The sequence below is a fragment of the Catharus ustulatus genome, chromosome 5, assembly GCF_009819885.2.
Source record: "Catharus ustulatus isolate bCatUst1 chromosome 5, bCatUst1.pri.v2, whole genome shotgun sequence".
NCBI classification, from domain to species: domain Eukaryota; kingdom Metazoa; phylum Chordata; class Aves; order Passeriformes; family Turdidae; genus Catharus; species Catharus ustulatus.
The window spans coordinates 58,228,540-58,372,718 of NC_046225.1; the positions used below are offsets into that span (position 1 = coordinate 58,228,540).

Sequence of the window (144,179 nt, forward strand, 5' to 3'; positions counted from 1 at the left end):
GTAATTTATAAACATTGCTTATAAGTGAATAAAACTAGAGTTCTGTTTAAGTAAAGACATTTTTCATATCATGTTAATCTTCTCTATTACAACTCTCATACAGGTGCACACATAAGTTTGCTTATTTAAAAGCATAGTTTAGGACTGAGAGAAAGAAAATGGACTTTCCATGACTAAAACTGACTACGGAAAGGATGTAGCAGAACAGTGCCACCTCCAGTTACAGACCATGCTCACAATATACTGAAGGTATTATTCTGTCACTTTCTCAGAATAAATGGTAAACAGGCATGAGCTCTGGCAAAAGGTTCAGGCTGACTGCTAGTGCAGAGGCACACACATATTTGAGCCTGTGATTACAGCTGACATAAAAAAACACATCAAAAACTGATACCACAGAAACAAATGAATGATCACTCCCCACATACTATTATGATCGAGTTGCCACATCAGAAAAATTCTTATTACTAGGGACATTCAGTTAAGGACTCTGATCTCTAACTTCAGGGCTTTCCCTGCTCAGCTTACATTGGGCATAAGGAAAGAGAATATACCTTTGTGTTTTCCTATGCCGTTGCTTCTTACTTGTCTAGAATGAACTTCTTGAATAGTTCTAAAATTCTATGGGATAACCTATGACGTGTGAAAATGTGCAAAGGGAGGGAACATCCAGGCTGAATTGTGAGTGCCTATGACCCTATGAGGTTCAGGCTGAAAGACTGTGCTAATGTAAGATGCTTTTTTTGGCCAATGTGAAGAGATAAGTGTTATCCAAATACTGTAAAACAAGGAGAGCAGATTCACAGCTGTTAGGTGGAGAGATGATGATGGCTGCTGTTTACCACTATACAGGGGGTGAAAAGAAATTAGATGATACCAGTAAAACATATGAAGAGTGAGAATACATTTCCTGAGTACCAGGTGGAAAAAACCTCAGAAAGTTTCTGTACTAATACCTCATGATGGCTAGAACAGACTTTCTAACTTCGGTTCCAGTTAAGGATATTGCTGGCACGTTGTCCTCCTTACCTCTCCTTTCCATCTCACCTGCCTTGGCCACACTCTTGAGACCTTCTGTCTTCCTGCTTCAGCCACTAAGCCATGCTACATACAACTCTGCCTTCCACATTGGATTTATGTCTTTACCTCGGTCACTTTTCTAGTCTTAGATCTGAAACTGTTCCTTGTCTTTTCCTTGGCTCAAATTGCATCAGAGTTTACTCAAAACGTGCATTACCTGTCAGATCAGTCACCAAGCTGTAACACTTGTTATTAGTACAGTCTCATGTTCTGGGTATGATTTGTTTAGAGAAAGTGAGAAATTGAATAAAGCTGAAAGAAAAGCAAAAGGTATCAAGAGATGGAAAAAAAACAAATTATGAGTTAAGACCAAGAGAAAAGATAAATATGCATGGCCTGACTAGGTGATACCTTGCTGGAGAAAACAGGTACCCACAGATGTATGAATAAACACAAAAGAAAAAAAATACCTAGCAAGGCACTTGGAAACAGTAGCAATAGGGAAGAAAAGAAGGAAGTATATTGAGATTAAATGATATATATTAGATAGGGAAATTGCCTTCCAAGTTAGACTCTACGATAATATTAACATTCTACTTTTAAAACAATTTGTGGAATATAATTAACCTTTTAAAAAATCTTTATCTTTAAAGATAAAGCCATTACCATTTCACACCAATATATGATTACATCATTTAAAACCCTATCACTGCCTGCATAAATGAGAATTATTCTCAGAGAGGAGAACAAGTAAGAACAACCAATGAGCTAATAGTATGGAATATGTTTCTCCATATCTCTGGAAAAACCTCAGGTAGTTTTCTCATTGAAAATAAGCATACCATAAATGCAATTGTGGTGAAAGAAGGGCAGAATTCTTTCTACCAGAAAAAAAACAATTGAAAGATTTTAGGAAAATATAAATATTGAAATTTAAAATCTCCCTAAAGGAATAGTTTGACTTTTCTTTACAAAATGAGGTGTACATTTTCAAATTGTCCTGACTTCAAAAATTGCAACAGTTAAAAATTATCTAAATATTGAAATCACATACTCTGGATCACCTCATTCTTTTTTGGTTGTTTGCTTGTTTTAGCTTTCTCTTTAGGCTAATAAAATAATTATTTATGCAAACCTACTTCCACAAAACCAGTGTCTAATACTGCCAGGGTATGCCTCCTACCAGATTTCTTTTAATGATTCATGAAGAGTCGTTGCAGACAGCACTCCTATATTTATAGAACTAAAAACCAAGAGATCATAAGGTCATCTAGGTTTATCTTCAGTGAATCACAGGCTCGTAAATTTCACTAGTTTCCCTGTTATATATGCAAAACTCATATTTGACTAAGGTGTACCTTCCGAACTACACTGTGCACTGATGTGAAGGCAAGAGGTGCAGAATCCAGTCCTGATAATGTGAGTCAATATTTAATTGCTTGCACTGTTAAAAAATGTGTCTGATTTCTCATTTGAATTTGTCTGGCATCCAGCCATTGGCTCTTTTTATGCTTTTCTTCACCAGATTAAAGAGCTCTTTAGTACCTAGTATATTTTTCCCATGAAGGTACCTGTACACTGTAATCAAGTCACCTCTCAGTCTTCTTGTTGATAAGGTAGATAGATTGAGCTCTTTTAGAGTCCTCCAGTAAGGCATTTTCTCCAGCTCTCAAATCATTTTTGTGGCTCCTTCCTGAGCTCTCTCCCATTTTTCACTGTCCTTTTAAAAAAGTGGACACTAGCACTGATGAAATATTCCAGTAGCTGTCTCACCAGTTCCTTGTGCTCTTTGCCATACTTATTCATCCTCTGAAGAAAGGCAGAGCTAGTCAGAAGGCACCATCTGGTGAGGAAGTCTGACTGGTAGGGGGCAGATTTAAATACTTAAAGAGTAGCAGAGGGGAGGGTGGAATGGGCAAAGGACATTTAAAGACTGACTTGCTAGACTATGATCATTTTTAGTTTCCCCAGGAGGTTAGTGAATTCTTCTCCCTTGGACTGCTATTGCCTGTGTTTAAAAAGGTGAATAGCAGCAGACTATAAAATATGGAAAATGAAAATTTCATTGGGATTACACATGGATGAGAAAAATCAGCATCTGCCTGCTGGAAAACACAGGACTAATGGGGATAAGGCAAGCAGGATAAAAAAAAAAAAAAAGAGAAATGCCATGATAATCAAATAGGAACAGAAAAAATGCATAAAAGAATATAAATGGGAAGGGGATTCCATGATCCTAATTGATGTTGTAACCTATATTAAAAAATCACCGGATTACTGAAGTCTCAGAATGCAGGTCCAGTACTGAAGCTAATGCCCACCCTGCAAAGCCAACCTCAGAGGGGACACTGACGATTTTTCCCCTCTCAACTCTGCAAATTGCATTTCTTAGTGAAAGATCCTTTTAGAAGCTTATAAAGGTGTTGAGTAAAGAACAGGATGTAGAACCTGGAGGCTGTTTACTTATGCACCCAGCTGCTCCTAACTGCTGGGGTAGCTCATGAGAAAAAGACTGCCAGAGAAGCATAAAGCTGGTAGGTGAGATCAGAGGCAACAGTCTGAGTTGCAGATATAAAAGGCAAGCAAGTCTAAGAGAGAGCTTTCAAGGGACTTTCAGAAGCTGAAGAGGCCAAAAGCACTGTCTTCTCCCCTTCTGTAAGCACTAAAGCATTTGTCTCTGGCTCTTCATTCAGCCATGCTAATTCATTCCTTTAGCATCTGTAGATCTGGTTTTTACAATGCATAGTGACTGAAGAATAAACTTGGAAAGTGCACGACAGCTCCAGGTGTTACAGCATGATCCTGAATACTACAGTGAAGGTATCAGTCCAGGCAAAACTATACTGCCTGAGCTCTCTATACTGACCCTGTATCTTCAATAACACAAGCATTGGTTTGTCGTTTTTTAAAAAAAATCATCCAAGTAATCAGCAAGAATCCATTATAAAGGATACACAGTATAGAAAAAAAAGTAAAATTATGTTTCATATATAATTTCTTATACTTCCAAGAAAGAAGGGTACAAACTACTGTAACACTGTTGTTGATTTCTGACTTATTTATAGAAACATTCAAACACCTAAGGCACATACAGTTGATTCTTTCTGAAAAAATCAAAGCTTTTCTTTGTTGCTTAAGCCCTTTACTAAAGTTCCCATAGCAGCTGTCCATATAAACTTTATTATTCCATACCAACAAATTTGTAGAGAAAAAAAAAAAATCAATAAAAAATTACACTTTCGCTGTGAAGACAGTGAGAGCTTCTAGGAATTCAAAAGCCTTGCTAGGCATAACCCAATGGTGTTACTGAGGGAATAAAAAGGAAGACTAAATGGAAATGGCTTAAAGGCTTCTTAAATACTGAAGCAGAGGAGACATGGTGTTAGATGCAAGAGAGGAACCTTCACAGACATTCTTTTCTTGCTTTGTAACCAGCCATTGCAGAGGAATTTTTAATTGACAATTAATCCCTTGAGCCTAACACTAGCAAATACTTGCCATATAAGTCCAATTACATCCAGATTTTACCTCTAATTCAAGATTGTTACAAAAGCCCTACATTCTCATGTTTCCAAATCACTGTTAGGCTGTGTAAATGTTCCAGGATGCACAATTCGAAAACTGAACATAGAATTACTATAAATATTATAAATATTTCAGGTGTTACTTTTACAAGTAAAATAATGACAGCAACAGAAGGTTCATTCTTTTGGGGAATAGCAAGGAAATACACTAAACTGTTACATTATTGTAAGAAAATTAAATTTAAAAGTAAATTTTTAAGCATTTATCATGGACATGATAAAATTGATTCTCCTTTCAAGAACTTTATTTTCTTATATTTCCTTCCTTCTTAAAAAAAAAATTGTTAGGGAACTCTAAAAACCTTCATGTAGCTGGTCTGCTGTTATTCTAGCATGAAGAAGTAAAAGCTGTGGGGTTTTTCCAATTTATGTATTCTAATTTGTGTTATATCCTCACAGATGCAGCATTCTTATCGAGGTATAATACTTTGCACTTATTTTACTATTTGATCATTTAGTTTTTTATTTCCGAGAAATATAATCATCCATCTTTTTTCTGGGCAAATTATTCCACCGTGTAATAGAATTATTAACTCCTCAAAAATCTTCTGTTCAAACATCAGACTTGCTTCAATAAGGATAAGTGTCCTTAATGTGTTTGAAATAGTAACATTTTGTATTTCATTTACAGCTACTATACAAGTTCACTAGATGACTTTCCCATTAGAGTTTTTGAAAGATGTACACCATGCATTCAGGTACGTATTCATATTCTCTGACATGAATGTTTATTTCAAAATGTCTGTTAGCAGCAGGAATGTGGCATTGCACATATAGAGTCAGAACAGGAGTGCAGAAGAATCCAGGTACTCTTCCTATTATTATCCCATCTGCTTTTTGACCTTAGCTAAATTACACTGAACTTGTGCTACCTCAATTTCCCTAGGTTAACATTGATATCATGATATTTCATTCCCTATGTAACAAAGCTAAGTACTTCTTAATACAAAAATGTGAGAACCCTTAGCAAAATTGATTCAATGCAAATAAGCTAATGCAATGCTATGGTTGAGAATCTGAACAGAGAACTCTCAAAAAATGCAAAGGCAAACTCCCACAGCAATTATAAAGTAGGTCATATTGAATGTATGTGTTAATGCATGAAGGGGCATATACTTGCTCAGTAAAAATTGCAGTGGCTTTCAACAACCAGGCACACGTTAGCTCAAATCCAATGCACTGTTTTTATAGCCTTAAAGTTATATTTTCATTTAACAAGACTGTATAAGAGATAATGCATTTTGTGCATTATATCCAATCACTTCTGATACTATGCTCTATTGATCAATGTTTTCTTTCCATTTGTATTAACATTGTGGCAGCATATACGTAGATCTGCAATGACACTACTTTGTTTGACATTGTAATATTCCCTATACAGCTGCATTTATATCGTCTGCAGCCCTTTAGAATGACAATAACTCCCATGGAATCAAATGATGAGCTATTATTATCACAGAAACATAGTGAAAATAACTAGCTTGGAAGCCGGAGAGTAATATATTAGCTACCAACACAAGCTCTTCAAAACACAGGGTTTTTTTTAATACAGTAAATCCTAACTAAGTTTATCTTCTCATTTGTTCTTCTATTTGCAGTTCTGAAAATGTGTCTTGGAAGAGATCCATTCATCAGTAATTGTCAAATGGTGATAAGGATGATCATATCACAGGTCTATCTACTTAGATGGTCAACAGCAGACACTTAGCCTGATGAGAAGCAGAGTATTAATACATCCCATGAAAAGTACTCAGGAATATATCAACATCTTGGAATGAAAGTACTACAACATTTATTAGCTTTCTCTCAAATTTTGTCATACCCTTTGAAGAAATTTTCATAATATTTTTGGTAATAAGCTCTGCCATAAGAAGAAATATGTTTCCTGTTGTATATTAAAAGGCAAAATCTCTTTTTCTGGAATATAAATCCGTGACTAAGAAGTGATAGCTATCTAAATACAGATGTTTATTCTAATAAACTGAACTTATCTCTCAATTACAGGAAAGATATATGCCTATGTGGGAAAGCTTAGCCAAATTGTATTGCATATTAACTTAGTTTTTGCTAATAGCAATCCTGTATATAATCCTAAGAAAGCATTTAGAATTTACTTAATGGGCCTGAGTTATTTAAAGCTGTATTATCTTAAAAAGGGGGATATATAAATTAAAAGCTGTCTCAGAGACACAACACTACCAGTAATTTTTAATGATGTACCTCTGTGGATTCAGTACATTTACTCCTGAAAGGTAGCTCCATATGAAGCATGTGGCTTAAAACTGATATCAAACTCAATGATGTTATGTGCTATTCACATCTGATGAATTTAAATTCACAATTTTCATAAAAGACTGTTTATGCATCATAAAGGCCAAAATCCCTCCTTTTTACTTGTGATTTTTTTCCCATCAGAGTTGTCATTGTCTTTCATCTTGTGCAATAAAAAAAACCCAGAATCAAAAAACTACAGTAGCTACTTCTGATGTGGGGATTACATTGTACATGTAAAAACCATTTCCTACAGGAACTGTCTAGTGGTGAGCAATAATTGCCTCTAACTTTCTGGCCACATAGGTGTGATTTGGAAATTAGAAACTTATTAGCTGTTGAGATTCCCAGTTTTTGCTTGGCAAAACTTAAGCAAACAGCATCAAAACTGAAAACTCCTGAATTTTGCTTCAACAGTCCAGTAGTACTGCTAAGCAAGGAAATCAGTATGTATGTAACAAAACTGGTACTCCAAAGAGGTTTCTAGCAGGGACTTAACCATGAGCTATCTAGCAGTAGTACAACATCCACAGTGCATAATTCCTTGGGTTATCCTCTCTGAGGCAGCTAAAGCCTCCCACACTGTGTCTCTCCTCCCCAGAGCAGGAGCTGTTCTTGTGCTGCAGCTACTAATGCTTTTGAAAACAGTTCACTGGGGGTCTGGTTACTTCTGAATCAAAGCACATCCCAGGTATTGTGGGAGGACATGAAATATTGGTTGCATCCCAGTTCCCAAAACCTTGGACAAACTGCTGCACCACTCAGTCAGCTGTCCCCTTTCTAACACTGCAGACAAAGCTCTGGTGTCTTACAGTCCTTTCCCCTGGGGTGAGCTGATCAATCCAGAGACATCTAACAGCTAATGCATCTATCTCCCTTTTAATTCCTTTTGGGTTTTTTTCAATCAAAATCAAGGCAAAGACAGTGAAAAAATTCAATTACATATCTTTGTTTCAGAGATCCTCTTCTGTTGTTGTCCTGGTCAGGGTTTTATTACCCTAATTCCAGTAGAAAGTTTCCCAACACAAGCTCACAAGCTTACAAGTTCACAACTATGATTTTTTTTTTCACTGAAAATAATTATGGAGGCAGAATACAGGACATTTTGGAGAAATAAAATATTCTTTCATAATTTTGCACTGCAAAACTGCTGGCTAAGAGTTTTAAAAAAGCTCATTTTTGCAGGTTAAAACATTCAGATTAAAGGATTAATGTGAAAAAATTATGTAAAAACTTTGACTAACAAGCAAATACTGCTACAAAGTGGTAATTGTAACTTTTATTGTCTGAAGGGTCTCACATATTTTTTCTATGAAATTATATGTATCTGCCCTTGTCACAATGGGGACTTATAATACTGGCATTTAACTGGAACTTTATGGAATCGTACTTGTTTCTTCTGGACCTTTTTAAAATTACACTAAAAAATATAAAAATATTGCCGTAGCCCACCTATATCTTTATGATTTTGAGAGTTTCTCAGTTGTTTATTTTGTTTGAGTTGGTTTGGGCTCTTAAAAGCTTTGAATCCCTCATAGTATGCACAAAAAATTCAGCTTGATTTTAATGCTTCTGCAGTGACTACTGCAGAGCTTCTTAACTTTTACACTATAATGCAGTCAATGTATTTATAGTTCTTGAAAATGTCACATGGCAATGTTATGCCAGGGACAGCACATCTCAGAGACTCTTTAATATGTCTGCATTGTTGTATTCTATTTGTAGAGGCATTTTTGTCAGCGGCAATGAAGAAACAGAGCTGCTGCTGCAGCTCTTTCAATAACATTCAAGCTTATAGTTGACCCAAGGGGCTCACATTATGACATCCATATTTAATTTAACAATAAATCATATTTTCATGGACTAGAGTATTGCATTATAACCTCACTGTTTCATGTGCATGGGAATGCAGCAAAAGCAGGCTTGTACGTATCTACAACACAGACTAAATGGTTAGTTCATGAGAGCAAGGTTGGAATGTACAGTAACAACAATAAATAAAAGGTTTTATAAAAATTCTTAGAAATCTGAGGGAAAAAGGACACAAAAAGCTATCCAGAAGGGACTGCATTTAACTTAAAGTTCAATTTTTAAAATCTTCTTAACTGCACCACCTTGCTTTCTGTCAGTTCTAGTTCTGCTCTGCCCTTCCCATTGCAGGCAGCATTCTCTGTATCTCATTTTCTCTTCTGCATCATTCAAGCATATTTAAGGAGAAAATTAACACCATCTGAATCTTAAACTTTACCCATCCTTTTCTCCTCACAATCATTTCTCCTATTTGCCCTGCATCTTTTACTGCTGACCTTCTAGCTGACTCCAAATTAAATGTTCATATGTTTCCTATTTACTTCCAAATCTAGTCCTGCTTGTTCACATTTATTCTTGCTCATCTCCCTCCTATTTGCCTCTGCTCATATCACATCACATCATCCTCAATTTCTTTACTTTCTATTTCTACCAACTTCCAGGGCCTACTTCTTGCAGCACTCTGCAACGTAAAATTAATTTAATTCGTTTTTTCCTCCCCCTCAGCATTATTAATAATCTTCTACCAACCAGAATATGGAATACCTTCATTGCTCTTCTCCATCAGCTGGCAACAGTTTACCCATATCTGCTCTGCTGTTCTCCACAGACTTTATAGAACTACATTACCTTTTTTTTTAAAAGCTCCACTTTTCATAACTAAGTACTTTCAAATATCTTTTTTTCTTTTTGGCAGCGTTGATCTTTGGCCTAGATGTCATCCTTAACATACATTACATAAAATTAAGAAAGAGCAACTGTACTAAAAAGCATTTGACTACTCTGACCCATGTTCTCTTTTTACCTCTCATCCAGCTTTTTGTTCGCCATCTCTTCATGCATTGTATCTAAATTAGATTTTAGTTCCTTGGGGTAAGAAGACATCACTTTCATTTATCTGTAAAGCACCATGCATGCTTATGGCTCTGTTGAGGTGCTAAATATGTATATCCACATTTCTTAAAATATTGATGTTTTTATCTATTCATATATTGCAGAAGCAACATGGCAGCAGTTGTACACATTTATAATAGCAATGATATGATTTATAGCAGCTGCATGCTGCTCTCTATTTCCTAGTTTGTATTTATATTGCTCTTTCTGGTCTTTTTAACTAGATAAAAGATAAAAATCTCAATTTTCTCTGACAATATTGGTGTACCAATTCAGGACTGCTCCTACCGTCCAAAATCCTGTAATTTAAACAGTCTTGATGACAATAAAAAAATTTAGTAATTTTGGACATGTAGCTTGAGAAGTTCTGAAGTACTCTGATTTTCAGAGTACTAGAGTTTAACTCTTTCTAAGACATGAGATCTTGAAAATGGAAGATTCTTATTATTTTGAAAATTTTGGATGCCAAAATTAACATAAGTAGTGTAAATATGTATCTTAAAGGCTAGGATTATTTTTAATTAAAAATATTAAATGGTGATACTATCAATATAATTATAACATACTAAAATATTTCTAATAACAAGTGCAGTAACAAACTGTAGATATAGTCTCCTTTGTAGTCAAGCATGTTTATTTATTGGTTAGTCAAAAAAGTAAGTAGGTGTTTAAATCCTACAGCAGAATCTGCAGTCTCCTGTCATGAGTCAGAGCCCCTTGCATAAATGAGTCTGCACTAATAATTTCAAAAGTTAGCTCAAAAGATAAGGAATTATCGTAGAGTAGACACTGTAAGCAAAGCAATTAAATCGTTATGCTTCATGTAACACTTAATAAATGGTTAAGCATTTGAGCACTTAATAAAGCCAACATCTTTGAGTATCCTGCTTTGCATCAATCTGAGCTGAAAACTTGAAATGGGTTGTTCATTTGTGGGTCATTACATGTGGAGTGGCCTTGACAAACTGTTTACTCAGTGTAGCAGGCAGAGTCAATGGGGATAATGTTACTGACATTTCTTCATAGACTGCCTACAGTAGATGGATTTAATAGCTGTATTATCTTTGTACAGAGGCACCCATTTCAGCCAGCATTCCACCATGCTATATAACTAAATCTGTGCAAGGTTGCACTAATTAACTTAGACCACATACACATTTGAAAGTATTTTTTGGACTGAACAAATGGTAAAGGCAAATTTTACCCAATTCTTGATGTCTTCCAATAAGCATCTACATCCAAGCTAGTCTCATTCATTTGTTACTATGCATGAGAACTGTGTCAACAAATGCATAAAAGTGGGATTCATCAGACCTACCCTACATATTCACTGCAGGATAAACTGTCGTACATTCTAAGACATATTCAAACAACTAGATCTGGTAAATGAATTCCATTTCATCTAATAGTGAGAATTCTTTGTTTCTGAATTTCTTTGCATCTTCAGAGAAAGTCAAACCCAGGTATCTTGTCTACAAACCTAAAAGTAAACAAAAATCCTTGATAAATCTGCTGTCCAATAATAAGTTGCCAGATATGGCTTGGGGTCAGATATGGAGCAGCCCAGGAAGTGCTCTCCAAAGAGAGCAAAGATGACCGGTCTGCTTCAGATAGAAAGAGGAACTTCTTCTACTTAGATGTAGAAAAAGAGGTAATTGGCATGGGTTTTTGTATATTGCAACTCTAAATGAAAAGGATGAAGATAGAAAGACAGCTTATAAGTGAACATTTTAACAAATGTAAGGATTAAATAAAGAATATAAACAGCAAAAGTAAAATTAAATAAGCATGACAATGTAAAAACAGCCACAAAAATTTATTTAACTATGGCATGACTTTCAGGACTGCAATTGCTTTGGAAAAATACAACAAGAATACTAGCTGTTATCTAAATGAACTGAAATCTTAAAATGCATTTCATTTGCTACATAGTGAGAAGATCTACTTCCAATAAATTCCTACTAGAATATACTAGAGTATACTATCAACAAAAGGGAGGTAAGGAAAAAATTTCCAGAAGACTGGAAATTGGCCCAATACAAAAACTATAAGTAAAACATAAAAACAGACCTTTGCTAGTGCTGAGCAGTTTTGACCACCTTGACACAAAGGCAGAAGCTGAGTTATAATGACTTAATGGCTGTGTAGAGTAATTACTTGTTACACAGACCCCACTGTGTGTGGGAGGCTGTGTTCTGTAAGGATATAATGAGATGCAATGGTCAGATTTTTAGGTGCACTCAACTTTAAATCCTGCACAATAAAAAGTATGAATGATAAGCACTTTTTAATGTGGTAGCTCTGCTCAATGAAGAATTTTGACCTTACAAAAAAAGTTTAGGAACAATGTATTTCTGGAGGACCTTTTCTTTTGTTGCCACACCAAGATTAAAACTACTTATTTTCCTTTCAGCTAAACATTTTTTTCTAATCACATCACTTTGATTTATACAACTCTTACCATCAAGCTAAAACTTAGCTTCGTCATTGTTGAATGCAAATAAACATGGAATAAAATTATATTAGGTTTGCACAACTAATATTTCATAATTTTAAATGTTGACTTTTAAAATTTCCTGTAAAATCAGTCTGAAATACTCCCATTGTTGACTGGCATCAAGTAGAGCAGGGTAACTTTGGGAAAACCCATTCTCAGTGAGGTAAATTATAGTGTTATTATATGTATCCTAGACCAAGAGAAAGCAGAAGTTTTATTCAGAACAGATGTAAGAGAGCCCATAAAATCAGATGCATTATCCTCTATCTTTTCTAAGCTACAAACTAAAACTAGTTTTCATCAAATTGCACTGACCCTATTAACTTAATTTTCCATGAAGTGACCTTTTATGACTAACAATGGAAAAGCAAAACTGTGCAAATATCCATGAAGACAGTGAAATGACTTATTTTAATGAGAAGACTAAAATATCTTTCCTGCATTAGCATCTGCTTATTGTCACTGCTCCTTAACCCCTTGGTACTGGCAGTCACCACACATCTCCTTGCCAAGAGTAGATGCATGCCAGGAAAGCCTTACTGCTGGCATCAGAAAGGTAATTTCTGAAGTTCAAAAGATGATATAACACTGGTGTGTCATTTCAAATAGTAAAACAGATATCAAGTACAAAGGTAATAGGAAAACACTAAGGCTCCTACTCTTTATAGCCAGCATGAAAAAATTAAATTGCAAATCCCAAGGTGACTTGTTTATTTATATCTTATACAATATCTTATGCCATCCAGATGGGCTCCTCAAAAATCTTGTGCAGAATTCAGAGGTTCTATCAATCAGAGCTACAGACACAAGTCCACAGTGTTTTCTCCAAATGTTTTAATGCAGTTTTACCACAACTGCATCAGGGTTTAGCAGGAGTTTTTACACATTAAAACTACTTGTAAGCTCTGGTACCAATACTTACAGATCTCCAGTCACCTGTGTTTTTTAAGGATTAAGGTAAATCAAACTGATACAGGGAGCAGGATTAATTTTCCAGATTAATAATGGTTTTGCAGTAAGAATTGACTTCTGAAAATACTAAAGGAAACAACAAGGTTTTATAATGATTTTGTTACATTTTAACACTTAAAGTAACTTCACTGCACATTTTCTCTGTTATGAGATGCAAATATTTTCTCTCAAGTGCATGTTGACTACTGTTACAAGACCCCAGAGTTGGCAAAAATGCTCAGCACACAAAATGTTCCAACCAGGCACATAAAATGAAATGAGGATGCAAATTTTCAAAATAGATCAGTGGACAGCAACTCCCCAGGAAAAACATAATTCTGATGGGTGCTGGTCACATGGAAATATAATCCTTTCATTTACATGCCTGAATGGCAGCCTGACTGCATGTGCAAGATACAACCTGTGGGAAAAAGCCTGATGCTTGAGAGCCTTACAGGTAGATTCGTTCTAACAAAACCATTTTTCTCCTTGAGAACTGTGTCTTTTAAAAACTTCAGTGCCACACTCAGCAAGGTTACTAAGCTGATCTTCTATGTTTTGAACTTGGTTAGCTGGATTAGCTGTTTCCTCTCGAATGTTCCATTCTCCATCACTGTTCCAGCGTCAGGACAAAGACACTGTCAATGTGTTCAACATTTGGCAATGGTGTGAATTCAACATTTCACTCATTAGATCTATATTATATTTAAGGCTTTTCATTGGGTTCTACTAGATTTTATATGGAGTTTGAGGCACTGGTCTCTTCAGCCACCAACCTGAATGGCTTGACAATAGTCTCTCCAAGAAACCATCTCTTCCCCTTTTACACTGCACTGCTGCAGACTGCTCAGTCCTTCTAACTGCAAGAAGGAATTAGCTCACCTCTCTAAAAGCTCATGACTTCTAACCTTTCTTGTCCCCTCTTTGCTAAGACAGAGATCAACTTTAATTTCCTGGATGTGTTGTTAAAGCTGGCCAGTACTGGGGATGTATTTCTAGAGACTTAAAAGGAATTCACCTTCTGTACAGATTTAACAGTGGCTGACATGAATATGTTTCCTAAAGGACTATTTTTATGCTGCTGAGAGGTCACTGTAAGTTTAAATATCAGGATACTTTAAGCTCTTAAATAGGCATTTTTAATTTTTCTTGCATCCAAACACAACACCATTGCTTTTAAACCTTCTGAAAACACTAGATATTGAAATACACATCATAAGCTCTGGTTCAAAGAGCATCAATTAGCTTGCTCTTTTGCTTGAACTATCTGGTTTAGTGCCGTAATTGGAAAAGGCCAACAGTGGCCTTGAATTATTATTTGCTAAGCTAAGGGGCTCCAGACAAGAATAGGTCTCTCTCATGCTGGCGGAATGTAGAAATCAGTCAGTCTTTGCTTCAGAGACTTGGGCTAAATATACCAAAGTGTTTAATAACCTCAGAAACCTAAATCTCATAAAATTGTTGTGGGTCTTAGACTATCAGATATCCTTATGAGACATAGGTGCTTGTGAAATATCTATCCCAAGGCCTTGCTGTATTGAAACACAGAACTGAAAAATACCTACAGAAGTAGAAAACACAGCAAAAAGTAGGAATAGGAAGACTAAATTGCAAAGGTTAATAAAATGTATACTTAGGAGGTTATGTTTGGCTTAGATCATTATTCTTAACAGTTTCTGAACCAGAGATTTTGTTTAATCCAAAATGGGAAATTTGTTCTATGCTTCTATTATGTATTCCTTGGTATTTTCAGGTTCAGCTTACTGTGTATTGATGTTTGAAAATGCCAACACAGAATGCCATACTACCTTCTTCTTAAAAGGACAGTATTAGATTCAACTTAACCCAACCTCAAATGACTGATCTTAGGGATTCCCGCCAAGACAACATTTACTGCAGCAATCAATTATGAACCCCGGATTTAGACAGCGACTCCTCCTAAACAAACAGGTGCATACACATCCCTTAGCACAGCAAGACTCAATAAGACTGTTTACAAAGTAATTTCCAATAAATCTCACATGTAGTTTGCTTTTCCTTCTGAATGCAGCACCAGAAAAACTCATTAAATTCTGAGGAGACGTGTGCCTGTGCCTGAGAAGGCACCCATGCAAAAGAGAAAGGAATATACTAGAACATGAACTTTGAAAAGCAAATTTTTGCAATTTGCAATAGCAATTAGTAGCAAATGCATCTTGTTACTCCAACTTTGGATTGAGGTTCTATTTATCTTCAGTGGGACTGGGTGTGTGTTAACACTTTGCTGATAAGACTACGAGGTTTACTACATAAGCTTAAACTGGGAAAAAAGAGATCCTTTGCTGCCATGGGATCCTGTCCTCTCATATTCAACCCCTACCTAGAAGACACTACCATTTCTCATCCTAATTTTCAGATTATAAATTATATAGTACAATTTATAACATTTAAATGCAACCAGCTATCATTTATTTTTTACATCTCAATTGAACACCTATATTGGAAAAGATTTATGCCTTTTGTTAGAAAATGAAGAGAAATAGAACCGCATGCCTGAAAAATGTGAATGTCTAGTCAAATTTTCAGGTTGTCTCACACCTTCCAGAGTAGGCTGACTTAGTTTCTCTGGATGTACCTGCAAGTCAGGTTGAAGCAGAAATGCAGAAAAAAACGTTCCTGTGAGGAAGTGTGTATATAAGGGTTTTGTGGAGATAACCCAAAGTTCTGGGATTATATATATTAAGGAGCAGTTTATCAGCAGAAAGTGAAGAATTGTCCTTTTCTCCTTTCTATCATCTTCTCTCCCCATTCTGATTCCCTACCTTCATGCTGAAGTGAGGCATAGCACCAAATTCTCACAGGCTCAATATCCTCTTGTCTACAACTTCTGTCTTCTTCACTGACACCTAACGTTTAGCACCTCACTTGCTCTGCTCAGGGCACCTTCTAGGATAAAAATAATTGTACAAAAATATTTTAAAAACTTGGTGTAAGCTTTAAGCTAAAACCTGACACATCTTAGGAACAATACAACACCACGGCTTGAAAAGACCCTACCTCCACCAAGTTAGAAGCAGAATGGTTTTAAAGGTTTTCAAATGTCCTACATCTTAGGTGTGAAATTGGTAGTGAATCAGTTGGTGTGAATGATTTTATTTGAAAGGACATTGCTTTAAGCTTTCTAATTCTTCACATGCTCTTTGCAAAAATGTTTATATAGAAGATGATGGCCTTTCCATGCTATGCAGTTACAATTGCTTCAACAGATCACTGCACAGGAGAAGTGAACTCCTGCCTAATGAAAGCTGGCCTACTTGGAGTTCTGCCAATGCCCTTTCGTTAAATGTAAAGTTCATAATATTAATCAGGCAACTGCTTATACTGGGGATCAAGTGAACATTTTCTGAAATTACAGCTGAGTTTTGTCAAAATGTTAGCTTTCCCTACCACGTGCATTCAGAATGTCTGCTTGCTATCTCCCACTCTGACAACTAAATAACAAAGCCCATTCAGTAGGCAGCTTGCTGAGGTTTTACAGTGCCTGCAGCCCCAGCTGAAGGAATATCAGTACAGGAAAGAAACTACAACGACTCAGCCAAATTTAAATTCAACACACCACAAAGCATTCTGAGGGAAAGACAATCTGTGCCAGTGAAAGTGGGCCATGTATTGTAAATTTTGGTGGCAAAGAAAATGCTTCAATTGAAGCCTCTCTGGGATACTGGCACATATACCTGGCATGCTCTGCATGGAAAAATGGTTGGTTGGTCTGTTTACAGCAGATTTACCAGCCCCGCTTCTCTGAAATCTTTCAACAAAGGCTCCTCCACTCTCTGGTGAAAACCTTGATCTGCAGGATGCAGAGGATAGGCTGCTGTCTACTGAAGAGCCAAGCTCTCCATGACCAAAATTCTGGACAAAAAGATTGCTTCTGCTGGTACCATCCTAGTACAGATAAGGATAATATGAAGAGTATTTTCTAAGAAGTCCTATCCTTTGTAGCCTTCCCTCTTTCCAATCTTCAAACCAGGAGAAGAAAGGAATTGCCAAGGCAAATACTGCCCTAGAAGCACAAGGATATATATCTTCTTGGTTGAACTGAGATGCAGAAGAGTAGAAAACAGAATTCAGAAGAAATTCAGAAGTTCATTCAAATGTACTTTTTTTCTCCTTGGAACATTATCCTCTCAGCATACAAGAGATCTCAGCCAGCTTCTTTGATTCTCCCATTGTTTCTGGTTCAGCTTCAGTTGCTTTTATTCTTCACAATTCTCTTTACTACTTCTTTCTTCCATTCCCTCTGTTCTGTGGGCACAACTGCCCTTTCCTGTCTTTTCCTAGTGAGTAACCTTAAGTTCTCCCCCAGTCCACACTGATGAAATTAAATTAATCAGAAGTGAAACAAACTTTGTATCTGACTCCTAACAATCTGACCAATTTTTTTATGTGCTGTATCCCTTTACACATATACACTGCCTGCTGAGACTGTGAAAACTCTTCTTTTCAGAGCTTCTGTTTGCCAGAAAACTAAGCATAATTCCTATCAGTCTGAAGAATCCTCTCTAATTTGCTAAAGAAAAATGTCTGGGAAAAGTATGTCCCTTAGTGCAAAATAGTCAATGTGAAGTTCAGCACATTGGAGTTTACTGATAAGCTATCTAAATGCACTTGCCAAATGAGATAACTTGTCTATTGTAAGCCATCCAAAAATATTCTCATGGCTAGGATCCCTGTAAGTATAAACATTCTGATGAAGCAAAATGATTTAGAGTTACAATTAAAAAAAAACTGGAGTAAGCAAAAAGATACATAGGAAACATAATAATAGTCCTATCCCAAAAGATTGTGCTATCCGAGGGGATCTAGAATATTAATTAGTAAGTTGTTGCAAACCTATAAAAAATCATCCTATAATTACTCTGAAAAAAAGTTGCAATTTCAAAGCTACACTGCAGAATAGCATACTGGATTAATTATGCCAGACTGCAGCAATAACCTTGAATTAAAGCTGCAACCTTCTATTTTTAAGAAACAATTGCCTTTCTGGTTGATGAAACCTGTCGTCCCATCAGGTAACAGACGTGACCAGGAAAGAGAAAAGCAATAATGAGTCAATCCAAGCTGTTTGATACATTTCAAATCTTCCTCCCACAGAGTGTAGCTGCCACAAGCTACATCACCAGTCTGGTTCTTGAAAACTCGATCTCCTCCCTGATGAGTGAATATATCCCAGACATTAGGGCCCTTTCCATCTGCATTCCAGCCTTCTGCTTGAAAAACAAAACTTGGTCATTACACTTTTGACATCAAAAGACATATGTTGCAACTAAATAATTTATCACAAAGTAGGTGCAAATACCTGAAAATCCCATGGGCAAATTGAGAGATATTCTCTACCCACTCCTTATATTATTTAAAGTAACTAGGAACTTTCAAGTATTAATATGCATTTGCATTAGGTTTTGCATTTATTCATATTTTTACTTGCTGCTAATTATTTGAAAATTATGTTTTAAAAAACATTCAGACTTCTAAAACTCTTCATCCTTCTTTAGACAAAAATCAGATGTTTGCCACTCTTGAGATATTACAGGTTTTCACAAAGGGCATTTTCTAATGCAACTTCCATCCATAAATGTAAAAGATCAGTCCATATCAAAGAAAGCCTTTAGGGTATGAGAAATACATCCAACAAATAGGCACTTATGGCTTTCAGGATGTCCTTTGAAAATCTTGACAGTTTGTTAAAAAGAAAGGAATGCCATTATGAGCCATGGCCCTAGGCATATACAAGCTGAATTAATAACACAGCTCTACAAAACTTCTGCTTTTTGTTTAGCCAGACATTCACAGAAATTAATTTTGAATGTTCAAAAGCACTGCACCATTTTCCCCAAACTTTCAGAGTTTTAGGATATTTCTTCCCAATTCTAAAAGTGAGATACACAGATTACCATCAAAATATTCAAAAATTAGCTGTTGTCTGAGATCTTACAACATATAATATTTGATTCAAATAAATGCACCTCTCTTCATTACAAGTTTCTTTGTCTTTCCTGAGCCATGCTACAGCCAAGGCAAACATTACAATTTTTTTTTTTCTGTGCAGAACTCCATAAATTCACTTCCCTCTGTAAACCCCTGTAAAGTGTGATTTAATCATAAAATTGCAATTAACCTCAAAATGGTCAACCTCATTTACCACCAAGATTTTTCAGAGTCCCAGTGAACGCACTGTTCCAGGGTTATTCTTTAAAAACTAAAATGACATTGTGTGTTAAAATTATGTATAAATTAAATATCAGTTGGGTTATAAGATTAATAACTATATAATAGCTACATATCAATCCTCAATAAAAGTGTTTTAATAATCAATTAGTATCATAGAAATTAGAGATGGAGGAGAACTATTAAGAGGTCATTGAGTCCATCCCCTGCCAATGCAAGATTGCTCCCTTAAGTATATTCAGTACTTAATATACATCTGTCTTATTAAATCTAAGTTTAATGCAAGGTTAAGCATATTGAAGACACTTAATTTAAAGCATTACTAAAATCTGTAATATCACTTCTATAACCTAGCTTTTCAGAGATCATTGTCACATTTCATGATCTTTACAGAATTTTATTGCAGCACGCGAACACCCATACATCTACATTTGGTTGGTCAGTAAATTAAATTTTACATGGGACAACCTTCAAAGTAGGTCAAATTTTAGATCCAGACAGTTTGAGTTTTTCTTAATCTCCGATTTTATGAGAGATTTGGTGCTCTGTCTGTACTATCCTCAGAAAAATAAAACACTACAAATTTTCTACATCCTGCTTCAAATTTCAAACATGACTGCTGAAATAAATAGTCATCTGAGAGAAGTGCAGGAAATAACAAATAACAGTAATTCTTTGATGGTACCTAGAATTTTGAAGCCTTTAAGAGCAGGCTTCCTGCACCATATTGATTTGATGCAGCTCTTTTTTCAGTACAGCTAGAATGAAAGGTAGAAAAAGCTGCCACAACAAGCAGTTAGCACACCTTTGGTTAAGAATCATCCTCTGGAGCAGAGGCTGAATGATCTCTCTTTTTTGTCTGCCTTCCTCCAGGAAAGGAAGTGGGAGGGAGGAGGAGAAGCATTTGATTTTCAGGAGAGTGTAACAGTACTACTCCAGTGGTCATTAGCCACTGTAAAGCCCTGAGTGGGGCTGCAGCAAACAGAGCCACATTCCTGACACTGTCCAAAGAGACTTCTCTGTCTCGAGCATCTGAGAGCATCTGAGCCACCTGTGGGAAAGTGTGGGAAGGAATGCAGCCGAGGCAACAGAAAGCTCTGGGTACACTAACACATCCTGCTGAGCCACAATAAGTCTGCAGAGAGCTCTGCCCCACTTCAATGAACCACGCTTGCCCCTCTGAGCTTGCTCAGAAACTTCCACACTGCACAGCACTCCATAGTGCAGGTACAACTGGAGTTTTAGTGAGCTTTGGGGCCAGGAAAGAACAGTCATGAGGAACTGATTTTACATTTAAAATACTTAGGTGTGAATTGGATGCCAAATCAGCACATGACATCCCATCTAATGAATAATATAAATTGTTATGATACATGTTCCCCATACTCTGCAATTATTACAGCAGAAAGAATGTAATGCTTTTCCAACTAGTGAAGCCCCTAAAGCAGGATTATTACTGATCAGAGCATTTAAGTTTTCATGCTTTTTTCCAAGTACACTTTTCCTCTAATTCAGCTGTCCTTTAACCTTTGGGAGTGAAAATTTTTTTATCTGGTCTCTGACCAAAAAGTGTAGTTTTGTTTGAATTAATGCGGTTCCATTATTTGGCATATGAAAGAAGTGAAGAAAACCACTTTTACCATTACAGGATTTTTTTTGCAACTTCTCCCCAAAAAAAATAAAAAAATAAGAAAAAAAATCAAGCAGAGAGTTGAAATTTAGCATAGAAATGGCCCTCAGAAAGAAGAAGTGCTTTTGAATGTTCTGGTGCAAATTGATTTTGATTTGACTGAGTCATGAACCTTTGAAATCTGCACTTTGAGCATGCAGAGTACAATTGGTATGATTTTTTAGCGCTTTGAAATATACAGAGTGGAGAAGGTTGTGCTGTGCATAAATATATAGCTGACAGTAAAAAAATAAAGTAGCCTGTCAGCTTGTGCCTCTTCCACTGTGTATCTTGTGATATGCACAGCAACTGAGTTTGGACTCTACAAGAACTATTGCTTCAATCATGCTGCCTCTAAGGCGGAAGCTGCACAGCCCCTGAAGCTTTCAGGAGAAGGAATTCCCTGTTGAGTTTCTTACTTCCTCAGGAAAAGGGTCATTTGAGTAGCGTCTAGACCATATTATAGATTTTTTTTTTATGTTTTCCCCACTCAAAAGCCTTAAGAAAGTTCATTAAAAATACATTAAGAGAACATTAAAGTTGCACATCTAGCCTCTCAAAAGGCAGGAAATTATAATGCACACACAATTCACATTTAAAAAATTAGTTAGAAGAGCTATGTGCATTGCAGGACTCGAGTTAGAATCTGGCCCAGAATATTGATTCCCTGGGAACTGCGAGCTGTGCAGTCTATTAGGTGAAGTGAACTGAGCTCGTTAAAAGGTACCGAGCATGGGCAAGTACTCTCAATTTCAGCAATAACCAAGAACTAAAGGCTACATCCTCAAAGACAATTTAGAATCTACAACTCCCATTTAGGTACTGAAATCAATGGGAGTTAAGTGCCTGTATGTTGCAGGGTATAATATGAGAAAATCAGGTCTACATGTATTTTGAAGGTTTATAAAGACACATTCATGAAAGCATAAAGTTTGGAGGGGTTATGGCTGTAGGTGCCCCTGTGTTTATGTGTTGACATTCCCTAATCTGCAACATATTTTCATATTGTGCTGGGCAAATCCCTTCATCAGTCCCCCTGTTCAGTTGGGAACAGGACACGTGTCCCTGGGGGACAGCCTCCACAAGCCCAACTGTTAACCTCTCAGTCCATTGTTTTTCATAATCTTTGGAGATGAGTTCCTAACCAAAGACTTCTTGTGAGTACCAATGTCTGACAAGGTAGTCCTCCCACTCAGATTCAAAATAGCCAATAACAATTTACTTGAACTAGTTCTACAAAAAGGACATACACAAGAGGTAGATGAAAAAACTACTTCCTTCCCCCTCCCACCTGCTCCCCAAAATAACTAGCTCCATTAGCTACCCATATTTCTGAGGTTTGAAACCTCTTTTACCTCCTTCTAACTCCTCAAGTCAAAAGTGTTTGAACAGAAGTGCTACATGGATTTGCATCAGAAGTAGTATCTACATAACAAGGCAAAGATCAAACACTCTCTTTCCTGGATCCAGACTTTTTGTTCACTTAAAACTTCTTTAACACTTCGATAGCTAAAACTTGACACCTTCAATTTGATATGCTGCTGTAGCTGCACCCCGAGCAAATCCAAGTGGAAAAGCAATATCCTCCAGCACCAGCTGGAGGGGACAGGTGAATACACAGCATTATGTGTGTTGAGGAAATGTTGGTTTCGTTTGCAGACAAGGCTTCCTGGCTTGATTACTCTTCCACTTGTTACAAGCAGATTCTATATGGATGACAAAAATAAACCTTGTGCAGCTTCACACACTGAAGGGTAAACCCTGCACTTTGCATATCTCGGGATTAAAGCGGAGAGGTTCAGTCAGCTACCAGTGAAAGTGGAAAAGGCAGCAGTGGAAAAGACTAGGGTCACAGTAAAAGGGCTCCTTCTAGCACAAAGAATTAATGCACTAAACAGATCCCTCTTTCCCTTCACTTGCCCCTCACCTCCCATCTCCCATACAGCAAACTTTATGGATACTCTATTCAGTATAATTCCTTTAGCCACCAGGCAAAAAAATAATTTCCATCAGTAAGCTTCAAAAACCAGCAGCCCCTCTTCTTTCCTAACATCAAAATTATTTTTTTTCTTTTCCAACACCAAGCAAACTTGCCTGCAGTAGCTGAAGAAGGATATCTTCGCTATTGCATGTTTTGCAGTGGAAACCAATGAGTAGACGAGCAAGATTTGTATGGGAGTACAGATAGAACAGCTATCTTTCTCCTTCTTTAAAACCCCATGGATGCTCATTTTTTTAGACCAGCAATGACAACCTTATGGCATGTGTGCCAGAATCAGCATCTGCAAAACAGCCCTCAGGTCTCTTCCTCTACCTTCTGTCAATGCTGTTACTGCTCTCCTGTCAGCAGACTGAAAAGGGAGCAGCAGCAGGAGGAGAGTCAGGTAACAAGTGGCATGGGTTGAAAGTAGTTTACTGTCCCTCTCCTGAAAGCTGCAACACCTGGCACACTAGGTGGCACTACTGCAATTTTTTTTTTTTCTTTTTACTTACTGGTGCTTTTCCCCCATTTATTTAACACTACATCCACACTGCTTTTGCCAAGGTCAGTGTCGGCACATATTGGACTGCTGTAATTAATATATGATCACTGTTCTTCTTTACTCAACTCTCTTGATTCTGAACTCTCTCTGGGTGAGGACCTACTTCTGCAAAGCATTATACATGCAAGCGAAATTTTCTTTGATAATGAAAATACGAAGCCTTACTATACATAGGAAAGCCACAAATACAATCAATGCATATACTTTTGCCAAGAATGAACACAATAAAAGAATCGACTTCTCAGAAAAAAATAAATTCCTTTGTAGAGACACAGGGAAGCTGATTTAATTCCAAAATGAATATTGCAGAACCAGACACTGCAGATGCAATGCAAAATAAATCGGGCTTTCACAGCAGGCATGTATTTCCTCAAGTGTCTTTCACAGGAAAGGTAAAAGCCCCTTGAATACAAAGGAACAAACGGGGAAATGAGGCACAACATACTAATTTGTTCCCAAAACACATGCTGACACATGGTCTAGGCAAACATACATATCCTTCATGTGCATAATACAGATAAAAATCGATAACATGAACTAGTCAGTGTTCTCTTGTTGATACAGCATCCTCAGGCTTTCATCTGTAAGATAAGGACAGTTAACAGTAAAACTCACCAAGGCCACCTTAAATCATGATTAATAGGTATTAATGGACCAGAATAATAATGCTTATTTTTTATGTCATTAAAGGTTATTGGTAGGCACCTTTGGAAATAAAAGTAACATTAAATCTTTTCCCTGAGAATAATACAATTAAATTTCACAGGAGATATAATAAATATGTAACTCAATAATAGGGAGAGAGGGACAGACAGCATATAATAACAATAAAAATCCAATAAAAAGTTTTATAAAAATGCTTAAGCATAAAAACAAGGCTAGAAAGTGTCACTGCTGATTCCTCATCAGGAATCAACAGAGATGGGTTTTGAGAGGGATTGAGTGGGAGGAAAATATTCCATAAGCAGTCTGGGGGAGAGTGAAAAAAATTTGCCTCAGAGGTTAAGATAGATTCACAGTAATGAGATACCAGGTTACGTCAGATAAGTAGGCAGATCCTGAAAGATGCAGGGCTTCAAAATTCAGAGATGCTGTGCTAATAGCAACTAAGATCAAACTTTTCTGGCAACCCAGTTTCTACATTTGTGATCCCAGTTCTGCTTATATTTCTGGATTCATAACCCACACCTTTCTGCAGTGGTGTGACTTGAAATTAGGTTTTTATTAGACCCACTGCATAGCATATAGGAATCAGCCACCTTCTTACTCAGATAATTTTCCTTACATCTAACAAATAACCTGGTGCCAATGTGAATTTCAGTGTTACACTGTCCCACTGTTTTGTTCAACACATAGAGGTATAAAACTTTAGGAGAATCATTAAGCTCTATCTGCAGGCAATATTTTTCCAGACTATGTTTAAGACCTTTACATTTGCACTGGCACATACATAAAGCTCAAGCATTCATAAGAAAAAACAAGCAACATCCAAATGTGTTTGGACAAATATTTTTTTGTCAAGTCAATAAAAAGCAGGAATAATTGGCCCTGATAATACGGGTTAGCAACTAACTTTAAAAAATACAAGATATTTTATTAAGGTGAAAGCAGAATAGATTTTGATGTTGGACTTTTAAGTCATGTGGGGTTAATTTTTATCAGAGGAATTATATCTTGTCAAAAGGAGATTTTCCTGACTGAACTGATGTTTCCTACTATAAATATCCTATTCCTACTATTAATAGTATTCACTGTGGAGTTTGGAAATTAAATTTTGAAGGGGTGGTGAAAAAAAAAACCTTCTTCCTGAAATTTTACACCATGCATGGACCAGTAGAAAGATATACCTTCTTTGGAAGCAAGACTCCATGTCTCTAAAACAGCCAAAGATAGAAGTTCATATCTTCTGTGAGTTCTCTTTGTAATTGCTACTCATAAATTTAGCTTCTCTCTCTGGCAACATAATAGAACAGCTATTGAGAAACAAATTTACTAAAACACTTTGAAGTCTGCCAGACAAACTTGGTTTTTTTAAACTGTAATACAAAATTAATGACAAGAGAGCAGAAGATACACTGTTTCCTTTAAGAAATTTTAGCACTGGGCTTAAGGTGTTCTCAATTAAGTTATGGAGACATCGTCTTACACCATGGCTGCAGTCGAGATCTCATAACTTTGATTCTCTAAATTCAGCCTTAATTAGAAGCTTCTCCTGGATTGTTGATTATCCTTTCTTCTCCCATCACTAATGTGTCAAAATTCTGTTCCCAAACTTAAATCAAATTGGAAATGAACTATCATGTTGACTGAAATGAAGGGTGATGACAAACAATGAAGGGTAATGATAAACAATAACTTTGAAGGGAGGCATTTAATGCAGTACACAAAGATTAGTATTACTTCTGATCTCATTTAATAGCTTCAATAATGAGCTAGAAGAGGGAGTAAATGGTACATTAATGAAATCTGCAGATCTATTAAACTAGGAGGAGCTGAGCACACTGCTTAAAATGGAGAAATAATTCAAGGGTTCTTGGGAAGATTGGAAACACAGGCAATGAGATTCCGTTTAGAAAACAGATGAATAATATTTTGGTAAAAAAATCAGCAGATGGTAACAGGTAAAAATCTGGAAAGCTGTAATGCTGGAGGAGATTTAAAATTATGAACATCAGGAAAACTAGGCAGAAATCTGTAACTGAGCAGTAGTGAAATTTGGGCAAAACTATTAAAGAATAAGTAAACAAGTAATGACTCATCTTAAAGCAGCTCTACAGCCATCACTTCTCTTCTATGTATAGCATGGGCATTGGAAAAACAGACTATCAGTCAGATGGTTAGAAATTTTACAGCTATGGTACCTTTTCTGGAAGAAAACTTAAAAGTAAGCCATTCATATAACAGTGTTGTCCTTCACAAAGTGAATGACATAACAGTGAGCCACTGGCTAAGAAAACATTAAAAAGCCTGAGACTGAAGAAATAAAATATTCTCCCACTGCTTCTGGTAATTGCATCATGCAGCTCGAAATTTTTGATATTCCTGAGGAAACTGCTGATGGATTGCCAGCTGCTATGAGCTTTCCAATACCAGATATACATGCACAATATCTTGGAGACCTAAAGCTAGTTGCGAGCAAGTTAGCTGCATTTAGGGAGCTTGAACAAATTAATCTTGCTGGGAATAACCCTACACAAAGTATAGAGGAGGGCCAAACTAGTGTTACATCACTCCCTGAACCAGAAAAACTCTCAGCAATTCAGCATGGTAACAGCGTTAGGATGTATAGTAAGTTTGTAAAGTGATATTCCATATTGGTCATCAGTCATCAGAAGTCCTTGATAGTTCTTGGACGTTGAAGGCAATTGTCCTTTATTGCTGAGTGCCTCCATACAGTATTTTAAAGTGGGCTTGTCTGCTCAGGAGTTTGTCACTGTCACTGCATTGTGACACAACACTGATTGCGCAGAGCAGGGCGTTGATCCACAGCTTTAAATTTACACACTTCAGTAGAAAACCTGGCAAAAGCCCTTTCATGTAAAGCCATGCTCTATTCATTTATATCTTCGTATGTCCCGCTGTTCCATACTTCTGGATCACTCATCTCTTAGGTGAACAAGCTTAAAATCAATGAGCCTTCATGCAAAAATATCAGGATAAAAAACAGGAAGATATAACAACACAAAAAATACCAGAAATATAGGCAGGCCCTCTGGTCCCTTGTGAATGCACTTTATTTGCTGAGACAGCACCCTCCACTGATGTTTCAGGGAGAGCTGTCTAAATTTTCCAGAAACTGAGAGTTGCAAGATGTTCACAGAGCTACCTACTGGCAAACATGCTTAATATGACTTTTCCAGGAAAATATCTGCTGCAACGTATCAGTTTGGCTGCAATTGGCTATAAAGACACATCTGAACAATTTTAGCAAAAATTGTTAAAAATTTTAAAATAGAAGGCAAAGTCTTACACGTGTTTGAAAGTGGCACCATTTCCCTATTTATGCCATGAATCTGTAGGCCATTTTGCTACACAGTTAAATCTTCAAAATCATGTACATAGAATCTTCACTGCACATACTTAGTTCTGCTTTAAAATCAGTATTTAGGCTAGATACACTTCAAAATTCCAGCAACTTATCCTCTGGAACATAATTTAAATGACCATAACAAGAAGTCAAATTTGGCTCATTTGAAAATGTAAGTCCAGTATCTGTTTGTTTTGCTAAAACTTCGCCCTTCTTAACAGCTAAATTATATTTACCCTTAGAAACTTCTCATAATACTTGGTTTTTATTGCTGAAAGATTACAGTAATTTCATGATTATAAGACACACCTGATTATAAGCTGCACGTTACAATACAGAGTGTGATAAAAGGTATCTATTCTATCACCATCTGTTGAGGTGGGGGCAGTGATCCTTATCCCAACAGCAGATATTCTGCTAATGGGCCATCCATTGAAACCAGGCAGGGCATTGTTCTTTATCTTTTCACACCCCATCCTTCCTCCAGCCAGTCATTTTCTGCTAATGGCCCATTGAGTCCCACTGTGGGACTGATAAAATTACTGCATCCCATTGGAAGTTGCTCCAGCCAGGGGAAAGAGCCCAACATTTCTTTCATAAAAACAGAGGTTTTGGGACACTAAGGGAGACCCTTTCTCACTGGACTCCAGAGGAAAACCAGATTTCTCCACATCACCACTGGACCTCCGGAGGGAAACTGCACCTTGTACAGGAGCACTGCTCCAACTGAGCCACATCTGTCACTGCAGGAGGATGCAGCCACCATTTAATGTGACTGCTACCAACACCCTGCCTGACGGGGTGTCAGGTTGTACTCTGACTCTGTCAGGGTTTGGAGTTTGTTTCTTTGTAGTACTGTATTTCTATTTTAATTTCCCTAGTAAAGAACTATTATTCCTAATTTCCATATCTTTGCCTGAAAACCCCTTGATTTCAAAATTATAACAATTTGGAGGGAGGGGGTTTACATTCTCCATTTCAAAGAGAAGTTCTTGCCTTTCTCAGCAGACACCTGTCCTCCAAACTAAAACAGCAACTTTTCGTTCTTTGTCCACATATAAGCCGCACCTGATTATAAGCTGCACTTTGGGTTCGTACCAAAATTTTCGTCAAAATGGTGCGGCTTATAATTGTGAAATTACTGTACTGTATATACATGAAGTCTTTATTATTCTCCCATTGTAACATACACAACTTACATATTTTCTAGCACAGGAAAGTCTTTCTTTCTTCCAACCCCACGTGCCATCAACAATACATGTGCTGACATCACATCACAGGGCAGGGGTGAGGGTGTGAAAACATTGCTGAGATGTTTGAATGCTTACAGGCACAATATCTGTGGAAATCACTAAGTAGAGACAAACAAATTTGTCAGAATAAATGGCTAAATAAATACTGGTGCTTCAACACCATGGAAAACCTGAAAAGCTGGTGCAAGTATCAGGCACCAGAGAATATTCTTGAAGAAGACATTACTCATGCTGGTACTAAGGGAAATGCTTTGAGCAACATCCATAAGACCACAAAAAAGCAAAAATCAACACTATCACAAAAATCTGTTTTTAAAACTGAATTATCACAGAAGTACTTTTAAAAAAAATTTATATGCAAATTGTCTCACCAAAACACTAATAACCTAAAATTTCTTAACTATTTTTATTGTTTTTTGAAATTTATTTTAAGGTTTGGGTTGTGCTGGGGTTTTTATGTTTGTTTGTTTGTTTTGGGGGTTATTTTTTGAAGTTTTTATTTATTTTAACACAATCCTAGAATAAACCAGACCAATTTTATATTGGGGATATATTGACAAAACAAAATTATTTCAATATTTATAATATGTATAAAGTTCTGCTGAATCCCACTATCTGTTTTCAGAATTAGCTTGAAATAGTGCAACTAGTTTATACAGCACTGAAACTGTATCTTTCATTTGCTTTTTCTTCCACAAATGCCGTTTCTCAAGTCACTGACTGTGACTCATGACATTGACTATGACTTTAGCAAATATGCTTGAAAAGCTTCTTCCACCAGTCAGGATTAAGAAATCCCATTATATTAGTGCATTTACATAAAATTCACTTCCCTGTATCAGCAATATAGAACCATCCACTATTAAATGGCAGCACACTATGAGAGACAGTAGTTGATATTACTTTTCAAAAGATTTGTGCTACACCATTATCCTGTAAATATTTTTTCCTTTTGCAAGAAATACTATCCATTGTACTCCATCCTGCAAAATAGTAGTGAGCAGTATTGCTCGCACTTGGAAAAGGAGATATACAACAGTACTTTAATTTGACAAAGTAATTCAAATACCTATTTGAAATTCAGTAAACATGGGCTATATTTTAAACAACTTCAGTTTTATGCACACATACACACATATATACACACATATATATAGTCTTCCAAATAGTATTATAGATATGCAGTAATATCTCAGGACTATGTTATTCTGGAAATATCACAAAACATGTACCTGACTCTGAAGCTAATCTAATAGTATAAAATGAAAAAAAAATCAACACAGCTGTTCAACATAGCTTTCTATTTCTTGATTTCAACACATAAATTAAAAAATATTAAAGGATACAGAAAGCCTCATGAAGCAGCACTGACGTTTTTACCATCACAGAGGTGGTTTCCTTAATAAAGAAGTCCTATGGATAAATATGTGTCTCATTCAATTTAAGCTCTTTATATCTTCCCTTATATTTTAGCTTGGCACAGAGTAAACCAAACATAGTACGGATGAAATCATACACATTTTTCCCCTTCTGATTAAATACTTCATAATTCTAAAATCACACACACAAAAAAAATAAAAGTGGAATTTATGGTTAAGCAAGTCCATTTTTAGATCAACTCCTTTGATTCTCTCTTAATTGCCCTTCAGACTAAACTGGTGAATAGACCTAGTAATGGTTGTTGTATGAAAGCTTTTGGCTGCTGAGTGATCAATATCCCATAGAAGGCAACAGTTGGAGCTCTGAGGATGTGGATATTCAGCACACATCCACACTGAACTCTTAGAAATGCCTTTGGTTCCTCACATTCCCATGGAGGTCTGCAGAAAAAATTGTGTTTATGTAATTAAAAGACTACATCATGATCTATGGCATAGATTGGGGTAGAGGAACAAAGGCAATCTTTTATTTTCTAGCCTTTGAAAAGCAGATTTTGTGAATTACCACTATCTAGCAGAATACATACAGCAGCTTATTAAATTTCTTTAAAATCTGTCCAATGGTGGTGCTACTACTCACATCACTCTCCTCTCAGTCTGAGCCAAGGCAAGAAGCTGTAGCAATAGAAAGCTGTTACCTTTTATGTGCGCCTTGCCATTGGTTGCAGTTATTTGTTTCCTTGCCAAAGAGTGAGTAACTTTATGTTGAGTTCCAAGTTCTCCAGCAGACTGTGCTCTACTGATTGCCAATTATTTTATACTCTGTTTCTGGCCTGTATTTGGTGATCTTAAGTCTCACTTTTGGTTTGGTTTGTCTTTCGCATATTTTAAAACAGCCTTTGGCAGTAGCAGGAGAACAACAGGGGAACTTTTGTTGGGCCTCCAAATTCCAGCACAGAGCCTGCTCCAGCTCTGTAGGAGCCGTTTAACACAGTTAATCAAAAGATCATGCGGGCTGAAGCATTCTCAAAGCAGACAAATAAATGTTAAAAAGTTCTCCACTGACCTTATGTAGACCGTATTTCTTCTTCAAGGCTTACACTGGGTCCAAATTTATTGAAGCTAAATAAATACGTCAAAAGAGGTAAGCTGACAAGCATGTGCCATTGGTGTCCAATTTTGATTCACTCTTCAGTCAGTGCCTAGAGTGTTAAAGCTATCTTGTTTCCTTTCTGCAGAACTCTCTGCTTTAGACACCTCTGATCCATACCACCCAATAAATTTAAGATTGAAAAGAAAAAGGCAGCCAGAATTGTGGCCTGAAATAATGAAGAATAAATTATGTGGTTATCATATGTCTTTAATTATTTGCAAGGGTCTAGTTCTGGTTTAGCCTGAGACAGGTTAGAAAATGCATTTCTCAATAACCAGATGAGAGTCTTAAGCAGCACATATTGGTTATCCTGTGCTGAACACAAAAATTACTCTTTTTTCTTTTTCTTGGCATCCTGGATATCTTTTTGATAAATACTGTACCATAATGTTGCATTCTGACAAAACATCTTGGTTCTAAATCTCAGTTTTCAACAGTAAGGAAAAAAATTTAGAAGTCATAGTAATTTTTTGTTTGGCCTCATCTTTCCATGCTCACTGTGTTCCTCCTTTTAAACATCTTAGTCCAGAATTCCCCAGAGTACAGTGGAAAAAATGCAAATTCTATCCCACTTCCAAAAGTAGAATACCCAAAGGTTACCATTTTGGACTCTATATGGACACAGGGTCTACAATCAAAATCAACAAAAGCTTTCCATTAGTCATTTACAGTTGGATCAAGTCTTAGCTTTCACCAAAACAAAATATTTAATGAACTGGAGGAAAAGAAAAAGAAGAGAAAAAACCATATGTATGTTATGAAAATTTTTTGTCCATCAAAATATTTTTATATGACTATAACTGATAGTTTTAAAGCTACTTTTGCAGTCTTCTTTCAACATGGTTGAACTTCCTCTATATCATGGGATATTAATAGGTATCGCGAAAGAGATTTGGATTTTTCTATTTCACTCTCCTTCTCTTATGCAAGATTAGCCAAGTCCTCATGCTATACATAAAATCCCTAAGGGTTTTCTAAAGGCTGCAGGTTTGGTATTTTCCCTGCAGTTACAGAACACAGCCCTGGATTGATGCCTAGAACAGATTCAAGATATCTATCTTTTGTCATGCTTTGTGTCATGTGCAATTGTTTATAGAAGTTGTAATAGTTATCCAACTGGACTAGTGCCTTAACCACACCTTTGCTATTCAAAGAGAAGGTTTAAAATGAACAATATCTTTGTTCTTCTACAATAGTTCAGTGAGAATGTCAGCATAACACACTGAGCTGGGAACACTTTCTTAAGAGAAGATTTTCTGTTCATCACTATACCTGTTTATTACCCTGGAATACTGTATAGCCATTAATTTCTCCAGGCACTGGTTTGTTCTCTATGTAAAAACAAGCTGATACTAATTTAAAACTCTTTCAGTTTTTTTGTTGAGTTTTCAAATGAAAGGTGTTCACAGATGAAACAATGAAAGGAGAACACAATACATGGGGAATAACACTGCCAAAAGACAAAGAATCCTTAAAAAATAATTTTAAAAAAAAGCATGTTCATACTAATTGTTTCCTGCCACAATATTGGAAGCATTCAAAAAGATTATAATGCTGTTATGCACAGATCTTTCTCTGTCCCTGGAAAGACACTACACAGGAGAAAAGAGCCCCTAATGAAAAGAGAAATGATTTCTCAAAAGCCTCACAAAGATCAATATCAGGATTAGGAAAACATTTAGATCTTTTCATCAGGCACATGTCCTTTCCAGAGGACAATATCCATCTGTACTTTCTCACATCTATGGCAGAATTACCTAGCACTGAGAACATTTTTGAAAAGCCAAGGAAATATGCAGATGGATGTTTACTTTACAATATATAACTATAAAAATGAAAAGCTAGAAGTTTTTTTTTAGCTTTAATTGTCTTTGATATTGAGGTATAGACTGAAAACAGTTCTTTGTCCTGGCAAGCATGTGTGTTGAAATGTGCAACAGAATTTGGAACTTCTTATATTCCTTCAAAAACTGACATTAACAGAGTTTTGTAACCGAAATGTTAAAATGTCAGAAACAAGACCTGAAACCCAAAATCATGTATCTCAGCTCTGCCCTTCTCTGACTAACCTGCATGTACTGCTGAGTGGATACTGAAATACAGCTCTTCATCCATAACTTTGCAATAGCAAGTTTCCTGTGCTAAATTTACTTTGTATCTTAAAAGTTTAAAAGTTGAATGATTGCGTATTAAAGCCAATACTATAGAATCTCAGCTTCTAGAGAGAAGGAAATATTAAAGGCATGTGTTCAGTACACAACCAACTAAAATATGAACACTGTAATGACATTAGAGATTACCTTTTATCATTCAAATTTTTCCTATGAATCTGTAAGGGAAAGAGGTGATTTTATAAAAGACAATTATAGTTGCTTTTGAAGAGAGTTGTGATCACAATCTACTAAGAGGATGGATAAGTATTTGACTATGGGACTAGAATTTTAACAGAAGTGACAAACCTATCTGAAAACAATAGCTTTTCCATTGGACAGCAACAAAAAACTGCTATACTTTTCCATTGAGGCTTATCTCTGTCCCTACCCACCTACAGCACTTCAAAATTTATCCCCTTAATCATTAAAGCTTGAATAATATGTTTGCATAGTTATTCATCACTAAGATAAATTAAGGAAACTTTTGTTTAAGGTTTGAAAAACAAAACAAAAATTGTTTGGTTATGTGACCATAATTCAGGGAATTCTATGGAGTAATGCCATTATCCCACTCACAGCATTTGATACTTGTAACCTCCCATGAGTTCACTCATTCTGCTCAAGGCAGGCACTTCATCTCTTTATGATTCCCAGACCATGGTGGCATCTCTCCTGGGTGCTTGTCTCCCATGCAATGTCACTGCATCATTTAGTGAGAGAAATGCTTACATGTACTTATTATGAGACAGGAGCCACATCAAGAGGGGAGGAAATGATTCAATTTCCCAAACACAGGCAATTTCATTTGTTTATTAAAGCTCTGTTTCTTTCCAAACAAGGTCCATACCACTTAAAGACAGACTGGATAATCTGTAGAAGTCTATCAAATATGAAAAGACTGGTAAAAAAGCACTGAACAGAACACATCTATACTAAGTGTTCTCTGAGATAAATTTCAAAAGTTTTCAGGTATGAGTCTTGCTTAAAGTTCTGTAAGAAAAAATCCACAACCCTTCCTGTAAGGAAAAGTGAACCGTTACATGACTTAAGATCAAAAATTGGATGATATTTTTTTTTCCCCTCAAACTTAATAAGTGAACTAGGATAAAATTGACCTTTGGTCAATGATCATATCTGAGAAATTTCAGTTCTGAAGGTGAAAGTTTGACAAAGTCATAAATAGCTGAAAAGGACAGAAAGGAAACATTTAAAAATGCTATAAATGTCACCATGCTCTCCATCTGGAATACCATTACTAGTACTTTTACAATGCAGTACAGACAGCAGACTAAGGTGATCAATGGAACAACAGTGTCTTAAAATCTGTCTTAAAAAAGAGGAAAATTATCATGACTATTAGAGATGAGATCATGGATCATCCAGAAGACCACCTGCAAAAGAGTAATACAAAGAATAAAAGAAAGTCTGTTTTAGCCAGCTTCAGTTTCTTTCTGGAGTGACCTTTGAACCACTAAGTCATCAGTTTCCAAACACCCAGTTTTAGTGGCTAATTACTCAGCAGAACATGACATGATCAATGATCTGAAAGTTTTCAGCTAGTTGTATTGATCAAATATATAAACAAAACACAACTGTCAGCTGCTTTAAGTTTACTGCTGATGAAGTGATGTTTAAAACAATTAATGAATTAATGCTCAAACACAGATGAAAAAAACCCTTAGCCAATATAAATAAGCAAAAATGTTTGCTAGTCAATTAATTTGCCTTATAATTGATTTTTTTAATTGTTTGACTGGCAAAACAGAAGTGTGAGCTATAATTACCAGCTACCTATATAAGCTCCTTTTTTTTTTTAATTTCTGCTAATTATTTCTAAAGTGAAGGAAGCAGGACTGCTGTTGCTGCCAAACCCTTTTCAAATTATTGGTGCTAAAAAAATAAATATCAGAAAATGCAAATTATTACAAAATGTGAAGGTTGATTACTTTTTGTAAAAAAAAAATGGCAGATGAGCAAATGCTATGAAATGCTGAGGCAGAGCTGGGCACACAAAGGAGTTATGGTAAACTAATGAGCTTCCAGGTGTTGGATGAGCTTGAGTAGCTAATAATATTTGCACTTTTAGCCTGGAGCAAATCTGAAACAAAAGGTGTTGGATAAATCTTCAGAGAAAGCACCCTCTGTTAGCAGGACCAGCCCCAAACAAAAGTCAAAGTTTGCAAAGGCACACCACTTTATGAAGAACAACTTACTTCACTCCTCCTTGACCTACTCTGAAAATAGGAACAATTTCAACTTTTAAAGGTGGTAATTTAATTTCCCTCTGACAGCAACAGAATGATCCAGGACTCAGTACTATCTCGCCTTTTCAGAAGAAGTGTCTATAAAACAGGGGTTGCTTTCAAAAAGAGACTTGGAGTCAAATTCATTATTGGTCTTCTGGAAAATGTAATTTATGCCTTGCTTAGCCAGGTAAGATGGGAGGCAATCTAGCTGTTAGAAAATAAGGAGCTGAGTTAAAGAAAATGGAAGGGGAAAGAATTAAGGATGAAAAGAATACTATTTAAAGAAAGGGTGAAAACTGAGAGATTAATTTACTGTTAGTTCCATTTTATCTCTTGTAAGTACATTTTTTAATTCTTTAAATCGAAGTGCTTCTGCTCTATGTGTATTGCCATTATTTCTCTGGAATTGAAAATGTCTGTTTTGTTCAGCAAGTGCATGTTAGAAATCTTGTGCTATTAAAAGATGGTGCCAATGTTAACTATAATACAAAGGATTAAATCTTAACTAAGTAGTATTAAAAAGCTACTCTATAAACCTTTAGGTTATAGGTACTTAAAGATTTTTCAAAGAAAAGAAGACCAATATGAAGGATTAATAGTTAAGGTTATGCAAAATCCACTTAATCAGCATGGCTAATTTTAGCTTTGACTAAAGCTGCTGGCAACTATGTGTATTTTGCTTTGGGGCTTTACTTTTGAAGAGAGTGATGAATACATTTTTGAGGTAAATTTTTCTTAACTGAAAGTCTACCTAATGCTCTTTAATTGCTGAAAAAGTGATTTTAATAGCATTTGCATTTAGGAGAGGAAGACAATCTTCAGCTGTGCATCTTTAAGACCCTAAAACAAGCAATTTATTTTCACATTTATATAATATACTGCTTGACTATAAAACAGGTGAATTTTATAAACAATACAGTCATCAACATGGGCATTGCTAATGAAGAAATAATACTACTCCTGACAGCACATACTCTATTCAGAAAAGAGCCTAGGAAAACTGGAGCATACTCTGCAGATACAAATACAATGACTTGCCAAACTATCTAGGGCACAAATGCTGAGAACGAGGGTCTTTCATTGACAAATGCCACCTAAGGAAGGAAGATGCATAGTGTCAGCTCAAGTAGCCCAGGCATTTTAAACCAGAAATATAAACTTACTTACAGTACTTTTACCTGGCACCAAAATCACAAAGGATTAGATCATGCAACATGAAGTGAATTAAATGTGGTTATGTTCTTAGCTTAAACCAAACTGTATGAATACAAACTCTGTGCTTCCTGTCCTGAAGATAAAATCTGACTGCATCTTAGGTGGGGTAAGGTGTTGAGAAAGCAAGGGCTAGGCATTTGGTGAACTCAACTTCACAAGGCTGTCAGAAATCTTGTGGGAGGAGCTACCCCTTATATTACAAAAAAATGAAGAGCCATTGTCATAATTTCATAGTGGATGATCAAGGGCTTAATCTAGAGGAAAAAGTGGATAAACGTAGTAAAATGATATACACTTGTGAAATTTGGGTAAGTGTACCTAAGTTAGCACACTGCAATTATTCACACAAACAAGGTAATGTTATGTTCAAACATATGGCAAGATCTTAGCATACTAGTATAGAACAATTTAATTTATCATAAATTGTAGTCTCTTTAGGCACTTTCAATACTATTTTTTTTTCAGTGTAATGAATTAGTTAATTCATTGAAATGCATGCAGCTTTTCTTCCCTACACCTGCTGTCATGGCCTGAGAAGGTCATCCCACCTTTCCTTTCTCTTAGCATTTTCATGGTACTTTTTCAGTGGAACCTGTTTCTCTATCAGCTAGGATCATAAGGCATGATATAGTGGAATAGATTCAGTGCATCCAACGAGGTGAGTATTCTGTGTGTGGCAATAATCAGCATTTTCAGAAGAAAGCCCACAAACTCCCTGTGAGCAAATAAACTTTCTCTCAGCCAATGCTAAGGGCTGGAGAAGGCTTAGGCACTTTGTACCAGAGCTGACAATTCCATGAAGCTAAGCCAGTTCACTCTATCTAAAATTAGGCAAAGTGAGTAACTGAACAAAAGGACTTTGGGGAAACAGAGAATCTCAACCTGTCAGGAGTGATACTTTTCCTTCCAGTAGTGAATTTATTCTGTAATGAATGTTGTGTTTAGCTCTGTGTATTTACAGAGGTTGAGTTTCAGCTAACCAGTTGATGTGTTGATAGCACCGTTATTTTTATAGTACTTGTGCAACTGACTAAAGACTCACATAAATATTTGGGTGGCAAACTTGTGCTGATCTTGGTGCTGCCATGGCCACATCACATTACACAGCTGTGTTATAGATTGTCACTCCTACAGGTAGTATCTGCAAGGGCTAGTGTTATAGGGTTCTTCAGTGTTACAGGGTTTTGGCATGTCTTGGATATATGTCCCACAAGAAGACACATTTTCCCCCGTGGCCATGTTAGAAAAGCTGTCTTGCAGATTGCAAATGGCAATTAGATTGGTAGTCTTTGCTACACCTCAGAAGAAGCTGTACCTCTTTGATTGGAAAAAAATTGTTGGTAGGGATTTGTAGGAGGTATGACTTTAAAATGAGTTATGCTAATAGTACAGTTAAGAATCTTCAAAGTAGTAACTTTTCTGTTTTTCATTGTAGACTAGCAGTTGGACTACAGCAACTATAAACAATAAGGATCTGAGCCTGAAATTTCCTATATAGCTGTACAGTAAATTCACGAATACAAGCTGCACTGAGTATAAGCCGCATCTCTGGGTGTTGGCAAATATTTCATTCTTTGTCCATAAATAAGCCGCACACGAACATAAGCCGCTCTGTCGTTCGCAGCGAGGACCCGCGTGCAACAAAGTTGCCAAATACTAACAGAACCGTGGCATGGCGGGGGGTTTACTGGCTCAACTAAGGCTGTGCAGGCTCGGCCTGCTCGGGGCTGCCGACGGGGCCAGGTGGCCCAGCTCGGTGGTGCCGCTCGGGGCCAGCCACCGCCTCTGGGTTCGCTCGCCCCGGCCCCGTTCCCGCCGCGGCGCCGGCCGGGCATGGAGCACCCCCTGCTCCCGCCACGGCGGCGGAGGGCGGGGGCAGAGCACCCCCCCTCCTCCCCGAGCCGTGGCAATGGCGGCGCGGGGTCCCTCCGTCTCTCCCCCGGGCTGCGGCAGAGGAGGGGAGAGCTCTCCTGCCTCTCTCCCCGCCCCCCTGTGCTGCCTGCAGGGAGCCAGGGCAACAGAGTAACACTTTGTAACAATCGCGGAATGCCGGCTTTTACTGGCAGGCGCTTGGCTTGGCGCCCTGGCTGGCACATCTGGGTTGTAAATGTCAGAAAATTATTCACATATTAGCCGCCCCCGAGTATTAGCCGCACTTCCGGGTTTCCAACAAAAATTTTTGTCAAATTGCTGTGGCTTGTATTCGTGAAATTACTGTAATTCAAATTTCTTCACCTACAGAGAATCACACAGCCCCCCATATACAGTTGCTTTTTTTTTCCTGCAGGCATTCAGAAAGGGCATATGTATCTTCACATGTTAATATTTTTATCTTGTTTTGCATTTTACTTACATTTATGTGACCTAGTGCATTTCTATGGGGTAGATCTGAAAAACACTTTAAAATTTTGAGAACTACTTATCTATGTGTTTCTACATAGATATTTATATTACAGCTTCTCAATTAAAAAAGGAAAAAAATTGCCCTTCCATATCTTCTAGGAAACATTCCTAAAAATGTATTTTAAGCTTTGATTAGACCTCCCAATATCAGAGGCTATAAGGTTGTTTTTTATAAGTGAAAGTATTACTTATGAATAAATTTGTTTAGGTATGCTATAGCAAACGGTTTTAGTTTTAGAGTAGAAGCATCTATCCCTTATAACTCATACCAAAGAATTGTAAATTTTGGAGGCTATGTAAATTCTGTATTCTTCACTGTGTTTCTTCAAAATACCAGTGCCTAAAAAAGGCTGAAAATTACCTGGAATTTTAAAAATTGGGACATTAGATAGAGTGCACTATTCCTAGCAACTTTAGCATATTACTTCCTCTGAAAGAAGGAAGTGGTGTGTGGGCTTCTTAAAATGCCCTTACAGCCTCCTGAGAGCAGCTTAAAAGATCTCATGTCTTCTGTTTTCACACTGCATCAACTCCAGCCATGTGGGCCTCCAGCAGCAACAACTCCACAGTCACTCTTGTTTACTGCCTATTCCACCCATCATAAGCAAAAATTCCCCTCTGTATTCTGCACGTAGCCTTTGTTTTCTTCTCAGCAAGCACTACTTGCAATTGAATATGTATTCGCATGCTGTTAAAGGTTGCTGCCATTCTTTTCTAAGAAGTGAACATGTCTAAGTAGAAATTGAGTTATAAGGGGAAAAAACTCTAAATCCATCAATTTAAATTATGTATTTTAGACTCCTAAATTTATCCTAAGACAATATTGTGATTGTACTAGTACACACATTTGAAGTACCATTCATTATGAGGGAAAACAAAGTTACCTTCATCTTTGCATCTTTACATGTGATCCTTTCCCTAAAAAAACCCCAGTGAAGTAATTTTGTACTATTCAAAATACAAGCCCACAACTTTTTAACCCCAATCTATCTAATGATATTGTATCCTTGCCCTTTCTAAAATTCACTATTCAAGTCATGTGGTACTTGACTGAAATGAGAAGGCTCACTGCTTATGAGTGCAAAGCCATTCCTGAGGAAGTCAGAAGCGATTTTGCATTTATTTCAACTTTATTGCAATCTGGATTATATTAAGACTGTAGAAATGACCGTGGCAAAAGTTTTACTGACTAGGATTTTATTTGTTGCATATATGTATTCATTGTACTTTAAAATAAACACTACTAAAGTCTATGTGCAGACAAAATCAACTCTGTAACAATTAATAGTATTTGCTTTTCTTGTATAAAATACATTGTTTATTTCATCTGCCTATTCTCTGTGCTCTGCATTTCAGCCTTTTTTTTTTTTAAACAACTGATGTCTCATTTGACCATTAAATTTTTTTCTAACACTAAAATACATTTGTTGTATTTTATTGACAGATTTGATTAGCTCACCTGCTGTTCAGGTGTGTGCTACCCTTCTTAACTTGGAAAGGTTGTCTCATAAGAATCTGCAAAACTAACTTGATAATCATCCTTTAAAACTTCTAAAAATGTACCTTTCCCCTAACTGCAATGAAAAGTCTTGACAAGGATGACAGAGCTGATGTTCCTGCTACATTTGCTATCTGTAAGTAATATAGTCACCTAAAAATAGAGGTGACTTTTTCTGTCTTCACCAAAAATCAATTATTGCAAAAACAGCTCATGGCCACACCTACCAACAACTATTTGCTGCGGTAAAAACAAATAAATAATCATATGAATCTTTATTAGCTTTTATAAAGAAAACAGAGCAAAAGATCCCAAAGACATGTTGTGCCAGTAGACATATTTTTTCACTCAGTCAAAACAAAAAGGCATAAACATTTCATGAATCCTGCGATTTTAGATGAATGGACAGAAATACCAGTCAACAGAAGCAACGTCAATAAATAAATTTGAGATAATCCTGCAGCAACCAAAGCTCTATTTAGATATGCTCTGGAATATTTAATGTATCTAAATAAAGCAACTCAGCTGTGTAGCAGAAAACCGATGCTGATGTAAGCTATTCTGGTGCTGGCATAGAACCAAAATGGCTGTCATTTTTGCTGGTCTGCTCAGTTTCTTTATTTAGGTGTTTCTTACATGAGATGCTATTTTATGGGCTGGGGGGGTTGACTTAAGAAAAAAAAATCCCTTCATGTCTAAACTGAGCTGTGTAAGATGTTTGATAGTGCAAATTGTTTTTGATCTACTCCCAGCTATCAGCTCAACTGGAAAAGTTTTTCAGTGTTTGATTTATTTACCTGTGTGTTCATTTTGTGCTGGTTCTATTTAATCCAACTCAACTTCTTTTTGAGAATGTCATGTGCAACCAGGATCAGCGTTTTACTAATGTTAAGAAATTCTGTCTACCACTTTTGCTTTGTGCATTCATTACTTCATCGAAGAAACCAATTAGTTTGGTTTCACTTGATTTATGCTTTTTACAAATGTGTTACTGATTTATCACTGCATTTTCTTCAACCTGTTTACACACTGATTGCTCTTGCTTTACTAATTGTTCTAGTTATTTGTCAGATATTGAAGTTAAATTTAGTGGGCTGTAATTCTTCTTCATTTTTCCTCAACTCTCAGTTATTCTCTTCTTTTAAATTGTAGTATAATTTCAGCCTCCTATTGGTTTCCAGAGGCAAAGAAACATAGATGGATATTAAACTGAGCAGTAAACAATAGCACAACTAATAAAATCTAGCTCAATTAACCAATGACTTAATGGGCAAAGGAAAAAGTTCTGCTTAAACAGGACTAGCAAAGTCCCTTCCACTCTTGGCACACAAGACCATAACTCTTAATTCCTGCACTTCTTGTTTTCTGAGTGTTTATTTCTGCAGGGTGTGAGGGATAGTGAAGTAAAATGTTGTCAGTTGGTTGCTTAGCATTTTTAAATATGAATCAGCTGAGATTAAAGTTCACTGCTTCAGCCAAAGTAGAGCTAGGACTACAACATCAGTGCTAAGGCTGTACAGGGCTTTATGTGAGTGTCACAGTTTAACCCTGCTCACCACCTAAGACCCACACAGCTGCTTGCTCACTGCCCTGGTAGAAGACAGGGGAGAAAACTGGAAAGGTAAAAAAGAAAACTCACGGGTTGAGATAAGACAGTTTAGAGGAAAAGCTGCCCACCCCAAAAAAGCAAGGAATTAATTCACCACCTCCCATTGGCAGGCGGGTGCTTAGACATCTCCAGGAGAGCAGGGCACCACCAAACACCAGCTATCACTCCAAATGTGCCCCACTTCCTCCTTCTCCCCCCAGCTGTATGTGCTGAGCACAATGCCACAGGATATGGAATATCTCTTAGGTCACTTGGGGTCAGCTGTCCTGGCCATGACCCCTGCCGATTCCTCGTGCACCCCCTCACTAACGGGGTGGAGTGAGAAGAAAAGGCCTTGATGCTGTGTAAGGATAGCTCAGCAATTGCTAAAACATCCCTGTGTTTTCAATACAGGTATATCTGGGTGTGTTATCTAGACAGCATAAAGAACTGAAGGTAGAGCTATAAACTAACAGACAGTTCAGTGGGCTCCTGATTTTCAATGTTCAATCACAGAAAAAAACCCATAGTAATTGAAAATAATGGTAAATAGGAACCAAGAAGAGGGGTTGAGAAACTGGAGGGAGTAAAGAAGAGATCCTCAGAAGGGAAGATCTTTATACAACAGAGAAGGTTTGTCTTTAAAAAGACTGTGAGGTGATATGATTCCAGTGTATTGATACAATTCCGGTGCATTAGATAAAGAGTGCTGAATAATGCCTTTGTACTAGTTTTTTAGAAAAGCATAAATAGTTTTTAAAACTAAAGATGAACAGTCACTGGAAATAGATACTGGAAAAAGAAGCAAAGAATTCCTTAGCTCTGGATGTTCTCAGAAATATCCTTCCAGAGAGCTTGAATCAGTTACAATCTACTGAGTTCAATATGGACTTGTGATGGCTTCTTATATGTTAGACTATATGACTGAACAGTTTCTTCTGACATTAATTTCAAGGATTCTTGACCCTTTCTCCAGTGAAATATCTCAGTTCTCTAACCAAAACACTCTGATGCCAATCATTGCTCACAGCAATGCAGTCTTCATCGAGGTCTACAGGCAGCGATATTGCAGCTTCTCACATTTGGTGCAGAGGATGACAAGGGATAGAGTCACTTTTAGATCACCACTGCGGAAATCATGATTCATTTAAACAATAAAAGTATTTCAATTTTTTTAATGAGACATCTGTTCCTGAGAGTCGGCAATTGTAAACTAGTTGTAAACTAGAAATGCGCAAATCCCACTGACAAATTTTGACTTTTATATATTTGGGTTTTATTTTGGTTTGAATGAACTGCTGAAAGTCACTTCCTTCAGCCAATAAGGGATTGCTTTTCCTACAAAAATATGTGATATTTTATTATCATTAATATCTACAGATAATGCTAATTACACTGGAAGAAAATGGGTGAGAATGTTTATTATTGCAGTTAGTATAGAAGCTTGGTAGAATGTGATTTGCAGGTATTCAGAGCACCTAGTAACTAGATTCTAAATGAAACAAACTCAGTCTTTAATACTAATTTTAATGGAAAAATATGAAACAAAGATCAGATCTGCTGGGAAAATAGGTAACCCTTTAAATTAATATTCCCTGTGCCACAATTAATTTAGATTTAATAGGACAGTTAGTGTATGTTATATGAATACTGATTATTAAACACTCACCAAGGATTAAAAGTTATGTAATAGATTCATAACAGTTAAATTGATATAGACCTATTGCATTGCCATAATACTCTGCAAATATGTTTTAGTATGTAGCTGCTATTTGTTTAATATATAATGACTGTGTAATGAAGTCTAAATTAAATACTTGAATCTCGATTGCCTGGGAAGTACAAAAGACAATTTGAAATAATTTTACCATGCTGTGTTATCATGATAAAATCACATTGTTTTGGGAAAAAAAAAAAAAAGGTGAGCAGTCTGAGAGGACTGATTGAACAAAAAGTTTTCCCTGGGTAGTTTTACTGCCAAAAATCCCTTGGAAGTGCCTAGATGTCAGGATGATTAAGTACTCAAAGAGCAAAATCCAGAAATTTTGCTGATGTTGACATCAATATGTAACGTTTTCTCCATTTCCTTCCTGTCTTTGCAAGAAAAACTTTAATGATATATTAATTGCTATTTATTATTATGCTTCATATTGTTCCACTTTTTATGCCTTGTGATTGTTTACCAGAACTATAAATAATCCTATGGATAAAATGTACTGGAAGAAAAGATCAGTACAAGCCTCACTGTAGATTGTTTAGACTGTAGTTTTATTTAGAAATTGAGGGTGCCACAGAGAGCACTTCTTTGATGATACAGCTCTGCAAGCAGACAGGCAGCTATAACCTACTGCTGTGGCTCCACCTGCTGAAAGGTAAGGGTTTGAGTTCCAAAGGAGTGCCACAGTAATGCACGGCGCTTCTCCCATCCACTGACTGCTTTTTTTGCATCTCTGCATAGCATGGCTGTGCCAGGTGTGTGTGTGCCATACACAGTGTACATGCATTTGGGTACTCGACAGCAAGGATCCTGACCCCTGTTTCAAAGGCAACATCTTACTTATTGTCATCAGTGTGCTCTCCATCACGGTGGGTACACCTAGGAGTCCAGGAGAGCTTGTTATCATTCCCCTTCCTGCTTTTCTGACTACTGCCCAGGCCTGGCTCAGTCCTGCAGGATGCTGTCTGAGCCTCAGTCCTGTGTCAGTGTGGGACTCAGCTGTCACTTCCCTCAGGCTAGTGTAGTCTTTTTTGTTGTCACACTAGCCTTTTCCCTCCTCTTTTCCATCTAAATGTTCTGAGTTTGAGATATCGTGCAGGGAAGAAAAAGAGAATCTCTTGCTTCAGGCAACATTATACAGCCAATAAATTTGGGACTTTTCTAGAGTTAATGTTCTGTAAAATATAAGGTGAAAAGATTTGAGAATGAAGGAAATGCTTCAAACTATTCCTCTTAAGGAAGCTTAACTTCTGAAATGTTTGAATTGCTTAAGCACCAGGCAGCTTTTCTTTCACACAGCAGCACAAACCCCATCTATCTACCTAGACATAACCACCACCACCTTAGAACACCATCACCTTCTTTTAAGCCTGAAGCACTGCTATGTTAGTAATGAAGTAGTCCAGGTTTTGTTTTCCACTACAATTTTCCCCAAAATTCTGAGTGTTTGAAACCTACCTACATTATAACATCTATTGAAGTATGGAGCAAAGTATGACAAGGAGTAGAAGGAAAACGATTTTATTTCCACTTTGATTAGTAGATTATTGCTTAGAAACCTGTAAGTACATTAATGCTGAGTAATGTGTCTAATAGATGAAAATATTTTCAAAAGGGGCTGGAATGACATTTACACATTTGAAAAAATGTTTAATGCTAGTTAAACACTAGATAATTTTTAATGAAAACTATATTTATCTCTTCCCTTCAAATATATATTTTTATAGCTTTATTTTTATTTTTGTGAGAAATAATGTAAGATATAGAGTTAAGTCAAAATGTTACAAAATTATATGAAACAATTATTTGAAGGCTAAATACACAAAAAGCAGTAGTGGAATTTGTATGTTAAAAAGAAATCTTGTACAACATATTTTATATATTTTTGAGCCATTCACATTGCTTTCTAAAATTTCGTGATGGAACAGTATTTCAAAGTCAGTGCTCAATTATACAATATATAATTATAGGCTAAAACAGCAGAAGAGGAGTGTGATCCCTGTATGCATCTGCTGAATCCACACAGAATATTTTTTTTCCTTCAGTCATGGCAAAGAAAATGAAAATCAAGCATGAAAATATTCAAGGACTGACTGTCCTTTCCACAGAAACGAATCTGGTGGTACTTCAAGTTCTAATACACAACATTTCAATGTAATTCAGTGTAATTCTAGCTTGATTTGGGATTTATTGATAACCAAACCCAGAGATCTCTAAATAAACACCTTGGAGAACATTCTCCTTTTAAGCATTTCCAAAAAGTTTTCCATAAGAAGTATACAAGCTAAGTCAATGAATGTTTGTTATTCTGCCAAAGTATTTGTGAAATATATCTACTTACAGAGCAACCAAGTAAAGGGAAATAATGTTTCTCCTCTGACTCCCACCAGAGGCTAAAAACTCAATTTTCCCCATTACAGGACAAAAGCTGAAGGTCTCTGGCCCTTGACTTCTTCAAACTGGGGAGAGTGGCTTGAAGAGAATATCTCTGTGCCTGAGAACAAATGCCGAATGTCCAGCATGAAAACATTAGCCAAGCATCTGGGAATACCTGTGTATTTCACACAGCAGAGCTTGGGGTAACTCAGTGAACTGGCTGACAGAGGCAGGGGTGCAGTGCTACAACCTGCAGCTGTGTAAGAAGTAGTTGCACAAAGGTGACTCTGTGCCTGCTTAGATTTAGTGATTACCAACAGCAAGCCAGCGTGTGTCAGCAGTTATCATCACCTCCCTGTACTTGGAATATCAAATAACCACAGTATTGCAGACATAGCTGAGGGCAAACCAAATACTTCCTCTCTTTCCTGACAATTGCTGTAGCAAACAAAATGTAACTGATGATCTCCCAATTGATGAAATCTGGTTAGTAAAAAAACTCTCTGGCAGTGAGAAAAAAAACCCCTAAGATATGTATGTAGACGTAGCCTGGGGGTCCCTTGAGAGAAGAATTAGGGAGCAACCATTTCAGTGAAGGTGATGATAGCCCAGGAAAACGTGAAGGGATGTGAAATAATGGATGATAAAAAAAAGAACAGCAATAAGCAAAGAAAAGAATCAGAATGAAAGACAGGCAAAATGTAAAAATTCCTATTTGTCTCTGACCTGAGGAGAAATGAAGAACTTGAAATGCTGCCAAAGCTACCTTTGTTTACACATAAACACCAATAGGAATTTAGTTGCCTTGCCCTCGTTCCCACACCCTTCTTCTTATATATATTGGATACAAAAAGTTACTAATTAGTAGACTAGAAAGAAGGGAGGAAAATTTGTTCATTTTTGTTGTTTCCCTTCTTTTCAAAAAACTTGTCATTAGTACATTCAATTTTGCAAAGTAATTTAAAGTGAATGCACTGGTGGCAAATTTTCAGGGAAGGGAAACCACAGACCTGGACAAAATATGCTTGTTGGCAATTCAGAAGCAAAGCACATTCAAAAACAGTTCGAGTTACATGGCTCACTGCAAAGAAAGCATCATCAGCACCAAAAACATCACCAACACTGGTGGAGAATGAGGAGATTGGGGGAAGGAAAGTGTGGAGATTTTTCAGCAGAAAAAGAAGCAACAATTGCAGAAAGAAGTGATATATTAAAGTAGCTGTTACCCCAGCTATAGCCAGTAAGCTTTGGGAACAACTTCCTTTCTTTTTTGTGTCTGTATCAGGTATTATAATAAAAGTATTTCTTCCCCCTATAAACCTTGTCTTTCCTGAAGTTACATAGGATGTCTCACTTTGCTGCCCAGGTGGGAGGTTTCACTCTCTTCCCTTGTGCTCTCTTCAACTCTGACATTCTTTTAACCCTTTCCTGCCTTGACTCAATAACCTGGCAGAAAACTAAACACGAAAAAAAATTGTTGTTGAATTAAACTGGTTTGTTGAACAATCTGGTAATTACAGCAGGTGGAGCAAGAGTGAGGGCATATATCCTAAAGGTAAAGGGGCTCTTGGAAAGGTAAAAGCAACAGGACTTTCTGGTTTCTGAAGTAGCTATACTATGTAGCTTTGTTCTTATATCCTTAGACACTACAACCACAACAAAAGTAGTGACCTAATAAACTTGACATAGGTATACTGCAGTTCAAAAAAACTCCAAACCCACACATGAAATTTGTTAAGTGACTCCTGTGGGATATATGTTTTGGATTAAGGGCTTTCCTGAGTCAATGTAAGAAAATACATTTTCAAATATTTGGCACAGAATGGAAGTTGCAGTAATTTGCATGAAGGAAGAAAGATAAAGGGATAATCACAAGCCTTCAAGAAGAGACTTGTGCTTGAGGCCTTCAAGCTTTTTGAAAACAGGTGAGGAACAGTGGAATTAGATTCATCACAGAAGCAGTAAAACTAAGGAGAAAAATCAACAGAGAGCAAGACTTGTGGGTTTCTATAGTAGCAGTTTAAACAGCGGCATAATTTAAAATTGTAGTTTTGCAACTGGCATCCATCATTAGGTATCTTAGTAGGAGTGGTTTCAGCAGAGATGAAAGAACAGAGCAAATAGCTCAGAAACATCAAGGGCAAGTAATACACAAACCTGTACATTAGAAAGAAAGTAATTGGACATGAACAGTAACAAGAAATTTGTCTCTCCAGGACTTTAGGAAAATGGAAAACTGCGATGGGCTGTGATCGCAGACAGTAGAAGCAACACTTCACCACTTCTATCATCATCTTTAGATTATGTGACCATGTGGATCTTCTCACTGATACAAAAAACATGCATTGCCACAAATCCAAGATAAGGTTGAGAAGCAAGTACAGTAGTTTCACGAATACAAGCCGCACGGATTATAAGCCGCACCCCCGGTGCCTCGACAATGTTGCTGTCTTTGTCAATAGATAAGCCGCACCCCGAATATTAGCCGCACTTTCGTTCTTCGCGAGAATCCGTGCGCAGCTTTCACAAATTGGCCAATTAGTAAGAGGATCGCGGCATAGCGGGCTTTACTGGCTCGGGGCGGGGCCAGGCAGGCTCGGCCCGCTCATGGTTGCCGACGGGGCCGGGTGGCCCAGCTCAGCGCCACGGCTCGGCGGGGTGGCCGGGTGGTGCTGCCGCCGCCGCCGGGCTCGCTGGCCCCCCTCTCCCGTCAGCACCGCCCCGCTGCCGCGTTCGCTCGCCCGGCTGGCAGGGCTGCCGCCGCCGGGCTCGCCGTCCGCCCCGCTGCCGCTTTCGCTCGCCCCGCGCCGCGCCTCGCGAGCGCCGCGCCCGCCCCGCGCCGCGCCCGCCCCGCGGCTCGCGGTTCGCGGCTCGCGGTTCGCGGCTCGCGGTTCGCGGCTCGCGGCTCGCGGCTCGCGGCTCGCGGTTCGCGGCTCGCGGTTCGCGGCGGCGCTTTCGCGGTTCGCGGTTCGCGGCGGCGCTTTCGCGGCTCGCGGTTCGCGGCTCGCGGCTCGCGGCGGCGCTTTCGCGGCTCGCGGCTCGCGGTTCGCGGCTCGCGGTTCGCGGCTCGCGGCTCGCGGTTCGCGGCTCGCGGCTCGCGGCTCGCGGTTCGCGGCGGCGCTTTCGCGGCTCGCGGTTCGCGGCTCGCGGTTCGCGGCTCGCGGTTCGCGGCTCGCGGTTCGCGGCTCGCGGTTCGCGGCTCGCGGCGGCGCTTTCGCGGCTCGCGGCTCGCGGCTCGCGGTTCGCGGTTCGCGGTTCGCGGCGGCGCTTTCGCGGCTCGCGGCGAGCGGCGGCGCTTTCGCGGCGAGCGGCGAGCGGCGGCGCTTTCGCGGCTCGCGGTTCGCGGCGAGCGGCGGCGCTTTCGCGAGGGCCGCTTTCGCTCGCCCCGCCGGCAGGGCTGCCGCCGCCGCCACCAGGCTCGCCGGCCGCCCCCTCCCGTCTGCACCGCCGCCGCGTTTCCTCGCCCTGGCCAGCACTGCAGGCCCCCGCACCGCCGGGCTCCCCCACGGTGCTGGCCCCGATTATGCTGGGCTTCCCCCGCTGCCAGGCAGCCCCACCCGCCGGCCTTCCTGCTTCTGCCATGCTCCCCTGCACTGCTAGCCCCAGTTCTCCCGGGCTCCCCCGCCCTGCTGGCTCAGGCTCTGCCGCCCGCCCCCGACACTGCTGGCCCCGCCTCTGCCAGGCTTTCCCACCTCTGCCGGGGCTGGCCGGGCTCCAGCTTGGCTTGGGGCTGCCGCGGGCTCTCACTTCCGTGTTGGCAGCTTTTAGAATTTTGTTAATAGATTAGCCGCCCCGGAATATTAGCCGCACTTCCGGGTTTCCACCAAAATTTTGGTCAAATTGGTGCGGCTTGTATTCGTGAAATTACTGTAGCTTGAGAAAAATACGCGAGTGTTTCCTTCAGTAGCACTGAAGTGCAATCTTCATTAGCTGTGGTGATGTGTGATCTCTGTGGTGATGCCAAAACAAAATTCTGGTTGGATCAATAGTCCAAACTGGCAGTTTATGCCCTATCTCCATGCTGATCCATCACTCAGCACAAACTTCTTATGTGGTTATGCAGAAAATTGGGTAATGTTATTGATGTAGGTAAAGGCTCTGGGAAGAAAGCAGCAAAAGGGAAGAACTGTTTAACCCATCACTACTTCTGAGGGAAAACATACCTTGGCCATGGTTTGATATAGTTAATCCAGCTTTACAACTCCTGGTGCCAGATCAAAAATGATAAGCTTCTATGAGACAAAGCACTTATCCAATGTGAATTAACAGTGCAGTTTGCATTTGTTTAAAACAGAGCCCAGAATGGAAGAATTACCTGTACACTGGTGAATTTTATGTTAATTAGACCTCTCTTCTCTTATAGTTAGTATAACTGCAGCATAAGAGCAAAAAGGTGTTGGCAGCTCGGGGGGTCCATTGCCAGAGCCGTGGCAGGCTTATCGGCCTCCACAAAAAGGGATTGACAACTTTGCATGTCTGACATCTCTGCGTGTCTGACCTAATTTAGTTCAAGTGTAACAGCGGCCTTGAATCTCACCCAGATCAGGTTGGTCCTGTTGAGTGACTCAGTGGCACACAAACATCATAATAAAGTTCAGGGACCAATGTCTTCTTTGCATTCTGGTCAACAATTTCACTACTTAGAACTTGTTTCATCTTCTTTTGTAGGAGGACATAGAGTCTAGGAGTAAAGGGTGATTGTGAAGTTTTTACTGTAATCTTGTTCCTTTTGCTCCAATTCACAATTCCAATGGTTTGCCAGTATCTTTTGTTAGGTTACATTTAAAACTGAGCACAGTCTGAGTGTTCAGCATTATTCAAGGACATCTTAGGTTAGAGATTTTGTAAGACTCACTTTGGCAGCTGTTACTGCCAATATCTAAAATGGTATTTTGGTATTTCTGTGTAATAGCAGGTAGTTTGCAGGGTGCCATTTGCCAGTTCTCTTCTCAAAGGATGGGGCACTGTGAGTTCTCGGTTAGATAGCAGAACTTCCTTTGGGTTCTGCAAAATCTGTTGTCAAATTTTTTAAGTAGGTCCTGCCACTTCTTGTAATTTGACTGAGAGTTCAGTAACAGTTATTTTATTATCCTCACACCTACCAGAGGCAAAGAACATATTGAGAATTTCAGCTGTCATTGGCACAAAAGTGTTTGTGCCTGGCTGTCCTGGCTGCAAAGAAATGTGAGAACATGACCTAATTACACTCTGAAAAGCAGTTTCAAGTGTGCCACGAAAACACATGGTAGGTAGATGGGGTTTTGTGTGTGTGGTTTATTTACAGCTGAGATGAAAGATATTCAAATATCTTCTTGCTATCGAGTGGGAGTAACTGGTTGCCTCATTTTACAGGGACAATTTGAGGAAAAATGTTTTATAAGTACTATTTACTTGGGGTTATGATTTTTGAAGCCACTTGGCAGCTAGGCGGGAGATTGTCTTTCCTCCATGAAGCAAAACAGCAGCAGTCCCCCTTGCAAGACTAAGGAACTGGAGCAGAAGGGGAAGAGCCAAGTCATGGAAGCAGAGGAGAGGGAAACCCAAGCGCTTTCTGGAGCAGGACACAGCTCACGGAGACTCTCAGGGCCGCACGGCTCGGCAGCCCCGGAGAACCCACAGGCTCAGCCCCTGAGGGAATTTGCGGCACAGACGCAGCCCCGACCGGCACCCCGGCCGCGGCCCCCGCCCCACACCGCGCATGCGCGGGGGCCCGGCCGCCAGCGCTGCGCCTGCGCAGTGGGGCCGCGGCCCGGCGGGCGCGCTCGGTGCCGCGGGGTCCGGCCCCGGCGGGAGGCGGCGCTGCTGCCGCCGCGCTCGGCCCGACCCGCGCCACACAAAGCCGGCCGCGGCCCCACGGCTCCCGCGGCACCGCATGGCGGCGGCACCGCCCCCGCGGGGCTAGGCCAGGGCGGACCGGAGCCCTCTTCTTCCCTCCCTCCGGCCTCTCCCGCCCGGCCCGTCCGTCGCCGGGAGGAGCGGAGCAGGGTCTTTCCCGGCCCCGCCATGCTGCCCCGGGGCCGTCGCGCTCTCTGCCGCCCGCCGCGCCGCCGCCGCCGCCCGGCGCGGCTCCTGCCCGCGCTGCTGCTGCTGGCCGTGCTGGGCGGCGGCGGTGCCGCGCTGCCTCCGGGCTGCAAGTACGACGGGCGTCCCAAGAGCGCCGGCAAAGCGGCGGCCGGCGGCCCGGCGGAGGTGAAGGTAGTTTGTAGCAACCTGGAGCTCGCTCAGGTCCTGCCTCCCGAGGCGCTGCCCAACCGGACGGTCACCCTGTGAGTACCGTCCCCGCGTGGGGGGTGGGCAGCCTCGGTGCGACGTGGACGGGGCGGAGGGGGAGTGGGAGCCGGTCGGGAGGTGACTCGCCTCTACCGCTGGAGAAAGCGCCGGGAGCGGATGTACTTTTCATGTTTTCCGGTACTTTCCCGGGATGGTCGTTGTAGAAGGAGCCGAAGTGTCCCGTAACTCACCGATGGGGAGGCACCGTCCCGTGGAACAGCATCCCCAACTCTCCCTCCTTCATCCCTCAGTAGGCGGGCTGTTTTTGTGCGGAGGCAATCCCTGCTTATCCATTCGAATAACAAGTTTCAAACAGGATATGCAACCTAATCCAAAGTAAAAAATAAGTGCCACTTACTTAGACATAAGTGTGCGCCTGTAAAGAGAGGCTTTGCAAGTTGTTTTCCTTCCTGAGACATTACCGGATCACTCTAGCAAAGAGGTTCATAGAATGGTTTGGGTTGGAAGGGAGATCTCAGGATCTGCTGGTCCAATCCCTCTGGCACGGGCAAGATCGCTCAGCACTGGATCTCATCACTGGATGGTCCAAAAGTGGAACCCTTGCCCTTTCTTTAGAAAAGCTTGTTGTGCCTGTGCTGCCATGGGAAGACGCAAGTGCAGCCAAGTAGTGTGCAAGAAAGTCAATGAAAAGGAGCTGAAATATGGGGTCTAGATTAAGATATTTATCTACTTAGCTGGAAATTGCAGGTTTGAAAGCTCTACCAGTAATCCAACATTTAAAAAGTACAGAATGCGCTGTCATGAGAACAACAGTCTGCTGCTTTTGTGAACACTGACAGCACTGAAACACCAAGGAAGAGTGTTCTTCCAGAAGTCTTAGTGAGATGTGAGCCCAACAGATGCATGGACCTGGACCTGTGAGAAGAGGGAACACAAAAAATGGGGGCTGAATAAGGCTAAAGTAGTTGTTCTTGGTTGGAAGTCTGCAAGGGTTCAGATAATATTTCTAAATTACTGTGAGAAATTATTATAGATGTTCCTATGTGAAGTTTCTGAAGTAAAAAAGAAGGCAAAAAGCAGGAGTGACAGTAGTTTGGTCAACAAATCTCTTAAGTCTTTGTTAGCCTCAAATGCTTTGCAGCTGATTAAACGTTATGAATATGGTATTATCCGTAAAAATTTTGATAGAAGTAGATGTTAGTTGATCTGCTGAAGTTCACTGTGGAGTTCTTTTGGTTCAAAAAACTTGAATCACAGCTACGATCGCTGTGAAAGACAAGCAGATACCAAACACAGCAGCCTTGCTGTGAGTGGATCTTTGTTCAGCATTGCAGTGACAGAAGAATTTGGAAGAATGGTTCATGTTTCATCTTGATTTTCATACTCCTTCAATATCTAGAGCATATCTACATACACTAATTAGTAGCTTTCAATTAATCAGCCTTTCAAGTTCATAACAACTTCTGAAACATTTTTCTGGTTTCAACTTTTTAGGAGACATAGCAAGAAACAATGTCATTGTTTCATTGTTATTTGTAGGAAATGTAACTGTGTTGATGCAATTCAATGAGCATACAACTTCAAAATTTTGCTTAAATATAAGGCAAGGATTGTTAAACCAATCACCTCGTTTTTCCAAGAGACCCTGACTGTTGTCTTCAGGTTTGGAACACTGTATGTTTGTCAAGGCAACTTGAAGCATGGCTTTCCATGTTTTCAGAGGTTTTGTTTTGTTGTGTTTTTAAAAAAACCCACATTATTACCAAATCCATGTTAACCTAGATAGAAAGTGTTGGTGATCTGTGGGATTTATCACCAAATGCCACTTCACTAACATGTTGATTAGTAGTGCCTAGTTTAATTGTTACCTGATCTTTTGCCTAAAAATGACGTTTTCCCCCCTCAAGCTGATACTTAAAATTGCAGCACTTGGTGAATAGTTGTCTGATTAGAGTCAAACTACCCTCAGTTATCTGGAATCTTGATTCTTTTGGGATTCATCTATTAAGTACTATTTCTATTGCATCTTTTGGTATTACTGGATCACTGCAGAGATATGTAGCTTAAAATAGATCACTGTTGTGTATATCAGCTACATTTTAATTCAGTTAATTTTCTTTTATATTGGCTCTATTTTGTTCAAATCACTTTTAAATGCAATGACCTATATAGTTTTATATAACTTCTTGTTTTTGAATGAGTTAGGAAGGATGCAAATGAAGTGATTATATGCATTTTGGAAATACTGATTTCTTCCTTATCAAGCTCTTAGATTTTCAGAAGATTAGCTACTGTGCCTTTAGCATTGAGCATTTCTTTTTCCCCAGTGAAATACTTTTGAGGATAATAGTCTCTAAAAAGTGAGAAAATAAGAGAAATAGTGAAAAATAGGGTAAGCAAATAGTATTTGGGGATGCTGGCCAAGTTCTTTCTTGCACAGCACTATAGCTAGTGGTTAATGATGATACAAGTTGGGCAAGGTCACTTACAAAATACCTTGGGCTGTGTTTGCCACAAAATATGTTATTGCCCCAGTAATTAGGTCAGTGTGATGAGAATCTTCAATTACAATTCAGAAAAAAATCCTAATTTGATTTCATCTGCTAAGAGATAAAGTAAGTTTGTTTCATGACTAAAGAAGAAAAGCAGACATAGCTGTTTCATGATTGAGGAAGAAAAGTAGACACGAGGAGTATTAAAGTATGGAAATGTGTTTATGGCAGAGTAAGTAAGGTGAATTCAAGTTCATTTATAGGTAAGGAAGGGACTTTTTTCCTGGCGTTATATAATGACTCCTGATTTGGATGCAAATGAAGGGTGTACCTACATGAACACCATCGATGGCTTTAACCTTTGTAAGTTAAGCAGACAAGTGAAATGCTTTTGGTTTGAAGATACATTCACCCTGTTTTGCTAACTGTGGTTTGTCTGCCATGCTCTTTATTTCAGTAGATATTGAAGGCATTGCCATGTTGCACATTTAAGCAAGGAATGCACTTTACTCTTGTAGTAGAAGCCTGAGATAAAGTATCTGTTGCTGTTGTTTCTTGGTGCAAACTAAAATGATGATGGGGGAAACTTGTTTGAACTTATTGGCTCTTAGCAATTACTTTGCTTTTTGGAAGAGAATGTCTCAGTCCACTGAAGACAAGCTCATGAAGCTTATTTGTTGAGAATGTTATTTACCTGTTACATATGTTACTGGAAAAGGAATCTAAATAAGCAAAGGAAAAGCATATGTACTCAGTAAAAAATTGCATTCCTGAATTGCAGGCTTACTGCCCTGCAAACAACTTTGCCTAAGCACATATCCTCATAGGAGCCTAGGAGTATCAGTGTTTGCACTTAAAAAAGCGTTAGGATTTACAAGCCGGAACATTTGCCTGGGTTAATGTTCAGAGCTTTTAAAGATACCTTTAACTGGGTGGCTGTTAGGAAACATCTGAAAATGTTGCAGTTTTTGTCCAGCTCCTAATTAAATCGCATCAAACTACATCCATTGAGAAGGTCCTACAAATACTTACTTGGACTTCCAAATATCTCTGCAATTTTTCTATTTATGACACAAATTTAAGTTTTAAAAGTTTCAAAGCAAAATTGCAAGAAGCCATTTGTATCACAAATGTGATATATGTGTAATTCCATTGTAATTATCTGAGTCATGTATGTAAATGTGTCTGTGGAAGTTGGCCTCTTTTAAAGTACATTTCTATTTACTAACTAGGTGGTACTCTTTGATAGCTGTTGGTTTGGTGGTTATGGTTTTTTGGGAGAGTTTTTGGAGGTTTTTTTTGGAATAGTCAATTTTAGACTGTTAAAGTACTCAGTACTAATAATTTGGGCAGTGGTAACATTTTTGAAGGTATGAGGTGTTAATAATCCCCATTAAAACTTAAAATTTTCTTTGACCAGTGGATACACAGACTATGCAAAATGCATCTTACTCATGAATACAAGGCAGTACAGAGATAGTACCTGAGAGCTGTAGCCACAATGTAGTAATTCACAGGTACATGCCTTTTTATCAGTGACATCTGACTCCTAAAAATCATTAGTGTGTAATTTACTGATAGGCTTGTGTTCTATACTTTTATCAGGTTTAATGTGTCATTTACCTTGTTGAGAAGATAATAAATTTTCTGTTTTTCTGTATGTACTTTTCCAACAAGGATTCATTGCTGTGAGCTTGTTATAGGATATTGAGTACATGCAGTATTCTCTTATTGTATACACTTTTGTATATACTTCGAGTAAGAAAATTCCAACGTCACAATATGAACAATATGAGCAATGAGCCATATGACCAAATGAACAGTGTTTTCTTCTAAATTGCAATATTTAGTTCTATCTGAAAAATTACTCAGCTTTGGAAGACATTATGTTACATGGTTTATATGTGTCCACTGGGATGCACTGTCAAGATTGAATAGTGTTTTCCTATTTCATGAAGTGCTGCAGTAATGACTTTAACATACATGGTAGTTTTGTAACTGGCAGTAGTCTTCATGCAATCTCATATTCAATTATTGTATTGATTCATACTTCTTTTTAATAAAAAAAATTACTCTTCTGTAAATAGGGAAAATTTTTCCTTGGCTGCAGCTGTGATAACCTAGATGAACAAATGAAACAGTGCTTGTTTTTGAAAACACATGTAGAAACCAAGGAAGCCCAGGTGCTTTTAAAAAATGTGCATGTATTTCAGTGAATCTTTATCAAGAATGGCACAACATTTAACACAAAACCAGTATACACATTTGCAAGAGTGCAAGTTTGGTGGTAATAATAATAATAATCTACAAATTGGAATGCCCGCAAAACGAGTATAATTTAACCAGAAGCATTAAAATTACACATCCTAAAGTCTTTGAAACTACTTCCCCTTCTACTCAAGGAGAAAAAGGTTTCAACCTAAATAGTGAGTGTTATTTTCAAAAATGGTAGCTACTGGATCCATTGAGTAAACCCAATAACGTACATCTTTGCTTCAACTCCTTCCCAGTTTCAGAAATGTATGCATGAAGAAAAATAGTGATGATATATAAAGAAGTAAATGAAGGGGCTTATAAAAAATCATTAATAGTTAATGAAAACTGAACATAAGTCATAACAGCAGCAGCAACAAAAAAATCATACCAATTCCAGACTTCTGGAGAAATTAAGGAAAAAAAAACCGTAATGATATTCACAAGCAAACCTTGATCTAAGTCAACACAAGCAAGGAAATTATAATCCTTGGTAGCACAGAAATTAACTTGTATCTCAGTTACAATTGACTTAAGATTTATTGATATACCTGTATTTTTTCCAGAAAAATAAGTTATTCAAAATGAAGCTGGAACCACTTCAAAAGTAGCTATAACTGACTGAACAAAATTTAAACTAAATAAAAATAACAGTTCTGTAAGGAGAAAAAAAAAAAAGAGTTTTCTGACATTGCCTATAAAATAACAGGCCTAACGTAGATGCCTTTGAATATCTGGGTACAAGGTAAATTTCTCTCTTGAGTGTGATTTACAAATTAGAGTCAGACTGATTTAGTATTTTCTCTGCAGAGGCTGTTAGTTACTCAACCATAAAGGTTTAGTACAATAAATGATAGATTTTACAACACTCCATATAACCTAAAACACTTAATCACCCAAAAATGTTGTGCAATCTTGAAAAAATGCAGTTCAAAATTTGCTATTAATATATAGTCTATACATTATTTGAAGTATTAAGAGATGTGGCACAAGATGACAAAATATAATAAACCATTCACCTCAAAGTAGATGTTTTATGGTCACTTTTACAGTTTCTGTGCATTAATGTGCAATGACATGATGGACTGTTATGTACCACTTAGACAGAGGATATTATTTGTGATCAATAATAATTCTAAGTTACTAGTTTAAGACTGTAATTTTTCCAAAGAGGCAAGTAATTTTGAAAATATGCTAACTTTTCCATCATTAAGAAGTCTAAAGAGAAAACAGCAGTGAGCTACCATTGAGATGAGAGCTGCACTCATCCCCATCTTATTCAACTCTTTAACAAATGACTTTGAAACATAAATAATGTCCCTGAAGATTTCATGAAGGGGTTTCCGCAGCCTGTCACTGTTGCTCCGTATTTCCTATGAGCTCTGTATGAGATTTTTATTTTCTTTTCTTTTAAATAATCAACAATGCCTTATTGGAACAAGCACATTTTGCTTATCCAACACTTAAAAATCAGAAAATAAACTGTGGAACTAACACAGACAGTGTTTTCCTGTATTAAAAAAACGTGGCCATGGGAATTGACACAAAAAGACCTGGAAGAACAAGCAGCTGAAAAGTAGGTTCTAGAAAGAATTATGGATGCCTCAAGTCACCTTACAAGGAAACATTTTCCTCTTCCTCTGAGCAGAAGAGCTGTAGAAAGACCTATTTCGTTGCTGAAAAGTTTCTTTGTTGAATATATCTTGGTCTAGAAAGCAAATTTTCCATTTTACTCTATAAACTGGCAGATGAATTTGGCAAAACTGCAAAGAAACTCAACTATGACTCTTAACTTATTGGCGAGACCTTTACCAGTAGATGCCCAGCATACAAAACACAAATGCAGTCAAACCCAAAGTCTATCCTTTGTACTGTGAGGAATTTTAGCAATAGATACTAAAGATGATATACTAAATTTTCTCTTTCTCATAGAGAGAGGGAAAAATCATGGCTGGGTCCATTTTCACCATTAAAATGAGGTAATAAGCTCTAAGTAGAAAACATTTTGTTCTGTGAAACAATTTTGGCTTGTCAGCTATAAAACAGTGATCACTAAGACAGAAGTCAACTAGACAGTAATTTGTAATGCATCCCCTAACATCACAAATGAATCCTAATCCAGAGGATATTATTAAAACACACAGACATCCATTAACACTATGACCAAATGGTCAAAATGGCCACCAAGAGCCCTGTATGAAGCCGGGCAACAGTGTGTTAGCTGAATACTGAAGTAACTTCCAAAACACTTTTTGAAAGACTCAAATGGAGAGCCAGGAAATCAATAATAAATCAGATCAATTCACAGTGACCATATACTGTTAAGAACTGGGAAAGTGGCCACCAGCAAAAGTCAGATTAAAATAACCATCTGCAAACAACCAAGAAAAATGCTTTCTGCTGAAAGTTGTGAACGTGGAAACAGAAACCTATTCCTCAAAGTTTATCTTGTAGAAACTGTGATTTAACAAGGATATAAAGCCAGTACTTTTCAACAGTTAGTATTCTGCCTTCTCTTGAGTTACTGGTGTCAAAAGAAAAGAAACTTAGAAACCTAGACTGAACGGAACACAAACTGTACTTGCTTAAAAGTAACTCTGAAATGGAAGTACTCCATAAGCTTTATAAGGAGAAAGAACTAAGAATCATTCCAAAACACTAACAAAAGGAGACAATATTTTCCAATTCTACAAAACCATTATAATTAAGGAAGTTTAGCAATGAAACATTTGCAAAATAGAAGTTTGCAACAGATAAAAGATTTCCTGCAGTATTTCATTATTATGAATATTAAACAATATTAAAATTGTAAACTAAACCTCTCAGAAGTAATGAAATTGCAGAATTAAAACTGTATCTGTTTATACTGCTCCATTTTTAACTTGTAATATGCTAAATTTATATAATCTAATGAGGAATCTTTATTTTTCCTACACAATCCCCGGATCATGCAAGCAGCGATGCTCACTATGCAGTGCCATTAAAGAATCTTTTTCTTGATATTCAGTATGCGGCTTTATTTGTTGCTTTTCATTAAAAACAAGCTGTTCTTAAGGACAGAAATTATTTCTACTTAAATACAGTGCCGATCACTGGAGCAACACATCAAGTTTTCTATGTAAAAGTACCAAATAAAAATCACCTTAGAAAAGGACAGAACTGAGGGGCAAAACAGAATACAAGAATGAATAGCAGTGTTGCTGAAAATCACATTAATTTCAAAATAAGTTCTTGTGAAATTACAAAATTACCAAACTTTTCTTTCTTTCTTTCTTGTACTCATCCCAAGGTTCAAAAGCCTACCAAAGAGAAAATTCAGAGGACACAGCTACGCACAATTTCTTCCAACACTAACTCTGTTTTAGTTAAAGCAAGTAAAAAGCACTGGAAGTCTAACCCTTGTGACCACATCATTCTAGGAAGCTTCCTCCAAGTTCTCTCTCCCCTGGTTATATCTATACCACCTCCATTATTTTAAGATATCATGATCAACTTTTTTTTTTTGTAATAACTGTATTGTTTTACTACCTTTTGCTCCCTCCCGATTTTCCCACTTAGCCACCAGCTTGTATACTTTTTGGGGTTCCTACTGATCTGCACTTCAGTGCAAGTTTACCTGACCCAAGAAAAACTCCATACATACATGCAAGAAAGCAACTTGATTCCTACAAAACACTGCACACGAAAGCCTTGCCAGCCACTCCTATAATTTAGCAGCTGTGGCCAATAAATTAATAAATTCTCTGTGTCATATCACAGTAGTACTAATTAGAGTATAGACTGCCACACCCGGTCTCACACGTATTCACATTTCCTATCAGGTGTACCTGCTCTCTAGAAAGTGCTTTGTCTAGACAAGTTAACATGCACTTCCTGTCAGCTGCTGGCACACAAAGATACATTTACAAAAATTTATATCCTAATCCTACAGAAGTAAACAGTTTTGGATAGCTTAGCTCCCTGAACTGACTAGGCATGGAGCCAGATGAATGCTAGTACTGCAGCCAGGGAGGGGAGGAAAAACACCCACAAACATTCACACAGTGACAGACTGGGAGTTGAAGGTGTGAACACACCAGCTCCAGTTTAGGCTACAGTTTTACCAACAGATGGATGCTGATGCAACATTCATGAGTGGGCTCAGAGGGTGAGATCTTCTCTACTCAGCCCTTTCATCTCATGATCGCTGTGTCAGAAGCAGGAAGAGAGGGTTGAAGGGGATCTCCAGCACACAACTGTAAGTCAGGTCACTGGAACCCACAGAAACATCAATGAGCCCATCAGCACACAAATTTGAGAAGTGCTTTAAATTCCTATTAACATCAGAGGCTGTTATGCTAAAACAAGAGCTCGAGTATTGGAATAAGTTGTCCAGAATATCTGACAGGACCCTTTTAGAAACCTAAGCATAACTTGCAAAAACTCTGCCTGATACTAAGTTTCAAGGTAAAACAAGCTCTCTAACAACATGGGCAAGCTAATAAGGAGTTTTTGTTCTGTTCTGACCGAAATAGTTCAGGTGGAAACAGCACATCATGTGGACAGCAATAGAAGAACTTTTCCTGGACTGTGTTATAACACTGCTAACACCCATCTTTTCTTGCTGGCATAGAGATGTCAATCCTGTCTTTAGTGATTTGGGAGTTAAGAGGCTGAATTTCCAAGAGTCTTGCTGATCTCACATCAAGCCAGTTTACACTCAACCTTCAGTACCTTATTTGCTGTGCCTTCATTTCGTCTTAAGCTTTCTGGTTTCCCACCTCCATAACTGAGATATCCATTTAAAGAAACCCACACTTCCGTCCCAACTCCCAGCAACAACTTCCGCCTCTTAATCCAATCTTCCTGCATTTATTCACTCTGTGTCTAGACTCTAACCTCCCTCCCCCTACGTCAAAGCACTTTCTTTCTGAAATGACGTAGCAGAGGGCACAGACTGTACTCTTAGGCAAAACACCTGAAGACAGCACAGCCCTCAGTCACCTGGAGTCTGGATAAATCCTAGAACACACTGACACTTAGCTAAAGGGTCAAGTTCCTACTCCAGAAGTGACAGCTGTGCAACCCAACCAAAACTGGTTAATCAGCTTGGATCACACAAACAAGCAAAGCTGGTGGTCTGCTCCCTGGGGACCTAAAAGCTCTGCACTACAGTGCACTGGCATCTGACTTGTCCAGGACAACCTGGAGATCTGCAGGACAGTGCTGTTCTGCACCACTGGATGTGCCCTGTGGCAGTGCACAAGGAAAAGCCACAATAGTGATCGACATAAGCAGTAATTAGTATGGGATATAATCTCCAGCACTCTAGAGGAACAAGATATTGCAGTTTTCACTGCTAAACAACTGAAGAGTGAACAAAAGGTAAATACAGAAAGCAAAACTCACAAAAACATACTTTATGTGGCATTCTTAAGCTAAACACTTTATTATGATTGATGAAAAGAAATGCTCAACTCCTTTTAATCTTCATGGATTAACTAGAAGTACAAAAATATGCATTCAAAGTGACTAGATTAAAAAATTATAGATTGTAAAGGTGAAGATAGACTACATAAGGCCGTAATGACAAATCCATGAACCTGCAACATATCTGGCCCATGCAAAGTACATATGGGAACCATTACATTTTGAAAAATCTAAACTTGCAGCTCCATAGTTGTTTTAAATTACAAAAATAACCTCTGAAACATGAGCAAACTTAAAGCAATGAGACATAAGAAGTTACTCGTTCTTCGTCACTGCAGCACAAATTCTAGTTCAATGCTTTTATTCTTGGCATTAAATAAAAATAAAAAATTTAGTATTTTACAGTTCTGAAGCAAACCTGGGAATACTGCTGATCAATAAAAGGCAACAATAAAATAAAAAAAGTATTAATTGTGAAGATAAAATTGTGTCTTCCTGAGGCTAGAAACAGCATAATACATTCAACATTTAATAGTCATTTTCATGCTAACTAATGGGCTAACGAACACACGAAGAGCATTGCTTATATGGATATCTTCTTAAGAAATTCCATTACAAAACTTAAATTTGCTCTCCAGAATTTTGCAGCACTTAGCTCTGTCCTTCTCCCTTCTTTTCAACTCAACAATTACCAGTACGTAGCTCTGATGCAAAACCTGATCCCCAGGCTTGTAACAACTGCTGCAGTTGTATCTGTGGTACAGATGCCATATTTCTAATTATCTCAAGTATTTAATTAAAAGTACAATAATCTCATTGTGAAAGGCACAGAAAAGAATTTAAAAATACTTACGGTATTGGACTACAGAACTGTATTTTCACAAGAGGAAATGCTCTTAGCTGACACTCTAGCAGATGTCACAGGCATTATAGCAATACAATAGCAATTTCTCAACATACTTTTAAGTTTCTCTTTCCCCCTTCTTCATTTCCACCATTCCTGTGATCAGTCTTCACCTGGTACTATCTCTGTAGGGTACTAGAGTGATCACACTTGCGTAGTTGGCATATAAATAAATCACCTGGGAGATGTCCTGGATAAATGTCTAGTTCAACATTTGCAGCTTGTAGAGCAGTGGGCACCGGGGTTGACTTGACATGATCTTCAGAAATACATGGTATGATGGGAAAGTGAGAAGAAGGAATGGAATCTGCTCATTTTAGCATCAGAACTTGTTACCTTTGTTGAATGATTTAAGGTTAACTTCAAGAATTTTCAAACCTTCCTACCATCAGGCTGGAAATGAAAGGATTTTCAAGCAGTTTGTTCAGCTGTCTTGACTTTGTATATGAGATGAGAGAGAGAGAGACTGAGTCAGAGCCAGAACTTTTAGACAAAAAATGCCTGCTCTGTGTTTGTCTTAACTACAGAGACTTGAGGTAATTTCTGAAAAACCTAGAGAAGAACACTACATAGTGTAATATACCATTGTGTCAAAATGGTGCTGTTTTCATAGATTACTACATCCGTATTTTAGTTTTATCTTATTTTTGGTGTGTTTTGAAGTATTAATCCTTGTCATTGCATAGTAAATTTTATGCACTGGAGGAAAGAGGGGGTGTCTGTGTATGTGTGTGATTGGTTTATGGCTGTTGTAAAGGACATCTGAAAGATGTAGTGGACTGGAAAGAAATCTCATAGTTGCACCTTTAAGTGCAGAAGTAGTTATCCAGCCTGAAGGTGTAATTGGTGTAAGTGAAGAAGTGCAGGGACATGTTGGATATGAAGGATGCATTTGATAGAGGATCTGTCTGAAATTGAACTGACTATAGCAGAAATTGTGGAACAATCTGACAGAGTGAATAAACTTCCAGGACAAGATGGTGTGACTGAAGAGCTTTTAGAAGAACCCGGGGATGAAATTTCTGAAGTCTTGCTTAGAATGATTTTTCAAAAAACATGACTTTTGAGGACTGGAGGATAGCAGATGTTCATTTTTATAAGTGAATCACCATCTGCATGGTTCCAAGTCTGATGTTTGTGTTGAACAAATCAGTAGAATTTATAATAAATATATTGGATACCTGGAGAAAGACAAAAGTACTGTGGAAAATTTGCATCTTCTGTAATGAGAAGCTCTTCCCCACAGTTCTTTGGAGTTCTTCCGAATCAGCAAAATATTTACAAGGTTGATCCAGCTGTTATAATGAAACATGCTTTTCTAAAAGGTGTGTCTGTCCCTTGCCAAAGGCATTTAATGAAAAAAGTACGTCAGTCTTAAATGGAGGATCATCAGATCAGCAGCTGACTTGCTAAAGGATAAGAGGGTGTGGAAGTAAATCCTTCTCAGTGGAGTGGAGTCATAGAAACCTGTAATGCACAATTTATTTCCTAATGACCTGTAAAACAGTGTGAGTAAGGGGTGTATCTAGTTGAGTGAGTTGATTGATGTAATAAGGATGAGAATAAAGTGAAGAATTTTGGAAGAAGTTTGTAAAAGTAATTGGGCAGTAAAATGACAGCAGCAATACATTGTAAAAAGGTGAAAAATATATTGTGGACGAAACCACTCCTCTCTTATGTAAGATGATGGGCATTGAGCTGACCAGAAATCTTAGATTCTTAGCACAAGTTGTAAAGGCAGGTTATGTGTTAGGAATTGCTAGGGAAATTGTAGGAAACAGATCATCATTATTCCAGTATATGTAGATTTGTGACTTGTCTGTGTGTTGAGTACTCTTTCAGTGCCGGCAGTCTTACCTCACAATTTTTTAGTGTAATTAAGCTGGAAAGAACTCAGAAATTATTAAGATGGCACAAATGGCTTTTGTGTAAAGAATAATTCAGTAAAAAATGATTTTTACATACGGAGACATCTAGTTTTGTACATAATTGCATGTGTTAAAAAGAGAGCAAGTGGATTGATTTCTGCATATTTCACTATTTAGAACTGGGGAACATTAAATAAAGCTGGCAGGAGGTGTTTTCAAAAAAAGTGATATGAAGCATTTTTTATGGAATGAAGTGTTGTACCACAAACCCTTTCATAAGGAGCCAAAATTTGACATAATTCAAAAGGCAAATAGGCTTTCTTTTTTTTAATGTTTTGTCCAACAGAGAACTATGTGATTGTATAGAATGCAAGTCCTTCTAAGTAAGGAAATATCAGGTATACAAAGAATTTCCTACCTTGAGGATAATTAGCATCTACTCTGATCTGTGCGGATGGCTGTGATTGAAGGATAGGGTGCTTGGCAAGATAGGCCTGATCTAGTTATTTCAATGGAAGAAGAATTTATGGTTATGTTGGCCTTTAAGAGAAGAAAGGATAGATGAGTTATCTGAGCTTATTTGCAGATGTTTTAAAAAGATTGCATCGAGTAGTAGAATGAATGTGTGAAGGTGGCTGGGAAAGGTAGTACAGTGTGGGAGAAGTGTGTGCTTGTGTGTGGCTAAACAGGGGAGCAGAGAAAGATGCTGCTTGGTAAGAAGTGTAAGTTGCAGCAAAAAATGTTGTTACCAAACTTACAATACATTGTTCTTGATCGATTTTGTTTACAGGATTTTGAGTAACAATAAAATAACAGAACTGAAGAATGGTTCCTTCTCTGGATTACACCTTCTTGAAAGATTGTAAGTACTTCTTGAAAAGCTATTTTCACTTTAAGAATTAAGTGATATACTGCTTGTTTCATTAATAATTCTGAGAACAGAATGTCTTAAATAAAGGATCTTTATGTATTTTTTTGTGATTGAAGAGTTAACATAGATAAGTGTTCTCTTAGTATGAATTAGTGAATTATTCAATAGTATGAATGGCATGTAACAGCAAAAAAGGGATAATCTCACCTTCAGGTGAGAGGGCAGTTTCACTGGGAAGTTTACTAGAAGGCTGTGATAGCTGGATTTGCTTTGTTGGTTGTTTCATTATGCAAACACTATGTTGTAAAGAAAATTATGTCTTTAATTTCTCAAGTGTCAAACTGTTTGTTGAACTGTTGCAAAGTATATTTACAGGGGAAGCAGATGTATTAGAGCCCCTAAGAGAGAATGTATTTATTAAAGATTTGTTGTTGACATTTATTTTAAGAGTTTTACTGCTTACTTCACAGCTTTGGTGTATGCTGAATGTACAGGGGGTGGGAGTGAATCTGATGGGAGTAACTTCTTGGGTATCTTCAGCTTCCCGTTTTCACTTTCCCTACAGATGATACATTGCCTATGAGATGAAAAGCAGCATTGTAGCTTCTCTTACAGTCAGCTTTTTTCCAGCTGGTAGAAGGTCAGGATTGGCAGGTTGATCTACCTGGGAGCACGCATAAGCTTTAGAGATAAGGATTTTTCTAGGCCATTTGACTGGGAAAGTAGCCAGTTTCATAATCATCTCACAGCATCTAGGAAGAGTTCCAAACTACTTTTGGCTTCAGGGGATTAAAAGTATTTTATTCTTCCTCTAAAACTTGAAGGCTCCAATCCCAGTCACCTGACCTAAATAAATTCAAACACTTCTACAATTCCCTCTCCCACATAGCAGAAGAAAGCGTCTCTTCACTGGCAGATGAGCTTTATTGTAGAAGTAAGTTGCTGTGCCAAAGAAGCAAGGTTATCAGCAGTGATGACATTTGCTTAGGTAATAAAGGCATCTGCTGATGGTTGTTATTTGTTGAAACTCATTGCAACTTTCAGACAGGAAATTCTTGAAACTCTATTTAGTTTGAGATAATGATTTAAGTTTTCTTCATGAATCCAAATTCTAATTTTTTTTAAAATCATAAGAATGCAGCTTTTTTCCATTTAGCTCCTGTCATTTGTAAGGGCTTTTTAGGTTATTTTAACATCTTCTTTCATGGAAAGGAAAAGAAAGTAGCAAGGCTGGCATGTTTTGAGCATTTAAAGTGAGGTGGGATAGCAGTGTTTCAGAGGGTATGGTAGTCTCATCAGAATTGAGAACACACTTTATCGTGCACTGTTGTAGGAATTGATGCATCAACAAAAGATTAATAATGGCCAGGTGTCTTCATTATAAATGGAGGAGTAACTAGTGTGCTTCACTAATTATTAATGATAATATTTTCTTATTTTTTTCCTTTGTACATGCAAGACTTGTTTAAAAGCCATATAAATTTAACTGGAGTAAAAGTAAATTTTTTTCTCTATACATATTTTGTGACCTTGGACAGAAAGTACTGTTATAATGAAAATAGTTTTTCAGACATCAATAGATAATCAATAGTAAAAGCAAAAACAGGTTGAAATTCACAGTAACTATTTTAAACATTCATATTATATTGTTTCAAATTATTTTCCTGATGTTCATTGTAATAATTTGCATGTCTTGAAAATTGCATTTTTTTACATTTTTTGCTTATTTTTATTTTGTCTTTCTGCTCATGCTTCCACTTGTTTTCCTTATGCATGTTTTTTTCTCTGTAGGTAAATTCTTTTCCCCACATTTCATTTAAGAGACGAAATGGAGATAACAGGAATAAATTCTCAGTATTTAAATAATTAATTCAGACAGTATGTCACTTTACTGTTTGCTAGGGGAGAGATTCTGTATGCATGTCATGTTTGTTTGTTCATTCCTTGTGATGTTACGCTTGGTAGGAAAAACATTTGCCATTTAGTGGTTTTCAGGTAGAGATTGTATATATGTTGATATATTTAAATAAAACCTTTATAAAGGCTAATAAATCAGATGAATATGTCAGGAACATGTATCTGCATAATAATTGATTGAATTTTAATCAATACTGACAATTTTGTAATTCTTCTGTTAACATACTAAACTTTTTTCTCCTGTTTAGTTCTTGAAAATTTTAATGAAAATGTCAATAATTTAAAATAGTTTCTGTAATTTTATTAATATTTCTGATAAATTTGGGGACATTGTATCTGCAGCTGGCAACTTGTTGCACTATAGGTTATTGTTTTACTCAAACATGTTATCACTTGACCTCATCCCCTTCTGATAATTCTTTGTTACTGTTGAAAAGGATATAGTTTTGAGGCATACAAGAAAAAAATAGAACAATTAAAAATGGTGTCCCCAGATAGTCATAAGTCACAGTTTTAATAAGTAATAATATTTACATATGTGTTAATTTATGATAAAGTGAATTTGCTAATGCATTATTTTGTAAAGAGGGTGATAAATTTAGCAAAATAAAAGTTTAATTTTACTGGAAAGTAAAATATATGTTAATTAGAGTTGAGAATGATTGTTCTTTGTCTGCATCTACTCTTAGAGGAAACAAGTATGCAAATAAGAGTAATCAGGTCAAAGATTTTAACTTTCTTAAGTGGTAATAAAAGTGTCTATACAAAAAGATGCAAAGTATTTTAATCTCCATTATGTTTTCATATTAATTTAAAATTCAACAAAATCAAGTGCAAAGGAATCAGGGGAAGAGTAACCCCAGTCACCAGCCCAGGCTGGGGCAAAACTGCTGGGGAGCAGCTCTGCAGAGAAGGAGCTGGGGGTCCTGGTGGACACCAAGTGTCCCTGAGCCAGCAGTTCCCTTGTGGCCAAGAGGCCCAATGGTACCCTGGGGTGCGTTAGGGAGAGCACTGCCAGCACATCAAGGCTGGTGATCCTGCCCCTCTACTCAGCCTAGTGAAGCTCATCTGGAGTGCTGTGTCCAGCTCTGGGCTCCTCAGGACAAGAGACATGGAGCTCCTGCAGCAGGTCTAGAGCAGGGTGACAGAGATGATGAAGGGACTGGAGCATCTCTGTTATGAGGACAGGCTGAGGGAGCTGAGTTTGTTCAGCCTCAAGAGAATACAACTGAGAGGGGAGCTCATCAATGTCTGTCAGTTCCTGAATGGAGGTGTCAGAGGATGGAGCCAGGCTCTGCTCTGTGGTGCCAAACGATAGGACAAGAGGCAGCAGTCAGAGGCTGATGCACAAAAGTTCCACCTGAACATGAGGAAGAACTTTGCTGTGTAGGTTACCGCTGATGGAACAGGTTCTGCAGGAGTCTCCCACACTGGAGATACTCAAGAACCATCTGGATGCAATCCTGTGCTCTGTGCTCTGGGATGAGTGCATGTGGCAGGGAGGTTGGACCAAATGAGCCATTGTAATCCCTTCCAGCTTGACCCATTGGGTGATACTGGGAAATGTGAAAAATTGGTCATAAGCATTTATTTGATTTTCCAGCATAAAATCTACACCCTGGAGAGCCAATGAAAGGATGGGCTGAGTTTTTAATGTGTGCAGTGTATAACCTATTTCTGTAATTTCTTGCCTTGTGCTCTTCATCTCCCTCTTGAAAAAGCATTTTCTACAGGAAAAGACCATGGTAGCTAATATATTTCCCATCTCACATTTATTTTCAAGTAGTGTTAAGGAAGAAAAGATAATTTATCCAGTGGCGTTAAGAAAACTTAATAATGTTTACATGCCAATATGTATATATATAGGCATAGTTTGTTTGTGCTTGCAGGATGCTTTATTAATAATTAAGACAATCTTAATTTTGCTGAGACAGAAAGCAGTGCAGTTTTAAGTACGTAAAGCACTTTTAAATCATACATAACTGGCTACTGAAATGTTTCATTACAAAGTGTAATAAAATTAAAAGGATTTTTTTTGCATATCAAACCATATTTAAATATAAGTAACCTTTCATTAAGATACTTTTTAACATCTTAACAAGAACACTAGGCACAAAAAAAAAATTTACTGATTAGTTGCTGTTTGTCCACTTAATTATGGTTTTGATAAAGGGCTCTTCCAATTTGACACAACAGCATCTTCTGTCATGAGAATGGTTAAACAGAGTTTTGTGATGGTGAAATCTGCATCCTGTGAGGTTTTCAGGCCTTTATTGGATGCAACAGTGAGGCCATTGATCTGATTTAGTTGTAATTTGAGCCAGAATTTGGAGTACATGGCTGACCTCAACACATCCCTTGAAACTTTTTCTATTCCCCTAACATGTGTTAGTGGCCTTCACTGATGAAGATGGGGTACCCTTATTTACAGTGTTATTTAGATTTAGGGAAAATTAAGGATCTTTTAATGGATTCTATGTGTAAGATTGCTCTACTTCCTGGCTTGTGATTTGTTTTGTTATGGGGATGGATTTTTTTGTTTTTTGGGAGTTTTTTTGATTGGTTGATTGGGTTCTTCTGGGGGAGTGGTTTTTTTGTTTGGGGTTTTTTTGTTTATTTTCCTTGTTTTGTTTTTTAGAAGGATTCTTGATAGGTGGAAGATAAAGTTACTATAATATAAAAGATGTTACCCTAACTCAAATACTTTTTTGCATTTCTTTTGGGGAGATTTTCTTCCATTTGGACAAATAAGTGTGTATAGATATATCTTGTTGGTTGAGTTTGCCAAAGGAAAATCAACATCTGAAAGTATTAATTTCCTGTTGCTGAAACTAAAATATAGTTTATATAAATGTATTCATAGGTGTTAAAAACAATAAAAACTTTAAAGCCAAACACAGCTTTGTAGCGAGGTGTCCCCCCCCCCACCTCCCTTTTGTGTGAGAAATACAAGTCTGTAGGTTTAACCACCACTGTAATTTCTTCATTTAAAGACTGTCCTACATGCTGCAATCCTGGTAGTTGGACCAACCTGTATTGTGTTAACATCTTCCATTGTTTCTGAAGAGCTGCTAGACGTGTCAGCACTGTTAATTTTGAGATCCTTTGGTATCTCTCTTGTTTCCTAGTTTTCCTCTACAAATGCTTTTTGGTAGATTGATATACAGCTAGTGCCTTCCCAAGGACTGCCCCTGGGAAGGGTAAAAAGCCCCAACCAGAGACTGCTGAGTTATTGTAGTTGCAGGTTGAGAAAAGTCTTAACAGTTCAGACATTCATTGATATGAATCCATCGCAGTGGATTTATGAAAGAGCTGTATCAAGGAGTACTCTGAATTTAGGAGTGAAATTAAAGATCCCTGCTAGTCTAGACTAGTGGATTTCCAAGGCATGTTGTCAAGGTTTTTCTCCCTTAGTGGTTTCAGTAGTAAGATTTTAAGTGGAAGTTATGTGATTTTAAATCAAATTTTGAAATATGAGCAGTAAATATAATTTTTCTTTCCTGCTTTGAAGATTGATGATAAATGAGTGATGAATACCTTTAATTAGTCTCAGTTTTGTCATGGTCTGGTATGCCAGGGTGTTTATACTCCTGCTGAAAGAGCCAGTTCTTCAGGCTCCTGATATGACTGCACTGGAAGTACTTGGCAGTTCCTGCCTCCATCACAAGGGAAGAAAATAAAGTTAAGAGAAGTGTGTATATGAAAATTAATTTACTGCATGGTGATTTTAATGTTTCAGATGTTTAAAATGTTTAGGTAGAGCATTCAAGCATGGTCCATGTGCCATGACGCTGTCTGTTGTACCATGATTTGTTAATCTGTCTGCAGGAAATGCTGTTGTGAAATCTTGGGATGAATTGTATTTTTGCTCATGTATATCTGTGTGATGGTAGATGTAATCCTGTTGTACAGTTCTCTTTCAAGCAGAATGATTAATGTTGTGGTAGATGTAGGAGATCTTTTTTCTACTCTTGCAAATTCAAACACTGCTTTTGAATTAAGGTATTATTTTTCTTTTCAAATATAGAATATTTGGACATTACCAAGGAGTGAGAAACTTTGCATATAGTAATATGTGCCTGTGAAGTTTCAGATAGTAGTAAAGTAAAAATCTAGTGTGACTAGGGAGCTGGAAGTAATTTTAACTTCTGTGCAATGATGAAGTTTGTTCAAAACTGTATAGGTGCTGTCAGCTGCTTTCTGTGACCTTTAAATTTAAACTGTATTTGTAGAATATCTCAAGTTAGCAGTTAAAACTCCTATATCACTTATACAATTAGTAAAGCAGTTTAATTTAATGGTTAGTTTACATTTCCCCTTACAGTTTCTGGAAGTTAAGATTTAGAAATTTACTCTGAAATTTATTCACCAGATGGTTTGGGATTTTCGACTAGGGCTTTGCTGTTGTGTCAGCAACCTAAGTGGAAATTTTCAGTGTTGGGTCTTTGGTGTATTTTTAAGATCATGTTTTGCTTTTTTTGGTAGATGTTGGGCACTACTGAAGTATTGAAAATTGGATAGGCTACAGAAGACAACATGTGCTAGACTGTATCATACTGTGTAATAAGCTGGTGTCTCACTGCATAGCTGTAACCTGTTCACACTGTGACAAAATATCTTTGACTGTGTACCATTTCATGTGATACAAACTGACAGAATGTTTAATGGAATACATGTGCTTTTTCTGTTCCTTCTTGTAGTTAAAAATACAGATTTTTCGAATTTTGAATGATGCTATGTTAGAGAAAGTAAAAATGTATTGTTGGCTTTTTTGTTTGATGTTTTGTTCTGGGCTTTTTTGGGGGGCTTTGTTGGTTTGTTGGTTTTGGGTTGTTTTTGGGGGGAGGGTTGGGTTTGGATGGGGTTTTTTTGGGGGTTCTCGAGCAAATTGAGATAAGTTGCATGCGTCTTTATGAATATCTCTGTTTTAAAGTGTAATTTATGGTAAATGCTGTGTCTTTATTTTTTTCCACAGGGATCTTAAGAACAATCTTATTAGTACCATAGATCCAGGAGCTTTCCTGGGGCTTTCATCTTTGAAAAGACTGTAAGTAGTATATCTAGCTAGTCAGTTTAAACAAAACAACCAAAAACTCCTCAAAGAGAGTAAGTCTTAGCTTCTGGAAGTTTAGACAGCAAAGTTATTATATATTAAAAGTTGACTATATATATGCTGTCTAAATATATACACACATGCATGTATAAAACAAAGTCTGCTTTCAGTCTTACGACTGAAGAACCTCAGCTGCTTGTGGCTTGGCAGCCTCCCTTGTTCTGACAGTTGCTTGTATTATCCCTTTCTTTTTGTATTTGAGTGGCTGGAAACAGCGCTGGGTGGACGTTTATTCAGAGCTTTGATTCCATCAAGTCTTGTTTTGTTGAATGTTACACTCATGATTTTTATTTTCCAAAGGTCACAGTGGAACATAGAGTCCCTTGCTATTAATACTATACCGAAGTTACAGCACTGTTAACGCTACTTTGTTGAAGGTTTTGCCAACATTCCCATTAACATAGTTTTGGGGGATTTATGCTTTGGCTGTAAAGTTCTGTGTGCCAGATAAAACTTGAAAAACAAACACTCAGCATTATTGCTTTTCTTTTTTCTTTTTTCTTTTAATACTTCAGATTTTTGAAATATTTTTACAACTTTAAAGTCTTACTGATATTGCCACTGTGTCCCCCTCACCTGATTTCTTTCTTAAATTTTTAGAGTATATGTGTTCATTTGTAACTGATCAGATGATCTGGCTCACTCAGAAGGAAAGTGTTTTGGTAATTGCACTTCTGAAAACCTTGAAAATAAAACTGAAGGACCAATTCTGGATCATTATCACTTGCAAGCTTAATTTTTATTACTTCAAGAATTTTTGGCAATTTGATTAAAAAAAACCAAAACATAACTTTTAAGTATATATTGGAAGTATAATTATGGAATTGGTTTTATTTATGTGTAACAGATGCATTGGTGTTGGTCTCTGACACATTAAAAAATTAAATTATGTACTCTGTGTTTGTATATATGTATTTATATACACACATATATAAATACCGCACAAATATGTACATTTTCTTGGTAGGGAGGGGAGGTAAGCCAAGCCTGTTTAACAGAATTTTTTGGTAAGTCTGGACTTGTTGAATTGTATATGGACAAACTATAATTACTTAAGAGATGGATTAAGGAGTCTTTGTGCATGTGTATACACCCATATAGTAGTGCCCTGTGGGTTTGCCTAAAAAAGACCAAATATACACATGCAATCTGTTACTCATGAATTTTTGTTCAAAGGCTTCTGTTACCAGACTGTATGTCATTTGGACACAAACCAGTTTATTCCTGTTTTTCCTTTTTTCTATTTACAGAGACTTAACAAATAACCGAATAGGCTGCCTGAATGCAGATATATTTAGAGGACTTGTAAACCTCATTAGATTGTAAGTATAATTGGTCCTATATAAATGCACTTAAGTTTTAGCCTTGTGTAAATTAACCTTCTTAGTTTCAAGGCGAATAGTTTATTTAAGCCCATTCTTGGAAGACCGTGCCTATGGTTGTGGTATGTTACTCAGTAGCAAGCTTAAAAACAGGTGTTGGGGCCAACCCAAACCGCACTATTCAGTGATCTGTTGGCCTTGCAACAGTTTTCCAGTGTCTTAGAATGTGTAGCTGGGAGGGAGACTAGGAGACTGTACAAAATATTTTCTTTAAAAAAATATTTCAGCATTATAGACCTTTTCAGTATCCATGCCTTCTACAGTGGCATTGGTGTCAGTCTGTTTTGCTGACTGTTTTGCATGTTTTTAAGTCCTTCGTTTACTTTAAGAGGAAGACATGTAAGATTACGAAATATTTCCCTGGTTGTTAATTTCGTACACGCAGTGCTTTCACTGATACACAGGAAGTGGTACAGGTAATATTATAAAAATCATTCTGATAGATTGAATATGCTTCTTGGAGCATGTTAATAGGAAGACATCAGTTCCCTGTGAACAGCAAAATTAATTTCATACTTCCTGAAATCTATGCTCAACCTCTGCCAATCGTTGCTTTAAATAAAAGTTAGCGCATTTACTTTTTTTTCCAATTTTAAAATTCTTCACTTAAACCAGGAGTATTAGAGAACAGTTTATGTTGTAATAGCACTTTGTAACTTTTAAACATAGGGTTATATTGAAGAGAGGTTTTTTTTTTATTTATTTCACATGTCACTTGACTGAGGATGAGTTCAAGTCATGATACTTCTATTTCTCAGGAATCTTTCTGGAAATCTGTTTTCTACACTTACACAAGGAACATTTGATCATCTTGGTTCACTAAAGTCTCTGTAAGTACTTGCTGCATCTAGTTCTAATTTGCATGATCATTTGTCTTTTTAACAAAAACTATTTTGTATGCACCTCCTTGTACTACACTTTTTTATTTTTCATTTTAATCCTCATAACTGTATTTTCTGAATAAACACATGGCAAGTGGATGTATGGGTATTTGGGTGTTTATACAACTCCCTTCAAAATTTGCTTGGTATTTGTTACATTTTTCTGAAAAAACAAAGCTATTTTCCCTTCTGGCTTTCCAGAAGTTTTAGTCTGGATGTATAATTTATTAATTTATAGTAAATAAATAGCATTTTGCCCCTTTATAGCAAAGGGACCAAATACTTTCAAGCAAGATCTTAGTTCTTTGTGAACAGTATAGTTGTGTTACACATAACAGTAGATGAATCTCAACCTCAAGTTATTTCGCTCTCTCTTAGTTTCATGAGTTATAATCTTGTGTAAGAAAGAAAGTAAATTATAAAAAAAAGTGCTGATGATTAGCTTATGCTTTTCCCTGGTAGTCATGACAGTTGGCTCACTCTGTTGGGACTTAATCAGAAGCTTTTGTTTCTGGATTTGACACTGAGATAATTTCTTGTTTATAAAGGAGAAAATTTCTTCCCCTCTTCCACCCCTTTAACTGTTCATAAGTTGTTATTTCTGATATTTTAATTGTCTACATAAAGATTGCTGTCCAAGAACACCACAGATGTGACAAGAGAACCTGAATATAATGGTTGCCAATAAAATAATGGTTATCTGGATGAATTCATATGAACAAACACCAAATGGGGTTTTTCATAGGAATGTTGATTTAGTATTTGTAGTGTTCTGCCTGTGATGTTGTGTTGTCCTCTAGACATCTGCAAAAAGAAAAAGAAAATGTTTTAACTAGAGGTAGAAACCAGTGTAGACATAGCCATATGTTTTGGTACGTCTTTTCTATTTCTAAACAGCTAAAATATTGATTTCTGAAAAGATAAAATTAATTAATTAATCCCTTAATTTAGCTGACTTCAGCAAACATCTGTGGGGGATTTGGTATGACTTTTTACTAGAAAGTACAGAATTACATAGCGAAGACCGTGAGTCAATTAAAAGCCTTATGATTTTCATGTAAAGCAGAATAAAATGGTGTGAATAGTGCTTCTAATAAGAGAAATAGTTGAAATAGTTTTATTTCTGTTGATTTTACTACTAAAGCATTTGATCACCACAGTGAAGCAATGTAGTGTCTTCTTAGGTTATGATGGTGCATATTCAAGCAATTCTTTATTGTTCACCTGAAGTAGCATTAACACTCTGCATGAAAGAAATTACTAGAATTTTTTTCATGTACTGTATTAAATACTCCTCATATTCATGGGGAAGATTCCTTTTCTCAGAGAGTGTGTCCTTTTGTTCTCAGAGTACAGCCTGCAGAGGATTAGAATAACTTCCAGTAGGTAGAGGTAGGCAATTCCACTGTAGTCTAGACTTTGCTTGTTGCCTTTGTGTCCGTGGCAGTGAGAGGAGTTGCACAGCTGTTTATGTCAAGCTTTCAGACTTTGGAGTTCTGCAGTTTGTCACTGTAAATGTCTGTGTTTTGTTGCAGAGAGTTTCAGACTGATTATCTTCTTTGTGATTGCAACATACTGTGGATGCATCAGTGGTTAAAGGAAAGAAATATAACTGTACGTGAGACTAAATGTGCCTATCCCAAGTCACTTCAGTCACAAACAGTGACTGGTGTTAAACAGGAACTTCTCACCTGTGGTAAGCACTCCAGACAACTGATGCTTCTAATGCATTCCATGTTCTGTTAATATTAGTGAACAGACTTTTTTGCTTTATTTAATTTCCCTAAAATTCAGCACTTAGAGGACAATGGTAATAGTAACTCCTTTTCAAAGGTTGATCTTTAGTTGTGATTCATTATTGCTTGCTTTTGGAAATAAAAAATAAATTGATCATGGTGGTTGTTAGTTTGTAGAAACAAAGGATAAGTAACTCTCTCAATAAACACCTTTTTCCTGCTGATCTGTATTTTTCAGAGGTCTTTACCTAAACGTGACAAGAGGAAGCAGAAACTGATAATTTCTTTCCTAGGTTGATATGTGAATTATTCTAACCCCAAATTTCAGAAGTTAAAAGATTGTCATTTTATGAGTTACTTTCCTGCATGGTGATTCTATTCTTCATTAGCCTTCTTTTTGTGACAAAACCATGACCAACTTGCTGAACTTTTTTTTTTTAATATTGGAATTCTTACAATCATAAAAATAAAGACTCATATGCTTTTTTCATGCTGTGATTTTGAGTCCTAGTGAAAAGAACTAAAATGCATAATTACATTTGTCCTTCAAATTTTTATTTTCCACTCTTTTAGATGTGGGCTGGCAAAAGAGTCTTGAAATATATTGCATTAAAGGAATACACATTTTGAAAAAGAATATAATCTGTATTTTTCAATATCCGATGCATTAAATGGAGTTTTTGTATGCATCTTGCCAAATGCAACTTTATATTGATATATAAATAATTGATACTCATTTAGTGTATTTTTCTCCTCTTTTGAAAATTAGGTATATAACAGATTCTTGCTATTAATTGTGAGTTTATGTCTTGAATTCTAGAACCACCGCTTGAATTACCGTCTTTCTATATGACTCCATCTCATCGTCAGGTGGTCTTTGAAGGAGACAGTCTACCCTTCCAATGTATGGCTTCATATATTGATCAAGACATGCAAGTCTTGTGGTATCAGGATGGGAAGATAGTGGAAACTGATGAGTCCCAGGGTATTTTTGTTGAAAAAAACATGATTCATAACTGCTCACTGATTGCAAGGTGAATCCATAGTGAGAAAATGTTTTTTCCTGCTTCTTACTTTCTGCTCTGATTTAGTGACTATTTCTATAACCATTAAAGGCCCTCTCATATCCTCACTGCGTGAACATGTACACAGAAACATCCCTAGTAGAGAAGTAACCTTCACACATCTATTAACAATAAAGTTGGAGGAAGGAGGTTTATAGATTTGGTAGGTGAAATCTATATGTTTAAAATAGGATTAACTAGAAGAAGTTGCAGTTGGGTTTTAATTTTCTGCAAGTTTCACCCGATGCATTCCTTTAAAATATGTTGGTGGTAGGATACGTTTGTTTTCATGGCATGTTAAAATGATGAAAATGTTAAAAACGAGGCATTAAGCTGAACTGCTCATGGATTCTTTACTTTTCTTTTTGAGCGTACCACAGTTGTTAATATTGTTCTCCAGCAGAGATCCATAACTGTAATTTATTCTGCCTGCAGCAGATTGTTGACTTATTCAGCATCTACAGAATGGTTATATATCCTGTAATTGCATTAGTAAATTAGAGCTTCAATGTTTATAACAAATAATGCATTTGGGAATTTATTGTAGTTTGGGCTTTCTAAACAACTAAAAATTTTGTCTTGAATAGCAGTAACACTTGGGGAATCTGGACTTCTTGTCTCTTCTTTCTGAAGTGACTTTTTTCCTATGGCTGTTCTTTTTGTTTCCTGCCTTAGCAAAATTCCTACCTTGGCCCAAAGAATAGTAAATACTTCTCTGTTAATTACAGTAGATTGAGATGTAAATAGGTCTGATTTTATAAGATTACTCATGGATGTATGTAATTTGATGTTTCTTCCATCGTCTTTCTGTACTTAATTCATCTTTTGGTAAAAACTTAAACAAATGTTATTGCAAGACTATTTGTTTGAATTTGTTTGTTTTGTCTTTCCAGTGCACTGACAATCTCAAACATTCAGGCTGGCTCCACAGGAAACTGGGGTTGTCATGTGCAAACCAGACGTGGGAATAACACAAGAACAGTAGACATTGTGGTGTTAGAAAGTTCTGCACAGTACTGTCCTCCAGAGAGGGTTGTGAACAATAAAGGGGATTTCAGGTTAGTAACCTCAGGGTTTTTTCAGAGTAAAGAAAAATCCATATAATTTCGCTTCTAACTAAGATTTTATGCTTTAAAGGTGCCTGCGTGGATGTTTGCTTGTAAATGGTGTGTAATACTTTTTTAACTGTTCTAAATTACTATGTGTTGACAGAAGTGCATGAAATTATTCTATGAGTTGTTAAACTTTGAGCCTGGTAACACATGCTTGAAAGATAGTGAAACTAACTGATGACATTTGAAATATACAAATGAAATTATTGGAATAGTTAAACTTCAGTAGATTACCTTTAAGATAAAGTTAGACCACATACTGACAAGGGGGATTTCTGCTAGGTTATCATTCTCATTTTAAAAGCCTCTGCTCCTATATGACAAAATCACTATATAAGAAATACACAACATAGTTTGGATCTCTTCCCCCCCTGTGAGTATTAGAGTAAACAAGAATGGTGCCGCTTTCTTTTAATGATTGTTGGGACTGTAGTGGTAGCTGTGATATTCCATTGTGTTGAGTGTTGCAGAGTATTTTATCTTTTGTTCTTACCTCTTCACGTGTTTTCCCTTTTCTGATCTTTCTGCTGCTGGTCACTCTAACAACACGTTACTCCTGGAGGTGCCAGCTGTAACAGATAGCTTCTGTATAGATTCTCTGTATGTAAGGTAATTCCCTTTATGACTACTCTGTGTTTTACCTCCCTGCAGTATTTACTACTGAGTATTAGTGTCTGCAGTAGCATTGTGTTCACTATGGTGCATAGGATTTCTTAATGTTGTATAAACTGCTTTTATCCACTCATTTCACTTTCCTTATGCTGCTTGGCTGTGTTTATCTTCTGCCTGGTCTTTTGTTTACAGTTAGAAACTTTTCCCTGTGTGCATTAGAGTTTTTAGTCATCTTCTTTGTGTGCAGCTAATCTAAGACCATATATCTTTTATATTAAGAAATGAAAAGTAAGTTCAACCACGTCACAGGGACACAGCTTTTGGGGGGAAGGAAAAACAAGTTTCAATTGCAGAAGACCTTGAGTTGTAGCAGAAATTCACTTAAAGTCTGGGCTGAGAGCATTATTTCCGAGCTGATCTCCTTTATGTTCATCACTTGGACAATTTGAGAAGGTTGAGTATGAAGGAACTATTAATAAGGGAATTAGTGTTAAGATCACTTGCTGCACATAGGCAATTTAGAATTACTGAAGAACTTCACTCCCACATTGTAAGGAATTATTTATATATATCAGTAACTTTGCACATATCCTCTTTTTACACTGTGGTTGTTTTAACTGCAGGGATAGGCATTACATTAGCAAAGGAGAACTTCCTGCTTTAGATAAAAGGCGAAGAAAGTCAAACAGATGCAGGTTGTATTCATCAAAGAACACATCTATTTAAATCACTTATGCATTTTTTTATGATACAAGTGTGAATTGTTCTTCTTTGATTTGCCATTAGAGGTGAAAACAGATGGTAAAGGCTTATTTCAAAGTGTTTTCCATTAAATTAACCTGTGCTGTTCAGTGACTGTTCAGTGTAATAGGATTTACCCCCTCTGGAATTCAGTAGAAAGAAATAAGATTTCAGGAAATGTTCAGCTTATCAAAAAGTTCACTGTGTCTGGGTTTACTATAACAGACTTCGACTTGTAGAGTAGTAGAGTAATAATAAAGAGTAATTTTTCACCTTTGAGAGCATATGGAAATAGGGCTTTGACTAGTGAGAAAATGGTTCTGAGCAGATGGCTGTAAATGATCCTAGGTGAATTTGATTTTATAGTTTTTTTAGTTGGAACTGGTTAGTCATTTTAGCTTGGATGGTGTTTCAAAACTGGCATCTAGATTTTTATCCATGCAGAGATGGGATAGCAAAGAGTAATGGAGGAGGGTGTTTGTCGACAGTGTCTTTGGCTCAGTGTTAGTTCAGCATAGATTGTAAGGGTTAGGCAAAAACTTCATCATGGAATCTATTTTCTTTAATTTAAATATTCTAAGTCTTACTCAGATAATATCCCTGAGTATTTTACAATCAATGATTAAATTGAAAATACAGTTTGCATGTTAAAATACTTCCACTCAGTAAATCCTTTAACTGTTCTGTTTAGCATAATTTTATGCTGGTAGTTGATAGAATTATTTTTTAAATATAAGAATTATCTTTTTGAAAAGTGTTAATCATTGGGTGTAACATATTTTAAAACTGTAATTATCTTGCAGAATTTAGAGATCTACTACGAGGTAATAAAAAGAGTCTGGACTATCTGTAAATCAATAAAATTATGATATAAAAACTCATTGTAACTGAAAGTTACTGTTCATTTAAAGAAATTAGTACTTTCAAAACAGAATTAATATGTATGAAGGAAAGGATTCTTTTATAATCTCATGGTCTGCCTTTTCCTTTCCCTCTGAAATTAAATTAAAGTGCTTAAACGTAAATGAACCATCTTTTCCCCCACAGCTGTCTACACTCATGTGTATGTGATAAATTTTGAGCACCTAATTACACAGAGTAATGAAATAAGAGTGTTAATACAGCCCAAATTTGCACTTCTGCTAGGAGTTGGGAAAACCATGAGATATTCAAGCTTAGACTACCAAGAAATTAAGAATACAGTCAAACTTACATAATCTTTGTTTGCATGGTAAGAATTTCATGCTATCAATCACCTTTTGAGCTCTGCTGGAAGGATATCCTCTCTGGCTTCATGGAAACTGGAGAATGCCTCTTTAGCTTGTGTCATACAGGTGTTGGGAGGAAACAGTTAATGACTGAGAATGGTACTGCTTAACATTCATTTAGCAAAACTAGGGAATAAGAGAAATGTAGTTAAAGATAGTTCCCCTATCTCATTCACCACTGGGCTGCAAAGAAACTTGTACCTACACAAGGGGTTTTGTGGATGGCAGAGGAAAGAGGATAAGGGATGCTGTTGCTTGGAAGCATTTCTCTTCATGGTGCTGTGCATTTATATTGTTTTTGTGATGTGAGATTACAGCACAAAGCCCTCGAGTTTTAAATTGCCCACCTTTTATGTCTGCTTTAATATAAAGCTTTCCAAATCATTATAGAAATAATGCATTTGTCTTAACAGTAAAATGTTTCTGTACATACCTAAATTTATTCTAAAGTTAGCACAGACTATAAGACTACCTGGCATTGCTTGTATTCTTTTGAGAAGATCATGGCAAAAGGTGATAAAATACTGTGATGAATGCGAAGTAAACTCAGGGAGAGTAAAAGGACAATAATGCAAGAAAGGGGTAATAAAAATAGGGAAAGTGGTGATAAGAAGAGGGAGAAAAGGCAGATAATCTAATAACCTTTGAAGCAGTGCTAAACAATGCAACTCTCACTTTTTTTCTGTTTGACGGCTACCCAAGTTCTAGAAGATACACACATATATATAGCTTAGAAATACTACTTGTTTAAAAGCATAATAATTAAAGTTCTCCTAAAAAACTGTTCTACATTTTTTTAAATGTAAAAAAGTGTTTTACATTTGAGTCCTAGTCTGAGGAACCAGAGAGAAACTCTATTTTCTCTTTTTCTACTTCTTTAGCACTAGATGTGAATAGTAAGAAAAGGAACAGGATGTGCCATATTTCAGTAAAAATATTTTTCTTGGAGGTTGTGTCATAAAACCTCTGTCAGGACCACAGAATTTAAATTATTCCAAGGCCATGTGACACTCAGTCTGTAAGGTGATACATTCAGTGAAAATTGAGCTGACCACACTTGTAGTGTAAATGCTTTGGAAAAATACAACTTTTAGAAAACTGTAAAGACAGAGACAAATACCCCTTTCGAAGTGGCATCTTTGTTGTGGAAACTTAATATAAAAGTTTCAGCATTGATAAATGGTTTTGGAAATTATGTTTTGGTACTCCAGTGGCAGTGTTTCTGGAAACTTGACTTTGCATTCCAGAAGTGGAGGTTTGAGTATATTATGCAAGGTATTTGTCGGCCTGCATGTCTTGTAACAGCTGTGCCAGCTGATTTATTAGTTGTCCTCATCTGCCTGTTTTCTTTTTGGCTTCTTTCTCCGAAGGCTTATTATAAATACAGTAATTTCACGAATACAAGCCGCACCAATTTGACCAAAATTTTGGTGGAAACCCGGAAGTGCGGCTAATATTCCGGGGCGGCTAATCTATTAACAAAATTCTAAAAGCTGCCAACACGGAAGTGAGAGCCCGCGGCAGCCCCAAGCCAAGCTGGAGCCCGGCCGGCCCCGGCAGAGGTGGGAAAGCCTGGCAGAGGCGGGGCCAGCAGTGTGGGGGGCGGGCGGCAGAGCCTGAGCCAGCAGGGCGGGGCAGGGAGGGCGGCAGAGCCTGAGCCAGCATGGCGGGGGAGCCCGGGAGAACTGGGGCTAGCAGTGCAGGGGAGCATGGCAGAAGCAGGAAGGCCGGCGGGTGGGGCTGCCTGGCAGCGGGGGAAGCCCAGCAGAATCGGGGCCAGCAGCGTGGGGGAGCCCGGCGGTGCGGGGGCCTGCAGTGCCGGCCAGGGCGAGGAAACGCAGCGGCGGTGCAGACGGGAGGGGGCGGCCGGCGAGCCTGGTGGCGGCAGCCCTGCCGGCCGGGCGAGCGAAAGCGGCGCTCGGCGAGCGAAAGCACCGCCACTCGCGAAGCGCCGCCGCCGCTCGCGGAAGCGCCGCCGCCGCTCGCGAAGTGCCGCCGCCGCTCGCGGAAGTGCTACCGCTCGCGGAAGCGCCGCCGCCGCTCGCGAAGCGCCGCCGCCGCTCGCGGAAGCGCCGCCGCTCGCGGAAGCGCCGCCGCCGCTCGCGGAAGCGCCGCCGCCGCTCGCGAAGCGCCGCCGCCGCTCGCGAAAGCGCCGCCGCTCGCGAAAGCGCCGCGGGGCGGGCGCGGCACTCGCGAGGCGAGGCGCGGCGCAGGGCGAGCGAAAGCGGCAGCGGGGCGGGCGGCGAGCCCGGCGGCGGCAGCCCTGCCAGCCGGGCGAGCGAACGCGGCAGCGGGGCGGTGCTGACGGGAGAGGGGGGCCAGCGAGCCCGGCGGCGGCGGCAGCACCACCCGGCCAGCCCCGCCGAGCCGTGGCGCTGAGCTGGGCCACCCGGCCCCGTCGGCAACCATGAGCGGGCTGAGCCTTCCTGGCCCCGCCCCGAGCCAGTAAAGCCCGCTATGCCGCGATCCTGTTACTAATTGGCCAATTTGTGAAAGCTGCGCACGGATTCTCGCGACGAACGAAAGTGCGGCTAATATTCGGGGTGCGGCTTATCTATTGACAAAGACAGCAACATTGTCGAGGCACCGGGGGTGCGGCTTATAATCCGTGCGGCTTGTATTCGTGAAACTACTGTACATAAAAATTGGGAGCAGAGAAGTATTTCATCTTTGTACCTGTTTTTCCAGTCTATGTTGAATTAGAGTTTATTTCAGTTTGTCCCTACTGACATTTCAGAGCCTTGGATAAGTGTACCTGTATTGTATCCTACTGTCCCTCCCTTCCTTCCCACAGATGCATAACTTGCTCTCTCCATGATCAGAGTTGGCCAGACATGATCCAGTCTGATGTTTTTTTAACTTTCTGAGGTGCATGTAACTTTGCATTGAGGTTACTACTGGAATTGTGACAATTTACAATACTGTTGTAATTTTTTCTGTGAAAGATTTTTGTCCTTTCTTTTACCTTCTTCTTTAGAGTCAAAAAGACTTTAAAATCCTTATGTTATTGTTGCAGAATCTATACCTCTTCTTTTAATTAATTTACTCCCTCTTAAATACCCTGATATGGTTCCAGGCATTCAAAGTCTGTGCTAATTATTTTGAAATTTATTTATTCTTTCTTTTAACTACCTCCATTGTCACCGAATCTAGTGTAAGTTTTCGTTTCTGGTATTGGTTGATGGTGACACTTCTCTTAATTACTTGAAGTGGCTGCTAAGGCTCTGAGTGTACATGAATTAATATTTGCTGGGCTGGATGAAGCTCTGCTGGATACCCAAATAATCTGTCTTTTCTAGTATTCAAATACTCTAGTGATGGTCATAATAACAAGTCTCCATTTCTTAATGAAATGATGCCACTACAATATGGAGAACTGATCTGTAATGTTGAAGCTGTTACAAAAGGTAGTTAAATTTAAAGGTAGTTAAATTTAAGTCCTTGTTTCCTAGTTTAGTTTACTGTATTTTTCATCTAGTCTTTTCCATTAGTTCTCTTGCCGACTTAAAATTCTTTTATGGTTGTTGCAATGACCTGTGCAATATTGGGATGCCACCAGCAACTATATTTTTGTTACTTCTTACCCAAACTTAAGTAATTGTCAAAATAGTCTAAACTAAGTGTCTTTCTTCCATTACTGAACAAGTTACAATTGTTCTGTTGGAACTAATTAAGAATAAATGGGAATTTAAGATAGAGTAGACTTCTAGTGTACCCTAAAAAGTTAATATCTTCTATTATTTCACATAATTGAGAAATGTAGCCTTTTGCCTTAGTCCATCCCTGGGGTTAATTCTCTTCTCTCAGGAAGAACTGTGATAAATTCTAGCATCTTCAGTAAGGAATATTACTTAACTTATGAATATGGGAGGGGAAAATGGTGCTGACTTCAGTTTTTGTGTTGGGAATATTGCTTAAATTTTTAATTTCCTGCAAATGGAAATCCTTCAAGGTGTTTACTTCATCCTCCTGCAAACAGGGAAATTTTGTTTTTTCAAATATCTGGATGTTCGTAGCATTTCTAAATCTTGATGATAATAGTGAATAAATGGCCATTTACTAAAATGCAGTCCAGATATAAAAGAAAACCCTAAATCACAGTGTAATCCGTCAAAATTTTTTGTTTGACCAGTTCCAGTTTTAGTACTCAACTGCTTTGTACAAGGCCCTTTAAAATACTTAAAATTTAGAAAAACTGTGTCAGCTCTTAAGACTCTTAAAGGAACTTGACATAATGAGGCTGCAGAAAGCCTGGGATGATCCAGTAAAGCTCGCTTGTTCTTAGTTTTAATTAAACCTTATATGTTGGATTGTTAAATTTGAGATACTGAATATTCTGCAATTTAGGTATGTGTGCTTTTTACTTCTAAAATTTAAGAATTAAATGGTCTGTGGTCTGAATGATAAAATGGCACTTATGCATGTGAGCTTATGCATATAACAGGGTAGAGAACCAGAAGCAGGGGCAGGCAGACTGGCTGCTATTCCTTGTCCTTGTCCCTTCTGTCTGCTCAGCATTGCATCTTAATTTGGGCATGGTTTTCTTCTGTTCTTATTTTTTTCCTTGGATCAGTTCTGCTCTAATGAATGATCAGTGCATTAAAGATGTATTGCAATTTATTTTCTGGTTTTTTTTTAGTTGTTGTCTGTGCTTGTACAAATAAAATATGCAGTAAAACTAGAGGAGAAAGTGGAGAGCATGTTAGGAGTTAAGAAGGGCACAGCTTCACATGAGTGAAAGGAATTCTTTTCTCCTTTCTTGATATTATGAACAATTTTTTCCCATTAATTTCTATTTGATATTTTGTTTGCAAAACTGGTCAGAGTGGTTGTACTACTGCTACTACTGTTTCTTGAATACTACAAGTATAGTCTGCTGTTCATATCTGCTGTTTGCTAAGAATATGAATGCAATTGTTTGAAAGTTGCATTGATGCATGTGTAGAGGACAAGTAGAACACAAGACTTGTTTTAATAGTGTTAACTGGGAATTTTTCATGAAGTAGGCAAGGTTTTTTTATCAAAAAATTGTAAACTATTTTTAGTTGTTTTATAAGCACCTTCTTCTCTCCACCTGAAACCTCATGAAAGAATTCAAAAAAAGCATGCTAGCATTAGAACTCATTTTGTTAATAGCCACAAATATGAACAGCTTGAAAATACTGAAGATGAGCCAAGGTGTTCCTTTAAATAGTTTAGAGATGCTTAGTTTTGAGTGTCTCTTTATTTCATGTTGTAGTGCTTAATCCTTTTATTTACTTGTCATGTAAATTTGTCTAAATGTGAGGGTTTCTTTTTCTTTTTGACTCCCCAGGTGGCCCAGAACATTGGCAGGCATCACAGCATACCTGCTGTGCACACGTTATTCTGCTGGCAGTGGGATATATCCTGGCAACTCACAGGATGAGAGAAGAGCCTGGCGCAGATGCGACAGGGGAGGGTACTGGGCAGACGAGGACTACTCCAGGTGCCAGTATGCAAATGATGTGACTCGAGTTCTTTATATGTTCAATCAGGTAATTTGTGCATTTCTGTAAAACCCAATTATGAAAATCTGATTAATGAAAATAAAAACTCAGAAGACCCTTTATCTTCTTTAAGCTGGAAATACTGTTGATCTAGATAGTTTATAATGGACACATGCCTCTAAGTACAATACTGGAACTTGTAGGTTTAGGTTAAAGGCTTGGTTTAGTATCTGTTTTGAGTGCCCATAGATTGAAAATTTCATTCTTTGTACTTATGTAAAGCAGAAGAGAATGGCTTGTCATGATTATTTTTGTCAGCTGGATGCCCTGTTCTGCCCAAATCATATAAAGAAACAAGGCAGGCTTAATGGAGAGCAACTCTTCTCGTTACAGTAGTAGAGAGTAGTCAAACTCTGCTCTGCCTTTATGGCTGTAAACCTTTGATAGAATTGGTGTGATTGATAAGAGTTAACTAGTGAAAGTGGTGAGTATTAACTAGGCTTCTTTATCTGGTAGCACTTAGCAGGATCCAAGAGAGTATTCTAGAATTAAAATTGTAGGTATCAAACAAAATTTTTCAGCTCTAAGTTGCTTTTGAGGTTTATGTAGTTAATGCATACTTCCTCAAATGCTGTTCTGCAGCAATGTACCAAACCTTGTCTGTGTAGGTGCTGTGTTGGAAATTACTCCATAAAGCTTTCAACTTCTGGTTTAAGCTTGTTTTCCAACTCGTGCAGTCAGACCACTTGTATGGATGCAATAGGTGAAACCATGGAAATAAGAGATTGTTTTTGGTGTGGTGTTTTGGAGTTTGGTGGTTGTTTTGTTTGTTTTTCATTAATAATGCTTGGTCACTGGAGTTGATGATGTTGATAGCACCACTTAGGTTTATCATAGGGCTATGGTGCTTGTCTGGGCCCAGGGTAGGATTTCTACATGTTGTGTGGATTTGGAGTGTTCCAGTTCATCTCACATTCTATTAGGGAAAACTTCACACTACCTGTCTGAAGCATCTCAGCCCCCAACTGGGAAAATGAGATCTAAACTGGTATTTTCCCACTGGGATGTCTTAGATTTATACACACAGTGCAATCTTGATGTCCAGTTGATTGGGTTTACTCCAGTTTGAGGCAAAAGATTTGTGCTGCATATCGTGTAAGATGGGCTGACTTGCTCCCTCTGCATTCAGGGACTTCCTAATGCTGACATAGCTTTTTGTTCTCCTGCTCTGGTTCCCTGAGGACCCCTGAAGATGGCAGGGGTGAGAAGGAAAGAAAGGGTATGTCTGTTAGCTTAGAGGTTGACTATTCTGCTTTACTGATTTATATTCTTAGCACTAGAGGTTCATGCCATGGTTTGGTCACATGAGACAGGTTTGAGGGCTCAAATGAAGAGTGTTCTTTCTTAATGACTGGTTAAGAGGAGAGAGATGATGCTGGGGATCACTTTGTCCTTTTCTGGAACACAGAAAGGTTGAGTGTTAGCTTAAATAGAGCTTTAATGCTACTGGTTTGCTTTTTTCTCACCTGAGAATTCACGTTTTTCTATAAGGCCTGTGCGACAAGTCAGTGCCATTCCTGTCTATATACTGTAGCTCAGCTGCTCAAGAACCAAAATAACTTCAGCTTGTTATAACTGCTTTTGGTTTGCCAACATTTTTCAGGTTGTAGAAGAATGTAGCCAACTTTGTGTTAAAAAGTTTAAAATGTAAGCATCAGTCTGGTAACTTCAGAAAAGCAAATGAATAATTTTCATGTGTAAAGTAGATAACTTCCTATTATCTATTCAAAAATAAATGTACATAGGTATTCTATGCTGAATTTTTTTTAACAGGAGAAGGGGAAAGTTTTGGATATGGGAGTTGTTTTTACTTACAAAAGTCGCCTTCTTTTTATGTGTAGTAGGTCTGGAATTTTTAGCAGTATTCTACACAGAAGTTTCTTGTATCAGAGACCAGTGTTAAATGTAATCATATTGCAGTCATGTTTATAGCCTTTGAACAAACGTAGTTGAGCTATTTTGAACATCACAACTTCACCAAACATGTAAAATCAAGTAAAAGTTCACATGTAAATAAAATGAAATCTTTTTAACATACTACGAGAGCATTCATATTCCAGTGTTCTTGTTTGTATATTGAACAGGTACAGTTTTAGGTGAAAAGAAATTCATGATTAAAGAAAAAGTTCAAATAAATTACATAGAGTATCTGAATTTGAAAGTTGATTTTGTTCAGTATGTGTTAGGACTTTGAACTTTATTTGCACTTTAAATGCATGACTTTTAGCATATTGACAAAAAATTCCATTAGTCACAATGAAATTTATGATGTTCAAGTGCTAAGACTGGCAAGGATAAATATGTAGTTGTACTTATGTAGCACTTTTCAAATTCAGTAGGGCAGACTAGATACCTCCACACCAAAAACCAGAGAAGGAAAGAGCCTCTCTAGTTTGGATTATCATGGATAAACAGCATCTGAACATGAGCTGATAACATTAGCACAGCTTTCCATTGTGCTGTGTAAAATTTCCCTTTTTTGGTCCCTTCTGGCTCAGGCATGTTGATGTTGTGTGTTATTTAGTGAAGAATTTTCCAGCATAGGGTTTGTTTCAGGAGTGGAATCATGACCTTTGTCATAGTGAGATCTGTGTTGGATTTTTGTGTTTGTATGCCATTCCAAATGCTTCCTATAATTACAGAATTGAGAGTGAATGCTGTGGCAGTGGTGTGTTTGAATTGGTTTGGCTTCTCTTGCTATAAATTGCTATGTTTAAAGAGATTTGTGTTCTCATGCCTTGGCTTTGGTGAAAATGAAAATAAGCAGTTGACAGTACTGTTTTGGAAGATTTTTCTTCTTTTTTTTAGTGCAATACCTCTCTCCCTTCTAGGACAGCAGTGCAAAACCCAGTTGCTGGTTACCAATACAAACAGTAGTATAGCTGGCTTGTAGGAAATGTTTTTGCTTACAGATAAGGTGGTGGTCCTTAGCTCTTCAAAACACCGTGATCCCTGTGGGAATTGCTCTACTCTTTGGATCAGTGCTTATTTATTAATTGGTGAAGTGTTGTCTCTGTCTTGTCCTTTTTCAAATGCTCGTGTTTGTTCTCTATGTAGATGCCGCTCAACCTCACTAATGCAGTGGCAACAGCAAGACAGCTCTTGGCTTACACAGTTGAAGCAGCAAATTTTTCTGATAAAATGGATGTTATTTTTGTGGCTGAAATGATAGAGAAATTTGGAAGATTTGCTGAAAAATATAAAGAGGTAACTGGATAATTTGCCATCACTTTAAAGATAATAAAAGTGTTTGTCCTTAAGTATTCTGATCAGAGAAATCTTCCCAACATTACATGCAGGCACTGAGTTAGTAGATTGCCAGATTCTATTCCGTGTTTTTGTTTGTTTAGTAGGTCCCTGAAGTTGCTGACCCATGGTCACAGACTTTGCATTCGCGCTGAGATGATCCAGCATTCACTGGACCTGTAATGTGAGTAACACCTCTGGTCAGCACTGGAGCAGGGAGATAGGTACAGTAAGTCTGTTTTTATTTAATATGGAGTGGGTCACACAGGTTTTCATTGGTATGTTCTTATCTAAAAACACAAATAATGAAAGCCTCAGAGATCCTCTCAATAATGAATAAAACAAGACTTATCTTCTCCCCTTCCACCATGATAGACTGTCTTTATTCAATATTGAGCCATATCTCTAAGGTTTTCAGTACTCCTCTGTCTTGCAGGATAAAACATAAGACATTAAAACAAAATCTTAGAGAACGCTCATTGTTGGGGAGAAAAATGCAAGTAGTTGAATAGTCCCACCAGTGGGTAGAAACTCTCTGTTTCACTGCTGAACAGAGGTTATATTGATCTCACTGTACAGTGCATGTTGGGAAGTTGGAGAGCACAGTGCCTCGAGTTAAACTTGTGCAAAAAAAAAAAGCCAAATTTTCCTCATCCACCCGCCAGCAAACCATAAATGCTAGTTCTACATCCTTTGCAGGACTCCCTAGAGGATTTTTGTCTTAGACAATGTTTTTTTTTTTTTCTCAATGGATTTGCTTTGAAGCCAGCCTGTGATTTTCCGATATCTTTAAGGAACATGAGTACAATTTCGTGTGAAAATTCTAGTAACTATTAATGAGGTTTGATTTCTTATCAGGTTATTACTCTACAAACTTGTTCTTGACCATGTTATTTGATATTAATTCACTTATACCATCTTCTTATTTATTCCCTAGTTTGTGCTAAAGTGGCTATCCTGAAAGATTAGTACAGTAAATAATAACCAGGTTCATTTAATAGCTCTTTCATAACAGAAGCAACCAGAAAATTCTTAGCAGATTGTTAAGTTAGAATACAGCTGGAAAAACTTGTTCATATTTCAATAAGTAGGAGAAAGAATACTGTGTAATACATTTTAAAAGTATGAAGCAACTTGAATTCTGCAATTTGAGGATATTAACACTGCTGGTTTATTCTGAAGTCACGGTTTGTTGATGTGTGAAACTTGTTACACCATTTCTCAACTAGTAATACATCGTGATAAGCACTTTCAGTTAATTCAACTTTGATGTCAAAGATTTCATGAAAGGACTACAGCCTGCAAATGCTACTCAAGGCTCTGTGTTCATTAAGAAATTTTACTGATTGTAATTTCTGTTCCTAAGAGAGCCAGTTCTTAAAATAATAAATGCTCTTTTATTCCAATTCTTGTCTTTGTATTTAAAGATTTCTTTATAAAAGAGCAAATTACTGTGTTCTCTCCTGAAAAAAAAATTAGGAAACCTGCATAGTAAAGGAGGTCCCTTCCTCACCCTACCCTTTCTGTCTTCAAGCAGAAAATCCCAGTCCCTAAATTTAGGCACTGTGAATTGCATTTTAGACAATTCAACTAAAAATTATACTCACCTTTGCTTTTGGTGAGTATTATCATTGCTCCTTAAATGTTATGAAAATCTGGTGTAGGTGAATGTTGTCAATGTAGGTGCTCATTATTTTTGGTAGAGTGGCCTAAATAAATAAGTTCCCTTTATAGTTTGTATTTGTTTTTAATACAGAAGGCAGGGTGAGGACGTAAAACATTGTAATTGATGGTTTGAAAACAGCACTGGTACCTATAGGTATTTGCATGCCTCATGCTGTGACCTAAAACAAGTTATGCAAATTTGAAGGCAAACAAGAAAACAATAAAGAAAGTTTTATTTGCTAAAAGGAAGCAAAACAGAAGGGTTGTATGCCAATTTTTACCTGTTTTACTCTTTTCCTATTACCTTCTATCATACATGCAAACCATATTATAGTTGATTTATAGTTTTAGTTTCCAAGTTGATTGTAAATAGTCCTCTTAAGCAATTAGTGCAGTAGAAAGTGGAGTATTGCACCCTTTCCTTTTAATAAAATCTTTATCATGGAGTTTTTTTTCCTAAGTACAATATAAACAGACGCATTCTATTGGCATGACATTTTTCTTCACTGGGAGTAAATGTCCAAGTCAAAGTTTCAGGATCTCAACATGATGAGGTTATTGAAACAGGAGCAACCATTTTCCTTGCTCTTTTTGTACTGGCAACTCACTTGGTATTTTCTACTAATGACCCTACTTGCTGAATGCTTTCATACCTACATAAGAGTCTCACTTCTCTTCCATGTTAGCTCGGCGACGTCATGGTGGACATAGCAAGCAATATTATGTTGGCTGATGAACGTGTTCTGTGGATGGCACAAAGGGAAGCCAAGGCTTGCACCAGGATTGTACAGTGTCTACAGAAAATTGCTATGTATCGGCTTGCAAATGGAGCTCAAGTTTATTCTACTGTAAGCATGAATTTGTTTATTTATTTAGAAGGAGTTTTGCTCGCTCTTGAATTTGAAGAGCTTTTTATTTTTCTTAATAGAAGCTGGCGCTATCTGAAATGCTACTATTTCTGAAGGGAGTAGTACGATACTCTGAGAAGATTTATACCTGCCACATAAACTGAGATGGTTTTCTGGATGTGTTTTCCTGTGAAGGCAGAGAATCCCTTTAAGATTATTTATTATCCTGTCTGTGGTGTGTAAAATCATTTCATGTTTGATTTTTGTTGTCACAGTATTCTCCAAATATTGCTCTTGAGGCCTATGTAATAAAGGCTGCTGGTTTCACTGGGATGACTTGCACCGTATTTCAGAAAGTGGCTACGTCAGACCGTACAGGACTCAGTGATTATGGGAGAAGAGACCCAGATGGAAATCTAGATAAACAATTAAGCTTTAAGTGCAACGTTTCGAATACACTGTCAAGCCTGGCTTTAAAGGTGGGATGCTCTCTGTTTGCCTACTGACTTTGTAGTAATATATATGAGTAATTTCACAAACAAGTTAACTGTTATTAATTTCTATGGTTAAATTACTGTAGTCCAAAATGACTGTGAGAATAATTAAAGGGATAAAAGATAATAAAGCTTGATTATAAAATAGTTGTTTTAAAGGACACAATTTTTAATAAGTAGGTGTGGTTTTCTTCATTGTAAATTTGTAAATTGAAAGATCCTTTCAGACTTTTTCATAAGTATGGAAATTGAGATGCTTCTTAGTTTGTAATAATCCATCTTTATTTTTCTGCATTTTCACCTGCATTGCATATTAAATCAGGCATTAGCAGTCTCCTTAAAAATGTGGAATATCCTGCTCAGACTAATACTGTAATTAAGCATGAAACAGAAGGTAGACCTGAGAGGTTACTTTTGTGTGTGCATGTGCATACACATACACACACACACACACACACACACACGTATGTTACATCCAAATGTGGGTGTGTATAGAATGGAAATACTTCCTCATATTCCATAAAAGTGTTTTTTCAGTTATATTTCCCAACTTACCAGTTTGTTTTTAGCACTTGATTTGCTTAATTGTCACTGCAAGACGTATATTACAATTTATACTTATGTAATTCTATGAAATTAAATGCACACTTCTCACTCAAGTATTACTATATTGTATACATACACATGTATATATACGTGTATGTATATATATTATACACAAGTAAAACCACTCTGTACACGGCATTTTGTTTTGAATGGTACTAGTGCACAATTGGAGCATTTCTCTCTGTGTTGATTGCTGCTTCTAGTTGCTAATAGTCTAATCTGGAAGAACTCTCTTAGTACTTTACTGATACCAACTTTAACTTTACACTCTGTAACAAGTAGGATAACTGCAGGATTTTAACTTTTTTTCTTTTAAAAATATTTTAAGACTTTAATAACTTGATTAAGCTATTTTATCCTTGGATATACTGTGAAATAGGATGGTCATGATACATAGTCTGCTAAATGCCTTCGTCTCTGACTCTGCATATAGAGGAGTTGCTCATTTAATCTCTGTAAAGAACATAATTTACTCTTTGGAACTTTAAAAATCTGTTTGTTTCTAGAACACAATTGTAGAGGCCTCTATCCAGTTGCCAGCTTCCCTTTTCACCCAAAAACACAAAAGAGAAATCAGACCGGCAGATGAATCTGTCTACAAGCTTCAGCTTATTGCATTTCGCAATGGAAAGCTTTTCCCAGCAACAGGAAATTCAACTAATCTGGCTGACGATGGGAAACGTCGAACAGTTGTAACTCCAGTTATTCTTACCAAGATAGGTTTGTTTTTATTATTACTTCTTTATGATTTCTAGTAAACAGTTCTGACTCCCTTGTTTCGATGAGTGCATATCCAGTAGAAGGTTTTAACATCTCATGTGTTGGATGATGAGGAATTGATGTGCAAATCCATTTCCTTTGTAACAGATGGATTAAGCGTAGCCAGTCACCACGTTCCTATCAATGTGACACTGCGGCGCATTGCACATGGAGCAGATGCTGTCGCAGCTCAGTGGGACTTCGATCTCCTGAATGGACAAGGGGGATGGAAATCTGATGGCTGTCGCATCCTTCTGTCTGATGAAAATATTACAACCATTCAGTGCTACTCCCTCAGCAACTATGCTGTTTTAATGGTATGACACAAATTCAGTTTCTTTCTGGAACTTAAAAATGTTTCAAAATACAATTCTTTATGGTTTTTTTTCTCTTGCTAAGGAAAACAAGCATTCTCGCACTCCATTTCACATAAAACTAGACATAATAAATACATCTTTGTTTTTTGCTTTTGTTGATGTAAATATTGAGGTAAGATGAGGTTTAAGTGGAAATCTATCGAAGTGTAATTAATTGGGTATTAAATAATTAATGAACAACTGGATATACTAGGAAAAAAGAATTTTCATATGCAAAGTACTATATTATAGGAAGGCATTTTAATAAGTTACTTAATCATATTATTTTTTCTGAACTTTAGTCTAATAATGATGGGTTATCGTCAACTCTTACTGCTTGTTATTTTAAACTATCTTCTCTGTGTCAGATTGGATTTGTTGACTTTGTCAGTTGACCAGGAGTGTTTTCCCAGATATTTTTTTCTGTGATCCATAACCAAAGACAACTATTTCATTCCAAATTACCTGTTAATTCACTAGTATGTAGGTCTGTTACCAGAAGACATCAGTGAAAATGGAAAAAAGATTAAAACTCTTAGTAACTATTAAAAGTATTTTTTAAATACTGCTGAAAAATAGTGTCTAAAATCAAGGCATGTTGGTATCGATAAGATATTGATATGGATGAAAAACCAGTTCTGAAATATGGTGATAGAAGAGACACTTTCTTTTAGTGCTCCTCAATTGTGAAGCTGAATTTCTTCTTTGTCTGTTCTCAGAACTCTTAATTTCAGAATCTGGCCTGGGAAGCTTTCCTTTTTATAGATGGTGACTGTTACCCTGCTCATCAGTAATCCCTACAGAGGCTAATTTATAAAATGTAATACATAAATAGGATGGGCTGGTAGTAAGCTGTAGTAATAAGAAATATTCTGAGGTTTAGGAAATACTGTTAAATCTAAATTTAGCATGGATTTTGTGGCAGTTAATGTGTTCTATGTGGAATTAAATTTTTTTTTTTTTTTAATATACATGGAAGAAAGAGGACTCCTTCATGATGATTAGTGGATTAGAAGTTGATATTTTTCTTTAGCAACTCAGATTTTCAAAAATCTTCCTCTGAAGGGAATTAAATGGAAATTGCCAAGCTGAACATATAAAATTGATTTACATGCCAAGCTTTTTTAAAGAGCTCAAAGAGAGCAACTTTTTACTTTACCTTTGAGGGTACTGTTTTAAATTACTTTAAACTTTTGCAATCAAGTAAACTTTTACAAATAGTGTTCCTTTCTTTGGTATTTTTAAAATATATAATCCTTTCCTAAAATACAGCAGCATTTTTAAAAACAGAATTAAATTTTATTTCTATGTATAATATGCATGTAAAGAGAGATTATGCTTTAAATTGGTCACATTTCTGTCACCTGGAGGAAGAAAAATTAAAAGCATGTTCAATCAGCTTCTACAAAGACTATTTCTGAATTAATGCATGGTAAGATTGTGTGGATATCCTCTTGTGGATTATAGAGGGAACTGCTGACAATCAGAAATCAAGTTAGAGAAGGGGGCAGTTTTTCTTCCTTTTCTGTCAGTAGCTCTTGTTGTATACTTGCTCAAAACTAGTATTCCTTAAATATTTAGCCACTTTCCAAAATGTTAGGCTGTAGAGACTGGAGAGGAGGGGGTAGGTGGAGAGGCACAGAGTAACACTCATCTTACTACTGTTCTTTGCACATAGATATAGAATGGATTGCAGAAACTCTGGATGTCTTAGTGCTGCTAAAAGGATTTTCATAATGCCTATCCATATATTAACCAAAAAAGCTATAATAGCTTTCATTTCTAGACTCCCATGCTGTTGTGAAAATCTGAGTTCTGGTCTCAGGCTCAGAGGAAGTTCTTTTGGGTTCAGTTTCAGAAGTTTGCTCTTTAATCCAGCAGTTGTCATTAACACCAAATACATGAAACAGCAGTGGCTGGAGGGACCTGAACATGGTAGTTCATTATCCTGGCTGGATGGTGAATGACTTAACCAGAGCTATTTCACTCTATCTTAATCTACTTTACTTCAGTACCTGTATGTGTAGAAGAAAGGAATTTGTAGTGTACTGACCTTCTTCATACATTTCAGAACATAATGTAAAGTGCTCTGATAAGGAAACACATCACTGAGTGCCTGGCTTTCTGATCTAGTGATTAAGGCAGATACAGTTGTAAAACTTTGTATTTATTTGGAGATTATCTTCACCACTGTTTAATAATAGAAGAGATAAACAGAAGGCTCAGCTGAAAACTCACTGTTACAGGCTGAACAGAGGAAATAAAACCCAGCAATAGTGATAGAGAAGAAACAATAGTTCTGCTAATTAACTGTAAACTCCCTGGTATTCTTTATGCCATCTCTACTGTTACTGTACTGTTAGTCTTTTTTACTTAATAATTATGTAGGATCAGTTTAGCTCAGAAATAATTATTAGCTCTCCTTACTCTTTTTGCTTGGTCTGATGAAAAATGTCTGTGCAATGTATAAAGAATTCAGTTGATTTATTCCACTGGGTTATTGGGTAAAGGCCTTAGCTATCTAGGCAAGGCGTATACTGAGTTTCCTCAGATATTTTAGAAGATTATTGTAAATCTTGTGATTTTGTAGCTCTCATTCCTGAAATTCACACCGATACACACATGAGATGTTGTTACCTGACACCAGTCTGGAAGCAGTAACCAGAATTGTCCTGTAGTTTCTATTGCCTGGTACTCATGGGCCAGGTGTGACAAAGCATTTGCTCATGCTTTTAGCAGCAGTGAGTTCCCAGGGATCCCCAGCTGCATAACAACTAAGCCATGGGTAGTGTTGAAATCGGATGACACTGGCTGCCTGAGGCATAAATTCTTATGATCCTTTTCCAGGTGCCAAAGAAAACCAAATAGATAAGAATCAAACTGACAACATGATTAAATTAGTTTGAAATGAGGTTGTTGAGTTAGTTAGGAATAACGAATTTATATTCTGATGAAAGAACAATTGAAGGTACGGGTGAAGAGACTGTTGACTCTAATTTAATTGTAAGCCTCAATTCAAAAACTCTTTTCCTGGCCTTGAAATCAGATTACCTATCTTAAGCTTAAAAATATCACTGCTTTTTTTCAAAACAGACTGAAACTTCCTCCTAATCTTTTACTGTTCTTTCTTAATGCTAAGTTTTTTCTCCTTTTCCTCAGGACACTTTTGAACTTTGCCAACTCCAGAAGTTGAGTGACTCACTCAGAATTATAGGAGAGAGACTTTTCTGTATCCTGTCCATTCCAAAAAAATTACTTTTAATATATTTTTTTCACCAATCATAGAAATAATACTGTATTTTATGCTGGGGACTACAGTTTGTTTTGAGTTGCCATGTCATGTCTGTCTTCTCCCCACTCCTGGAACTCTAGTAAATTGTAATTGCTTCCAAACAGAATTATTTCTTTTGAGTAAATGAAAATGTCATTCTGGGGTGGTTGATGCTATAGAGTTGTTGAATTATCTTAGAGTTATCAGCTATGTATTCTGGTCAAACAGTAATCATAGAATAACACTCTGATAGGAACATCTGGTGCTATTTGGTCCAGTTAACCTGCTCAAAGTTTGATTGCTTTTAAGTCGAATCTTACTGCTCCAGATCATATTCAGTCAAGTTTTGAGTATCTCCAGGGACACAGTCTCTCTGGGCAGTATGTGACCACTTCAGAATTTTTCTCCTGTACCTAATCATAATTTTCTGTGTTCCTGATACTGTCAGTTTCCTTTCGTTAGTGGTTCAGCTTCAGGAGGAGTTGGAAAGAGTTTGACTTGGTCTTCTTTATAACCATCCCAGTAGGTAGTGTAATACAATAATGAGATTTCTCCTCTCTTCCTTTTCTTCTTAAAGATAAAAGACATTTTCTTCAGCCCCAGACACTATATACTTCAGCCTGGTAATCATGCTGGTGATCTGTCAGACTTGCTCCATCCAGTATGTCAGTGTCTGTCTTGTGCTGGGGAGCCTCAAATTGTGAGTTCTGCAGGGTAGTCTCTCAGTGCTCAGCAGAAGAGAAGGATCACATCACCACTTGCTGTGTCAGTGCTCACACAGCAAAGTGTGGCCTTGGGCTACAGATGATATTGCTGTCTTCTGGTCAGCTTTTTCTACCACTGACTCAGGTTGTTTTCTAATCAGTCCAATGCCCAGCTTCTATTTTTATGTGCATGGGGTTGTTCCATTCCAGATGCAGATCCTTTAACATTTTCCTTTCCTAGATTTCATGTTTTATCAACCCATTTCTCTGTCTCACCAACATCCCTCTGTCATCCAATCTGTTAATCTGTCACCCTGGTCCATAACATTATCTACAGACTTGCTGAGGGTACTTGCTGTGATGTTGTTTGGGCTGTTAAAGAAGATAATTACAAAACAAGAAGTCTGAAATACAGAGTTACTCCACATCTGTATCTACAGATACTTTAAGATGAAGAAAATGGGTGTTTCTGTAAGCTGCTGACCTCTGTATCTTTAAGAATATATGAAGTTGAACTGTTCTATAAGAGCTGTGACTGCATTTATGAAGGTCAGCCAGAATAGCTGAGAATTGCAGGAGAAACCCAGAAATAACAAATAAATAATTGGAGAGTTATTTTGGGACAGGTGGGAAGGGAAGGAAGACATTTCATCAAGAAAGGTGTCTGTTACTTCTTGTGTTCCCTTTGTCATTCCCTCACCCTCAAAAAATAGATATGGTGGACTAATAATGTTGGTTTTGTTTTTGTTGTCAGGATTTGACTGGAGCTGAATTATATACACAGCCAGCTGATCTTCTGCATCCAGTAATTTATGCCACTGCCATGGTTTTGCTGATGTGCCTGTTGATGATCATGGTCAGTTACATATACCATCACAGGTAGGAATCAAAATTACCAGGCTAAGAAAATTAGTTTGATCATACTTAGGACCTTTTCTATTTTACTAGAGTATGTTATAATAATACACTTTCAGTGTTTTTTCCCTATAAAATTTGTTGATGCAAACTAACAGTTATGCAAATAGCTATTTAATCTTTCTTGAGTATGATAATTTAGCTCTCCTAACCATGTCTCTTCTTCAGTTCTTCATTTTGCTTCATGATGAAAGAAGAGGCCATTCAAGAATAATGGTAGAATTTAACAAACTGTTTAGCCTTTTACATTTCTGTTGATATGAAAGCTTGAATCCTAAATTTTTAAATCAGGCCCCAAATAGATGTACAAAGCTGGTAATAGGTGGGTTTTAATTTCTTGTGGTAAAGTCCAGAGATTGTATTTGATTACAAAGTACAGTAATTTCACGAATACAAGCTGCACGAGTATAAGCCGCATCTCTGGGTGTTGGCAAATATTTCGTTCTTTGTCCATAAATAAGCCGCACCCGAGTATAAGCCGCTCTGTCGTTCGCAGCGAGGACCCGTGTGCAACAAAGTTGCCAAATAGTAACAGAACGGCGGCAGGGCGGGGTTTACTGGCTCAACTAATGCTGTGCAGGCTCGGCCCGCTTGGGGCTGCTGACGGGGCCAGGTGGCCCAGCCCGGCGCTGCCGCTCGGCGGGGCCGCTTGGGGCCGGCCGCCGCTACCACTGGGCTCGGTCACCACGGCCCGGCGCTGCCCCATGGTGGCAGGCAGGGACGGAGCCCCCCACCACCTCCCAGAGCCACGGTAGTGGCGGACCGGGGCCCCCCCCCCGTCTCTCCCCCGGGCTGCAGCAGAGGAGGGAAGGAGAGAGCTCTCCCCGCCCCCCGTGCTGCCTGCAGGGTGCCAGGCTCCACCCATGGCGCAACAGAGTAACAATTTGTAACAATCACGAAATGCCAGCTTTGCAGCTGCTCGGCTCAGCACTCTGGCTGTCACTTCTGAGGTTGTAAATGTCAGAAAATTATTCACATATTAGCCGCTCCTGAGTGTAAGCTGCATTTCCGGTTTGGGAGAAAAATCTTAGTCAAAATGATGCGGCTTGTATTCATGAAATTACTGTATGTGGTAGTCAAACAATCATTAATGGGAATTATATCATTTATCACGAGAATATCTTGTTATTTTCTGGAAACAATAATGTAGCTGTGTTTTATATTGTCTAATTTGTTTCTTTTAACAGTGTGATCAGGATCAGTGTTAAAAGCTGGCATATGTTAGTTAACTTGAGCTTTCATATTTTCCTGACATGTGTGGTGTTTATTGGAGGCATAACTCAGACCAGGAATGCCAGTATTTGCCAAGCGGTAAGTAAAACTTAGTGGTTTTGTAGTCCTATATATAAATATGCCCCCCTTGCCTCCTACAGAACTGTAATGCTCTATAGGCATTCATCAAAATATAAAATTGAGACAAAAAATGAATGTTTTGCTTTTAAGTCATCTAGTCCAAGACCCCTGCAATAAAGATAGACATCTTCAACTAGATCAGATTGCCCATAGCACCATCCAACCTGACCTGCAATATTTCCAGGGATAGGGTATCTAATACGTCTCTGGACAGCCTGTGCCTGTGTTCTGCCCCCCTTCATTGTAAAAAACTAACTTCTTACATCTAAAATAAATCAACAGTCTCTCACTTTAAAATCATTCCTCCTATCACTACAGGCCCTTGTAAAAAGTGCAACAGGTTTTTTTCCTGAAATTCTATCACAGAAAATAAGTTTTAGTGGTTATTTCTGGTTTTGAGGCTGACTTTCTATGAAATTATTTTATAGGCCTGTATGTGGCCTTTACAGGCCCTGTGAAATCAGATTTCCACAGGTATTAAAATACCTATTTCCATTTGCTCAGTATAATCGAAGGAGAGGGGAGGGAAGTGTTTCAAGCCCCCATGCTTTATTGAGACTCCTTCTTTTTAGTGATTTGTCCTTCTGAGATTGGGCTATCTCAATTTAGTTGCAGTATTTCAGTATAACAACAGTTGCTGCTATCAAAAAATCTCAGTGACATTTATTTTTTTTAATCCAGTGATTAAAAAAATTTTCGAGCCCCTCATCATAATATTCCATAGTGCTTTTTGTTTGAATTTACTAAGTTATTAGGTTGACGGTTGAAATTGTTGCAATAAAATACATTCCTGATCTTTCTCCTACATGTGCACACATACACACACTTTTTTCTTACCTTCCTGGAGACAGAAATCCTCCAGAAGAAATATTGTGATACAGATAGGCTGTTTGAAAGTTGTGTGGTTTTACTGGTGACTGAAAATAGCAGAAAACCCACTTGTAGTCAGCTTAACAGGAAGTAAAGTGTTGCCCCTTCTACTTGCATGTGCTGTCTCCTTGGCAGTGCTGGCTTGTGAATGAGGCAGTACAGGATAAGGAGATTCCACTGGGAAGCAAACTTGGCATTAATGTTTGGGCAGGTTAAACATCTAATACACTTTAATTATGTTAAAATTGCTGATGAGTGTTGGCTGGTTATATTTTGCCATCTGCTCCATACTTGTGACAGTATCATGTATCCCTTATTTGTTTCAATTTGAATAATGTCTGTAACACAGGACGTTTTAAATTAAGTCTTTCATAAAATACAGTTTCCTGTAGTGTATGATTGAAATTGTATGATCTGAGATTGTTTTTCCCCTGTTACTAAGTTTTCTGTGCCTGGGTTTGCATAACTTTTTGTTTATTTTTAAACTATAACGACTTGACACTTAGAGTGGTCATATAAAATAAGAGGGGTTTTTTTCTCTGACTTGAGCTTTTGAAAATTCCAGCTTTATGATGAGTCACGAGTTTAATGATTACTGTATTAACTTAGTAAAAAGGAAATATTCGGGAGTTAATTCTTTTATTGTTGTTTATTTTTTTTAAGGTTGGGATAATTCTCCATTATTCCACTCTTGCAACAGTACTGTGGCTGGGAGTGACATCTCGTAATATTTACAAGCAGGTAACCAAAAAAGCAAAAAGGTGTCAAGATCCTGATGAGCCACCTCCTCCGCCCAGGCCAATGCTGAGGTGAGTTGTTTTCTTTCTGTGGTTCCTTATTTCCCACTTGCTGCATTTATATCCTGACCAGAAAATGTAATAAGTCACTCCCCTTGTGTTCTCTCCAGGTCTGTAAAGTTCCTTCCAGATTTTGCTGTTCCTTAGTATTATGTTAAGGAGGATGAGTTGAAAGACTATTGGTCTTATTGCATTACAGATGCAGTTCTGGGTTGCTGATTTGTAAATTAAAAAATTGGTTGTATTTCAGCATCACCACTGAAGGTTTGATTAGGACTTTAGATAGCAGCACAACCCATTAAACTGTCAGAAGAAAGAATGTGAAGAACTGTTAATAAACACTTCAATTCAAGTAAATAAAGTTAAATATATTTGCCAAAGATTGTTTACAAATTATTTGAAAAATAGGGGTGTCACTCATTATAAAATGAAAATAGTGTTCTTTGTGAGGTGTTCCTCCTAGAATTCTGAAATCCCAGAAATGAGACAAGCTAATTATCTGTTAAATTCACGTATGTGAAATGTTCTTACTGGAAAATACTGATGTACCTTGTTCATGTTGCCTCCTCAGCTTTTGGATATCAATTAAAAGCTGCTACACCGAAATTCTCCACAAGGTGGCAGAAGTTGATTAACTTTGATTAGTTACAGGCAAATATTCAAAGAGCTCAATTTTGAAAGTACAGAGACTGCAGAAAAACAGAAGTGCTTTTCTGATTATCTTCAAGTAATATTTTCAATACTACATGCAAGCATTTTTTTATCCCTTATCATTTACTATGAAGTTTCTGCTTCAGAAAGCATTGCAGTAAAATTACCAGCCTCACAGGCTCAGCTCTGCACAGACAATGAACATGCCATTTCAGGTCTGAACACCTCATCTCTGATGGGTAGTAGCTGCTGGTAGTAGCTCTGGAGACAAGTGTCCAAGATAAGAATGGAGCAAACATGCTTTATGTTTTCCTCAGTGTCTAACTTCCTGCAGATCAGGGATTTCCTGAGAGTCAGATAGGCGTGATATTTTTGTATGGAAAGGCCACAGAAGGACTTTTTTTCAGTTGTCTTTTAGACTTAGGTTCTAGTAAAACTACCCGTGATGTAGTACCTGTACAAAGATTGGTTTTGTCTGCCCAGCTCCTGATTGCTGCATCAAGATACAGAATAATCCAATGTCAGAATAATAATAAATTCAGTGTATCTTGATATCCAAGAAAGTAATCATTTGTTTTAGACTGGGTTTTTTTGTCTCAAGTGAGACAAGAGTAATTCCTGGTGAATTATCAGCAATGCAGTGGAAAAGTCCAGGACCGCCATAATAGGTGTCTCCTATACCCACATGTCATAGTAAGAGTTTTCACTTTTGTGTTCTGATCTGAATTTGGACTGGATTAGTATAAGCTGTGGGACTGAGTGCTGTTAATTCAAATTATTATCAATAATTATTGATCTACCACTAATTAATTCAATGTGAATTCATTGAAATCAGAATGAAAAGTGCAATACTCCAACAACATAGGCCCTTTTTCTTCTTGAAAATGTACCGTTTTCATTAATACCACCATAGGGAAGCAGGAAGTATATACTATAAAATTACTGAGTCCATTAAAAATTAACAAAAATAACCTGCCATCTTCTGAAACCCTGCAACCAAAAAAAATTCAAGTAACAGTGTGTATAATATTAGGCAAGTTGATCTCTGAAACATGGGATATACCACTTAGTATTTTTATTCTAAGATTCCTTACTCTTTTCCAGCAGTTTACAACCTCTGACTGAGAGTTTTTGCTTCTTCCTTCTAATGCAGTATACTTTTGTTCAGTGTCTGTGAGTGGGAGGTGGGAGTGAGCAGCTTTGAGAGAGAAGCAGCTTACAGCAGGAGGAGAAAACCTGTAGTGAGGAGGACTTAGAAAACAATTGATACTGCCGAAGCCGAGACTTGATTCACCCTGTTTAGGTTCATAATGAACGTGTGTGCCTCCCAAATCCTGGAAAGCTCTAATTTCCTTCATGGTGACTGAAAGAAATCCATTGCATTTAAGCAGCTGCTGATTAATCAGTTTTACTTTTTAGGTTCTACCTTATTGGTGGAGGGATCCCTATCATAGTTTGTGGAATAACAGCTGCAGCAAACATCCGAAATTATGGCAGCAGACCTAATGCACCTTAGTAAGTACCTTATATGTGAGAGCTCTGTCATGAGATTTCTTGAGCTTGCTTTTCTCTGAATACTTGTTGCAATTAATTCTGACTCTTCCAGAAAATGTAGCATACAAGATCATTTCAATGAACTGAAAAAGCCGAAGTGATTTGTGCGAGATGTTAATTTATTCTTTGGTTTGTTTCTTTTGCAGCTGCTGGATGGCTTGGGAGCCTAGCTTAGGAGCATTTTATGGACCTGCTAGTTTTATAATTTTCATAAACTGCATGTATTTTCTCAGCATATTCATACAACTAAAGCGTCACCCTGAACGCAAATACGAGCTGAAGGAACCTGTTGAGGAGCAGCAGCGTCTGGCCACCAATGAACACGGGGAGCTGGTCCATCAGGATTCATTGTCAGTGTCCCTGGTGTCCACATCTGCTCTGGAGAATGAGCACAGTTTTCCAGCACAGCTTCTGGGAGTGGGCCTTACTTTGGTTTTGTATGTTACACTGTGGATCTTTGGAGCTCTGTCCATCTCCCTGTATTATCCTATGGACCTGATCTTCAGCTGTTTTTTTGGGGCAACATGTTTGAGCCTCAGTGCCTTTCTTATGGTGCACCATTGCATTAACAGGGAAGATGTCAGGCATGCTTGGATAACAACTTGCTGCCCAGGAAGGAGTACATACTCAGTGCAAGTGAATGTGCCACCCTCCAGTTCCAGTGGAACCAACGGAGAGGCTCCGAAATGCACCAACAGCAGCGCAGAATCCTCATGCACAAATAAAAGTGCCTCAAGCCTAAAAAATTCGTCTCAAGGTTGTAAACTAACTAACTTACAAGCTGCAGCAGCTCAGTGCCACCCTACTTCTCTGCCATTGAACACAGGTCCTCAACTTGATAACAGTCTGACTGAACATTCAGTAGATAACGATATCAAAATGCACGTAGCTCCATTAGAGGTACAGTTTCGGACAAACGGACACCCAAGTCGGCACCATAAGAACAGGAGCAAGGGCCATCGTGCCAGCAGGCTTGCAGTGCTCAGGGAGTATGCTTACGATGTTCCCACAAGCGTGGAAGGAAGTGTGCAAAACGGCTTGCCCAAAACTCGCCAGAGCAACAGCGAAGGGCACTCGAGGAGCCGAAGAGCCTACTTGGCATACAGAGAACGGCAGTATAACCAGTCCCAGCAAGACAGCAGTGATGCTTGCAGTACACTTCCAAAAAGTAGCAGAAATACAGAGAAAACAATAGCTACCAACAACAAAAAGGATATTCTAAGGAAACCAATAGCAGCTGAACTTGAAAACCAGCAAAAATCTTATGGGTTAAATTTAGCCATCCAGAATGGACCACTTAAAAGCAGTGGACAGGATGGACCTTTGCTCACTGCAGACAGTACTGGTAATATTAGAACTGGGTTATGGAAACATGAAACTACTGTGTAGCATTATAATTCTTTGTGGGATGAATCCATATAAACTGTGATTACACATTCCTTAAAGCTATTAACTCTTTTACAGACTGTTTACAAACTGTAGGTACTTTATGCAGGGAGGGAACAAAGATAATACACCAAGCAAAAAATTTTATGCATGAACCTTTTCTGTTCTTAAAAAGATGAACTCTTGCTTGGTATTTTGTGAAATTTTTTTTGAAGTGTCAGTCTTGAGAGATACAGAACACAACTTTGTACATTTTTTTTTACCTGTAACCTTGCAGATGTGTCCACAACACATTTCAAATTTGTATTTAAATGTATAATAAATAGTATTTTCCCCAGCAGTCCAAAGTTGCACTTATTTGTTGGGTTTTTAAAATATTACTGCACTGAATGTCATATTGATTTTACTGTTTCATTATCTGAAACTTATAAGCTTCCATTACTAAAGAAAAACTGAAGTTACAGTTTTCTACACGCAAATTGTTGACACCTTGGTGTAAACAAGATCATATTTTGTATCATCCTGCTACTGTGACCAATTTGAAGTTGTAGTGGCAGAGTGGTGCTCGAGATTGTACCCATTTCCAGCACTTATACCCATTTTGCTAAAGGTATGTGTATTAAATAGCAAAAGTGCTTCTGTGTAATCTAGTACTGATACCACAACTCAGCCTTTAAGCAACAAACGGAATTGGATTATGTATGCTGCTTGGTTGGTTACCCACTTCAGACTCACCACTTTTGGGTGTTCTAGTTAAGTGTATCTGAGTTACAATACAGCTCTAGCATTGTCCATACTCAAATATTGTGTTAAATAATTTATATGTTTAAGTACTGCTTGCCAGATTTACTGCAGCCTCTAATAGTCTGTTTGATAATGTGAATGAATCTTAAATGCATTGTACAAACCTCTGCAATAGGACAGTGTTGTTAGAGTTTGAGCTCTATTTTTACTTCTTGTGGGTAGTTACCATTTAAAAATTGTTTCAGGAGCATTTTGACAAGTGTATGACTCAGGTTTCATTGCTATTCTATTTTTCTGGTTTCAGGAGTGGTAGCTTTTAGCGTGTATCCAACCTTACAGCTACCATAAGGATAGACATTCAGAAAAAAGGAACTTATGGATATTACCAAAGAAAAGAATTTTAACTAAATATACAAGTTTATATCAATTTGGTGAGGTATCTGTTAATCTTAGACAATTGACTGCTTTGCAGTTGCTGTTTGTGGGTTGTTGTTTGGTGTAGGAGGGTTCCTTTTGGTGGCAGAAGTGCAGTTTTGGACCTAGAAGTCAAAACCAGCAACTTAATCCTATTCCATTCCAAATGCTGCAAGTCATGAAAACTGAACTGCAGACAGTAAGGGCATGTGCCAGGAGAAACAATCATCTCTTGAGGCAAATTTGTGTATTACACAACTAGGAGCAATTCATACATAGTCTGTAGCTCAAACTGAGATATTCTTAGATTATATTTAATCAGGTGTCGATACTGTGCTTTTTTTTTTTTTCAGTAACAAATGTATATATTCATGCAAATAATTTAAGCCTACTTTTTGTCTTTAAAATTAGAGTCCTGGAAAAATGTAATCCATGTCTAATATGGAAAAATGTTCAAACAGTCCACAGATTATTTATTATCTGAACAAAGTATGATAGGGACTTAGGGTAGGATCAGTTATCCTTTGGAATCTACTTGCCCGCTGCTTTTAGCTCTTGCCCCCATTTCATAGGTTTGCTTGGATCCAAACATCAGTTTAGTATTTCTTGAAACCCACCTTTAAAATTAATTATATGTGTAACACTTCTGCACAGCTTAATAGTTTTCCCTGTTTTGATGAGATAAAAAATAAGCTTTTCTCACAGTACCTAATAAACTCTGACTAGCCTTGGTATAGACAAGGTTATTAATGTAAAATATTTCTTAAATCATCACTCAAATAAACATGTTTAGTTCACTCACTACTATATGCATAGCTACATTTGCTTTTTGTCTAACAAGTGCTTTGGTTCAGGTGATAAATTAAGACATTGTTCTCTAATACAGTCTTGACAAACACAGTGATATTCTCATCTGCTGCATTTTTCATGAAGAAACTTAAATTGAAAGAATTTCTGTAACTGAAATATGGAAGGCAGATTGTTAGACTCTGTAAAAGGGGGGATATGCAATATAGTATCTAATTAAGAAAGTTAGAAACAAAGTCTTCAGGCTTTTTCATACCTTCCTTCATAATAATGTAAAGCAAACTTATTTTCAGAATTGTAATTAAATTTCACATGAAAAAACACCTGAATCACTGCAATGCAAAAAAAAAAAAACAACAAACCTACAAAAAAACACCCAAAGCAAAACACAAAATTTATTTTGGCCTTCTGTGGATCAATGAGAGAGTAGCTACAATCATTAATCAGATCTATAGAGGAAAGCAGATGCAGAGAGAAGCAAAGTGGGGGCAGTTTGTGTTATCTACAAAAAAATGGAGAAAGTAGAAAACCAGCTGTTAGGGCTGGTTGTCTCCCTGAAAAAAATGAATGTATTTGTGCAGTCATACTAGTGGCAGAAGCAGGCTTTGAAATACAAGTGTCGTGGGTATGGAGGAAAGGGGTATAAGCACACCCTGGTTTATGTTCAAAAATGCTTTGATGGTTTTATCATAGAATTAAGGGTTGGAAGGGACCTTAAACATAATCTAGTTTCAACTGCCCCTGCCGTGGGCAGGGACACCTCCCACTAGAACAGGCTGCTCAAGGTCACGTCCAACCTGGTCTTCAACACTGCCAGGGATGGAGCATCCACAGCTTCCCTGGGGAACCTGTTTCAGTATCTCACCACAATTAAAGAATTTCTTCCTAATATGTAACCTGAATTTCCCCTCTTCCAATTTGTGCCCCTTACTCCTTGTCTTCTCACTACAATTTCTGATAGAGTCCCTCTCTGACTTTGCTGTAAACCCCTTCAGATACTGGAAGGTGCTATGAAATCTACAATGAATATTCTGTATTTCTGCCTCATGTTCATTATTAAATGCAAACTATTGGCTTGGCATATGGTCTCATTTGCACCTTAATTTGGGCAGAGGCATCTCTTGTTAATTGTATCTCACCCATAATGAGAATACCTTAAATGCTAAGAATTTAACTTTGTGTAAGTTAAGAAATATTTCAAATGTTGGAAGAAACAATGACTTTGTATTATTCTTTCACTTTTACTTAGTTACGTTTTTGATAATTTCTGTGTTGCATTGTGCTGCTTGCTGAAGCTGTTGATATCTTGTCTTGCTGCCTTTTCACATCCCTGAGCAAAGTGAAGGATCATTTTGCATTGGTTTTATTGGGTCACAGTATCCAGTATCCAGGTCCTAGAGAGATTAGTAGCATAGATGTCTGTCAGAAGTACGGTACTCTCCTTGGAGTTCAAGATTAAAATATAAAACATGAAAAAAGCATCTCATTTAAATGAACACACTGATTTTTTAATCCCTGCTTTCAAAAAGGGGAACCTGTTGTGTTGTAGAAGTTTGGTTTTAGTTTAAGTGAGGTTTATATACCTTTGTTTCCCACATTGAATATGTACATTTGGGGAGATGTAGGAGGAGATTACATGGTGGTATCTGTGAATCCAGATGTACAATTTATTTTATATAGAAGAATCAAGTTTCGTAAACTATTAAATTAGTAAGATTGTAAGTATGACAAGCCAATCAGCATCACAGCTGAAACTTGCCCCCATGTAAGCAGGCAGGGAATGGCAATCCTTGGCTAGAGGTGAGGAAAACTCCACCTGCCTGCTCCCCTCAGCTGGCCACTTCTGAAAAGCACTCACAGAGCTCATAGCAGCTTTTCTGCTGGATGAGGTTGTGGCTCCCCCATGCATTGTAGACAAAATACGGAATTGTGGAGGATGACTCTAGAGAGCTGAAAGACAGAAACTAAAAGGTCAGTGCAGAAATGGGCTTGTTGACATTCTCAAAGCATGACTCACAGCCATTACATGTCTGATGTGACTATCTTAAAAAAGCCAAACAACCTTTAATCACCTGTAATCCCAAAGTATACAATATGAGTATACAAATTAATGCTTAGCTGAATATGGCATTTTCTTGTTTAGTCAGTAGAATTGTACTTACAGATCTTATATTCTTTAAGTTTAGTAATGAAATAGGTGAGGCAAGATTAAAGATGCTAATGCAATAAAACTGAGGGGAAAATTTTAGTTTCTATTAGATGATGATTCTTGAAATTTTGCGTTTGATACTTAATTGCTGCATGTAGTAAGTTTGGTATACCTCTTTGAGTGGGACATCACTGAATAGCTTCAAATCCAGAAATTGTGTGAATGAAAGAAAATGCTAAATGTTAGCATAAATTAATTTTTAGAACTTGATTTTAGAGATTGTTTCAGAGACATGCTGTTCATAAAATTACTAAACAGATAGTATATTTTTTCTCTTTCATATAAATGTTTTATCTTCTAAGTGTAAATTTCAGCTTTCACCTAGAGGAGAAGGATTTCAGCTCACTTGGGAAACCTAAAGAGCCTTCTGTATGAATCACTATGTAATTCTTGATAGGATGAACTCTTTCTTATAATGCATACCTGGTATTTTCACTTTATCTGTTTAAAATTTTATTTGCTGTCTATGATTATTCTGTTTCAGCATCAAATATTCCTCCGGCAGCCTTTTTCCCAATTCATTGCCAGCTACAAATTAACACAAGTTGTCTTCTGCCCTCCCCAAAAGCCTTTTACATTGTGACACTCGAGCAGCTTTCTGAATTGTTTGCAGCGTTTTCCCTTTAGTTCACAAATGAGTAAGTTGTTCCTATAAGGCAGAACCCAAATCTGAACAGCAAAGATCTGCACTACACAGGGTCTGTTTCATCTTTTAGCTGATGGTGTTTGTATTGAATGCAACTGGTGAAATAGAAACATGTAGAAAGGACAGCTTCCTTCCTAGGGAAGGAGGCATCCTCATAACATCTGGAGCTGCTGAGCAGCTTAAAGATGCTCAGCAGATATTTAAAAATAAGTACTTGGATGTAGTGTGCATGTAATCATTAAGAGGCTTATCTCTAAAGGTGCCAGACATGCAACTTTGACAGGCACTTCCAGGAGCTGTGAGACATGAACTTGTCAATTCTGTTGACACGTAGCACTTAACTGGATCAGGCCACAGTTTAATCTTCAGCCTTTATGGGCTGAAGCTATACTACTATTATAAATTTCAAGTAAAACTGTACTTGAGTTTAATCATGGCTTGGTAGCTACAAGGCATGTAATGTTTGCAGGGAAGATTTTGATACGAAGTAGAAGAGGATAGTTGAAAGGACACTTTCATTAAATACAGTTGCAGATGTAAAAATATCTTCTTAGGCCAGTACAGTCTCAAGATTTGATAAACAAAAATGAATGCAATCACCAGTACTTTGCTCCTTCCACATATGGGTGATGAACAATCCAAAGGATTGCCCTAAAGTGCTGCCATTTTGAAGTGACATACACAACTGAGCAGTACCTCTCAGCTGAAAGATGACCTGGATATGGGAAAAGTCATCAGTAAATGGACACATCCCTGATGATGACATACATTATCCTGTCCTGTAAAGTAATGTCATCTGGTTATCCCATAGCTGCAGTTTTATCTGAACCTTGTGGACAACACAAGTGAACTTTGAAAAAAAAACTTGTAAACAAGAGTTAGAACAGTTGCATGATACTGATTTCCAAGAAATGCATCTTTCTATGTAAAATGCAGGCAGCTGCACAATGAAAACAGTATGTAGAGTAGTGTCAATGTTCCCTCTAGTCCATGGCTCAGCTTTCCTGTCACCTTCAGCAGCCATCTTTTTGATAAAACTGGTTTATACTTAGAGATTTTTCTCATCTTTCTTTTATGTAAGTTAGCTGCCTGGTAAGTTTAGTTAGTTAAAGATACCAGCTCAGCTGATGTGATTCTTCTTGCCTGTTACATTTGTCACCTTATATTTAGTGTTCCTTGATTCAAAGACAGGAATAAAAGCCGTTTAAGTCTTGGTTATTAGTAAGATTGAATCAGTAAGAAGTCCTAAGTATCCTCATGTATAAAGGAAAGCTTGGGGGACAAGATCAAAATGTTAATACTGCGTAATTGGTTAAAATGGCTTCACTGTGGTAAAGATCAGGAGATGAAGCTGCTCTGAGGTGCCCTAGAAGTGCCCAGTGTCTAGACATGGTGATAATGCTGGAGTTTAATTGCTGACATCTGACTGTTTTAATCCTGCCCCTACCAGCCTCTTCTTGAAGCTTTTGTCTGCAAACATGCAGGCAGACCCAGGAGTGTCACAAAGAAATTACTTGGAATAAGGTTTCGTGCCAGAAATACCACAGCACTTAATGGCCAAAGCCATCCAAGGGACAATCTGTGTTCCCTAAACACTGTGTTTCAGAACAATGTAATTACCACCATCCTAGGATTAGGGTAAAATTACTTCTCCCCTGCTGTTGAACAGCTTATGTGCAACTTAAATTTGCCTATTTGGAGGTTTTCTTCTCTTCCCACCCCCATGAAGTTAACAGGTAACAGCTGTTAACTCAGCAAGTTGGTAGCTCAGCTTGTCAAACACATATGTCGTGTATCTTTCCTAATAGGAAATTTTATGATTTCTCAATATACATCCTTTTCCCCTAATGAGCAAAACCCAAGAAGCCCATCCCAAGTCCCCTGCACACTCTTCCCCCTTCCCCCTGGAATACTGACTTCTGCTGCAAGGTGGCTTTAACTGGGAAGTATTTTATAAAGCTTTATGCAATACTATTGAAATTAAAGCATAGATGATAAATTTCTGCAAGGCCACAGTATTTCTTCTGTGAGACAACAGTAAAGATGATGGGCTGTATGGTAGCATGGTATCATTATGAGTCTAAACTAGAAATGTGAGAGATTGTCTGAAGCTGTTTCTAAGCCCTGCTATATTATTCCTGTTACTTTGCCTAGGTGTTTCTGCTTTTTAACAAGTATCACCTTAGCCTTGTCTTCTTAAGTGTATATTAAATCATCATTCTTAAGGCACAGAAGAATGCCTAGAGAAAACAAAAGCCCAACCCTTTTATTAATAAAAGTACATGACAGAAATTCTAAATATATGCCTACTTGCCAACATAACTCTAAAATAGACTGTTTGTATAGCTCTATTAAAGAAAAAAAAAAATTAAGCCAGAAACCACCTTAAGGAAATTGGTTCTTCTTTTCAAACTGTGCCTGCTGAAAAGATTCAAGTTACTGTTACGGTGTGTGTTTGCATAAGGGCAATTTATTACAGAATAGATGTCCAGAACTACAAAGTTGTAGAGGGTGCTTCTTAATGCTCACATCTTGCCTCCTGTGCTCTACCACTTCCATTGCATGTTCTGTACAGCTGAAGTTAAAGTCAGGGTGCTGTCAGGCAGGCATTTTGAAGGGGAGCTGCTGATTCCACGTGCCTTGTGATAATGAGATCCCAATTCCTTGTTTCCCAGATGTGGAATCTCAGTGATCCAATGCCTCACATTAGTCACAATCAAATCCAGCCTTGGTAGTCAAGAGTTGCCTGCTAACCGTAAGGTTTTGCTCACCTAGAATAGCATGCAAAAAATTCAGCAGGAAGAAAATTCATGCTCCTTTCCATACAATGAGCATAAGATGCAGAGTACAGTATTCCATCTGTCTCAGCTCTTCTATGTTCCTCCAGAAACAGAAGCTCCAGTGGCTTCGTACTTTCAAAGAGTAAAGAACTGAAACAAGAGTACTGGGAAATGTTTAGTTCTCTATGTACAGCCTTTGTTTTAACTTGCTAATAAAAAAAAAAAATCCAGTCTTTAATAATGCAAAGATTCCCTTCTTCATTTCAAGGACAAAGTTAAAGTTGGTATGCTTCAAGTTACAAGTTGTGTGACATTTCCTTTGTTCAGGCTTAAATAATGCTTATGCTTTTCAGCAGCATTACAACCAAATCTATTTGATAAGGGGGAGAGAAAAATTTCCTAGAACTGTGCTCCACTGATTAATGCAAAAAAGAGCATGAAGCAAAGAAACATAAAAGGACAGATGAAGTAGGAATGGAAGAAGAATATGTGAAAAAGAATGTGATTTATAGAAAGATTTTGCATTTATGACAGGGCTCTGTGGTTAATAGAACCAGATGCCACTGCCCGCTGCTGCTTCTGCCTCCTAGTCCTCCCTCCTAAGGGCCATGGCTGCAGAAATAACTTCAAGGGCCTGAAAGATCCCAGGAAGATTTGAGAAGAAAGAATAGAAGAGAAAATGTATTAAGAAAAAGTTATAAATACATTGTTATGTTGCTGGCAACATGCCACTTGTATCAGACATGGGCAAAATAAATGATTGGAAACTCATCACAAACATATGGACAGGAAATAAAAACTATAAATTAATTATATGAAGTAACAATGTGAGTAGTAACAGAATGGTATGGAGGCAGTGCAAACCTTTCAGTTTTAGTCATGGAGAGAGCCTTGCCATAGATTTCAACAGGGAGTAGCCTTTCAAAGTTGCCTGCAGTCACTTTAAAATGGAAAAAGTTCCCAAATGTGAGCACACTCAAAACCATCTCCAGAAATGAGAGCCTACTTCAATAATAGAGGTGGCAGAGAAAACAAAGAGTGGAGTGCAGCTGTGATTAGAAACAAAAGGGAGAAAACTGGCAAGTTATACTGCATCTTTTTATTATTTTTACTTTTAATAGTGTGATTTCAAAGTAATTGTTTTCTGGTCCTCATATTGTTACTACCTCTGCAAAATCCTGCAAGCTCTGCAAAATCCTCTGCTACCAACCCCTGCAGACCTACTCTGAACCTGATGCAATAAAAGAAAAAGTTCAGAAAAACCTCAGTGACCTCCCTACCCAAGCTCCCAAAGTCTTAGCTTTTGGGTTCTTACAGAAATCCTCTTAGAACAGCAATGTACACGTATTCCCAAATCAATAATTGTATTATGTTTTATGTAATCTATTCAATTACTTTGATGTTTTCACTTATCTCCTATGAAGTAAGTGAACAATAAACCCCAAATATTTTAAAGGTCTAGTTATGAAAACAGCCTTGCTTGCTCAGCCCTGCCCAAGATAATAATTGCATTAAGGAACTTGATTTATGGTGACATCTGTATCTTGCATGTGCATCTTCTCTTAAGAATTGAGCCAGAGAATTAAATAAAGTGACCCATAATCAATAAAAATCAGCATTCCCTAAAATGTATGAAAACACTGCAGTCAAAGCTGCAAGGAAAGAGATAACAGCTGGCCTTGGTATTAAAGCTTAACTTTGCTTCCAATGTTAATACCAGCAAAAAGCAGAATAACCCCTCATATGCTATTCTTGTATTATCAGATTAACAAAAATCAAAGCTTTCCCTCAAAATCACAGTGTGCATAACCTGTATTTTTGGTATGCTGCACCTGTATTAAGGAGCTATTCTAACATTCCCTCTATCATGTGGTAAGTTTAATCAAAGAACTGCAAGCTCTAATGTTCGCTCAGAAAAACATTTTGACTCATGATTAAATAGATTTCTAAGGTGCAGCAGAAGTTAATGCCCAAAGTGATCTTTCTGAAGAGTTTATGTGCCAGTTTATTGTAAGTTGTAAATTGCTTCTGGAGATGAAAGACTTTCTTTTATGTTATTAACTGTAACATAATGGCACTGATTCTGTAATAATTTCAAAGCTAGGGACAGGAATATTATGCCAGTCTCAGTGAAACCCAGCACCCCTGAAGGAGTACGGTAGTCAAATATTCACCTTTCAATCTCACAAGAGATGCAACCATAACAAAACTCTTGTCATAAAATACATGCCATAAAAAATTTGTTCTTCTGGACTTTTCCTGGTTATTTTTGCACATTCTTTAAGACTCTGTCTAAAATGGTGAAATGGTCATAAGGGTATCAAAAAACACCTGAAAATTAAAACTTCCCTTAGACAATCCCAGGAAACAATGGAATTTAACCTATATACACACATCTTGTATGAGCTAGAAGAGTAAATTTGAGTTTTATTTAAGAGTGTCCTATGTTTTGAGTTTCCTGCCAATTTCATGGGGTTATTTACTGGTGAAGGCACCAGCTGAGCCAAGTAAAGCCATCTTGAAGCCTAGTCAGACAATTACTGCAACTTTTACCACAAAAACTTCTTTCAAGATACAAGAAATATATTGTCAACTGATGTCAAATCACCTGAAGCATGAAGCCAGACATTTCAAGTATTTATCACATGAATAATATGTAACAACAGTTTTGCAACAATTGCTCATTTATGCCAAAATTACGTATGTGTTTACCATGCCCTTGTCAGATAAGACATGACCAAGTCGTACATGTGATAGACTCCAGTGTTCTCCAGGTCTGGCAGTACTAGTGAAAACATATTCAGGAGGCTTTAAAAGCCACCAAAACTTAAGACAAAAAATAAGCAGTGAAGCACAGAGCTAAGAGCAAAAATAAACTAGGCATCTATATCAAGGAAACATTGCTGGTTTTGTTGTTAGCCAAACAGAATCTTTATTTGGGCTGAAAATAAAGAACAGAAATTTGGGTCCAGACTAACAAAATCCTGTGTTTGTTGATTTCAGAACTGAACCCAAATTCTCTGGGTAATTCTACTCGTTCTATAGTTTTTGCATATTTCTTAGGATTTGTTGCAAGTTAAAAGAGGAGTTGTATGCATGCAAGTATGTGTGTGGGTGTGTGTACAAAATGTATCAGCTTCACCCTCTTTCAAATATCCCCTGGTAGGTAATTAAAGAATGTAAAATTTCCTATGGATATTTTCAGAAGATCCCAGATGATTTATGAGCTAATAAATTACTTCCACAATGATCATAGAGATCTTTGCTTCTGAATCAAAATGCACACTGTAAAATCCCATCTTGCATTCTTGTATTTTGTTTTTTTTTAAGAAGTCATCTAAGTGTTGTTTGCTACTGCTGGTTTTTTTGTTTGTTTGTTTGTTTATAAAATAAAATTTAATATGTTGGCATATGTCCATTTTTTCCCCAGAAGATGGCTCTGAAGGCTATATTGCAAGGTGCACTTTTTCTATACTGCAGCATAAAATCCTTTCATGTGTGATATATTACAGGCAGCTGAGCTAGAGGAATATGCAGCCAATATGCAAATATTTCCTAGATAACAGTTCTTTGTTTTGTCCCAGTAGCCTTACCGCAAAAACCACTGTCAGTGAATCTTTGCATGATGAGTGGGTAACCTGTGGCAAGGGCAGCTCTGCTCTCCCCAGAATCACTGCCTGAGCTTGTCTTCCCCTCTCTGTAGTGTGGTATGAGGAGGAGTTCTCTCTCCCAAGTCGGCACTAATCCTTGAAAACACTGTAAGGCCTCATATTAATCTTGATGAGAGAAGGGCTGCCAGCCAAAATTTGATTCGTTGTTTAATTAAAATATTTTTATACCTCTCACCCATAAGCAATTAGCAAAATGTAAATCCTATTACTTGGCTAAGCAAAAGCAGCAGTGAGGAGAGGAACAATGTACTTTGGCAAACCAGAATTTTCTCTACCTCCAGCCCATGCCCAAGAAGATGAAAATATGATCATGCTCTATTGTCTCAAATTGAATTGCCCCAAGAAAAGAGCTGGCACTGAGCAAGCTGAACCAAAATAATAGGTCAGAGAATACATGAATTAAAATAAAACAGCCACTGTTAAAACTTTTCCTTAATTTTTTTTTTTTTTTGTTACTTTAATTTTCCTAACAACAAGGACAATTCTAGGATTTTTATCAACACAAAAATTGTTTTGAAAGAAACTGTGGTGAATTCATTTATTAGAACTGCTGCAGGTTTGTGTTGCAAAAGTCGGGGTGGAAATGGTTTGCATTATAGATGTATGTACAAATTTGTACCTCACATATAATAATAATAATAATAATAATAATAATAATAATAGTCACTTTTGCATCTAGGTGAATGATGAGGCTATTCTCCAAGAAAATTAATATCATTCTCCTTTTGTTTGAAAAAGGAGTTCTTAAGAACTCACCATAGACAAGCTGACCAACAAGATATAGCTCTAAACCCTCTTTGTTATCTGTAAGTCCCTTGGCAATGGATTATTGGTTGCCTGAGAAGGTTCAACAGGCTGGCACAGAGCTAGATATGCCTTCAGGGATTTCCCTCTTGTCATTGCAATGACCATGTTACAGGGGTGCCTCTTCCTGGGCAGTTCATGTCCCATTCAGGATAACTCAAGATCTCTTTGATGGCTTCTGGAGCAGAGCACTTGATACTCTGCACTGCATGTAATGATCCTATAGCACCCTGGAGGCAGCACCAGAACAGAAAATTTAATATTTGCCTCAGTGATCCTTAAAAACATTCTTAAAAACATTACTTTACTTTGCAGCCTGGGTTATTAATACTACTGTTTCTGAGGACTATTAAAGAAAATAGATGCATTGCAGGCAATTTCATTTTTTCCTTGTTTCAAAGTTTCAAAACCCATAAAACTCAGATTAACTTCAAATCCAGTCTCTGGAATGTTAGCCAAAAGAGTTCTTAGAAAGAATTTGAATTGCATATTAATTAAAATATGAAAATTGAATTTGGTATGTGGTTTATTGCTGAAAGTCATCTTCATGACCCTTTCAAAACACTGTAAGTGTAATGATGAATCATGTCTAAATGCACAGAATGAACACTTAAACAGAGTATTTTTGAATCTCTCATACTTATACATAATTTTAACTACTTTGCTATAAAAATAATATTGGATTTGCTTTATAAAGCCAGATGGATATATAATCTCTCATTTTAATTACTGGAACACGAAGAAGTCTGGAAAACAAATGGAAACACATGAAATAGCACTGTTCTCATAAAACTGGACAAGGCTATAAAAATGACTATACCAAGTAGTTTTATAGACTTTTTTTTCAATGTCAAAAAATAAAAAGATACTTTTATGAAAGGGCCAAACTGTAAATGATAACCTATGAAGAAGAAAAGTAGATCAAATGAGTTCTGTCCACTAGAATTTGACTCAGAACACGGCTGCTTTAAGGATAGCAGTTTGAAGATGCAGCACAGGGTGTTACTCTTATGGGGCACAAAATCCACATCACAAAATGATGGGATATAGTGGACAGACTTCTGAGGTAGTTTAAGCTACAGTGCTATATACACATAATATGTTCTGGGCAGTACTGTTCAGAGATGCTGTCTGGGACAACACAGCAGGACTACATCAGATGATGCTGAGCTTGACTTGGCAAGTTCTGACTCTCAGCAAGCCCCAGCAGTGCCAGCTCAGCGCTGTTTTACCAGCACTGCCAGTGCTCCACCCTGCAGCAATGCCCCACTCAATGCCACACTCTTCCACTTTGGCAGGCACTTCTCAAGGCTGACACTAAAGAGTGAGTTAATAAGTTTAGGAGCTAACTTAAAGATTTCTAGATGATTTACTGTGCTATCTCAATTAATGCTGACTTTAAAATGGGTGACAAAGGATCAGCTGGAGGTTGCCAGGTCCCAGCAGGTGCAAAAAGTGTTTGCAACCAATGGAACCACAGAATTTCAGTTGTGGATATGGTAAAATGCCTCTGTCTTTCTACCTTTCCTGCTAAAGGTGCCTGACAAGCCTGGAGAAGGGCCATAATGCATCTAACTGAGCATGCTGCTTGCAATTAGCAGGTAGCATCAGGGAAAGCACTCTCCCTTTCTGGAGGTGTGGAAGATGTTGGGAGGAGATGGCCTGTGGATATTCCATAGGCTTTCATAGCAAGGAAATTTCATGCTAGCATCCAAAGCAAGTTTTCGCTTGAGAGAGATAAAGAAATTCAGTTTTCATACTCTCTGCCTATTAAATTCCTCTTATAATTTTCTATATCATAAACCTCCCTTCTTTTTTAGAAAAGCAGAAGGCAAAAAGATCCATTTGGGACACAATTTAAATTTAAATGAATACAAAATCACAAGAAGAAAAGATGATCACAGCAAAGGTATTGGCTAGCAATGGAGAGGGGGAAAGGAATCACAAATTGTCACTTTAGTCAAAGCATTTGGGCTGAGGTTCACTGAAGCAGATGTGCCACTGGCTGTCAGACCTGAAACTGCAGAGCTGCAGAGAGCAGCCCCAGAACCCAGTGACTGCTCTTGCTGTTCCACTGAGCCTCTAAACCAGGTCACAAGCATTTTCCTGTTTGTCTCAGAGGATGTTGGCTTTAAATTATTCTCTGCAATGATTTCAACTTTGTTCTCACAGCTATAGTAATATATTCCATTCTCATATTCAGCGCATTTTTCCTCTGTCTTTTCCTAGACCTAACTTCAGTGTGCTGAGTTCTCTAAGTTTAAACTTTCAAGATACACTTCTAGACACAAAAGATTTTTCAGTACCAAAATCTCTTTCTCAAAATTTAAGCATTAGACAATCAGGCTTCTAAGCCAAATTCTGTCATACAACTCACTTCAATGCTTCTCCTTAAGTCAATTTTGATTAATTCAGAGACTTGTCATGATGATGAACCACTGAGTAATAGTTAAATCTGCAGTCTCCAGATGTTATTTTCAGAAAAAAAAAAAAAAGTAGAAACTATAATGTCAAAAATACCAAAAAAGATCTGAAATGATTACTTGTTCTCTTCATTACTTTCACAAGACTCCTACACAATAAATTCTTGGTATGTGTGAAGAAGTCCTCTTTAGCATATGTCATTCAGTAGCCTTTAAGAATCACCTGATAATCAGAAAATGCAGAAATTGAAAGGTAATGCTCTCTATTTTAACACAGCAAACTAACAGTCTGACTTATGATGGGATTGACAGAAGCTGCCATGCCCAGGGGAATGAGAGAGGACCAGACCAGCCCCCCTGGCCACAATTAATCACTGAGGAACAGTAACAGCAGTAATGGAGTGCTGCTGCTCCTAGCCCAATGAATCCTGCAGGAAGTGTGAAGATATCCTTCCACTGCCAATCCCTGCAGAGTCAGTACAGAGGATGAATGGCCAGTGGAAAACAGTCACAAAAAAATGCAAGCAAACCAGAAGCTGAAACCAAAGAGAGAAGTAGCACCAGGCACTTTCAGTTTGCAATGTGGGGAAGTTTGTGACAGTCACCAACACCTGAGCCAACACTTGGGGCACTTGAAAGCATTGAAAAGCATTTGAAATTTTGATATACATGTGTTTCTAATATTTTCAACACAGGCAATTTAGTGTTTGGGAAACTTGTACATGATTAATACGAAACTAAATTTACTAAAATTAAGTAATTTCACGATTATAAGCCGCACCATTTTGACTAAAATTTTGGTCCAAACACAGAAGTGTGGGTTAAAATCAGGTGCGGCTTATATATGGACAAAGAATGAAAACTTACTGTTTTAGTTTGGAGGACAGGTGTCTGCTGAGAAAGGCAGGAACTTCTCTTTGAAATGGAGAATGCAAACCCCCTCCCTCCAAATTATTATAATTTTGAAATCAAGGGGCTTTCAGGCAAAGATATGGGAATTAGGAATAACAGTTCTTTACTAGGGAAATTAAAATAGAAATACAGTACTACAAAGAAACAAACTGCAAACCCTGACAAAGTCAGAGTACAACCTGACACCCTGTCAGGCAGGGTGTTGGTAGCAGTCCCATTAAATGGTGGCTGCATCCTCCTGCAGTGACAGATGTGGCTCAGTTGGAGCAGTGCTCCTGTACAAGGTGCAGTTTCCCTCCGGAGGTCCAGTGGTGATGTGGTGAAATCCTGTTTTCCTCTGGAGTCCAGTGGAGAAAGGGGCTACCTAAGTGTCCCAAAACCTCTGTTTTTATTTTGGTAAGAAATGTTGGGCTCTTCCCCCTGGCTGGAGCAACTTCCAATGGGATGCAGTAATTTTATCAGTCCTACAGTGGGACTCAATGGGCCATTAGCAGAAAATGACTCTGGAGGAAGGATGGATTGTGAAAAGATAAAGAACAATGCCCTGCCTGGTTTCAATGGATGGCCCATTAGCAGAATATCTGCCGTTGAGATAAGGATCACTGCCCCCACCCTCAACAGATGGTGATAGAATAGATACCTTTTATCACACTCTGTATTGTAACCCAAGACAGTTGCCAACATCCGGACATGCGTCTTATAATCAGGTGCGGCTTATAATTGTGAAATTGCTGTAATTGAGTAGGTTTTTGGAACAGAGAGGAATGATAAGAAAGGGGAATGTCGTGAACCATGCTGATACACTTTGGTAAATGTGAATGATATTGTTTCCCTTTATCAAAAACCATATCATTTGTTTTCATATTTACAGACATTTAGAAACACAGGCTGAATAAAATCAGACTAAGAGCTGTAGAGCACCAAAAGAAGAATTTAAATCACTAATGGATTAGCTAGACAGGACTATTTTTCTGCTCAGAGAAAAGTTCTACTTTTTTTTTTCCAGCTGGCCATCTGACCTTTGAAAATTCATCTTGATGAATTGCATAGAAGTATATTAACTTCATCTCTGATAAACAAGCTAGAGTCTCAATGCATTTTTTGCTAAGTAACTCTCTGAAATGAAGTGAACTGACAAAGGCTGTGCCTTGGTCCCCACTCTTATAAACCCTTATGGTAAATATTTATTTACTCAATCAATTTCATTTTCTTTGTGACTATGAGAGAGTATGAGCACTATTAATAATTCCTGAAGTTAATTCTGTTCAGAACATCTTTGTTCCTGCAAAGAATAAACTTGGTAGTCATATACAAGGGGATGTGTCCCAAAGGCTTTATACCTCTGGTACTGAAAATTCAGATTAAAATAAAATCTTTTCAAATAAAATAGCTTGGGATTATGCATGATAAAAGAGGATTCTATTTATTGATAAGACTTATGCAAGAGCAAGTCCTCAAGTTATTAGGAAATCAGGAGGTTGCCTTGTGGCTGATCTGTTCTCTTAAGTTCACCAGCCCTTGTCCCCCTCCTCAGTCCATATAAGTATCTGAAGCATTTGGTACATATATGGTCTCACTCCTTCTGCTTTTCTGATCCTCTTCTTTCCAGCTACTGCTTCAATAACAATACTGCAATATTTAAAAGTTTCTGGAATTCCTTGCTATTGTACAGTCCATATTCATAAAAATCAGTAGGTGATTTTGTGCTGGGATGTCAAATACTGTGTGTTCTCAGAACATGCATAATATTTACAGAGAAGACGCATTACACACAGAAAACAGTTCTGGCTGTTGTATTTTGGACAGAAGCAGCAATGTCCTCAGTAACAGCAGAGTGTAAGGAAGCAGGAATGCTGTGTTCAGTCCCTACCTTCAGGCTGAGGAGCTCAAATCCACACCAATTGGCAGGGGAAAGCTTCTGTACTCAGAGAAGGAACCATCCCTCTCTGTGTCTGAAGAGAAAGGAACCCAACATCAACCAAGCACAAGAAAGCAGAGGAGCAGATACACAAGCGAGTGCAGTAGGAGTACAGTAATTTCATGACTATAAGGCACACCCTTTTGACTAAAATTTCCCCCCGAACCCGGAAGTGCACCTTATAGTCCGGTGCGCCTTATATAATGGACAAAGTTGTGAAATTTGCAAACCCGTAAGTGTGAGCCGCAATTGGGGAATTGGGGGGGGGGGGGAGTGCCACAGGAACGTCGAGTCTTGAGCGGGGGCGGGAGTGGGCGGCCACAGCTGGCAGGAGCTGCGCGGGGAGGGAGGGAGCTGCCCCCGGCCCTGGCTCCGGCACAGGGAGGGCACCTGGGGCTGTGTTTAAAGGCTACACCAGTCTGTGAAAAATGTTTGCAAATTGCCAGTAATTTGTTACTTTGTTGCACGCGGCTCAGCTCCTCACTGCAAAAAAAAGTGCGAGCCGTGAGCCCAGACCCGAGGTAGGAGTGGCCAGCCTCCGGCCAGCGGCGGCTGCACAGGGAGAGAGGGAACGGGCAGCGCCGCGCCGCCCCGAGCCACGGACGGTCCCGAGCCGCCCTGAACCGCAGCAACCCCGAGGTGTGAGCCGTGGCCGCCCTGAACCATGGCAGCCACGAGCCCAGCCTCGCCAGACGGGGGTGGGTGGGAGTGCCAGGCCCCGCACACAGTGAGGACGTTTGGGGCTGCATTTAAAGGCTACACCAATCTGTTAAAATGTTTCCAATTTGAGCACATGCCAGTAAACTCCATGATCGTGGGATTCCATTACTAATTTGTTACTTTGTTGCCCACGGTGTGGATCTTCGTGGCAAAAAAAAAGTGCACCTTATAGTCCAGTGCTCCTTATGGTCGTGAAATTACTGTAAACGCATTTGTAAGTGCAAATCTGGGCAGAGGAGGAGACCTCCAGTGTTCTGCTGTGAGCTCTGCTTCTGGAACCTCTGTAGAGCTCAGGTGAAAGGTGGTGCTCACTGGTGCTCACCCCTGCTCCATGAGTATGGTCTGAGCAGCAGGAGCAGCGTCTCTGTGCTTTGTATTGCACATTCTGACACACACTGCCAGGGTGGGAATCCTCAGTGACATCACACAGGCAGCTAATGGCTCACACTCAAAGCCTGGCATCTCCAGCAGTGCTCAAGGAGAAGGACAAGAGTCCAGTTCCCCCATGTAGACCTGGAAAATTAAACTGTGTCTCCTTACCAGAAGAAGCAGTTGAGAAATTTCATTAAGAAATAACAAAATAAGACTCCCTTTTGTTGTCCTTTCCTTGCCTCCATAACCGAGAAAAGTTTTGAGATAAGCAGGTATCCAGTTTTTTCTAGGAGCAATTAATTCTAAGGACAGAGATCTCTCACAGGACGGCTGTATTGAGCACCTCTATTCTGAGAAAGGAAGGGATTTCAGACACTACTGTATCCATGCGTCCTGCCTTGAAGGCTCTAGAAGTTGTTTTGGATGTTCCTTTAGGTGCTCTTCACTTCTCCTGGGCATTCACAAGGGCCAGAGCTGAGGCTGGAGCACTGCAGTGGGTGTGACCATCCCCAGCTCAGGGAGGCTTGCTGTGAAGAGGTGCAGGCCAGGGTGTGTGTGTCCCTGCCCTGGCAGGCGCCAGCCTCCACCAGTAAGGGGAGGGAAGGACAGCTGAGGCATTTTCTTCTTTTATTTTTTTACAAAGAGTGAAGGAAGTATGTGCATGGGCAGGGAGTGTGAAGAAGGGAAAATAGTTTAAGGAGTATGATTGAGCTGGGGAGACACACATGGGAACAAGATAAGACAGACACCAGCAAGAACAGTTTGATTTCCCTAAGTCAGCTCAAACCCCTCTGCTTTTTCACAGAGCAGAAAAAGTCAGTTTCAGAAGATCCAGTCAAGGGTTTTGGTGTTAAAAAATCAGAATACAAATCCTTCATTTATAATGAGAAAATTAAAAATTAAGGTAGATTTTATCTAAAGAATATGGACCTCTTTATTAGTTATTAGAAGAACAGATTGAATTGAAGAAGAGCCATTGAAGTAGCATTAGCTTGGTGTGTAGCCCATTATTACAATATTGTTAATGATGGATTTCTGTTAGATTAATGCATTCACTCACAGATAAATTATTTTATTGACTGGGTATTTCTCTGATATTTTAAAAAAAGAAAAACCTGTCAGAGCTTTATTTTTCTTTGATTTTTCCCTTGCCAAGTATCCACAACCAGAGTGCTAAGAGGCAAGCAATGTCCTGCCTTGTAAGCTGGATGTAAACAAAAAAGTAATCAGATTTATCTATCTTTCAAAGTATGTGTTGTATAATGAACATATTTGAAATGGAACCCATTATTGCTTCAGAAACAGAGATGTTTACATCCCCTTATTGTTCCAAGCATTACAGAGTACACAAGGCAATCACATGTAATTGGTATAAATCAAACATCCTGAACTGCCTGGAGCCTAAATTGAGAAAATGGAAAACACAACCAAAGACCTATAAAATGTTAATGTTTTCTTGAACAACATGCTGAATTTATATTGTATTCTTCAGTTTTAATTCCGAAACTTATTAAATCTTTCTTTCCTGCTGACTGACTATCCAAACTCCAAATAGGTACAACATGACAAGATTTGCTTTCAAAATTTGATGGTGTATTCCTATGGGGTGAAATATATCAAGTATTTATGTGTGTGGTGTTTATAGCTAGGTGTTAATACTGATGTGGTAAGGGTGGAGCACAGATATAATTCATAATTTTAAAGTCATCTGTACTGAAGAGAAACACCTTTTTTTGCTATCAGCAGAACTTCATGTTTATTTCAAAGAATAAATATCCTGCCGTTTTTACTTTTCTACAAAAAGAATGAGCCATTGTTATAAATAATCTGAATATTAGAATATTAGAGGAATATTAGAAAACTTTTATTCAGTAATTGTTTCTTCTGTTACAGCTTAAATTCTATTGGTTCTTTCATTTAAAGATTAAAAGCAACATTTTCCTAATTATTCTTGAATATCATTTTTCCACCTGAATATACAACACAATTAGTACACAAAATGGACAGGATGGTGGCCAGACATAGGATTTTGAGGAATGGGTAAAAGGAAATAGCATATAAGCAGGGGCATCTTACAGATGTTTCATCTGGTGTCATTAAGTGATGACAGCTTTAGGATTTATGACATTCTCAATCAGTCCTAACCTGGCCAAGAAATGTGTCTTTCCTGCTTAATACATTTTGTGGAATATCACAAGGAAAACTGAACAATCTCTTTTGTCCAGATTGGGCAACACCTTCAAACTCTTGCTTCCAAGGAGTATTAGATGTCACTCACTGTTACTGTACTTTGAGACAGGCTCTAAAGGATGTGTAATGAGTTGGGTATGAAATAGTTGCACCATGGTTGGTTTCCTGTAGAGCTTGAACATCCATTGATTTCATTTGAAGATTTAGTTCCATCCCTTGCACTGAATACCACAGTTAATTTCTTTTGGAAAATCTGAGTTTTAGAAAGTAAAAGCATTAAGTTACATGTTCTCTACCAATATAGCAAGATTAGTGTATGTTGTCATTTCCTGCATTAAATGGGCACAGAAATCCATTCCCGAGCGGGTAGTGACTCCAGTTTTCAGCAACAAGGAGCTTGATTATCAGAGCATATGCTCTAATTTAAAAAAAGAATCTCTAAGGAGAGTCATTAGATTTTTATACTGTAATCTGATTGAACATGATATCATTTCTATGGATTTCAAATACTATTTAGAGATCATGGATGGGAAAATCACTCTCATTGGGAAAGTGATAAGATTGTTTTATGACATTATCTTCTGTTAAATATTGAACTTTATTAGAGGTACCATAAAGATACCATTGTTCCTCTGCTATTTGCAATTTATAGTGGTTGGGCCTGCAGAATACACTAGAGCAGGAAATATTATTTGAAGTAAGGTATGGATTAAGTCCATGCATAAATGAGTACCAATCCTGCTTGCTGCTTAGTGTGTCTCTCTTAACACTCCTACAGAGGCAGTATTTGATAATACAGTTCCAAAAATGAAGATAACTTGAGAATCATTTAATCATTTACCATCAGTCTGTGTGCAATGCAATCTCAAAGCTCCCAAGTCTTTTTCCATAGTGGTAGACCTACACCTCATTGTGATCCACACAGATGAGACATTTCCCCTGTGTTCTTAGTTAACTCATCCTCCAGTAACCTCCATAAGTGAGTCTGCCATTCTGCACCAAATCCCACAAGATTCTGTTTCTTCCCTTCAAAAACTAATCTTGTTGGCAAAGGAGTCCCTTTGTTCTGTGAGTGACTGTGTAAAACATAGATGTGGCAGAACTCTTTCATTCCCTCATGTTCGTAGCAAGGCAAAACACACACTCCTGTTTTCCTGCTACACTGCATTAACACGTTATCAGTTCTCTTCTGCTGAAGGATTGAACTTTGAAAAACAAAATTAAATTAAAAACAAACAAACAAACAACAACAACAAAACCCCCAAAGCAAAATAGTCCCTCATAAAACAAAACAAAACAAACCCCCAAAACCTTCAAAACCCCCAAACCAAACCAAACCAAACCAAAACAAACCAAAACAAAACAAATGAAAAAAAAAAATTACAGTAATTTCACTATTACAATCCGCACCTGATTATAAGCCGCACTTCCAGGTGTCAGCAACCTTTACATGTTTGTCCGTATAGAAGCCGCACATGGATATATGCCACACTGTCGTTTGCAGTGAGGACCTGCGTGCAACAAAGTTGCCAATTAGTAACAGGATCACAGGATCGCAGGGTTTACTGGCTTGGCTGGGGGCCAGGCAGACTCGGCCCTCTCGGGGCTGGCGACGGGGCCGGGTGGCCCAGCTCGGCGCTGCCGCTCGGCGGAACCGCTCGGGGCTGGCCACCACTGCTGCTGCCGCCGGGCTTGCTCGCCCCAACCCGGTGCTGCCCCACGGCAGCAGGAGGGGATGGAGCCCACCCGCGCCCGCGGTGGCGGCAGCAGATGGGCACAGAGCCCTCCTGCTCCCGTGGCAGCAGCAGCAGGCGGGCATGGAGCCCCCCATCTCCCCCTACTGCTGTGGGGCCAGCAGGAGGGAGCCCCCCATCTCCCCCACCGTGCTGCTGGCATGGAGCCCGCCTTCACTCGCCGCACAACAGAGTAACCAATTTGTAACAATCGTGGAATGTCGGGTTTTACTGGCAGGTTCTTGGCTCGGCACCCCGGCTACACTGCCGGGGTTGGAAATTTCAGAACTTTTTTCATATATTGTCCACTCCTGAGTGCAAGACGCATTTCCAGGTCGGGATCAAAATTTTAATCAAAATGGTGCGGCTTATAATTGTGAAATTACTGTACATTGTTTCAGAGCGGTATGGTTTTTTGGGTAAGGTTTCTTTCCTGTGGAAAGGTACCCTAACTTTCAGTTTCTGATTTAGAAAACACAGTAAAAGAGTGGCTACTGTTTTATTAATAATAGTTCTGCATTTCCTTTCTTTACATACTTATTGTTGTAAATCTTGTCTTCAAATTATTTGTCCACAAGTGAAAGCTGGATGCTGTGAGATATATAATAACACATAGTAGCAATGCAAGTCTTGATTACAGTAAATTGTTTTTAACTTATGGAGGTGTGTGTATGTTTGGATTGGAGACTACATAACCCAAGCTTAAATATCCAAATATCCAAAATGAATGTTTAAAATCATGTATGTTAACTCTGTAGAAGTAGTTCCTTCCTTAAAATACAGTTTTGCTCTATATTGATAAACCTTTTGCCTTTGCCATCCTTATGGATACAGACTGTGTTCCTTTTGACCCCTAAGACCTGATAGAGAGAAGAGCCATCACCATTTTATTTCCATCATCCAGATGAGTCTGAAAGGGATCTGGGATTTCTTTGGTTCATTTGATTTCCTTACAAAGAATACAAATAATATCTTCATTCCCAAACCAGTGCTGGTTTCTCCCTATGGAGCTTTCTGAAGGTTGGAAATGTCAGGCTTTCCCTGGACTCTGTGCTAAAGCTCATGAGGAACACTTAATTTTTCACACAGGTACTGCAATCTGTGCTTTACCCAGCCCTGCTTTTACAATTGCGTCCTGCAATATCTGTCACTGTCACACAGCTCTATACATGAAGACCGCTTCAACAGTATCCCTTTTTCTCTCCTCAGTTTAATTCTCACTAAATTCTTTCTACATGGCTTAGGCTGGGATCACTATTGCTTATTCTAGCTATCATGAAATAAAGAAGAATTTTTCTCTCTTTAGAAGGCAATTAGCTCAGCATATGCATTGCATATGAAGAAAACTCCATTAATAGAGACCATCATCTGGGAAAAGTAATTCAGTTGAGCCAGGAAGGGCAGGATCACAAGGTTCAGAGGCCAGAGACAAAGCTTAAGCTGGTTTTGACACCAGTTGTTTCCTATGAATTTCCCAGCTTACTACTTTCAGCATTGAACGGGGTAGATAAGAGGATATATGGTGTTTAAAATTGTTTAAGTGAGTTTTGCAATTGGATTTGTCAATCTTCTTACAAGGGCAGTGATTCTCTTTTATTTTAAGTAGCAGAAACCAAAGCAAAAAAAAAAAAAAAAAAAAAAAAAAAAGCCAATTATACTGGCTGTCATGCTGACATTTGTTTTAATTTAATTCTAATAGTTTTCTCTTTCGAAGGTCAGAATATGTCATTATAAACTGACACAAAAATACCATTTTTTCCAAAATTTGTAGATTTTTCTGGACAAAAGAAGATTTACAGTGGTGGCATATTTTTTTAGATTGAATTGTTTATAACAATGATTTGAAATTAATAGTTTTACACTATTTATGTAATACAGATATTCAGAGAAACTAAGGCAAAAGATGTAAATCCTAATAAAAAGGTCAATAAGATGAAAGTAACTGAATGTTATTTGAGTATAACACCACCCAAAGTTATGCATTAATGGACTACAGTGGACATTTGCTAAACAGTATCTGTTTTTGAGCAAGTTATAGTCACTTACATGAAGGTGTCCTACTCTGAGCTTGAAATCCTAAACTTTAGGATGGGGAAGAAAGGGAAAGAGACAAACACATCCTGGCTTAACCTGATTATTGCTGGAATACCCAACTCCAGCCTGTAAGTCACAAGTGGCAAAGCTGTAGACCATGCAAACCCATTCTAAAATCTTGCAGGCAAGTTTCTATCAAAACCACCAATGAACCAAACAACAGCCATGCTTCCATTTCAGGTTCCATGCCTCAAAAGCTGCAACAAATATTTTGAATTGCTTCTTGAAGCTTAGAGGTGCTAATCTTTTCTGGCCATCTTCTGTCCACCTATCCACCAGTTATCTGTTGCTTTGTTCTCATTGCAAGCTCTTCGATTTTGAGATGAATTTTCTGTGCAGAAAAATCTACTGTTGCTGTAGTGACCAATATAAGTCCTCATCAGTGGGCCTATCTCAAAGCTGTAATTATTTTTTTTTAGTTAATAAACTCTTTAGCATGGGGGGAAAAAAAGGCAGCACTAGAGTCCAAAAAAATACCAAGAAAGTTTAAGTGAACAGAAAAGAACTAGAAAAAAAATAGAACTTCTTATTTATCTACCCCTCTTCCCCATTTTCTTCAAAATCTCTCCCTTTTTCTCTCCTTCACACCCAGAAAATAATGCAAGTGATTTAGTTACAGGTGAAGAGGGTCAGGAGATATGCAAACAAATAAGAGATCAGGATGGACTGTGAAATATACAGCAAGCAATAGATAAGTGTTCTTGGTTGTGCATTTATTTTATTCATTTTTTAAGGAAATGAGCCTGGCCACAAAATTCCCCTACTATGTTCAGTGTTGAGAAGGTCAGGAGTGATATTCAAGAGAAGAGCTAGCTATTATAGCTTTGAGAAAACTGATAAGGATTTTGCATTTCAGTATTTTACTCCCATGTAAGTTTCATTACATCAGAGGTCATCCCTATTGCACCATTGAGTTTGTCTGGAAAACACTGTACATTGGCAACACAATGGCTTGACTTGGGTGCCTTTACACAGGGTTTTCCTGGTGTTAATTTAGGATTTGGATGGTCAGAGGTAGGCAAAAACTGAGTATTTGTAATAATATATAGGAAGAATACCATAAAGCTGATCAAACTTTCTGTAACAAGTCACTACAGATTGGTTCAGACAATTGCAGTAATCAAGGAGCAGGAAGCTCAGAATTTCCTAAATTAATGTGGGTGTCCCCAGCCCCAAGGGATGTTTTCATATTTAGACAATAGATCATGTATCACCTTTCTGTATCTACATATCTAACACCGCAGAAAAGTGAAGACATGAAGAGCAAGAAGCAGCACTGCATTCTCCATTTTATGTACTAAAGCTGAGAAAAAAGTGTTAAACCCACAAAATTTCCTGGGTAAATCTATAGCTAAGGCACATATCCAGTCAAACAAATGAGGCAAGGTTGACAGAAATTCTGGATGGCACCATGTCCTTCTTATAGAATGTTTAAATACATTTCAAAACAAAAAATGTAAGCCAAAAAAGTAAGTCGCATCTGGTATTTATCTGCACTTCTGCAGAAGAACTGCTTGCCAGAGGAACAAGTTCTGTTCTGCTTGATCTAAAGCACATTAACAACCCAGCAAACGTTTACACCCTCCCTGTCCCTCCCCTTGCTCAATTAGACATCTATGGTAACACGGTACATAAACACTGTCAAAGGTGCAAAAAAATGTCAGCAAATGACCCAGAGCACACAGTTCTCACAAAGAGAATTCTCATAGAGTTCTCGTAAGCAACCAGATCTGCCAAACCAGCTTCCCATTCATGCCTGCAAACAATCACATCTCCAAGCTCATAAATAATTTGATTACACCAAATCAGCTATTCCACCGCACTTTGAAATCTGGAGTTCCATTATCAAAAAGGACACTTCCTTGCTTGTCTGGTTTCTCCCAGTTCATTCCCACACATCTTGTGCTGTGTGATGCTCATTTTCCCTCCAGAATTTTATCTGCCCTTCACACAGGTCTTTGATATGCCATCTGTTAGGTTATTACCTGAAAGGATGCTGCACATGCTGCTCTTCATTGAAAAGACTCTTAGCAGAGACACTGTGGCTAACACTGAACACATTTCCAAGGCATGCCTCTTCCAACCTGTGCTTTCTTACCCAAATTCCATTTTTGCAGCTCCAGTGCCCAAAGTAGTCCTGATTCTAGTTATCCAGCACTTCCTATTCTATTGGTAAACACCTGTTCTCTATGGATCACTTTGGAGTGACCTCTGTGCCTTTCATTCCTTGGTGAATTGACTGAAAACGGGGGTGTAGCTATCCTCTCCTCTTGTGACAGACACTGCTGTGAAAAACATCTGTGAGTACATGATAGGAGATCTGCAGCAGTGAGCAGAACCAGAGTGGGTGGGATGGGAGGCATTCCTCAGTGTTCCAAAGCTAATCAAGCTATTCTGAAACTCTGGGATATCCACCAGCTTTGTGATGTGAGACTCTGGAGACTCAGAGAAAGAACACATCTCCCACAGTCAAGCTCCCAACCCTATCATGGAAGTACACAACTAAGTGGTATGGGTCTTCATCATTCCTGGTATGTTATAGAGCCTGTGCTTTAACATCCAAAACACTGATTTACTGTCCTTCAAGCTTACTTCAAATTTTTCTTCACTGCATGAAAGTTTGCACTGTGATTGTCTGGCTTAAAAAATAAACATATTGATGAACAAAGCAATGAAAAATAACATTTCAGACATGTGAGCTATAACATACCATGTTCAGCATATTTTCCAAATGGCAGGTTACCTTCTTGTTTTCACAAATACTAAATCAGTTACATAGGATGAATAAAAAAATTTTATTTTTTGTTGGTTTCCAGTCCTAAATATGCAAGAAAATAGAGTTAAAACAGAGTAAAAAGGACAGACAGAAACTGATAAATTGGGTAACTGCAATTTGAGATTTATAAACTGGTGCGACGTTTCAAATGTAGCCACCTTGAAACAGACTGTAATTTAGACTTCTGTCAACACATTCAGGCATGACAAGGAAGAGAGAACAGGGCCTCATGTCTAATTTGAAATATTTTAAGTACCTGCCATCCACTTTGGCTGATAATGTCTAAAAACACATATACAGTACATCCTGCAATTACATGAAAGCATTTAAATAATGGAGTTAGAGTAGTAATTTCACGATTATAAGCCGCACCAATTATAAGCCGCACTTTTGGCTGTCAGCAACTTTTCATTCTTTGTCCACATATAAGCCGCACCTGATTATAAGACGCATGTTACAATGCAGAGTGTGATAAAAGGTATCTATTCTATCACCATCTGTTGGGGGTGGGGGCAGTGATCCTTATCTCAACAGCAGATATTCTGCTAATGAGCCATCCATTGAAACCAGGCGGGGCATTGTTCTTTATCTTTATCTTTTCAACAACTCATCCTTCCTCCAGTGAGTCATTTTCTGCTAATGGCCATTGAGCCCCACTGTGGGACTGATAAAATTACTGCATCCCATTGGAAGTTGCTCCAGTCAGGGGGAAGAGCCCAACATTTTTTGCCAAGATAAAAACAGAAGTTTTGGGACACTAAGGGAGCCCCTTTCTCCACTGGACTCCAGAGGAAAACCGGATTTCTCCACATCACCACTGGACCTTTAGAGGGAAACTGCACCTTCTACTGGAGCACTGCTTCAACTGAACCACATCTGTCACTGCAGGAGGATGCAGCCACCATTTAATGGGACTGCTACCAACACCCTGCCTGACGGGGTGTCAGGTTGTACTCTGACTTTGTCAGGGTTTGCAGTTTGTTTCTTTGTAGTACTGTATTTCTATTTTAATTTCCCTAGAAAAGAACTGTTATTCCTAATTCCCATATTTTTGCCTGAAAGCCCCTTGATTTCAAAATTATAATAATTTGGAGGGAGGGGGTTTACATTCTCCATTTCAAAGAGAAGCTCCTGCCCTTCTTAGCAGACACCTGTCCTCCAAACTAAAACAGCAACTTTTCGTTCTTTGTCCATATATAAGCCGTACCTGATTATAAGCCGCACTTTGGGTTCGGACCAAAATTTTAGTCAAAATGGTGCAGCTTATAATCGTGAAATTACTGTGTATATTTTAATGGCATTTGTCTGTCTTTCCTTTCTCTCTGTCTGGCTAATTCATCTTTCTCTAGCAGCCTTTTTGTTTAGGTCTGCCCTGTACTCCTCCTATATCAGATCTCAGATTTGTTGTTTTATTCAGAAAGATACAAAGAATTGTCAAATATATTTTGTGGGGCATATTTCATTCTTTAAGAGACACATACTCAGTAATAAATCCCGTTAGAGACTGAAATAATGATAGAAAGCATATGAAAAGCTTTATGATTAAAAAACTCCAATGACAGATTGGTTTTGATTAAGTGAAAATCATCATAAAGCCATCAGTTATATGTTCAAGTGCAGAAAGTTACCCCTATCAACAGAAAAATTCCTGCAGTTAAAACTCAGACTCAGGAGACCTTTGCTCCATTTACAGTATTAACACAGTATTCCTGTTTGATTACTGTGCAAGGCTCGTGGGAAGATTCTCAGAAGTAATTAGCCTTTTGCAGTGTCTAGGGTCATGCATCAGTGTCAAGTTTAGAACTAAGATTTTTTGCTCAATCCAGTATCTGAATAAGATATCTGAGGAAAGAATATCCATGATCAGGGAGATGTAAAGTACAGAAAGCACTTGAGCACTTCCTAAGTATGCCAATATAGATACAGGGTGTCTTCTCTGGTGCCTATAAAAGGTAGCTGAGGTGCCAGAAAAGCAGATGATCATCAAAGCTAAGTACTTAGTTATGTGATGGTGGAGGCATTTCCTTCAGACACTCTCTATATGTTGGTACCAGTAGTTCAAATGCCTTGTTTTTCTCCTGGTATGAGAAGTCTAATATGCAAAAGAAAAATCTCAGGGCTGCTCCAAAACATCATAAAAGTATTGAAATCTTTCCACAGTTCACTTCAGTGAGCATTTGATTGGTAACATAACCGTCAAGAGCATTAAGTCCTTTGCAATACTTCTTATTGAAGTAGCACTTGCCAAAGGCTGTCAAGAAAAGTGGAGGTTTCCACATCTGGATACACTCAGTAACTATAAAAACACCTCATGGGTCATATTAATTTAATTACAATAGGTGAGTGACAAGCAATGCTTTCTTGCACTTAGATAAACAAGGAGTATAGTTGCAGTACTGCATACTGTTTACATCATTGCTTGTTCTGATGATCAGCATCACATTAGCATTTGTTTATTGAATCCAACAGTTAAATTAATATATAAAGAATTAAGTAACCTGACCTCAAAGTCTTTTTGAGAGACTGTGGTGAGTTTCAGTCAACTGGCAGGACCAGAAGCAGGAATACCATACCCAAGCTCTTTAGCCCATATGATAGAACCTTTCCTAACATTAAGGAACAGCAAAGCAGGTTTTCTGGAAAAAACAGACATAATTTCTCCTTTCGCTATTGAGTATTTGGAGAACCTCCTGAGGTTTATGACCCTTTAGGTAAACTCCTTCACGCATTACACAAGGAGCCATTAGCCAGCATCTGTAAGTTGAGATAAGAGTGTTACCAATTCCCATACTAACTGTTATCTCTCTCACAGCTATTTGTTTTCTAGTAGAAATATTCTATTTTCTAGAAGAAAATATTCTAATATGCTCCTCATTAATATGCAAGCATTCCTTTTCTTTTTTTATAGAGCCTGTCGAGTTGATTTGCTTCAGAAGTTGTCTAGTGAGTACTCAATTTGAAGTGTCAAATCTTTCTGTTCTATATAATCTTCCTTGAATTCCTTAGTATTCAAATTAATTTTGAATGGAACTTTCTGAACTAGCACTTCTGTACCTAAAAAAACCTTTTCTTTTTGTACAGTGAATTTTTAAATTTGGCATTTTAAGCAACCATTTTTTTCAACCATTTTAAGCAACCATTTTTTGGAAGCCATTAGGGTAAGTTGAGAGCAAGTTCTCTCTTAACGAGAAATTTCTTGAAACACATTTCAGAGATATTTTTCAGTTATCCATAAGCATAAGATCAGCTTGCCTTGCAGACTCTTTCCCAGCTGATAAAGAAGGAAGGAGGGGAAAGAAAATCATGGCACAATTGCCATATCCCAGGCTGAGTCTGCACACTGGTGGTTACAGAAGAGCTTACTCTACATGTGGTCTGGGGTTCAAAGAGCTACAATGAGCATGGAGCCCGCATAACTCATTTGGTCAGAATAAATAACTGACCTTACTCCAAATTCCAGCTATTTATTCACTCATTACATTGACGACACCATGGTACAATACTAAAAATTAAATATTAGATATAGAGAGGTACAACTGGGAAGGGCAGACTTCTAAACAAGGCATAAATTTAGACAAAAGAAGTAATCAAGTAGAATGAGTAACTTCAACTCATTAGAAGAGGTTCATTCCATAGCAATTTTATCCAGCAGAACTCAGGATAATTACCACTCCTGAAATGCCAGTGGTCATTCTCTACAGTCAAGGAAAATGCCAGCTCTTTCTCTTAATGTCTATCTGTGTAACTGCCACTAGATCTCTCCTCAAGATCTGACTCTGAAAAGCCATTCATTTTAGATACAGATTTTAATATCTTTTTACTTTAGCATAAGAATGAACATTAATTATTTCCCACATGCTTCGAAACCTTTGTATTTCCTCTCCTCAACACAAAGCACATTGTTAATAAAATCTCAGTTAAAATTCAGTTCTCCTATTGCTGTCTATTAAGCTCTTCAAAAACACATATGCTTCTAGAAACACATTGCTAAAACAATAATTCTTGTCTTTCTTTGCATGACTATCCAAAAATATTATGACTTTCCTTTAAGAAAAAAACCATCTGAGTGTCCTGACAAGAACTGTCTACTTCTCTCCATGTACAGTTATAACACCATAGTTTGTTATTCTGAAAGTGTGTCCTTTCTCCATTTGTGCTTAAAAAGCTTAATCATGGAACTTGTAATTACTCCCAATCTCATCCTTCTGGTTTCTACTCACCCATCCTTTTGCAGTTAGCTTCTCTTACCTTTGGTTTTTAATCCCCTTCATTGTCTATGTATGTGACTGTGATACAGAGATTTTTTTTCTACCTTTCGTAGCTTTAACAAATTTCAGATAAGCACTGTTCAAATAGAAGCTTTCTTTTCAGTGCCCCAGTAAATATTTTTCTCTTCCTGATCTTGTGACAAAAAAAGGCATTACTGAAATTACTTAATATTTGCTTAATACCAATTCACTGAGATGGATACATTCATCATATTCTTTACAGTGATATCTCAAGAACTAATTAAGCTCAGATATCTGTAAATATAGCTAGTCACACTTATCTACCTACATCATGTCCTGGAGAATTGCCATGGTAATTTCAGTGTTAAGATCAATACAAAAACAAGCTGTACTCTGCTTGATCTCTGAGCATAAGTTTCTATCCAATACATCTCCAGAGGAAAGGATCAACCATGGTACTTTGCAGCTGCATCACAAGGATTCTTGGAAATTCTGGGGTTATTGCAGGTGGTTAAGTCCAAAGTCAAGAGATATCTGCCACAGATTATTTAATCTATTAAAGATTCAGTGCTTTTTAGAAAAAGTTAAATTACCTTTAAAATCAGAAAAACTAAGCAATTATGAAACCTATTTTGCTATTAATGTAATTGCTTTCAGTCATATTTACTGGATATTTTGTAGAAGGAAGAACTATGTCAATTTTTGTAGAAGAGGAAAGAACCATTTCAATTTCTTTATGTACATGGTGAACTTAATGAAATCAGTAAATTATATGATAGCCTTGATCTAATTGTACAAGAGGAGAAGTGAGCCACAACCTTTCCTCTGGAATGAGAAAAAGTTAAAACACTGCCATTAATCATCATCATGGTAAATAGTGTGGCCATTGTTTATTGCTGTTAGATTGTGCTCCAGTTAGAGATGCATTGTTCACTGCAAACAACATCAAATGGGGGACGTTTTCCAATTGTTTCATTGTGTATGGCAGCCACATCTTTCAGAACACCATATGGCAGCAGTCTACCTCAGAACAGCATGGCATATGAGTTCCAGACAGATTGTATGCAAAATGTCTAGAGATTTCCATCCAACCACCCACAAGCCATTTCCTGCCTGGTTTTGTCTCTCAGGATCAGTAGTGAAATATCACAAGTAGGTTGCTCAAGACCTCATAACCCACAGAGAATCTAGGTAGCTATTGTACACATACCTCTTAAAGTTTGGGGTTTTTCTCAAAACCAGGCCAAATCCTGCAATACAACACGCTTCTTCCTACATTCTTTGCCAGATGGTCCTCAGCCCCTCGTTTGGGCTCTGTCTCCCAGAGTTCATCCCACACATGAGCTAACCAGGGACAGAGTTTAATAGGAGTCATCTATCAATGTACCCACCTGGTACAGTAAAGCTGATTCCAGCTAGCACCTTACTTTAGGGTCTCCCATCAGTTTTCATCTACTGCAGCCAGTTCTACCTCATGCCTGTTAATTGCAAAAGATATCTCCCAGGTTCTTTCTGTAGTTAAATCATCTGGCACCATTGAAGGTGTCTCTAGAAATTCAGGGGCTCATTTTTCTTGCCAATTCCTGACTTGAAATTTTCTGCATTTCCTCCTTTGCTGTTAAGCATTTTCTATTACCCTGCACAACAGTCAGCTTTCAAATTTAACTTAAATGAAGAGAAAATTTGTTACCCTTCTCTTCTATGCTTGCTTCATTTTCTCCACCTGCTGATTCAGAATTATTATGATAGCTTCACAATTTTGCTTTCCTATCTGCTCTGAGTGCTAGAAAATGTATGTTTGTCCTGCCTTCTGCCAGCAGCTTTTAGCAATTTCCCAACATGGAACACAAATGGCTTTATGTCTTCTGCATTCAGCACAGTCCCTGCCTGGACATCCTCCTTATCAACTTGCCACATCTTCTTCCATGCTATCTCAGTGATTACATTCCTTTGAACAGCCAAATCCTGCTCCCAGCTTTTGAACAGCTCTTCTCTTTCTGCTTCTTCTCTTCACAAAGATTCTATCCATAATTGCCACCTTTTCCTGACCTCTCAGCATATCAGGAAAGCCAAGGCCTTTGGAGGAAGTCAAGATCAAAACCATCTTCAGCAACTTACCCCTCATTTGATCATTGCATTCGAAACCAAGTGGCTCCATCTTCAGATCACAGTCTGGCAGCCCTTATTTCACCCAGGCTCTTACAGAGCCTGCCTTCATCCTCCTGCAGCATGCATTGATGAGATGGGGCAGCTGAACAGGACTGATGCAGCTCTTGGATCTTACGAGGCAGATAACCCTGTTACAGACAGGCTGTAGTTTGATTAGGACGAAAATTATCGGCAAATACGCATATTTTTGTAGTTTGTGTCTAAGAAATCAGATTTGTATAAATTTGAGCCCCTTAAAATCCTGTCCCTGTTTTTTATAAAACTTTACTCATCTTTGAGTAAAATGAAGCCTTCTGTTGGGGTATGTGAAAAAATGCTTTGGTTTTGGCTCCTGATCAGAAGCAGAACTTGAGATAACATTTTCCCCCAAGCTTTAAATGCTCTGCAGCACATTTTTTACTTTTTGATAGCCTGTTGCTACTCTTGCAATAAAAATTCAGGTTATTTATTCATGTTATGAGAGCATCTTGCACAGTCTAGTCACAGGACACCATTCTTCTGAAGCTGATGGGTAAAACCAATAGAACATCCCATTCATTCTGTATAGAGAAGGCGAAGTGCTAAATCTTTCCAAATCCAGTAGAGTTTCTTTCTATCCTTCTGTGACTCCTGATGCACGCACTAGTGGTCACATCCTCAGTTATGTAAATCAACGTGTTTCTGTCAGCTCCATGCTTGCAGGCAAGTGGATACAGTTTATCTGAAGTTCTTTTTTTTTCTTTAAATTTCTGTACTCAAAATATTTAATTGTATTTTCAATGACAGGACAGAAACTCTTATAAACTCTGCCATTTACATGTGGACAGAATGCTGAGATTGGACAGCTCAAAATACTACCCACCTACAGTCTGTCAGCTGCATTCATTCCAAAATACATTGCACGGCCACCATCTGTCAATCATAAACTACCTGGCCAAAGAGAAATTTATTAATTTAGAAATACTGAAAAAGAAAATTACTCATGAAAATGCTAGCAACAGTCAGTAGACATGTTAATCAACATTATATACAAATATTAATTGGTTTTTAATTTTCTGCTTTTTTAAAAAAAATCTGGTCCACAATCCATTTTAATAAGTGAAGAATTCATTGATAACTTGGCATAAGAACCAGCTGCTGCTTCAGTCAATTAATTCAGTAATTTAGATGTTTTATTGATTGCCTTATGAAAAAGCCCAGTGTTTCATTAAATAATCCTTCTTTTCCATTTGATAATTAAAGTAGCTTAAACCAGAGACACTTTCAGGACATTTTAGCTGCTGGAGCCCATGTAAAAAGATGAAAACAGTGTACTGTTATCTGTTGTTTGGTTACCTATGGGTAACCAAAGCGAACATTGAGCAATGAAGAGAAGCTAACACAACTCCAATAATACAGATGCAATTAAGAAGACAGACTATTTAGGCTAGCTTAGATTTCAGAAAGATTCCAGTATCTGGTTAAAAGTGAGAGTAACTCTACACACAGAGACTCTTCAAAGAGAATGAATACAAATATAAGGATAATGCCTTCAGCCTGAAGAATATCTTTGTTAATAAAAGCCAGAAAGCATCACCAGACTGGGCTTATCACTTTCTTTCTGAGGTGCAGGAGAGGAGGAAAGCAGAAGTGCCTCTCCTAGTTCTTAATACAAGGAAGGGCGCTACTGATTCCATAGTTACCTACAGGAGTATCTAGCCAGCAGCTCTTCCATTTTGTCCATATGCTCTACAGGGTAATTCTAATTCATAATTTAAAAGCATTTCCATTTAACACACTTACAAACATGTTTGGTTTTGTTATCTTTTCTTTCAATACAAGGCACACAATTCATTACTGAGAAAAGACAGAAGAACATAATGCCAAGGATGACATTCATAGGTGCTGTAAACTGAATTCTAACTATGCAACAAAATTGACAATTTCCCTAGTTTTAGAGGTCACAATATAAAAGGCATAGTTTTTATTCAGATCTTTGGATTTTAGAAATATAAATCCAGTAATTCAATAAAGAAGTGGTCAGTGTATCACATTCAGATAACAGACTCCACATAGTATTTTATATTACCATATGCATATTACATAGTGACATAAATCTTAGTGAATCTGGCTTTTATATTGCATGTTATAGTAAAATTTTATTAATACCATGTAATATTGTATGTACTATATGACTATGTAATATACTCATAAGATAATACTGTATTCATGCTATATCCCACTTTATTTAGGTGTTCTATACTATACCTACTCAAGATAGCATAGCCCACTTATGCAACTTAATTATATGCTATTAGATAATATATTGTTTATACAATTCTGTTGCTGTTAGATGTAGCTGATGGTAGGGAAACAGAATAAAAAGTTTGCTGCATTGCTTACTAAAATGTGTATCCCCACCAGCAGCTGCAGCTTGGTTGAAATTTCATCTAAGACCTTGAGAATTGTTTGTGTTACATTTATTATTTTTCAAACTACCAACTGTTGTGACAATACATCAGAAGTATTGATTCATATTATTTATAAGACATTTTATTTTTCCATTTTTTGATAGCACAGCCTTTTTGAGATCAATAAAAGCTGAAGATAAATGATAAATTCACAGCTTTAAATTCACTTCAAATCTAACTTTACTATCACACATATTTATTGTGCCAAATCAGCAGAGCATGGAGCATACAGCCCTCCTTCATGTGCAGTAGCATGGCTATTTTTTGGTACTTTTTTTGCCGTACAAACCACACCAATCTCAGATTCCTCATCAATAAACCAGAGGCCCTGTAATATCTGGCAAACGAATGATAAATCTAAAATAAAAATTTAAAGTAAAAAATTAAAAGTATCATTTATTTTAGTAAAGAAGAGCAACTAACTCATGTTTTTCTAGTTTTCTGTCAATAAAGGGAGCTTTTTCTTGATCTCTCACTGAGGGATACACAAAGTTTCATCAATCTATTCAATATTTGGTTAGTTCTAGTCATTCCATACATTTGAACAGCTTCACCAATTTTTCCAAACACTGGAATTTGGAATTCATACTTGAGCCCTGAAATGGTATGG

At 37.9% G+C, this 144,179-nt stretch overlaps 2 protein-coding genes across 2 annotated transcripts; one reads left to right on the plus strand and one right to left on the minus strand.

Moving 5' to 3' along the window:
- Positions 1–14,723: 14,723 nt before the first annotated feature.
- On the minus strand, positions 14,724–50,844 carry LOC116996846 (cytosolic beta-glucosidase-like). Its single transcript, XM_033060868.1, has 4 exons — positions 50,836–50,844; positions 22,645–22,717; positions 18,264–18,491; positions 14,724–14,806 (listed from the first exon to the last, which is right to left on the minus strand). The coding sequence occupies exons 1-4, from the start codon at positions 50,842–50,844 to the stop codon at positions 14,724–14,726; spliced, it is 393 nt and encodes a 130-aa protein (XP_032916759.1).
- A 1,722-nt stretch (positions 50,845–52,566) lies between these two features.
- Positions 52,567–107,869, plus strand: ADGRA3 (adhesion G protein-coupled receptor A3). The gene is made up of 19 exons (XM_033060321.2): positions 52,567–52,938; positions 66,620–66,691; positions 73,593–73,664; positions 74,981–75,052; positions 75,871–75,942; positions 77,529–77,689; positions 78,550–78,763; positions 79,687–79,851; positions 87,841–88,042; positions 91,112–91,261; positions 93,652–93,813; positions 94,089–94,292; positions 95,420–95,633; positions 95,781–95,989; positions 100,758–100,882; positions 102,106–102,229; positions 103,805–103,950; positions 106,009–106,104; positions 106,290–107,869. The coding sequence occupies exons 1-19, from the start codon at positions 52,676–52,678 to the stop codon at positions 107,530–107,532; spliced, it is 3,966 nt and encodes a 1,321-aa protein (XP_032916212.1). The 5' UTR covers positions 52,567–52,675; the 3' UTR covers positions 107,533–107,869.
- Positions 107,870–144,179: the final 36,310 nt, after the last annotated feature.

Coding starts and splice junctions, on each gene's coding strand:
- LOC116996846 (XM_033060868.1), bottom strand. Junction 18,492..22,644: donor AGCAGCATATCAAATTGAAG/GTGTCAAGTTTT, acceptor TTTTTCAAGCAG/AAGGCTGGAATGCAGATGGA. Junction 14,807..18,263: donor AGGTTTCATCAACCAGAAAG/GCAATTGTTTCT, acceptor CTACTTCTGTAG/GTATTTTTCAGTTCTGTGTT.
- ADGRA3 (XM_033060321.2), top strand. CDS start 52,676: ATGCTGCCCCGGGGCCGTCGCGCTCTCTGCCGCCCGCCGCGCCGCCGC. Junction 75,053..75,870: donor CTTGTAAACCTCATTAGATT/GTAAGTATAATT, acceptor TCTATTTCTCAG/GAATCTTTCTGGAAATCTGT. Junction 94,293..95,419: donor TGTCAAGCCTGGCTTTAAAG/GTGGGATGCTCT, acceptor GTTTGTTTCTAG/AACACAATTGTAGAGGCCTC.